The sequence below is a fragment of the Sesamum indicum genome, linkage group LG7, assembly GCF_026168435.1.
Source record: "Sesamum indicum cultivar Baizhima isolate 11 linkage group LG7, ASM2616843v1, whole genome shotgun sequence".
Taxonomy (NCBI): domain Eukaryota; kingdom Viridiplantae; phylum Streptophyta; class Magnoliopsida; order Lamiales; family Pedaliaceae; genus Sesamum; species Sesamum indicum.
The window spans coordinates 14,089,641-14,214,285 of record NC_142663.1 but is presented as its reverse complement, the minus strand read 5'-3'; the positions used below and the strand labels follow the sequence as shown (position 1 = coordinate 14,214,285).

The 124,645-nt window shown below is 35.6% G+C and overlaps 16 protein-coding genes and 1 pseudogene across 28 annotated transcripts; 8 read left to right on the top strand and 9 right to left on the bottom strand.

The window, feature by feature from the left end:
• Positions 1-6,065: 6,065 nt before the first annotated feature.
• Positions 6,066-8,198, bottom strand: LOC105179231 (putative pectinesterase/pectinesterase inhibitor 46). Its single transcript, XM_011102833.3, has 2 exons — positions 7,117-8,198; positions 6,066-6,911 (listed from the first exon to the last, which is right to left on the bottom strand). Exons 1-2 carry the CDS (start codon positions 8,138-8,140, stop codon positions 6,232-6,234), a joined length of 1,704 nt encoding a protein of 567 aa, XP_011101135.1. The 5' UTR covers positions 8,141-8,198; the 3' UTR covers positions 6,066-6,231.
• Positions 8,199-9,198: 1,000 nt separating this feature from the next.
• Positions 9,199-13,199, bottom strand: LOC105179232 (protein YLS7). The gene is made up of 5 exons (XM_011102834.3): positions 12,746-13,199; positions 12,384-12,483; positions 11,576-12,289; positions 10,543-10,817; positions 9,199-10,067 (listed from the first exon to the last, which is right to left on the bottom strand). The coding sequence occupies exons 3-5, from the start codon at positions 12,192-12,194 to the stop codon at positions 9,270-9,272; spliced, it is 1,692 nt and encodes a 563-aa protein (XP_011101136.1). The 5' UTR covers positions 12,195-12,289; positions 12,384-12,483; positions 12,746-13,199; the 3' UTR covers positions 9,199-9,269.
• Positions 13,200-15,222: 2,023 nt separating this feature from the next.
• Positions 15,223-22,339, bottom strand: LOC105179233 (pre-rRNA-processing TSR1-like protein). Its single transcript, XM_011102835.3, has 21 exons — positions 22,184-22,339; positions 21,997-22,073; positions 21,790-21,867; positions 21,585-21,716; positions 21,257-21,307; positions 21,014-21,157; positions 20,791-20,913; positions 20,568-20,645; positions 20,012-20,107; positions 19,824-19,940; positions 19,029-19,112; positions 18,629-18,724; positions 18,311-18,508; positions 17,787-17,862; positions 17,572-17,675; positions 17,231-17,487; positions 17,067-17,153; positions 16,726-16,956; positions 16,331-16,409; positions 16,152-16,215; positions 15,223-15,693 (listed from the first exon to the last, which is right to left on the bottom strand). Exons 1-21 carry the CDS (start codon positions 22,272-22,274, stop codon positions 15,572-15,574), a joined length of 2,385 nt encoding a protein of 794 aa, XP_011101137.1. The 5' UTR covers positions 22,275-22,339; the 3' UTR covers positions 15,223-15,571.
• Positions 22,340-24,941: 2,602 nt separating this feature from the next.
• Positions 24,942-43,998, top strand: CPSF160 (cleavage and polyadenylation specificity factor 160). Of its 3 annotated transcripts, XM_011102836.3 has the most exons (26): positions 24,942-25,386; positions 25,902-26,048; positions 26,535-26,688; positions 28,116-28,251; positions 30,138-30,283; positions 30,653-30,748; positions 30,859-30,911; positions 32,487-32,618; positions 33,786-33,837; positions 33,939-34,058; positions 34,579-34,713; positions 35,381-35,509; positions 35,716-35,793; positions 36,713-36,844; positions 36,990-37,084; positions 37,496-37,692; positions 39,395-40,182; positions 40,331-40,411; positions 40,487-40,549; positions 40,697-40,774; positions 41,067-41,288; positions 41,445-41,576; positions 41,735-41,911; positions 42,173-42,358; positions 42,529-42,908; positions 43,484-43,998. In XM_011102836.3, the coding sequence occupies exons 1-26, from the start codon at positions 25,055-25,057 to the stop codon at positions 43,596-43,598; spliced, it is 4,356 nt and encodes a 1,451-aa protein (XP_011101138.1). In that variant the 5' UTR covers positions 24,942-25,054; the 3' UTR covers positions 43,599-43,998. The 3 variants fall into 3 exon arrangements, with proteins under 3 accessions (XP_011101138.1, XP_011101139.1, XP_088738677.1); XM_011102837.3 differs by lacking the exon at positions 24,942-25,386 and having other exon boundaries at positions 25,908-26,048; positions 28,121-28,251; XM_088882551.1 differs by lacking the exons at positions 24,942-25,386; positions 25,902-26,048; positions 26,535-26,688 and adding an exon at positions 27,520-27,554 and having other exon boundaries at positions 28,121-28,251.
• Positions 43,999-45,248: 1,250 nt separating this feature from the next.
• Positions 45,249-51,268, top strand: LOC105179236 (splicing factor U2af large subunit B). 5 transcript variants are annotated; one of them, XR_016066367.1, is made up of 14 exons: positions 45,249-45,408; positions 45,920-46,033; positions 46,454-46,731; positions 47,010-47,114; positions 48,001-48,068; positions 48,664-48,734; positions 48,818-48,862; positions 48,933-48,992; positions 49,162-49,222; positions 49,311-49,423; positions 49,624-50,070; positions 50,347-50,482; positions 50,598-50,801; positions 50,910-50,990. XR_016066367.1 is itself a non-coding variant. In XM_011102838.3 (14 exons), the coding sequence occupies exons 1-14, from the start codon at positions 45,406-45,408 to the stop codon at positions 51,045-51,047; spliced, it is 1,707 nt and encodes a 568-aa protein (XP_011101140.1). In that variant the 5' UTR covers positions 45,249-45,405; the 3' UTR covers positions 51,048-51,268. The 5 variants fall into 5 exon arrangements, 4 of the variants coding, with proteins under 4 accessions (XP_011101140.1, XP_088738636.1, XP_088738635.1 ...); XM_011102838.3 differs by having other exon boundaries at positions 50,734-50,801; positions 50,910-51,268; XM_088882510.1 differs by having other exon boundaries at positions 45,293-45,509; positions 50,734-50,801; positions 50,910-51,268.
• Positions 51,269-51,859: 591 nt separating this feature from the next.
• PBS2 (cysteine and histidine-rich domain-containing protein RAR1) lies at positions 51,860-55,027 on the bottom strand. 2 transcript variants are annotated; one of them, XM_011102841.3, is made up of 6 exons: positions 54,785-55,027; positions 53,702-53,704; positions 53,514-53,596; positions 52,677-52,831; positions 52,251-52,477; positions 51,860-52,142 (listed from the first exon to the last, which is right to left on the bottom strand). In XM_011102841.3, exons 1-6 carry the CDS (start codon positions 54,872-54,874, stop codon positions 52,047-52,049), a joined length of 654 nt encoding a protein of 217 aa, XP_011101143.1. In that variant the 5' UTR covers positions 54,875-55,027; the 3' UTR covers positions 51,860-52,046. The 2 variants fall into 2 exon arrangements, with proteins under 2 accessions (XP_011101143.1, XP_020546932.2); XM_020691273.2 differs by lacking the exon at positions 54,785-55,027 and having other exon boundaries at positions 52,041-52,180; positions 53,702-54,620.
• Positions 55,028-55,849: 822 nt separating this feature from the next.
• KEA5 (K+ efflux antiporter 5) lies at positions 55,850-64,509 on the bottom strand. Of its 2 annotated transcripts, none has more exons than XM_020691274.2 (20): positions 64,082-64,509; positions 63,918-63,961; positions 63,273-63,340; positions 63,077-63,161; positions 62,912-62,973; positions 62,643-62,718; positions 62,447-62,521; positions 60,583-60,654; positions 60,417-60,500; positions 60,265-60,333; positions 60,015-60,092; positions 59,823-59,911; positions 59,633-59,741; positions 59,019-59,072; positions 57,978-58,073; positions 57,176-57,364; positions 57,016-57,093; positions 56,681-56,725; positions 56,502-56,597; positions 55,850-56,221 (listed from the first exon to the last, which is right to left on the bottom strand). In XM_020691274.2, the coding sequence occupies exons 1-20, from the start codon at positions 64,311-64,313 to the stop codon at positions 56,192-56,194; spliced, it is 1,731 nt and encodes a 576-aa protein (XP_020546933.2). In that variant the 5' UTR covers positions 64,314-64,509; the 3' UTR covers positions 55,850-56,191. The 2 variants fall into 2 exon arrangements, with proteins under 2 accessions (XP_020546933.2, XP_011101192.3); XM_011102890.3 differs by having other exon boundaries at positions 59,645-59,741; positions 64,082-64,507.
• A 2,001-nt stretch (positions 64,510-66,510) lies between these two features.
• LOC105179239 (DEAD-box ATP-dependent RNA helicase 7) lies at positions 66,511-71,466 on the top strand. The gene is made up of 14 exons (XM_011102842.3): positions 66,511-67,171; positions 67,633-67,767; positions 67,911-68,051; positions 68,144-68,255; positions 68,479-68,549; positions 68,664-68,818; positions 68,951-69,062; positions 69,359-69,460; positions 69,535-69,595; positions 69,685-69,853; positions 69,936-70,032; positions 70,118-70,212; positions 70,679-70,812; positions 70,964-71,466. The coding sequence occupies exons 1-14, from the start codon at positions 66,662-66,664 to the stop codon at positions 71,173-71,175; spliced, it is 2,106 nt and encodes a 701-aa protein (XP_011101144.1). The 5' UTR covers positions 66,511-66,661; the 3' UTR covers positions 71,176-71,466.
• Positions 71,467-72,877: 1,411 nt separating this feature from the next.
• Positions 72,878-75,614, top strand: LOC105179240 (mitochondrial metalloendopeptidase OMA1). The gene is made up of 3 exons (XM_011102843.3): positions 72,878-74,080; positions 74,160-74,308; positions 75,094-75,614. The coding sequence occupies exons 1-3, from the start codon at positions 73,148-73,150 to the stop codon at positions 75,341-75,343; spliced, it is 1,332 nt and encodes a 443-aa protein (XP_011101145.1). The 5' UTR covers positions 72,878-73,147; the 3' UTR covers positions 75,344-75,614.
• Positions 75,615-75,912: 298 nt separating this feature from the next.
• On the top strand, positions 75,913-78,640 carry LOC105179241 (pentatricopeptide repeat-containing protein At5g43790). The gene is made up of 2 exons (XM_011102844.3): positions 75,913-77,784; positions 78,505-78,640. Exons 1-2 carry the CDS (start codon positions 76,154-76,156, stop codon positions 78,539-78,541), a joined length of 1,668 nt encoding a protein of 555 aa, XP_011101146.2. The 5' UTR covers positions 75,913-76,153; the 3' UTR covers positions 78,542-78,640.
• Positions 78,641-78,671: 31 nt separating this feature from the next.
• Positions 78,672-81,370, top strand: LOC105179242 (cytochrome P450 704C1). The gene is made up of 6 exons (XM_088882705.1): positions 78,672-79,025; positions 79,124-79,339; positions 79,704-79,982; positions 80,092-80,430; positions 80,564-80,764; positions 80,858-81,370. The coding sequence occupies exons 1-6, from the start codon at positions 78,672-78,674 to the stop codon at positions 81,041-81,043; spliced, it is 1,575 nt and encodes a 524-aa protein (XP_088738831.1). The 3' UTR covers positions 81,044-81,370.
• Positions 81,371-82,588: 1,218 nt separating this feature from the next.
• LOC105179277 (transcription factor bHLH118 pseudogene) lies at positions 82,589-84,293 on the bottom strand (annotated as a pseudogene). The gene is made up of 3 exons (XR_016066317.1): positions 84,081-84,293; positions 83,632-83,967; positions 82,589-82,684 (listed from the first exon to the last, which is right to left on the bottom strand). The product of XR_016066317.1 is annotated as a transcription factor bHLH118 pseudogene (transcript).
• A 2,153-nt stretch (positions 84,294-86,446) lies between these two features.
• On the bottom strand, positions 86,447-88,465 carry GA20OX2 (gibberellin 20 oxidase 2). The gene is made up of 3 exons (XM_011102846.3): positions 87,718-88,465; positions 87,136-87,457; positions 86,447-86,907 (listed from the first exon to the last, which is right to left on the bottom strand). Exons 1-3 carry the CDS (start codon positions 88,269-88,271, stop codon positions 86,641-86,643), a joined length of 1,143 nt encoding a protein of 380 aa, XP_011101148.1. The 5' UTR covers positions 88,272-88,465; the 3' UTR covers positions 86,447-86,640.
• A 3,047-nt stretch (positions 88,466-91,512) lies between these two features.
• PGM (phosphoglucomutase) lies at positions 91,513-100,900 on the bottom strand. 3 transcript variants are annotated; one of them, XM_011102849.3, is made up of 23 exons: positions 100,419-100,900; positions 100,218-100,283; positions 100,064-100,108; positions 99,819-99,911; positions 99,674-99,726; positions 99,261-99,312; positions 99,100-99,168; positions 98,881-98,949; positions 98,096-98,218; positions 97,951-98,003; positions 97,074-97,152; positions 96,928-96,992; positions 96,777-96,844; positions 96,239-96,357; positions 96,097-96,171; positions 95,870-95,985; positions 95,493-95,634; positions 95,317-95,398; positions 95,044-95,090; positions 94,861-94,938; positions 94,676-94,781; positions 94,492-94,593; positions 91,513-91,968 (listed from the first exon to the last, which is right to left on the bottom strand). In XM_011102849.3, exons 1-22 carry the CDS (start codon positions 100,656-100,658, stop codon positions 94,526-94,528), a joined length of 1,908 nt encoding a protein of 635 aa, XP_011101151.1. In that variant the 5' UTR covers positions 100,659-100,900; the 3' UTR covers positions 91,513-91,968; positions 94,492-94,525. The 3 variants fall into 3 exon arrangements, with proteins under 3 accessions (XP_011101151.1, XP_011101152.1, XP_011101150.1); XM_011102850.3 differs by having other exon boundaries at positions 91,513-91,963; XM_011102848.3 differs by lacking the exon at positions 91,513-91,968 and having other exon boundaries at positions 94,327-94,593.
• Positions 100,901-105,127: 4,227 nt separating this feature from the next.
• On the top strand, positions 105,128-108,498 carry LOC105179244 (pfkB-like carbohydrate kinase family protein). Its single transcript, XM_011102847.3, has 7 exons — positions 105,128-105,362; positions 106,320-106,537; positions 106,730-106,942; positions 107,040-107,237; positions 107,322-107,462; positions 107,585-107,701; positions 108,004-108,498. Exons 1-7 carry the CDS (start codon positions 105,341-105,343, stop codon positions 108,136-108,138), a joined length of 1,044 nt encoding a protein of 347 aa, XP_011101149.1. The 5' UTR covers positions 105,128-105,340; the 3' UTR covers positions 108,139-108,498.
• A 480-nt stretch (positions 108,499-108,978) lies between these two features.
• LOC105179247 (junctophilin-like protein) lies at positions 108,979-113,142 on the top strand. The gene is made up of 7 exons (XM_011102851.3): positions 108,979-109,505; positions 109,613-109,644; positions 110,260-110,357; positions 110,444-110,526; positions 111,383-111,460; positions 111,544-111,642; positions 112,574-113,142. The coding sequence occupies exons 1-7, from the start codon at positions 109,398-109,400 to the stop codon at positions 112,862-112,864; spliced, it is 789 nt and encodes a 262-aa protein (XP_011101153.1). The 5' UTR covers positions 108,979-109,397; the 3' UTR covers positions 112,865-113,142.
• Positions 113,143-118,146: 5,004 nt separating this feature from the next.
• Positions 118,147-121,364, bottom strand: LOC105179248 (uncharacterized). Of its 2 annotated transcripts, none has more exons than XM_011102852.3 (4): positions 120,687-121,364; positions 120,476-120,582; positions 119,416-120,375; positions 118,147-119,124 (listed from the first exon to the last, which is right to left on the bottom strand). In XM_011102852.3, the coding sequence occupies exons 1-4, from the start codon at positions 120,916-120,918 to the stop codon at positions 118,393-118,395; spliced, it is 2,031 nt and encodes a 676-aa protein (XP_011101154.2). In that variant the 5' UTR covers positions 120,919-121,364; the 3' UTR covers positions 118,147-118,392. The 2 variants fall into 2 exon arrangements, with proteins under 2 accessions (XP_011101154.2, XP_011101155.2); XM_011102853.3 differs by having other exon boundaries at positions 118,147-119,118.
• Between the last annotated feature and the right edge of the window lie 3,281 nt (positions 121,365-124,645).

Below are 124,645 nucleotides of genomic sequence, written 5' to 3'. Positions count from 1 at the left end.
ACTATTTAGTTATTTTTGAAAAATTTAATTTATAATTTATTTTAAAAAATTTGATATTAACAGTATGATTTGAATAGCAACTACTGTCCAACGTGAGTTCATTACAATAATGCCATTATAATACAAAATAGGCCCATGTAATTTCTCATAATCAAGTTACGCATCTACCTCCATAAACAATTCATAATTTAATTGATTTCATCTCATATTTTTCTCATGAAAAAATACAGTCCTTGACAGTAATTATTTTTTGGGCAAAAGACAATTTTCGTCCCACAGTTATAGGCTATTTTCGTTTTAGTCCCGTAAGTATCTAGGGTTTCAATTTGGTCCCGTAAAACTGAAAAATTCGCAATTTCAGTCCAAATTTCGCCGGAAAATTTTGTGGGTCGCCGGAAAAAGTCACATGCGATGCATGTGACTTTTAAAATTGGGGGCTCGATCCTGATTGGCTGAAAAAACTGACGTGGCGCATATGTGGCGCATAGGTGTAAATTAAAAAAAAAAAAACGACTGACGTGGATTTTTAATCCACGTCAGCTGCTGACTAGGATTTAAATAAAAGAACAACACAAACAGACGGGATTTCTCTCTTACATTGCAGCGTCTTCACCATTTTCACCCATTTCCCCCAAAATCAAGAAGAACCCTAGAACACCCAACAAAATTGAAGAGCAATGTCTACTGTAACAAGCACGACGGAATGCAACTGTGGAGTGGCAGCTGTGATGCGCACGTCATGGACGAACGGCAATCCGGGGAGGAGGTTTCTTTCATGTCGAAATTACAAGGTAAATTTCCTAATTTAATTTAAAGTTTTAGTTTTGAAAATAATATTTTGGTTTTCCATTTTGGCAGAGAGGAGGGTGTAGGTTTTTTTATGGGAGGACCCACCAATGTGTGAAAGAGCTAGGGTGATTATTCCCGGATTGTTAAGAAAAATCAATGCTTTGGAAGGAGATGTTGAAGCCTTGCGCACGAGCAACCGATTTATGAGAAAGTTGATGATGATGGGCTCTCTCTGTTGTTTTTTAATTTTTTTCTTTTTTTTGGTTTAGTTTGGTTGTAAAGTTTGTAATGAAATGTAAGCTTTTTTTTGGAATGAAATGAAAAGGCTGAACATCAGTTTTAATTTCCACAAAGTCTTTCCACAAAGTCTCAGTTTTTCCACAAAGTCTGTTGAAAATGCAATTTCCCCAATTTTAATTTCCTAATTAAAATTGCGATAGCGAAAACATCAAAACATCAAAACATTGCGATAGCAAAATTGTACGAAATGGACATAATGAAAATACTGTCATTGTCATTGTCATTGCGATAACTGGATTGTCAAAAACATCGTCATATACATCGTCATATACACCACTAGACAACAAAATACTGACTTGTCGCAAGCAAAAATCTGAAATTGTATATAACGTTGAACAAAATACAACCATTGTCAAAAACATCGTCATATACACCACTAGACAACAAAAACATCGTCATATACATCACTTGTTTAACTTTAGAAACTTTTGCCCTCCTTCTTTCAATATTGCTTCACTTGCTTCAGTTTGAGGCCTCGTAGAAAATGACGGCAATATTTGTCTTCCTCTAAAAGGTGGAGGTGCACGGATTGTGACTCTTGATTGCAAAGTTGTCCCTGGATTGTTCATGTGTAATTGCTCAAACATCGATGGTCCAGGCATGAACACTGGTAGAGGGGGTACAGGTGCAGGTTGCATCTGATCTTGAGTCAAGCATGCTTCAGGTTGCTCATCTTCATCTTGTACTTGCAACGGTGGGAGAATATTTGTATGCCGAGATCCCTATAATCATCATGTAAAAGTGCACTTAAATGTAAATTCATTCTCTTTAATTGTAACAATATAACTTCATGTAAAAGTGCACTTACACTTGATGTAGCCTGTCCCAGTTGTTCAATTTCAGGTTCAGTTGTAGGTTCAGTTACCTTTCTTTTTCCAGCCTAATACAAAGTCCCAGCAGCATTATTATATGTAATATAAACTTGATGATACAACATTAAATACAAATAATAGAAAGTACCTTTTTCGTCGCTCTTTCGTGTTGTTCAGTTTGAGTTTGTCCAACCTCATGAGAAGCTTGATCCTGTCATGCAACGCTGAAAATTAGAATACATGTGTGTAAAATGAAATAGTTACAAATAAAAAAGCAAATAAAGTACCTGTTGACTCTCAGTTTGCATTCTTTGATGACAGCTGGTACTGTTGTGTCCAGCCCCCCCGCACGTCCTACAATGCACCGTCTTCTGATTCCTTCTTATCCGCTGCACCTGTGTTGTCTTCTTTTTCTTTTTGGCTGGAGGCTCATCGCTCTCTCTTCTTCTAGCCTTTTTCGGTCTCCCTGGACCTCTACCAAAATTTGGGGGTAGAGGTGGTATGATGCTAGTCTCATGCCATAGTGTTTCATGGCTCATTGGTAGTATTGCAGGTGCATAAACTTTCTTGTAAGTTTCAACACTATAGCATTCATCTACATAGTCTACAGGATCAAGCTTCTGAAAGTATATAGCACAACAACCATGTTTGCAAGGAATGCCCGACAATTGCCATCTCCTACAGCTGCAACTTCTAGACCCCAAGTCCACGGCATGTTGACTCCCATCAAAACAAGAAACTTGATAATGTTGATCATCGGCCTTAATTGGTATACAATCAGAAATCTTATTTATTTGTTTTTGTAGGATTTTCTGAATTTTTGGGCATAATCTTTTCTTCCACTTAGCAGCACACTTATCTCTGTTCTCTTGCATCCGCCGCATGAGATATTCTCTTATCCATTCTAACATGGTTAGAATGGGTTTTTCTCTTGCATCAATTATACAACCATTAAACGCCTCACACACATTATTCAAAAGCATGTCACACGTGCTAATTTCACTGAAATGAGATCTAGACCATTGTGTTGGAGGTTTATCATTCAACCAATCATATGCAGCTTCAGACAATTTTTTCAGGTCTTCCATACATTTCTTCCACTCAGTTACGGTACAAGCTCTAGCAGCATTCCATAAAGCATTTTTCAGTCCCTGTCCCCTAAAACCAGCATTCTTAAAATTGTTATGAAGGTGTCGTACACAAAATCTGTGGTCACTCGCAGGAAAGACATCTCCCAAAGCTTGCATAAGTCCCTTCTGTTTATCCGACATGAAAGTGTATTCAAAATCTCTAACTATGTTCAAATCATGCTTTAGAATTATTAAGAACCATTCCCAAGTCTCCCTACACTCTTTATCCACAACTGCATAACAAATAGGGAACAGGTTGTTGTTCGGATCTACTCCAACTGCAGTGAGCAAAATACCCCCATGAGGCCCCTTCAAGTGACACCCATCCACCCCAATTATAGGCCTACAACCAGCTTTCCACCCTCTTTTTAAGGCCGCAAAACCTACATAAATCCTGCTAAACCTTGTTTCCGTCATATTATCTTCTGTCCCCAAAACAACTGTAGAACCAGGATTTGTTCTTCTTATCTCCTCAGCATAATCCCACAATCTACTATATTGCCATTCAGGAGCACCCTCAATTTCTTTCAATGCAGCCTTTTTTGCTCTATAAGCTTGAGATTTTGACACATTAACCCTTAGTTCATTTATCACATCGACTCTCCACCCTTTCACATTTCTTTTTGGATCTGATTTAAATTTCTGCAAATACCTATCCTTCAACCAATTGCTCTTCATATTTTTCACATCAAAGATTTGTGGGCATGAGTGGTGAGATTGTAGTAGATTGATTTGAAAAGTCTCCTCATCTTTTACTTTAATTGCATGCAGCTTCCATTGACAATCAGCATCCCCACATTCAGCATAGATCCTTCTTTTATCATTTTTTGTAAATTTCAATGTTCTTTTTGACTTGATTGCATGTGATTGCAAGGCCTTTTTGCATTCTTTTTTAGTGCTAAACAACATGCCAATTTCAAATGTGGGGTTATATGTTTCATCTACATTGAAAAGTGGATGTGAAGGTCCCTCACCATCAGCATCTGAATCCCTTTTCTCATCTAATTCCCTGTCATTATCCACCACATCAACTTCTTCACTAGACTCCCCATCCTCTTCATCACTATCATTTTCCCCTTCCACCCTCCCACTTTCCCTTTCAACCCCCACATTTTCACCACCAACTTCTAATTCACCCTCAACTCCCTCATAATCGCTATCTACCAAGTCATCTCCCTCAACACCCTCACCCTCACCTTCAGCACCCACACCCTCACCTTCAGCACCCGCACCCTCACCTTCATTCACTTCAGCCCCCAAAAAAGTAAAGGGCTCCTCACCCCCCTTACCCATTTCAGTTTCAGCAACCCCTGTCCCCTCCTCAACAGCCCCTTCACCCACCATAACTTCAACATAAATCATCATCTCTCTATCATTCTTCCTAATTCTCCTCCATGCCCTCATCATATCATTATTATCAATCAACAACTTAAAGCCTTTATTCACAATTATGTAAAATGCCCTATCCTTCCCTAACCCAAGACTATCACAAAACAGGTTTAGAGTTTCAATATTGATCTCTTGGGGTGATACATAATCGTATTTAGACACCCTACCCCCCACATACACAGCTTCAGGTATATGTCTAGCCACACCATTATAATGTAGAGATAGTGTTATGGAATCAGTGTCGGGGTCTGTTTAAAACAAAAAAAAAAAACACAAAGCAACAAAAGCAGGTTCAGTTGTAGGGGACCACACCATTAAAAACATAAAACAAACAAATAAAAGCACCATGCTCGACAGTTGGCCGACAATGACAAAACACAAATAATAAAAAACCCGACAAGGGTCCACAAAATAGATAATAAACAAAAATAACCCGGCAAGGGTCCATATAAACAACAATTAACAAAACCCGGCAAGGGTCAATTTATCTCTATAAAAAAAGAGGAGTGAAAATGGAGAATACTTACGGTATTGAGGAGGAGGCATATTCATATGCCTATCCTGCCGAACGAACACCATTTTCGCTCCAAAGTGGCTTGATCTTGTTCGTCTTCACAAATGGTGGGGAGTAGATAGGTCTTCGCAGCTTGGGTTCGAAGGAGATTAGGGAAATTAGGGCTCGAGTTCGAAAGAATTGGGTGAATTAGGAATCGGGTTTGAAGGAGTTAGGGCGCGGGTTTGAAAGAATTAGGAGAATTAGGGAAAATCTTTGCCAGATGTTGTGTTTAATCCTAGTCAGCAGCTAAATTAGGCTGAAAATCTTTTATTTAAATCCTAGTCAGCAGCTGACGTGGATTAAAAATCCACGTCAGTCGTTTTTTTTTTTTTTAATTTACACCTATGCGCCACATATGCGCCACGTCAGTTTTTTCAGCCAATCAGGATCGAGCCCCCAATTTTAAAAGTCACATGCATCGCATGTGACTTTTTCCGGCGACCCACAAAATTTTCCGGCGAAATTTGGACTGAAATTGCGAATTTTTCAGTTTTACGGGACCAAATTGAAACCCTAGATACTTACGGGACTAAAACGAAAATGGCCTATAACTGTGGGACGAAAATTGTCTTTTGCCCTTATTTTTTTAAAGGGTTAATTATACTTAAATCTCCTTCAAAGTTTTAAATTATATTTTCACCCCACAAAAAATTTACTATTTATATCTAATTCCCTTTTGTTATGATTTGGACGATAAATATTGGCATATATTTTTAATTTTATCCCTCATTTAATATTCATACGTAATAATTTAATACTTAGAAGGAAAAAATTATAGTAATGTTAACCTCTCTTCATATATATATATATCAAATTTATTATTTTGTAAGTACAAAAATATATATGGGAATGCTAAATGAGAGGCAAAATTAAAAGTTCATATAAATTTTTATTGACGTTAGCATTTTTTTCAAACTTTAATGGAAGGGGTAAGGCTGTAAACAGATAATTTTAAGTGTATATAATTATTGAATTTTTTTTTTAAGAACAAAATATGATTTCACGTTTTTAGAAGAATTTAATTACAATTAACCCTTTTTAAATTTAAATTTCAACCTACACATGCAACAAAACTCATATTTTCCTTAGCATACGACGTATTATTGAATGATCTTCCGGATACAAATGAATTGATACCATTACAAATAATGAATGAGTGGAAAAAAAAACAGAAAAAAAAGTTCAAACACAAGAAAATACAGAAGATTAAAAACCAAACAATGGAACCAAAAAATAGAAAATTCAAAAGTCCAAGTTATAGGCCCAATTTGTAATTAACACCCGTTGCAGGGATCCATTTATCCCCTTTAATAAATGGGCCAACTGTGAACTTTTTAGCTTGGGATGACGAAATATTCAGCTTCAGCCCACTCCAATTGACCCGATTTTTTGTCACTGCACCAGGGCCCATGTTCTGATACTCAGCATAGAAGATAGTGCTTGGGGCCGATGTGCCGACCCATGGGAGCCAGCCCTTTGGGTCAATCAGACTGCCCATCACATTTTGGATGTAAACAGTGGTGGAGTAATTCTTCCAGGGCCGGCCCAAGAATGTGCTCACTCCGGTGAGGTTAGTTGAGGCCCAAATGGTGCAGTTTTGAATCGAGATCCCGGTCTTTTGGTTCGGGTCGAACTTGCCCTGGGCCGTGATGGTGTTTTGTTGGCCCAACATGGGCAGCTTGGGTAGGATGTTGGAGTTTTGAATGACAACTGCTGAATTTCCAAAAATGAAGTCCACTGTGCCGTAGATGTCACACTCGCGGTAGAACTGGCGGTTGGAGTGGACATAGAGGGTGTCTTGGAATGCATCCATGGTGCATCGGTAGAAGACTGAGAGATCAGCGGTCGATAGTAGGGCGACTGCCTGGTGCTTGGTTGGACCAGCTGTGTTGCGGAATCCTATATCCCGAGCGATGAATCCTTGGCCAAAGACGGCTACATGATCAAGACAAGTTTGATTATTAGCTTTAAAGCATACACATACATACTCAAAGATGATTTCTTATTTCTTAAAATTTGCATTTTCTCTATTTATTTCATTTCTTAAGAAATAACGAATCACGTAATACACTTTTTAACGTGACATATGAGACATATAATATGATGGCATGAACTCAAAGCATTAATTACCAAAACTTACCAAATGTTGCAGATTGGAAAGTGGGAGTTCCATCAACAACATTAAGGCTTCCTGAAACAATAGTTGCATTCTTGCCATCACCAACCATCATCACATTCCACTTTGACTTCTCAATCCTCACATTCTCAACATAAACCCCTTTCTTCACATAGATAACAAACCTCTTCTTACTCTTATCAGGAACATCCTTAAGAGCAGCCCCTATTGTCTTGTACTTTCCTGATCCATCCTTTGCCACCACTGCATCAGCCTTTATGCTTGAACTTGGAGTCTGCAGCAGTTTTCTCTCCTTATACGGCAGCCATTCCGGCACCCCACCAACGCTCATCAAACGACGTCTCCCAATGGCCCCCAATGCACTAATAGACTCCTCAAATGTGGTAACTATTGCCAGACTGTTGCTAGTGTACTCAGTTGAATTCTTGAAGTTGTCATTCATGAAAGTGCTCAATCCAATTGATGCATATTCAAGTTCATCAATGCAGGTCTGCTGATAAGTCCCTGCAGAACTCAGCCATGTTCTCAGATCATCAAACACTTCCAAGAATTTCAAGTCCTCTACGGAGAGCGAACTGTTGAGATGGTCCAGTGCAAGACTGAGCAGTTCCTGGCAACTTTCTATGGCTGCAAGTGTTCTTTGATCTGTGATGTTAAGCTTTTTGATACCATCGAAATTCTTGGAGGCCTTGGAGAGTTCATTCATTGCTACTTGTACTGATAGCTTGTACAGGTCTTGAGGCTTGACACTGCCTGACTTCACTATAGGAGCTAAGCTGTTGTAGCACGAATTGGGATATAATGTGGAGCTGCAAATAGCTTTGATGTTGGAGGAAGGGGACTCATCATCAGCCCGGGATTTGTTAGCTTTCGTTTGAGATGCTCCAACCACAGCTCCCACTATCATGGCAACAAGAACGATGGACGATATGGCGATGATTGTGATTCTTCTCCGTGTCCTTCTACGTGCAACGAGCCGTTCTTGCTCAGCTTCGTCAAGCTTGCCGTAGGGATTCATGGAGGCCATGGTTGGAGAACTTTTTATTTTTCCTTTTCTCAATATTTTTGGGGGTTTTGCTTGGAAAATGAGGTAGCCTGTTTGAAGATGGTGAAAATGGTCTTGTATATATATATATAGTTAATGGTGAAATGGCCTGGAGTTTACGTGGGAGACATGATCCTTGGAATCAAGACTAGAAGTGCTGCTCATGTTATGGTATATTAAACTTGAGTTTTTTGGTTAACATATGTATCAACTTAAAATTGATATAATTTATTATTGTTTGATGGATTCTATGACTTAGTTTAGTTGATTAATACTTTGGGTATACGCGTATAAGTTAGAAAAATTGAAAGAAAAAATACTTTGATGGATTTCGTGGGAGTATGTATTCATTATGGACCTGGATTAGCTAGTTCTGGAAAGAGGTAGCCAAATCCTAGTACAGGTAGTGTCTGAAAAATTTGACCACACACAGCAGCTGTCAGCCTGTCACTTTGCAGCTTCTGAAACAGCAGGTAGGAATTCCCTTCCATTTCATAGATTTTATGTTTTCAACCACAAAATAAATTAAATAAGTCCATGCTCAACTTGATATTAATCAATAAAAACTCATTTAAATTCAATTGATTGAAATAAACAAGTCAAACTTGTATACAAGTTTTTGTTTGGTAGGTTTCAAAGTTGGGCTCAGTTTGGCTGTTATTTGAGCTCGATTTATGTCCGACTCATTAAACAATGTTCAACCGCTATGATTCTCGATTACAATTTTCAAAGTTCGATAAAAACTCAAATATGCTTGAATAATATTAGGTTCAACTCGACTTGAATTAGAATATAGAAATCAAGGTAGCTGATAAGCATAAAAGGCTCGAAATAAAATAAGTAAACTACAGTTTTTGCTCTTCAGGACAACATATACCTATGGACTACCGTGAATCAGTTGTTACATTTGAAGGGAAGTGTAAGCTTACAATTATAATGGGTGCTGTCGCAGTGATTTCCCTCGGATAAGGAAGTATAAAGTAACCTAGCATGCCCTCATTTTGCCCATTACTTGCAATATATTATCTAATGCCGGCTGATCAAGCAAATAAGAAAGGTATTTTATCAAAAGCCCAACAATTCTGCTAGTTACAACAAATAAGAAGACGAATTACTGTGTATCATCGAATTCTCTGCTTATAATTTCAAATACCAGCTCATTCCATGTGTCGACTGGACCTGGCATGCACCAGTGCAAGCAATCCTGTGGCGGGGGCCTACCGTCTGGGCCTCGTGTAGTTTTCTTATTCGGATCCGGACTTCGATATGGACCTGGATGTCCATCATGGCGATATGAAAAGGCTCGTGTTATATCCATTAATTTAATTTTGGATTTGTTAGTCTTTTTCTTTATTGCACGGTTAAACCCCGTCACCTGCTTCTCATGCATTATATTGGTAAAACCATTTTCAACTAATTCACCTTCCGAGGCAGGCTGAACCTTTCCAGTGCAAGATCCTCCAGTATTCCAGGCTCCACCCTCGTAATGATCAGGTGAAAAGCTACGGACGATGGTAAGACCAGTGTAGTTTGGATGCGTGCCCATGGCAGTAAGAGCTGTCTCAACAGATACTCCAAAAGCTTCGATGCTGTCAATCTTCTTTTTTCTTGAATTGTCTGGCCACCACAGTTGTCCTCCTACAATCTCGTTGTTCAGTATATAAACCGACTGCTTGGCGAACCAGTGGCCGGAGGAGAGGACAATCACATCAAAATCCGTGATATAGTCCATGAAGTGCTCATCAGGTGCATCCAGATGGAGCTTAACCACTCCAGCAGGAGCAAAGTCGAACGGTTCGGGTGTTTGGTGGACAAGCCAAGAGGACCATATACGAACAATCATTGTGGATGTAGATCTGAAATAGTAGCGTTGCATCCTCCGATTACCTCTATTTTTAGGAACCTCAACCTAAACAAGGGCAGAACAAGTGGTTAAACCCCATCGAAATGAAAATGGTGGACACTGAAAATAAAATCATCAGCCGAGAGCATGTTAGATATGCAATGCAGTTTATGCAAATAGAATTAATGAATATACTTTTGTGACTAAACATAGATAGGATTAGTTCATATTGTCACCCATAGCTCAAAACCAAACTTATAAAGTCTCTAACATGCATTAGATAGATGGAGACCAGGAATAGCATATACATCAGCAAGTTCAATTTTTATACAGAGTGGCAGAGATAGGGTCTGAGCGAGGCATCATACATTCAAGTTTAGAGTTAGCTATAAGTCTCGTGTTGCAAAAGGTAAATGGTTCAGGGCATTCTTTTACTACAAAGAAGTGTGCAAATTTTCTTTTGGGAACAGATTTTATTTATGAACAAAAGTAAACAACTCAAAGGCAATTAAATTATAAAAGTAAAAGCCTTTCTGCTAACCTGCCACAAGATACAGAGCATTGACTCCATCTGATTTCTAGCAACTGAATCACCAATAAAAGCTAATGTTTTTCCTCTCATTAACTCCAAAAACTTCTTTGCATCAAACCTAGGGAGGTTACAGTGTGAAGGTTTCCATCTCCAATTCTCATAATCTTTGTCTGGCCTTCCATTCCCCTGGCAATTCTGCGACTGAGTGAGTACAGGACAAGAATTATTTGTGTACAAGGGTCCAGTTGAGTCATAAATCCATTTTCCATCATAAAGATCACAACCTGAAACATAAACAAGATAAGGTTACCGTGTAAGAAATGAAGCAATACATGTGAAGTAAACCAATGGAAGTATATCTTATGTTACTTCAGCTGAGGGTACAGCATTAAAATAGCTTAACCAGATGCGGAAATTGATGGCTGTCAACATCTTGTGCAATTGGACATATATAATCATGACAAGAGATATTATTTCAACCCTTGCATAGTCAAAACTAGGGACAAACAGATTCCTACAGTTGGATAGGGAAAACAATTTGCTAAGTGGAAGTCATATAACGGGACAAGAAGTTGTTAGCACCACGTGAAAGAGATGAAGAAAGAGACACCAATCAATCGTGTGACAAGTAAAAGAGAAAATTTAAAAGACAGTGCAAGCACTAAGATACAAATAAATGAATATGATAAGCCTTCACCTCATTTGTTACACCAAGGAAATGATCTTTTTGAAGGTTATGAGAATATCATATCAACTATAGTCAAATAAAGACATGTAAAGAAAATGCAAAAGGGCATGCCAATTCTCCACAAGTAAATTTCACCGGCAACAGACAAGGAGACACAATGTTAGCCACCTTCAAAATTGAGTTACATCAACTAGCTGAGAAAAAACTGATTCCAGATAGGAGGGCACGATAGAACTACAGAGGAGCACAATTAATTAAGGAAATAGAAACAAAAAGTAAAGCAACAGAAAAATGACATAGCACCGGCTGAAAATGGGATATGACTACACATTTCAGATGACAACAATATAGTACCTGAATCAACATGATTAGATTGACTGGAATTGGTGGCAGAAGAAGTAGACTCCACATTCTTCAATTCTGTTTGCAAATTAGTGGAGGACAAAGGTGCATTTTCCTGAGACGCAGTATGAGAGAAAGATGAACTATTCCCATCATCTTTTTGAGTTACCTTCGCAAGTGGAGGGTTGGGCTTCAGATTCTTGGATTCTGCTGATCCTGAATCTGACAGTTCATCCTCATTCCGTGATATAGGAGGCTCATTGTTTTCTATCACAGGTCCATTGCCATCAGCTCCACCAGATTTCACAGATTCCTTATCACCATGCTGAGTAAAACCTTCAGGTCCACGGTTCTCTGGAACTGTTAGATTTCTTTTCAGTAAACCTTCAAATGGATGGACAGTGTGATTGGACTCAGAAACTGAGCTACCGAGGGAGAACTCTGGATCGATCTTTGCCAAGCTATCAACACCATAGAAAAACCCACGGATTGTAGAGCCAATGGGTTGTGAGACCAATAGGGTTGAAGCAATAATTAAGAACAAGGCAAGTCCTCCCACTGAAGCAACAATAGATAAAAGGGACTTTGGATGGGCAGTTTTCGTTGATTCTTTAGTTGAAACCAAAGTCATGTCTTTCTCTCCAAACTAATGCAGCCTCCACAGTATCCAAAAACAAAACATGGGATTCAAGAAGTACATAAAGATCGATTCCAATACTTTGCACCCTGGAAAAAACAAATATAGAGCGGTCGTAATTCCATCAAACAAGAAGCTACTGATTCATGGAAGCTAGTTAGTTTCCTCCAGTGTGCAACTTACTCTTATAATTGGACTTTGTCAAATAAGACAATATCAATAAGCAAGAACAATAATAATCATCCTCCAAACTCCAGCACAGCAATCCAGACAAGCCAAGAAGCTGCATAACAACAAGATAAACAACAAGCAATGAGTACGAAACAAAATCACACCAAGGATAACTGATGTCAACAAGTAAACCGACAGACAAAGCAGACGAAGATAATCAAGAATTCAAGATCCGAAAAAGACTGTTCGGTTGAAATTCGGAACCACCATTCAAAACCCACGTCAAGATTAAATACCATTCGCCAAAAATCTCCTCCAATTTCCATAAAGAAACGGCAAGTAGATTCCAGCAACACAACACAAAAAATTCTCACCTTAACAACCAAAATGATTGCGTAAAATCAAATGCCAGTCTGGAACTATCAAAATCGCCGCAGAATCAGCAGAAACTGCCGAAACAAAATGTATGAGACTTCGACCGCCGATGAAACTTGGTGGAGAGCATGAATGCAATGTCACGTGCATATAAAATACTTTAGTGTTATAAGGGGCAAAAAAAAAAGAGGTTTAAAGAGAGTTTAGATCGGTAGAGATGATTCGATAATAATTAAAGATAGTGGACAACCAGCTGCCACAATTAGGTTTAGGTCTACAATATAGAATTTGATTTGGGGCAGAATTCCGATCTATGAGAGGTTTTGAGTTTCCAGTGTTCATCAAAGGAAAACTATTTACATCAATCAAATTAGATATTAATTTCGTTAGGGACTAAAAAAGGGAGATCAGTACGATCGATCTAATGGTCGGTACTCAGTACTATACAAAACAGCATACAACAATTTTTAGATACGTATTAATATTTCTCACTCTCTCTCTCTCTCTCTCTCTATATATATATATATATATATGTTAGAACGAAGGTAGATCATAATTAAATTAATTTTGACCGAATACTATTTTTTGATTGATGTGTTCAGAAAATGCACAAGTTCAATGGATATGAACTGTGCTCAAAGCTTGGGCCAAACTGAATGCAAATCCTAAAGAGGGACCTACAAAAAGGCGTTAGAACTCCGATGCTCAAGTTAATCTCAAAATTATGAACAAATAATCATAAAAATAAATCGTAATGAGAAATTGGGATAAAAAAAATTCGTAGGAGAAATTGTGACCAGAGTACAATTCGAATAGTAAAACAAGAATATAGAATGGTTTTTCAAATCTTGAAAGGTCTCTTTGTTGAGGGACTGCACCTATATATATAGAGGGGCATCCCCCGCTGTTGGGATCGCACACTACTTTTACTCTCGAGAAAAGGAGGGAGATACATATGGATAAGGCATAATTTGATCTTATCTCCAACTAACCATCCTGGAGCAATATGTCTTTGCTTGGGGTAAGACTCCATGCATGCGGGACTCCTATTTCGCAGGGAGTTGTTTAGGTTTAAGAGTCCCGAGTCTTGGGGACGCCTTCCTTCTCCTGGGATGTCCTAATTGGGCCTTGAACGTGAACCTGAGGCTTGAAAAGTTACCAAGCTTCCTTCTTAAGCCAGATATGTGGTCCTTCTAGTGGGTTTAACTTGGACTCTATAACCCCTTTTAGGGCAAGTCTCTTTGGGCCGTATATTTCATTGAGTTTTCCCCACTCTAAGCTCGTTTATTGTGCAGACACCAAGCTCGTTTCCACTCCCCCCAAGCCCAATGGTCGAATGACCTACGACTTTTGTAGAACGCATCTCATCAAAATTATCAATATTCTTGATGTTTTATGAAATTATGTAATTCAAACCGAAAACTTGAAATTGTCAACTTGCCCAATTTGCTTTTAATTTTTTTCTTTAAAAAAACTAAAAATAATTTTAAAAAAGAGAGGTGTATGAAAATGTTGAAAAATTGTAAAAAAAAAAAAACATCCAATTTGTTAATAATAAAAAGATATAGATTTTTTTAAAAAAAATTAAATTATAATTCATTACCCATAAGAATATTTTGCTCAATTCACCAAAACAATAAACGAAAATCTAATAAAAACTAATTGATTGAGCTAGTTGTTGAACTACTATTAAAATTAAGAAGATAATAAATAATTTTCAAATAATGATGAGCGTATGTCAGAGGGTGTTTTCAAAAAATTTTAAAACATCCAATTTTAAAAACTAATTGATAGAACTATGCAAAATTTTAAAAGAACTTATTTTAATTTACCCTAAACAATGGTGTCAGAGGGTCCATTGCATCATGCGTGGTGCATATACTCCTATGTCAAAGATGCAGACATGCAGTGGCCGATGCACAATGCGTGGAGTGTTTGGCACTTGGCACTAATGTTGCGGATGGTTGGTTCACTGATGCTGAAAGGTCAATCAGCCGTAATTTTATACAATCACACCGAAATTGGCTGTAGTGAGCTGGACTATGATACGGTACAGCTATAATTAATCTGGATCCGGATCGTTACCAATTCGTTCTGTTTGAAATAACAGTACTACGGTAATCAGAAAAGATAAACTTCATAATAAATTTAAGTATTTACAATAATAAAATATATTCAAATATTGTGAAGTATCAAGGTTTATTAGACGTCCAAAAATATAAAGCGGTGATTGTAATCGACCCTTCATATTATGTGAATCAGCTCATATATTAATAGGAGTCTCGATCATGAAAACACTAATGCAAACACCTGTTGGTTAAACTGGTATCACCTCTTCTCTCTTTTTTATGATATACAAGGGTTAATATCTACTTCCCAGGAATACAAAGGGTAAAATGTAATTCAAAATCCAACCCCAGACCCAAACTGCTATCATCGTGAAGACTATCCGTAAATCCGAATAAGCCAACACAAGTATCAAACTCGTAATTTTCATTGCACGGTACGCTAACCCTCCCTACGTCATATATGAAGAATTAAACAAGCACAACGCAAGATATCCTCAATCATTTTGCATATGTAGAATTTTAAATAATGTCTTTCTAACTTTTGTAAAAAGAGCATATACACTCATACAGGCAAAATTTCCTCTCCCATTGTATAGGTGGAGAGAGCACGAGCCTGTGCTGCTGGCTATGTAAAGCCGGCAGCACCTGCTGATAGTCAATCTGAACCAGAGCTTCATTCCCTTTTGATGGTAAAACACTAGTTTTGCCCCACTTTTGCTCCAAGGAACTGATGTTTTACGTCCACTTACAGATAATTTAAGCACTGCTCTGTAATGGAAACCACCGTTGGGGCCACTTGGGGTATGTCCGTTTGAACAAACTCATGCATACTGTGTCGTGCTGCTGGAGGACACCATTAAATATGCATTTCATTGCCCCTGAAGAAAGACAAATGCAAGGGTATTCAGATGACATAACAGAAAGAACTAAAGTTACTAGTCACTTTTTAACATGTACATGACGGAATTATCAACTAAGAATTAAGATCAAGTTGTTAGGATATCTCAAAATTCAGCGATTACATGAACGTTCTCGACCAACTTGGAATTTTGGAAATTCAAAGTTATAAAGAAAACATGCAGTAAATTCAAGTGTACAGACAAAGATGACGTGCATGTTTGGATTCATAAATTAACCTCGCACTGGAAACAGAGTTTGACGTTATTCCACAACTAGCACTAATAGTTTTACACATGACAAGTTAACCAAGCTATATTTATCAAAAAAGGAGCAAGAGATGAACATATCCAAAACCTAAAACTGTGTTGTTTGTCATCCATTGGGTCAAAGAAAAATTAAAAGATCTAGCTACAATTTTAATTGGGTGAGAACTTACCATGCGTTCCTACAGGTTCCTTAATGCGACCACGGCGACCACATTTGGTCCAAAGTTCAACAGGCTGCAACCAATGTGAAACAGTAAGAAAAGAGAGAAATAAGACCTGCCACTCTGCAGAAACAGTGACAGAAAATAACATGAATTTCAATTAGTTCAGTAAATTCTGATCATATAACCTTGAACCATTTCACATCCTCAGGGTTGTGAAACATGTATCTCACAGTGGATTTTGATTTGGACACACGTTGCGGATAACTGCATGACATATATCCAATTTGTTAGTCGATATATCCAATTTAGCTAGCCTCTGCATTAACTATAAATTTGAAATAATAAACTCTTTAGTTCTTCATGTACAAGTTTTCAACAATACAGCAACTTAGTCTAAATCTACTTCAATTACAATTTAAAGAGAGCATAAACATATATAGCCTAGACATTTGTCATGCAGAGACCCAAAGAATTTAAGCAGAGATTGCAGAAGGTCCGAATGTACAGCACAAACTTCTACCATATTATCATATTAAAGATGAAATACTGATATGCTGAGGCATGTGTGTGCATGTCTCACCCAGTTAAAATAATTTTCTTGAGAACAATCCTATCAGGGTCTACACTTCTCAGTGAACCAACTGCAGCCAAAGCAGGATAGGTCTCTTCTCCTTGGCTCTTCAAGGCAATTAGAGGAAGTGAAGGAAAACAAATCGGAGCATAAATTGAAGCAACTGAAAACCGCCCAGCATGGAGAAACCTCTCCATTTTGTGCTTGTTAGCATTAATACTATCTGAAGAAAAAATTGGCCTGCATTGATAAGCTCAAAAGGTGTAAGTGAAAATTGAACAGTATGAGGTGTTCTTTCCTTACTGAAACCACCCCCACCACCACAGCCCCTCCAAAAAAAAGCAAATTACCTCGACATAAACTGGCGGAAGCCAACATGAAATAGGAATTCTTCTTTTGCTTTAATAGGAGCCTCATATGTATCGTGCTTCCTAACGCTACACACCCATAAAGTTGAAATTGTCAGAATGCAGTAAGTTAACGAAACAAGAGAGATGGCGATAAAAAGAGGTACCTGAAATGGAGGACAGATACTTTAGACTCGTGTTGTAGAAGACCAGAGGCTATTATTGGAATTTTCTTCGCTAAAATGCACAACTTGGATGCAACTCCATCTTCTACATCCTTGATATAAAGCTTTGCATATGAGCCAGGTGGTATACAGTCACTTAGCTCTTGCTCCATATCAAGAGCCTTTGCAACAACATGCTTTTGTGTTCTCGAAAAATTGTCAAATGCAAAAATTCTAGCATATTCAGGAGGCAGAGATTCCTATAAAATCATAAAACTTAGTTAACACTAGGACCCACGGTCAAGTATTCAAGATTTTCCATTCTATCAAAGACAAGAACATACTTTGGTGTCCCATGATGAAGTTCTGAAAGACTTGACACCTCTAAACTTGGCAAATCGTTTTCGAGCTGCAATATCTAATGGTGTATCGACTTCATCGGGAAATTCTGGATGGTACAGGATGCAATTAGAAGATGCCAATTACTTCAACCTTCACAATTGTTCCAGCAGGTAGTTAACTAGAAGCCAACATAAACATTAAATAAGCGGAGAGTTACCCTCATCTTCAGCATGTGCTTCTTTAATTTTTCGAATCTGATCCGCTATCTGCTCTTTGGTTAAGTTTTCACCTTCCTGTGGTACAAAGAACACTCATTCATAAACTCAGGATAATATAAAGGGACTCACTGTACCCTGTATGCAAAAACTGTCCCACAAATGCTTGGTAAGCAACTTACACCCCCCACCCGTTTCACAAAATGTAAATCAGTTTAACTTATTGCTTAGGTTAGTTTTTGTCCTGATAAAAGTGGTTTGACTTTGTCCGAAAGGCACTGGAAAAACAAATTAAGGAAAGGGGAATTGCTAATGGTTAACAGCATTCTGACTAAATCAAAACAGATGCTAGCCAAAAAATTATTGCAAATTACACATGAATATAATACTCAAGAAGATGATTCATGGATCAAATGAGATTTCTCAAGTTCAATCGGTCTAGAATAGCTATGTTTTTGGATATGGAACCAAAAAAAAAACACAAACTCAAATTCTTAGGCTGCAGTTGCTGTCAAGAATGACCTACCATCATTACGGAATCTGTGTCAGTCTCTTCATCAGAATCTCTTAAATTTAGTGAAGCCTGGTCATCATCAAACTCAGAACCATTCGAAAACTTTTGGTCAGGAAAGCCGCTGTCTCCATCATCCAATACCATACCATCATCTCCATCTTCATCACTCTCGGAATAGTCAACATCAGAATCATCCACAATCCATGCAGCCTGCAAAATGTTCCAAACATATTATTAGAGTGATCATTGCATGGCTTGTTTAATTATCTGTCATGACCAATAAAGAGAGGGAAGGGGATGGAGATTCTTAAGCATGGAACAAGATTCCACCTGGTATTCTGATATGCCCCTAGGAAGCCTCTTCTTTTTCATCCTTTTCTCATGATTCCTGTCAGCTTCAGCCATTTCTGCCTCTGTAGGCCATGTCTGAATTTAAAAAAAGGCATGAGCACATTTCACTCAGAGAATTGGAGCATACATAAAGCTGTAAAGCTGATGAAGTTAGAGAAGTGCGCAGAAGCCACATAATGGAACTGGATTAGAAAAGGCACATGACACTAAAAAGGTCACTTCAGACAACTGATAATGACAACTTAGATTATGATGCAATCTGTAAGATATCAGCCAGAAATTTTAAGCAAACAAGTGTTGATTCCATGGTGCAAAGAGGATTAATAGCAAAGGATCCAAACTAATCACAGCCAAAGGACCAAGAGCGCCAAATACTAACCTGTTCTCCTGCCAATAGATCAGGAACATTTTCAACAACTAATGGCTCTTGCTTCTGTGGATCAGGGGTAAGGCACCTAACAACCTGCATGCAAGATGTAAAAAGATGCAAAAAATTGAATAAAAGATATCAATTGCCCATTGCCAGATATGGAATCATCTATGAACTGTATAGGAAGGTGCATGTGAAAAAAACAAAATCTGCTGTTGGAAAGACCCAAATCCGATCGTGGAATTAAGCTACTCTATTAGGTTGCCAGTCTCCTATATTCTCCTTCCGCACACACCATTTGAAAGGGATCTACCGGAACTACGGTCCATAAGTAGGAGTTGCTGATTCATTCATCTTTTTCCCACCCATCCAATATCTCGATCAAATAAAATCATAATGCTGAATCATCTATTAAAACCACAGTTACATCAATAGTAGGTCAATCTTTCACAACTACTTTGACCTTGAAAGAAGGTTTCTGCTAAAAGTATCACCAGAACAAGTTTGTTTATTCACTTTTTTGTGGCTACTTAGGAAAATAAGTAACTCAGGCTTTTAACATGCTGTGCTCGAGAAAGGGGCTTCGTGTACAGACAAAAATGCAACCCTCATGGTCCATAGGCATTTTCATTACTGGTGAGCAAATGTACAGAAAGCATCCTCTGAACATCCAAATGATCAAAGAACAAGACAAGTTGAAGTAAGTACAATCTTAATCAGTTTATGTGATTGGACCTTTTTCCCTGAGAACTAATCCTTAGCAGAAAACAACGGCTACTGTTGTCAAAACAAGACAAGGAATACCTGTATATCATTCTCAGAGTCCATGAGGTCTACTCCTTTCCTTACATTCAGAGTACATGGATCCTTGAGAAGTTCAATTTTTGACAACTGGAAATCCCCAGCTCCAGCAACATGCACCTGATACAAAAAATTCAGACACCGAACAGATTCCATAGTTGCAGATCAACAACAGGGGAAGAAGTTATTACCAGCTGATTTACTGAGAGGCCGTGAGCACGTACATAACCAGTAAGGACAAGCGTGCATTTTCCCGAACTGTAATTTTCATCAGCGACCATATCAACCTGCAGCATGATGATGCTTAATATGTATTGAATTTTTCCCACAGGTAAGATGACAAGTTCATACGCTAGTAGTCAATCTTTCCAAAACTAGAGTTACATATTACCAAAGGCATTCATCTCAACTCCCCAGAGTACCATAACCAAAAGAAATTAGTAACCAAGCAGTGACTTGTGAAGTTCTTCATATTTTTTTCCTTCAGATTATTTGCCAAGGGAACTGCATCAATTGGCACTATATGAATAAAATAAATCCTACTGGATCCAATTTCACAGTCATTAAAGATAGATAATGCAATAAGCCAACACCACAATGAGAATCTCTATTTTGGCAGGTAGTAAATTATTCCAGTTCAAAACAATTAAACTACTCTATGGTATATAACGCGCAGAAGACATAATAAAAGGAAAACCCAGAAAATTGAATGCACAGAAACAAGATAAGTAGTTGCCCAAGTTATACCTTTTGAGCCATGATATAAGCACGTTGGTTTCGCCAATGAGGTACTGTCAGCCTTTGCTCCTTGAAAAGCCACATGAACTATAACCAGAAATAATCAAACAATCTCTTACAAGGATCCAAATCCAACAAGAAAAATATGTGGATTGTCAGAACGCTATATAATGGAATCATGACGACATTTTAAGTCAAAAAAGCTCTCATCAATTATCAGCAAAGAATTTACCTTATGCAATTCATCCCTCTTGTCCGCAGGATAAAACTTACAATCTTCTGGAAATTCAGAAGCAAGCATAGACGTGCACATCTTCTTCAGTTCTTGCTTTCTTTTCATATCATCAGGAAGATCCTGAAAACATAATTAGAGGAATTAATCCAGAATTTCTTAATAGCTTATGGAAGAAAGATAAAACTGACAGAATACAATAGGTGCGTGGAAAGTTGCTTACACGAATTAGCACTACAGTGCTGGGTAGACCAAGTGTTCTGAAAACCGAAAGACATTGTGATCCAAAAGAATCAATAAAATGATTTTCTTCATCTGCTTCATCTAAGGAGTTTGGAGATGCCACAAAGGCAATCAAATCAGCAACCTACAAGGAGTATGAGTATACATTTAATGTGTTAATCAGGATATTGGTCAGTGATTCAATACAGGCAATGCATAAATTAGAAAAGAACCAATAAAGTACCTTTGCCATTTCCATGCACGTCAACAAATCACTATGAGGTGCTTTCAAGACCTATTGCAGACAATTGAAGTAAATATCAATTATTTTTCAGATCGACCAAATAAACCTTCCACGCAATTTACAATGTAGGGATGCCACTAAGCTTGTCTTTTGCCTTACTTAAAATATCAGCCAAAATTTATGAGGAAAAATTTAAGCAAAACAGACATGTTTCAAACTCGATGTAAACTACTTAAGCATCAGAAGATAAAATCATGATAAAGCAACTCGAGTTCCGTAAAAACTACGCTCAGGTTAAGAAGGACAACTGAAAAAATTATGAGTGTACCGTGGCTCTCAGCTTATACTCTGGTGATGCAATAGCTGGAAAAGTAGAATCGTTCCCCTCTCCAGACAATAACGATAGTATATCTTCTTCAAGAGAGTTCAAGTCCACAGACGCAGAAAGCCCAAAAAGCACCTAAAATTGTTCACATAACATGAGAAAAACACTCTCGGGTTTTCTTCCCTTAACAGGCGGGAAAGAAACTCACAATAACACGAGGAGAGCTCGAATGTCCGGACAACGCCCTCTTCTCCTTCAAAAGCGCGGCTCTCTTCTGTTCCCTCATCTACAAAGTCATGTATAGAGTTTTATTGAGTCCACGTAATTCACAACTACTTCCTGATCCAATGTCCCAACACACACAAAGAAAACAATGTGAACATGCAAATACGCTCAGGAATAAAAAGAAAGTCACCATCTTGTTACGCTGAAGCCGAATAGCCTTCGCTCCTTTAGCAACACCACGGTCAGGCTTCGACATCATGATTTTATCTGATCAAACAGAAGTAGAATCACCAAATTGCAATAACTACTGCCAAACTAACTACAAAACATAAACTTCTAACTAAAAAGAGAAAAAAGAAACAGAACGAAAAACCAACCCTTGGACGAAATTTTGTGGACATTGCGGGAAGATTTGGAAGCAAATCGAGTTTTGTGCGCCTTGTTGAACTGCACCTTAGACCCTCCCATGTCTAAAGTCCTCTGGAAAAACTTAAGAGCAGTGGTTCATGAAAACCTAGATGATGGTGGTGGTGGAGTCTTAAAATAGGACATCGTCTGTCTTCGCCGTTCGGGTTTGTTTTTGGGCTGTTCACGTAAGCCTAATATTTGGACTGCATCTACAAAATCATGACAGCCCACAATTGTTGCGGCCCAAACCAATAAAAAAATAAAAGGCTACCACAATATATTTATTAGACGTTCATTAATTATAAATTATATTTATAATTTTTTAATTAATAATAAATTGTTTATAATTATAATAAATTTCAGCGAATTCCAACAATGAAAGAATTATTAGACAAATATTAAGAAGTATTTATTTATAATTTTTGAAATAGAGATAAAATATTCGTACATGTATAAACTTCAAAGGACTCCATAACTTACCCAAAATAAAATTTGGAGAATTTTGGCAGGTAGATATCAATATCAAAATGAACAAATACGGCAATTGCTAATTTTCGTATATACAATGTTTATGATTGGGGAAAAAATGGCATTTTATTATCTCTATATTGCTATTAAGAGTTTCACATGCAGCACGTTCACAGTTTTTGGCTTCAAATTGGCGGTAAAACTGTAAAATATGGCAAAGTGAAAAATAACACAAAGTTGAGAGGGTTAATTTATACAAAAAATACTTTGATGAGTAAATTATAGAAGCATCTATAATTCGGAGAAAAAAAAATACAGTTTACCCTACAGTAATGATATTACCAAAGTCAACCAGCTTATCATACAATTGTACGAACTTTCAAAATGATAACTAATTTTTAAGCCATCGCGATTATTAAAATGGTCAAAACTCCATAAGTTCATGTGGTAGATCATACAATTGTTTTAGCTACTGAGTAAGACCTAAATAACCATACAATATATTATCAGTAAAACCATTTTTATATTTAATCGAGAAAAAAAAAAGTCATTCAAGAACAATCCAAAAACATAGAAAAAACTAATGAAAGAAAAAAAAAATCCTAGTCAAGAAATGGAACAATATCAACCCCATTGACTTCTTTTAGCGTGTGGAAAATAGGCTAAAAATGTAAAATCAAGCAAATGAAGGTAATTTTATTTCTTTTCAGCTTTCAAATAAAGAAGCTTTTTTCTTCAAATGTTTGTTTTTTTCCTTCGTTGAAATACTGTGTGTGGACCCCTCATACGACATAATAATTTTTTTAGTCCATCTTTCTCTCTCACTCCCTTCCTCCCAACAGAGAAACGTGGGAGATGGTAAAGAGAGATGAGAAGAAAAAATATTGGCTGAAAGCATATAAAAGTAAATTACGGTATGTCAATGCATTCAGTGTGTCCCACAATTTATACTTTTTTTACACATGACCGTGTAGCTAGCAAAACTTTTGCTTTTAGAAGCTGATCTGAAATGGGATCTTGCATATATATACAGACATGTGTATTTATTGTCCTTTTTCACCATAATCAAACATCTTTTTTCTGCATTTCCTTCTAATCCAACACTTGGCAGGGTGATAGTCTTGTTTGCTATTGATACTCTAATTCATGTTTGGGTAACTAATCTTTTTATATAAGTTTTTACATGCACCTATTTGATATCTGTTATTTTCGACGGTAAAATTATCAGCATTGTAAAGGGGTAAAATGCATTTAACTCCAAGATAAGTTTACTAAATTACCGACTATATACCGTTAAAGGGGTAAAATGTGTTTAAAGATATATGAATTGATGATAAAAGTGATTTTTGTCTCTCAAATCCCAATATGGAACCTACACCACTTATTTTAAAATAATTTAAATTACCTCAAAATACAAATCCAACATACCATTTATTTTTAACACATACTTATTTATCTTTATTTTTCTCTCTCTATCTCCAAAACACTAAACTCTAAAAACACAAATCTAAATATTATGTAAGTGTTCCACATACAGATAAACAATTAATGCTGTAACAATTATATCTACAATCGCATGTATATTTACAATTAAAATATCTCGACTATATTATTTTTATTATATATATACTAATCATTATAGCATGTATAAACATAATAAAGTAACATCATTCGCTTTAAAATATATTATAAATAATAAAATAATATATAATTCAATGTATTATATTAAAAAAATAAAAAGAAAGAAAAAAACTAATTTATCAACAAATATAAAATTTAAAAAGCTAAATAAGTTAGTTATTTTATCAATTGAAAGGTATTTTTGTTAGCAACGATGGCACGCAGTTTTCGTACACATAATTTTATCGAATATGATGCATGATTATTCATATATTTTTAAATTGATCAAAAAATTTAGTACACATTGAAAACAATATGAAGCAAAATAATTTAAATAAAATAATTAGTTTTATAGAAAAGTCCATTCAATACAAAAGATAGTAAAGTTCTATTAAATTAAAGTGAATTTTTTATAAATCAAATCCTTATTTTCACGAAACAATTCAATTTATAGTTGTACTTATTTTCAATTAAATTCACCTTTCACCTACATAAATAGTAAAAAAAATAAAAATACGATAGACAATAAAATTTATAATTGTAGACTATTTTAAAATATGGAGGTATTTCTAGCCTTTCCAAGAAAAAAAAAAAAAAGGGGTAAAATGCAATTTGACCTTATTTCTAATTTCGTTCCCTTTGGTTTCAAGTTTCAAACCGCTGCTAAAGCCCTAAACCCCAAATCTTCTTCACTCCACTGTCTCAGACTCTCAGACACTCTCGCTGGTCACCATAAACTCAGCTTCTTCAACATGAGTTACGCGGCGTACAAGATGATGCACTGGCCAACAGGCATCGAGCATTGCGCGTCGGGGTTTATCACTCATTCCACGGCGGATTTCACTCCGAGAATCCCTCCAGTCGCCGCTGATGACCTGGACTCGGAGTGGTCCACTTCCACGAAGCCCATTGGCCCTGTTCCTAACCTCATAACGGTCGCCGCCAACGTTCTTGAGGTGTACATTGTCAGAATTCAGGAAGAGTCTTCTTCGCTCACGGACTCCAAAGCTGCTGCGGAGCCCAAGCGCGGAGGTGTATTGGCCGGGGTATCTGGTGCCTCCCTTGAGCTCGTCTGTCATTACAGGTTATCTCTTTCTTGTTTCTAATTGTAAAATACTTTTGAATTCTTAATTGCTCTACAAAGTGAATGATCAAGTCTTATTTGCTCATTTGGCATTCGTCACTTAAGTTTTGTTTAATCAGTATAGTTTTAACCTTTTTTGTGAAACGGATGGCCCGTAGAGATTTGATCATTACACTCCAATACATAGTTTTGGACTTGTTTGAGCTGGATTTGGTTTCAAGCATCTGTAATTTATAAATGTTCTATCTCTTTCCTTTTAATTTGATTGTTTCATGAAGGTTGCGCTTTGGTAATTGTCATCGTACATTTCTGCCCTGCAAACTTTTTTCTTTTGAAAATGGAAAATTCTGGAGTATTGGAATTGGCTCGTGAGTTTTAGAACTGTAGAAAATTTTTCACAGAGAGTACGAAATGGAATGGAAAGTTTGTAATCTATTAATTCTTTTTTGGGGTATAATTATTCCTGAGAAAGTTATATATGTTTAAAATTATGCTGTTTTGGGTACCTTGTGTAGGTTGCATGGCAATGTGGAGTCATTGGGCATATTACCAAGTGGAGGTGTTGATGGTGATAGGAGGAGAGACTCAATTATATTGACTTTTCGAGATGCAAAAATTTCAGTTTTGGAGTTTGATGACTCGATACATGGATTCCGCACCAGGTGAGCTGTAATATTTTCAATGTAAATGGTATGGGAAAAATACAAACTCATTTTTTGTTACTATGGTTCATCCATATGTAGTTTAGCTTGCAATTTGATAAATTGCATCTGAAGTGGAATAAAGGTATTATATTTGTTTTATTTATCTGTAGTTATTTTTCTTTAACATGAACTGCCAGAATTTCTGGTTGTCTTATGTAAAGAAAATGCTGAAATGCAAAGCAAACAGACGCCAGAATAGAGTAAGTACAGATAAGGTTATGACACAGAAGGGACATTATTACTTGCTGGTAATATGAGTTCTACTGCTTTCTTGTTGATGATCAAGAGACACAATTTTTGCTATAATCTCGATTATGACTTCTTGACCTTGGCTCAACTGGAGATGCCAATTGGTTTCTGATCTTCTTCGTTCCACATGTTAGTAGTCTTCAAATGAGACTCCAGTTGTATTTAATGGTAGATACCTGTCATTCTGTCTTCCAGTTCAATGCATTGTTTTGAGGGCCCAGATTGGCTGTACCTGAGAAGAGGCAGAGAGTGTTTTCCAAGAGGCCCACTAGTGAAAGTTGATCCATTGGGGAGGTGTGCTGGGGTTCTTGTTTATGGCTTACAGATGCTACTGCTCAAGGCAGCTGAGGTTTTGTTCTGTTGCATCTTAATTTCCTTGCATTTTTTTCCCAATAGGAAGGCTTATGTTATGTATTGTGAATATGAAAAGTTTATTTGTTCACTTGAAATTGACGTTGTACTACCCCCATTAACATATATAGTATCTTTTCACAGCTTCCTGACTAAAAATAGTCTTACACATTTCCATTGTACTAGATTTCCCTTTTAGGCGTTTGCTGAATACACCCTACAGGGCCTATACTCTTCCAGATCTCTGAACTCTGAAGCCCAACAAATGAGCTCAAGTGCTATTGTGATTCTCTTTTTCATTTGATTCCAGAAAGAGACCCTCTTGGCTTTTAAATTACAATTCAAACCTTATAGAGGTGCTGGCTTTACGTGAACTTCTTTTTAATTGGATTATTCGAATATCATTTCAGAGAACTTCCTTTCAAATACAAAGAGTTAATGGGAACACAATCTTCTTAGTCCAGATTTGTCAGTAAGCTGGTAAATCCTTCATGTATATACTTTTGTCAGCTGAAGACATCCATTATCCAGAGCACTTTTCTGAATAACAGTAAGTCCAGTTGCTGCCTTCAAATATCACCATATCGGTGGCATTATAGAGAACAACAACAAGAATGTAGAACCTTGACATAAGGTGTAAAACAACGTCTCCAATGCTAATCAATATTATGGATCAGCAATACTTGCATTATGCAATTAGTATCCCCTTATATTATAGCATAAAAGTTAGCTAATGTGTCTTTTTGCTGATGCTGAAGAAATTGCTTGATGAAAGCTGTTTGTTTGGTAATTTGTTGTAGGCACGCGCCACGCCCCTTAACAGCTTTCTGTTTGGTGTTCATGGATGTGTGTGAAATTATCCATGTAAATATTTTATGCATACAATTTATTCCTGTTTAAATTATTCTGGGTGCTCAATTTAATGACTTACGCTCATTGGTAATTCTTGTAGACTTCTACTTTCATTTGAGTTCTTTATAGCACATCTTGCGCCGAAATAAAGATTGTTATGCTAGTTATCCATGGCATAATTATGTTGGACCTGGAATTTTCTTGGAGACCAACATATCTCATTCTGGCCAAAACTTTTTCCTTTTGCACAAGAGCATGTATATGCTGCAAGATTGTGGGCTTGGCTGGTTGTGTGGATGGCGGTGATTTGTATGTTTTTTGAACAGTTTTAAGCAGGGAAAACTAAACAATATATGTTTTTATGTAAGCATTCATCACAAACTACAGTATTTACAGCATTTTGCATTGTAAATTAGCATAATAACATTTAACAGTTTAGATGGTCGTGATGATGAGCATTTCTGCTATATGATTTCTGTCGCTGGACTAATGCTTTTTCCTGTTGCCACTTTGAAGGTGTAGTTCTATATATTGGTTATATAATGTATTTAATTGTGAAAATTTTGATGTTAGGCTAGTTCTGGTTTAGTTGGCGAGGAGAACACTTACAATTCAGGATCCACTGGTGCTTCTCGAATTGAATCATCATATAATGTTGCCTTCCGGGATCTTGATATGAAGCATGTTAAAGACTTTATCTTTATACATGGTGAGGATTCTGACTTGGGTTTCCTTATTCTGCTGATAAAGAATGGTTCAAAAAGTCTAATGGTGGCTGCATTAATGTTCCTATTGATATATTGAAGTATATGAAGTACTTTGTTATAAGTTCCTTATTTCGGAGTCCGGTTGTCCATATTGTATTGAAGTATTAAATGATTCATTGAGAAAATCCTTTGGCAGGGCATGCACCAAACCAAGAATCAGCACTATTCTAGGGGCTGCAGCGCACATGTTTCTTTCTAGTAATTAGTTGATGTGTAGTTGCTGAACATCCTAAATGGATATGTTTTGGAGTTTTATGGCATTTTTTTTCTCTCTGACACGTATAATTTGGTATTTATGAATGGCTGGACAGCATTTACAAGTCACTCGAGCCTCCAAAACACCATCATTATGTTTGGTTTTGTTTTTAACTTGTTTTTGGGTATTTTGTGGAGATAGAGAGAGAAAAACAAAGATAAATAAAAATAAGTGAGAGATAGTGTGTATGTTTGGATTTGTTTTTTGAGATAATATAAAATAAGTATGTTATGTTTGATGTTGGGTAGTGGGGAGACAAAAAATACTGTTCATTGTCAAATCATAATCATGTCTCTTTTATATATATTTTTATACATAATTTATTTAGTTGTGAGTGGATTAAAATAAATATTATTTCCTAATTATATATGTATGGAAATGAAAAAAAATAATTTATGTAAATACACTTTTAAAAATAATTAAATGCACTCTAATAATGGATTAACAATATTTTTTGTTAGTTGTTCTATTCGAGGTGATAAATTTAAATACATTATTCAAATAATGTAATATATGAATTAACCGCGTAGAATAATTATATTATTTTATATTTTTTAAAATTTTTAATTATTCCAATGATGTAGAAAATATTACGTATAAAATATTAAGTGGTTAAAATAAAATATATTTATATTTAAAAATCAAATACTTAGAAACAAGACAAAAACATGACAAAACAAGCAATGGCAAACATTGCTTCTGTTTTGGGCCATCTCTGAGATGGCCCAAAACCGAAAACAAACATAAGGCATCTCTCCTGGAAGACAAAATACTAACTTATTTATTATTTGATTTATTTTGATGCCTTCCTATAATTCTTATTGTCATATATGGCCAAATTTCCAAATTTTTTGTCAAGTGCTTTCTTGGTAAGGTATGAGGGTTTTTTTTTAGGTGACTATGTATGGTGAGTTAGCTTGCAGTGGCAGGGTGGAGTTTCTCATTTCTGTCTTCCTTATTCATCTCCATTTGAAATTTTTATGTGTTTAGAAGATTTAAGTATTGAGAAGGGCTATGACATATATACTTCTGTTGTTCTCTTGAAAGAGTGGAATAATTGGCACTTTCCTGCAGCCTGGAAAATTCCATGGAGAGCAGTAACTCATGCAGAACTAATGTAGGCTTAAATTCTATACAATATTGATCTATGACCTTTCTTTCCATTAAAGCAATAGTACTGTAGGTTAGTGTAGAACCTAAGTGAAAGTGCATGCAGCTCTTCGAATTGTATGACAGACTCATGACTGGTCCAAAGTAAGTGATGGTATGCATAAGCTTGTAAATACGTTTCCAGCCAGACCTTGTACGATGACTCATCCTATAGATGCAAAAGCTGCCAAAAGTGCATACTTGCTTTCTGATTTGCTTTGAAGGCCTTATTTTGCTTGTTGCCCGTCCTTGTTCTCATTCAATTTCGTTCCCTCCTGCTTTTAGTTTCCCATTTGTTGACATAATATTGCTTGACGACTGCAATTGGGGTAGTTGTTTTCTGTTTTTTTACCAGTTTCATCTCATTATGGCTTAGTTTCTATCATCTTGATTTCTGATGATGAAAGTTAAAGCATTTTACAGGTTACATTGAGCCTGTTGTAGTAATCCTGCATGAACAGGAGCTTACATGGGCCGGTCGTGTCTCATGGAAGCATCACACTTGTATGATTTCAGCACTCAGTATCAGTACAACTCTAAAGCAGCATCCGCTCATATGGTCGGCCACAGTAAGTTACATTTCTATTATCTTTCCTCTGATTGTTAACTTGTTGGATTTTATTTTATCTTGCAATGACAATGAGACCTTATTAAGATATAATCAGGATTCTGAGATTGTTTTTTTTGCCCTTGTACACTATATATGAGCAATATTATCTCATGGTGGGAAGAAATATATTTCCTGTTCTACACCTCATATGGTGATTAAGGATTCATTATGTTGCTAGGCTTATCTTCTGCTTGTACCTTGGACACAAATATTGCTTCTTAATCCCCAAAAAGATCAAACACAAAATGTTTTATGCTCGTACACTAGCTGGATACAAACTAACCTTTTACAGAAATCTATTCATATTTGATTCTTTTTTTTTTCTCAGAATCTCCCTCATGATGCATACAAGCTACTTGCAGTTCCATCTCCCATTGGTGGAGTTCTTGTAATTGGTGCAAATACGATTCATTATCATAGTCAGGTTGGCCCCTTTTTGACATTATAATTTTTACTTTCACCTGAAATTGTATTTTCCTCGACTTTACACTTTTTCTTTTCCTGCTCTTTGTCCCTCGCTGTTTAACTGGACAGTCAACATCATGCCTCTTAGCGTTGAACAATTTTGCTGTTCCGGTTGATGGCAGGTTAGATTCAATGTGTCAACTCTTTTCTGCTTCCTTTCTGGTCCCTACATACTCGTGAACTTTGCAGTTGACTCTTTCTTTATAGTCTAATGACTAATAATCTTGTTCGGCTTCCTTTACTTCCATAACTGGTGCTACTTTGCTATAACTACTGCTTAGGCTTTTTCATGTGTCTTATTTGTATAAGTTCAATGAATCCAGACTGCATATGTGCAAAGGTTAACATTTTTGTTTTTGTGTCTTTTTGGGATGGGAATGTCTTTTTTTAACCAGTGAGGTACTTTAGGATGCTTTTGGGATATTTGTTGTCTTTTGCCTGTCTCAGTGGTATTATGTGTTTGGTAATTATGAGAATGGGATATCGATGCCGGAGCGTCCTGCTGTTCCAACTATTCATATTGGACATTTCCACTTTCTGTATGATGCTCCAATTTCCTGCATGGGCATCACAAACAAATAGTGACTTTGAGTCAGTTTCACCTGAATGATAAGCTTCTTCATGAGAAGGTGCCCGATAAGCTTGACTTAGGGGTTAAGTTCCAACTTTATACACAAGTGTGTGTTTTGAGAGCCTAAACTGTAGGCTTTTTAAGGGGCCTTTCGTCCTGACTGGAGCTCTAATTTTGTTGAATTACAATCATTATGAGCAAAATAGTTTCAAATGGTCAAATATTTAATCTTACTACGATGACATATGACTGGGCACTGAAAATACTATAGATTACAATCCCTGTTTTGTTACATTTCTTGAGTGATTAGCGTGCAAGTATTTTTCTATAACATTTAAACTGGATATGCTGATATTTACTCAAGAAAATTTTCTTGATATTCTAGTCATAATTGTCTTTTCTTTAACATTTTTAGGTAAGAGAGATTACTTGGGTTGTGGAGTTTTGCACGAAGAAATGGAAAAACTTGGTACTTAATTAGATTTGCTCAAGGGAAATTTTGGAATTTGTCATGTGACTCGTTTTAAAATGCCTGATTGCGTGAAAGTTTATACCGTCATTGAAGTGGGTCTGAAGGTTTCTTGTTGCAAGTGATAGTCTGCTAAGGTTTCTACTTTCTTTTCTACGAGAGAGGCCACATAAGCATTTGTCGGGTGGATGGTTAGAACATGTCACATTATTGGTGGTGATGTAAGTGAAGATTGTACGGGAAATAGATAAGAAAAGTTGTTCTCTTTTTTCTGTCACCAGAGTGTGAATCAGTTGTGAACCTTCATGAATGAAATCACTAGCTACTGCATCTTTCTCGAGTCTGCCTCACTTTTGAGAGTGTTTGATGTGGATTAGGACTAAGGATATTAATGACCTTTCAGAAGACCGATTGGCTTACTTTATCACAGTGGTTCTTTTCTCTTATTAGCTTGTTGGTCTATTTGCATTCTTACACGGTTTTCTTGATTCTAAGAGGTGATTGTAAATAACATTGTAGTTGCTGTCACTTAAAAAAGGTAAAATGAAAACAAGACTTGTCATTGAAGAACTTGGATTCTTATGAATGGCATCTCCATCCTGCCTTTATTACTTTAGTGTTTTAGTTTTTTCTAATGTATATGCATGTCTCTTTCAGTCAGGAGATGCCTAGATCTGGTTTCGCTACAGAGCTTGATGCTGCCAATGCAACATGGTTAACAAACGACGTTGCTGTGTTTTCAGCAAAATCCGGGGAACTGCTTCTGTTGACTCTTGTTTATGATGGCAGGTTGATACCTATTTGTTTTTTATATTTCCTTTTTTATTCAATTTGAAGACAAATGATGGGGCTTCTACTAATTGTTCATGCTTTCTATTGACTAAGTCCTTCCTTGTATCTGATTTTATGGAGCTTCTATTTGTTTATTTTGTATTTTTTACCATTGAGGATAATTTTATCATATCTGATTTTCAAGGTGTTGCCTTGCTTCTATTCTGACTTGTAAAAGAAACCCAAAAGTCAGATGCATTTTGTTTTAAAGAGGATTATAGCACCAAGAAAACCGTTTGTTTGCACCTTTTGCTGCTGAATAATCTGTTTTTACCAGTTTACTTATTCAGCTTAACTGCAGAACTTTCTCACCTATGTCTTTAAACATAGTCCTTGGTGCTTGCTTTGTTACTTCTGGAAGATTTTTTTATGTGCTGAATTTATCTTAAATTCGTTCCACAATTTCCTGCAATTGGACTGTCAAGTTATCAATTGTCAGGCTGGGACCGGGAAATCTTAATTGCTCTGCCTCTGACCAAATGAATTTTACAAAAAGCGCCCTTCTCTTTCGAAATATTTTTAATCTGACATCTGTTTTGTTGATGGATATTATGGAAATGTAATATAACTTGTGTATAGGATATAATTTTCCCAAAATTTGTGTCCTGTTAATTGTCCAATTTCTTTATAACGCAAGGCAGGTATTTAGAATCTGAATTTTTCACTGATAAATTACTGGGAGGATAGGTGAGGTTCTTGCTGTCAATAGAGGTCAGTTTTTCTCAACATCATCTAAAATATTGGATAGAGTTTTCATGAATGATTTCATCGGGCAAAAAACTGAGGTTTGCAAGTTATTATGCTATCGTTCCCTCATCTCAGAATTGCCTTTTAACTCTGGACTGTGTTGCACCCCTCATCAGTATGGTTGACGTTCACTTAACGTCCTTTGAAGATTAAAAGTATAGTCCAGAATGCTAGTCACAGTATTTTTTGACTTCCTGTGGTCATAATGAAGTTCATTCTTGAGGACATGATGGAAGTTAGAGATCTATTAACTGTTTGATCACTACTCAAGCAACTAATATTGTCTGACTGCATATTTACTAACTCCCCATGCTATTCAGGCTCTGACATTGCAATTACTTGATTTTGATGTATCTAATTATATGTTTATTATTGCAGAATTGTGCAGAGACTTGAACTTTCCAAGTCAAGAGCTTCAGTACTTACTTCGGTCTGCCGCATTTAAGTTTTTTCATGCAGTTGTACATTACTCAATGAAATCTATCTTATTTTTATTAGTTCGGTTAGTTGTTTCATGTTCATGTTTTATAGGATATTACAACTGTTGGAAACTCGTTATTGTTCTTGGGAAGTCGTTTGGGTGATAGTCTGCTTGTGCAATACAATTCTGGAGCAGGAGCTCCAACACTTGGTCCTGGCGTGAAGGAAGAGGTTTGTCATCTATAGTGTTTATAATTGAAGATTGATGAATTGATGTCTTTAATCTGGCAAAACTATCTTTTAGTTGGTTGTTCCTTTTAGTTAGTTGTTCCTGTGTTTCTTCAGTTGCCACTTTTCTGTCCATTCCCTCTCCAACAGCTATGCATCATCTCCTCTCTCACGCATCTTTATTTTCTCTGTCTACTACTCTTTTCGGTAATATATACCTTGTGTACTGAAATATTTTCTTCGTCATTCATAAAAAATTGATATATTATACACATAAATGAGTTTTTGTAAAAAAGAATCATTTTCATTTTTATTATTATTGCTGAGCTTAAAATGAATAGAGTTCATACTTTTATTAGATTCCTATTGGCTTTCCTAAAAGAGACTTGGTCTCAAACTATGAACTCTGTTAGGTGCACTACTATCTTAGCCATTACAATTTGTCAAATCTCTGTTTTACATTTAAATCTACTACATGCAAAATTACTTAACAGTGATATTTGTCATTTACTATTTTCTGTAGGTTGGAGATATAGAAAGTGACGCCCCTTTAGCAAAGAGGTTGAGGATGTCTTCCTCTGATGCATTGCAGGATTTAGTTACTGGGGAGGAGCTTTCTTTCTATGGCACAGGTCCAAATAATCCTCAGTCGGCTCAGGTTAAAATAATCACCTATAGTATGCTGAGCTTCATTGCATTAGATTTATGATGATAATATCTAAGGAGAAGGGTGCTTAATCAAAGTTGGTCCTTGCTCTGTCTTTTCAGTTCTATAGCATTCGGCAGCAGCCAAAAGCTGTTTACATCACGTGTTGTTTAGGTTGTCAAGAATGCCAATTATGCTAAAGAGGAGAAATGAGTGGAGTCTCTAATACTGTACTGAAGATCATGCCAGATGTTTTTCTCAATTTGTATATGATGTTTATTTGGGTGGTCTTACAAAGTAAATGGAACTCTCTGGTGTCAAAAGTTCCCTCTTTTTAGGGCTTTTGAAGAGATTAGAGTTGTTTTATTGGGAAATGACTTGTGAGGACATTACTCGGGTAATTATGCTTTTAATAGCTCCTTGGAACAAATAAATTTAACTGAGGCTGAGCGTGCGTTTGGATAGATGGATTTAAATATGAGGGAAGGATTTGGACAAAGCTCAAACAAATTCAAAGGATTTGTTATTAAGGATTTGAAATCCGTAATTTCAAATCTTTCAATCCAAGTGCAACTTGAAGGATTCAATCTTGAATTTTAGTGGTTACAAATGGATTCTTCACATAGAGGCATAATTTTTCCATTTTTAATTAATCCCTGTGATATTTTGATTCATGCAGAAAACTTTCACATTTGCAGTCCGAGATTCGTTGCTCAATGTTGGTCCACTGAAGGATTTCTCTTATGGTTTGAGAATTAATGCAGACCCTAATGCAACTGGAGTCGCAAAGCAAAGTAATTACGAATTGGTTAGTTATAATTTCAGTTTCTTCATGCTGTATATTACTTGATAATCATGTCTTTGCTTGTGGACATTAGTTCAATAATTGCCAAAAGTGATGCCCAATTATTCTAATGTGTCATTTATTATCTGTTCGAGACTTTTTCCACCATACTTTCTTGTTTACATATTATAAACAAACACATAAAAATCTTTTGTTTGAATCTTATTCAGGTGTGCTGTTCTGGTCACGGAAAGAATGGTGCTCTTACTGTGCTTCAACAATCAATCCGCCCAGAAACAATAACTCAAGTGCGTGTTGACTGTAATATTTTCTAAAAATCAACTATTCATGGTGCCCGCTCGGACATGGATCCTGCATGTGGTGCTTGTCAATTGTTATGCAGTTCTGGAAGTTATGATGCTTGAAAAAGTGCTTTTATTATCTTTTTATCTGACTCGTGAGTAAGCTGATGCTTTGTGTTTTCAGTTGGTAAAACTAAAAATGTGACGCTTGTGGCTGAGGGTGGTAGGGAAGAATAATTACAAGGGACTTGAGTTTTTAGTTTAGAAAAGCATTAAAAGGAAACAAAAGAAAAGCTTTGGTATAGGAAAGTTCATATTGCATCTAGAAGAGTTTGTTTTTCTTCTGGTAGAAGAAAAACTTGCTTCTAGGGAAGTGACTGTTAAATTGGAGTTTCAGGCTTACCTCTTCTTTAAGGAGCTGCTTATATCATTATTCTCTTTTTAAGTTCTATTGTAGGCCTTTAGGAGCTTTAGAGAGCCTTTAAAGAGTCATAAGATGCGCTTAACTTATTAGTTTTAGGACTATGAGAGCATCTGGACCATGATCTGGAACTGACATAAGCTCCCATTGCCAGATAAAGACATTTATTTGGGAAGGTGAAAAAAATTAAGCACATGTATTTTGAAATCCATGGCACTGTTTCTGCTTTTCCAGAGAAAAATGTTATTGTTACTGATACTGTTACCTAAAACACTGTTACTTCCCCCAAATATATACGCATTTTGCCGTCCTTGGTCCATAGAGCACATAGCTATGTTTCTTCAATTTTGTTAGCTTTTGAATCTGTTATTTATTCTTCATTTTGTTGCTTATTTTGTATTTGAAGGTATCTGTACTTTCATCTAATTCATGCCAGGTGAGTTTTAAGCGGTTGATTTTATATCATAACTGGAATTAATGACCTCATTACCTGTATTTGTGTAGGAATCATTACCCGGTTGCAAAGGGATTTGGACTGTCTATCACAAGAACTCACGTAGTGATTCCTCAAAAGGAGCTGCTGATGAAGATGAATATCACGCATACTTGATTATTAGTTTGGAAAATCGTACGATGGTATGTCCTTGATAACCTTTTCTGTTGAAAAAGATCACAACAGTTGAAAAATTCCTACTATTGGTTGTGAATAGAACTCTAAGCCTGGACCTGTGAATTTTGTTTTGCTTGCAGCATTATTTTACTGATCCATTCTTGTGTGCAGGTACTACAAACAGCTAATAATCTTGAGGAGGTAACGGAAAATGTTGACTACTACGTCCAAGGAAGTACAATTGCTGCAGGAAATCTGTTTGGAAGGTGACTCTTTATGTCTTTCCTTAGCCAACATATAAACATGTATCTGGTATTCGGAACTGTTTTTTCCCCTTCTTCTTTTTTCTGAAAACTCATACTAACTTAAAGGCACTTGTATTTCAAATCTGTATTCTTTTATGAGGAGCGACTGTTTTTTTCCCTTGTGATGCATATGTTGTTCATTATATTGCAATTAAAGCATTCACAACTTTGTATTTGGTTTTGATCACAGATGAATATTGTTCTGTCTTGTTTAGTGTATGGTTGCACCACGACATTAAATATCTTTGTTCAACTTTGTAAATGCACCGAAGCTTTAATGATCTTTTATTTATGGCCATTATTAATTTTATCAGTAGCTGATTATATTGGCTCAGTACTAATAGGTGAAGTATTTCATAACTGTTTAAGCAGACGCCGAGTTATCCAAATCTATGCTCGTGGTGCTCGGATCCTCGATGGTGCTTTTATGACTCAAGAATTGGCCTTTAAATCTTCCAATTCAGAGGCAGGTGCAGGTTCTGATGGGACAATCGTGTCTTCAGTTTCTATTGCTGATCCTTATGTGTTACTGAGAATGGTCGATGGAAGTATTCAGCTGCTAGTTGGAGGTATATCTGAAGGGAGAGTTTTTAAAGTCCCCTGTTTCTATGAACAATTAAACATCTAGTTTGTCTAATTTTTGTTGTTTGATAAATATCTTTTCAGGAAAATGGATTGTTGTTAATGATATTGCTTTACTTATCTTGCTATCTTATTTCCTGTTGAAGGGAAAAAACATCCATTTTCTTAGCCCCTAACACATTGTCTATGATTTATTCAATACAAGGGACCTATTTAGTCCTAATTATCAGGCAAATTCAATAGGTTACTTCCTATACAAAGGAAACAACTTGCATATGAACAGATGAAAGAATTTTTCTATTGGTTTGGAGAAACCACAAAATGAAAATTAGTCCATTTACTATGATAGCCTTACATCTTGTAGAAAATGGCGACAAACAGGTGACTCAAAAAACAAGTGACTCTAAAAAGGGATTAGAAACGGTAATTCAGATATCAGGTTGACCAATGATATTAAGGTGGAATATTTCATTGTTCGTACTTTTTATCTGCTTTGATTCTGTTGGACTTCACTGGTTTGTGGATTTGGGTGGTGGATGTGCACCCAGGTTAAAGTTTGAAAATTTGTCGTCTCAAGTGTTCATTCTTTCACATTTAAGTATTTCAAGTATATAAAAGACTACATCATCATATCCCAAAACTGGCACTATACTGAGTTGCAATCCATTTAGATTGAGAAAATAAGACATGCTGAGCTTGAATCCACATGAAGATACTGTATGCTAAATTCTGCATGCACCTGATGTACCCCTACTCTTATTTTCTAGCTTCATGGTCACTTTATGAGAAAAGCTTTAATTTTCAAGTCTTGTGTTATTCATCCAAGGTGGTTGAGTTGTAAAAAGATAGTATCATACTCGGAAGATATACTAATGCAACATGTTATACTGATGGTATAGCATTGAATTCTATGTTTCCTATTTGCCCTTTTTGAATTTTTAAATTTTAAGAATATGATAGGACAACAATTGCTTTTGTTTAAAATTTGGATGATGTGCTTGTATGATGAGAAAGTGGGATTAGAGTAAGAATATTCATGATGAAGCAAACTTTTGTTACTCTGGCTAAAGCAACTCTAACAATATGAGTTGGAGGGGTTAGCTTCCATCTCAAGTTGAATTATTTATTCCAGAATCATATAAAAAGAGATACATTTATCCTAAAATCTATGATTTAATGTTCTCCTTGAACAGTCCTGCTGCTGTTTCTGTAGCTTTCCAGCATACATTTGAACCTAATGAAATAAGCTTCTAATGTGACACCAAGCCTTTTTAATACAATTTGATCTCTTTTGACAAGGAAAGGAAGTTCTATTTTTAACTTTTCCTATTTTATTTGGGGGGTGGGTGGGGTCAGCGGAGTGTCGCAGACTGCTAGAACTAATTTAATCAGTAGTTATTAGGAAATTCATATTTAGACATTCCTTGCATGTCCATGTAGATGTAGATAAGATCAAAGTAGCTTTTTAACATTGACTTCTAGTGGTGACTGTCTCTGATACATATTTATTGTCAGAAACTTTATGTTAGATTATACTTGTATTTAGGCCTGCATATATATGTTACGATACCAGCAGCTGAATGTAGGATCAGCAGCGGACTCTTTAATTTGGCCATTGATTTTCAAGAATTCTGTCTAATAATTGTACCTTTATTTAACCTTGACGTGCTTACTGTTTTCTTCTCTTAGATTCATCAACATGCTCAGTTTCTGTGACCATCCCACCAGCATTTGAAAGCTCAAACAAGCTGGTGTCGGCTTGTACTCTCTATCATGATAAAGGGCCTGAACCATGGCTCCGGAAAACAAGCACTGATGCCTGGCTTTCTACGGGCACTGGGGAGGCTATTGATGGGGCTGACGGTATGATACATGATCAGGGAGATGTATACTGTGTTCTGTGCTATGAAAATGGGAATCTTGAGATGTTTGATGTTCCTAATTTTAGCAGTGTTTTCTCAGTGGATAAATTTGTATCTGGAAAGAGCCACATTTTAGATGCATTTTTCCACGGCCCAGCCAATGATCCTGTACAACTCATGAAAAGATACTCTGATGATGCTGTTGGACATGGCAGGAAAGAGACCACCCATGGTATTAAAGTTGTTGAGTTGTCCATGCAAAGGTGGGCACAGGAACATAGCCGCCCCTTCCTATTCGGGTTACTGTCTGATGGGAGCATTCTTTGTTATCATGCCTATGTTTACGAAGTTCCAGAAAATGCTTCCAAAGCTGAGGGTGTTGTTTCTTCTCAGAGCTCCCTTAATCTTAGCAGTATAAGTGCATCTAGACTTAAAAATTTACGGTTTGTCCGGGTCCTGTTGGACCCATATGCAAGAGAGGAGGCACCATCAGGAACCTCATCACAACGTATCACTGTTTTCAAGAATGTCAGTGGTTTACAAGGTTTATTCCTCTCTGGGTCAAGGCCAGCTTGGTTCATGATGTTCAGGGAGCGGCTTCGGATACATCCACAGGTTAGTTTCGTTCAGTTAATGTTGAATAATTCTCAACATTACGTCTTGCACATAGTTTTTAAGCTATATATTCTTGTCTATTCAGTTCAATAAGAGTAGCCAATCTATTAGAACCCATTTAAGCACTCCTTTGTCCTTCTCCTTTCAGGTTTGTGATGGACCCATAGTTGCCTTCACCGTCCTTCACAATGTGAACTGCAATCATGGGTTTATATATATAACTTCTGAGGTTAGCTAATTGTATTTAAATCTTTTCCCCTTCTTCATATCAACGGGAAACGGAGACTTATTTTATTCTCTTTAGGGAGCTCTTAAAATATGTCAACTTCCAGCTTTGTCCTATGACAACTATTGGCCAGTACAGAAGGTAAGCAATCATTTAGTTCTACTTTTTCTGTCCTGTTCGAGAATCAGTTTATGACACTGTAAATTTGATCCTAATGAGCTCATCTGGATTGTGTCTTCTCATTGGTGCCTTTGATCTTGGTTTTTCCTTTTTTTTGGGAGCTGCCAGATAGCACTGAAGGGGACTCCACATCAAGTGACCTATTTTGCTGAGAAGAACTTGTACCCTCTCATAGTATCTGTTCCAGTGAGTGCATCCTTTATCTTCTATTTTTTCCCATAGTTCTAGCTGCAGCCACTACTTTCAAGTTGCTTAATTTCAGCACAATAAAACACTTCTTATTCGGCAACATATTCACTGATATCTGTTGGCTCGAAAGAATGTTTAGTTGAACTAATCACTTCTTTTTTAATGGTCTTAACAATCACGGGATGCAAGTATGATTCCTTATCTTGCATTCTTGCTGCCAGCAGAACAGGGTAAGATAACAAAATGGAAGGAGACTAATCAAATCATTTTTTCTTTGTAATTCATGTAGGTGCTCAAGCCACTTAATCAAGTCCTCTCATCTCTGGTTGATCAAGAAGCTGGAAATCAATTTGAGCATGATAATTTGAGTTCAGAAGGGACATATCCTGTTGAAGAATTTGAGGTTCGGATTATGGAACCAGAAAAATCGAGTGGGCCCTGGCAAACCAGGGCTACAATTCCCATGCAAAGTTCTGAAAATGCTCTAACTGTGCGAGTGGTTACGTTATTTGTAAGTTCCAACTTTGCACATTTAGCTGCTTCAGTTGACCTTAATGCTTTTGTTGCCATGCAATCCCAGCTCTTTCAGTTGTCTTGTTATACATTTTCAAAAGTAATTTGTTGAATTATTAGTATCGTCCCCTGTTGGGGCCATATATACTTGCAGAACACCACAACACAAGGAAATGAGACACTTTTGGCAATTGGAACTGCTTATGTTCAAGGAGAGGATGTTGCAGCAAGAGGACGTGTACTCTTGTATTCTGTTGAAAGGACCTCTGACAATGTTCAAGCCAAGGTAGCTTGCTGTTTCATATCATGGTCTTTGAACCTACAGCAATTTTGCCGGACTTCTTCACAGCTGGACCGATCACTTTGCCTCACATTGTGTTTCATCTTTCTCTTTAAATCATTTTATTTTTAAATGCATGCTTACTTTTATCCTAATATTTTCAGGTGTCAGAAGTCTACTCCAAGGAATTGAAGGGTGCTATATCGGCTCTGGCATCACTGCAAGGTCATTTGTTAATAGCTTCAGGTCCTAAGATTATTCTGCACAAGTGGACGGGCTCCGAGTTGAATGGTGTTGCCTTCTATGATGTCCCACCTCTCTATGTTGTGAGCTTAAACATTGTACGCACCCAGTATTTGCATGCTCAACACTTTATTTACCAGCAGGAATTAATATCTATGTGCCACTAGTTAATAAAGCTTAGCACTAAGAAAGATTCATTAATGATTTGTTTATTTAGCATATACAATCTCAAACATCCTGGTCTGTTTGGTTTACTCAAACTGTTCTTTCTAATTCTTCTAAGAGATACAACAGATTGATTGCATATGAACTTGCGAGCTTCTTTGCTGGACTTTCTGTTGATGATGATAATCCTGCAGGTTAAAAACTTCATTCTTCTTGGCGACATTCACAAAAGCATTTACTTTCTTAGTTGGAAGGAACAGGTCTCTCAGCTTAATTTATTGGCAAAGGATTTTGGCTCACTTGATTGCTTAGCAACTGAATTTTTGATCGATGGAAGCACACTCAGCCTCATTGTTTCAGATGATCAAAAGAATGTCCAGGTTTTAATGGATTACTGTCTTCTGTCTTTTGGTCTTTCACTTCAATTCTGGCTTTCAGTGGCATGCTTTTCTTTACATGTTAGCTCCGATATGTGCGGTTATTTACACTGTATAAGATGTTTTGCTATGATCATCCTAGAGTAACTTGATATGTTGTGTGCAACATATAGATATTCTACTATGCTCCAAAGGTGTCGGAAAGCTGGAAAGGACAGAAACTTCTATCAAGGGCTGAGTTTCATGTTGGTGCCCATATCACCAAGTTCTTGCGATTGCAGTTGCTTCCTACATCTGCTGACCGGACCACTCCAGGCTCCGATAAGACAAACCGCTTTGGTTTACTTTTTGGCACCCTTGATGGCAGCATTGGCTGTATTGCACCTCTTGATGAACTTAACTTTCGCCGACTTCAGTCGCTGCAGAGAAAGCTTGTGGATGCTGTCCCTCATGTTGCTGGACTGAATCCAAGATCCTTTCGGCACTTCCATTCAAATGGAAAGGCTCATCGGCCTGGTCCTGACAGCATTGTTGACTGTGAGCTGCTTTCCCAGTACGTATTTTCTCACTCATATCTCCGACAATGGAAAGCTTCTTGTGCTTTTGTGCTTTCTACTGTGAACCTCTGTGTTATTTTAATCTTCATATTCCTAGTGCCGGTAATATTGAGTTGTAGTCGAGTACTCCTACTGCTTAATTGGCCAATATCTTAAAAGAAGTATTTACATGATGAAAACTGAAAAGATAGTGCCGCAAGAAGATACTGCCAGTTAGATAGGGTGTTCTTAAATGTCTCATTGACAAGTAGGATAAGTTTCTAAACTTGAAAATGAAATCCAAAGTCCGTGATGCAAAAGAGACCTATGACTCTGCTAGATGATACTTGGTTTCAAGAATGAGATCTCATTCACATTTATGGACTTTGACCCTCGCTCTCATAAATTTGCACAACCACTTATCAGTCTTGTAAAGATAATAGGGGGTTCAAAAATTCTTGTAGAGACAGGACAGTTAGTATTGTGATTGTACCAGCGTGCTAGCAGTGAAATCCTTTTCTAGTAACTTATGATGTGATTTATACGCCAACCTTTGTGCTGCATAACATATCTGGTGCCCAAAATGTTGCAGTTACGAGATGCTCCCACTAGAACAGCAGCTTGATATTGCCAACCAAATTGGAACAACACGAACGCAAATCATCTCCAACTTGAATGACCTCACTCTTGGTACTAGCTTCTTATGAGCATTGCCCATTCAAATGCGAAGTGGTAGACTAGCACCGTTTGTCTCCACTGCTCTCTCAAATTGCAGAAAGCATGAACTCGTTACCAACAGTTTCTTCCCCATTACGATCCAGCAGTTAGTGAGACCCAGGTTCTCATTCAGTATTTGGAAATGGATGAGGTTGGTATTTGAGATCAGAGATCTCCTGGCTAAAGCGGAGCTGCTCGTGCTGTCTGTATAAATTCAGATTCTTTGCTTTTCAGTTGCCATTGATGTAATCATGTGATTATCAGTGTAATGCAAACTCGAAATTGTTGTAGTATTTGAATTTGAAAGGTAGAAATTGCATGGAGTCATTCGACTATTTGGGGAATACATGAAAATTTAAATGATCATTAAGGTGGAGGATTCACAGTCAACAGGTTGAGAGTTCGAGTAGTTAGTTTACCTTTGATAATAGTATGTTGTTTATTTTGAATTTGTTGGCTGATTTAAAAATGTTTATGTACTGCGTATTGCATGTTTTAACAATATTATTTTAATTAATTTAGAACTATGAATGTATTTTCAACAAAAAAAGAAAATGAAAAATTGTATGAACTTGGTGATGTGGGTGGGTTCTCATGCAGTTAATGCGGATGAAATGTTAATTAATTGGCAACGTCTCTGCTGATTGAAATTGAGAGTCAGTATACAGAATTTTTACTTCCAATTTTATTTAAAATTTTGTAGCGTGGCAAAATGTCGATACTTGAATTAGGAAAATTTGGAAATTAATTAAGAGTTGCAACAAAGAATTAATGAGATTAGTTTCCAGTCGAAACAATCTTTTCTATCAATTTTTCATCTAAAACCCAAACTTTTTAATTTGATAAAATTATCTTTGAAATATTTCACTTATATTCATTTTTGGAAAACTATTCTTCTTTTGCCTGTATCTAAGTCTATAAAAAATCCAAATGTTAATAGTTAAAATAATTTTATCAATTCTTAATTTAATAATCAAATTATTTATATGCCTCTTGCCCTTTTTTCTTTTTTGTTTATCCTAAATACCGGTGGTGGTCTCTGTGTGCATATAATTAAAATTTTAATTATGTGTGTAATGATGATCATATTAATGGATTGATAACATATGCAAAATATAAAAGAAAATCTTTCAGATATACTTAAAAAATCTTTAATCATATAGTAATAAAACAGGAGTATAATCATAACTGAAATTTCATTATCTGTAAGTTAATAAGATTTCTTCATCAATATCGTACTTCTCTTGTACTCTTCACTATGAAATCTTTTTTATTTTACTTCATTTTATTTTTCCTGAATCTAATCAATTGACTTTTCAGATAATTTGTAGCATATAATATTAATTGATAATCTTAATATCAACAATATTTTAAGCTATTTATGATGGATATGTGCCTCAACTATTTTCGCCGTAATAAGGATAGTTTAGTTAAAAAAAAATATTTGATTACAATAAATCAGTTTTAAATCGATTAAGGATAAATATAAATTTTCATTCAATATTTTTATTAATATTAATAAATTTAGTAAATTTTAATTAATACGAGACTTATTTATTAAATGGAAGCAATATAAAAAATATTAAATGTAATTTTTTAAATTGTAAGAAATTGGAAGCGTAATTATCCCATTTTGGTTTTTGGTCTATATCCGCACACAAACAACACTATAAAAACAATTCGCATAAACCCTCGGCAAGCCAAACATAGAAAAAGAAGAATCGACCTGAAAGAACGCATTTAGGGTTTCGAAAGTCGTCCAATTCTATACAATCAGCACCGTGTTCTTCCTCTGAAATGGTGCTGTCTTTCTGTCTTTCTCGTTTTTATTTCTCAAACGATTTTTCGATCTGTGTGTTTAAGGGCTAATTGATGAATGGTGCAATTTCTCTGTTGTATAGGTACCGTGGTATATTAATTTAGTTTCGCTTTGAAATTCAAGCAAACATAGAGTGATCAGATCTTCGCAGTTGATTGTGTTCTGGACCTGATATTCTTTTTTTTTTTTTTCAATAATACAAAACCCAAATTTTGAGAAAGTAAAACATTTATTGACAAAATAGGTTGGGTGGTCTAGGAACTTATCGACAGGGCTGTGTTGATTTTGATTATTCTGTGAAAGTTTTCTCATTTGGTTTGTTAAGGAAAGATCCGTATTTGTTGATTTTACACAGAACTAGTCTTCTTATTTACGCACAGCTCTAGTTTAGGATCAAGGGGTTGGAGCTTTGAGTTGGAGTTAGGGTCATCTCCTAAAAAAATTTGGGTGTTTTTTCAAGCACATCGTGAATATACTTTTTGCATGTTACAGACGTCGGGTCACGAAATAAACGGGAACTCCTATTCTCCGTCTGATTTGGACTCACCTGGAGGATCAGGCATGCAGCAACAAGTTCAGAAAGGGTTATCAAGTTCGGGCTCCAAGGTTTGCTGCTTTAGTAATATGATTGAACTTGGTTTAGACGGTGATAATTTTCTTTGTCCATCTAAAAGTCCAACACGAAAGAAAATAAAGGCTATTAAATGTTTTTAGTTTAACTTTGGTACAAAATTTATGCACTAAAAACGAGAATTCTGGAAAAAGGAATTTTCCATTTGATGCAGCATGATTACACATGCACCAAAAATGCACTTAGTCGGGATTGTTGCTACTTATATCAATCTTAGCCACATACAGCTTGAATATGTTTCTCAAGCACTAGTAGTTTTTATTTGCTTATCAAATATTGGTGGAATTAAATGTCAAATAGTTTGGCTTTTTTCAATTTTATTTTCCAGAATTTATGTTTATGCGACCTTTTGAGATTGTTTGTTTAATATATTTATTGCTACTATGCTTTTGCAGCATGGATCTCGTGACCATGAGAAAGACAGGGAGAGAGAGTCCTTCAGAAGCAGGGATAAGGAAAGGGAACGAGGTCGGGATAAAGAGCGGGACAGGGACAGAGATAAGGACAGGGAACGAGACAGGGATAGGGATAAAGAAAGGGAAAGGGATCGAGACAATGAGCGTGATCGCCATCACCGAGAACGTCATAGGGAGCGGAGTGAGAGAAGAGAGAGGGAGAGGACCAGAGATCGGGAAGATGATGATGACTATTACAGAAGTCGAGACCATGACAGGTGAAGAAACTGCAACTTCATTGATTTTCCTGTCATTCATCTTTATTTGTAACTCATCCTACATTCTATTAAGCTTCGGTTTCTGCCCCAAAAATTAAAATGAGAAGCTCATGAACATGGATTTATAAAAATTAGGTTTGTTTTTTCTAGCTGGCAATAATTCGTCTTCTGTCAACATCTTGGGTTTCTATTCTTCATTCTCCCTGATATACTTGCTATCTGTGAATTTCTGATCAAGGTGGCACATTTCTGATTCATTAAATGTTGTGGGTTTTCAGGCGGAGAGATCATGACAGAGATCGGGAGGATAGACATAGGCATAGGTCTAGATCTCGTTCGCCTAGGTCTGAGCACAGATCAAGGTCGCGTTCGCGCTCCAAAAGGTAGATTGAGGCTGTAAGCTTCTTTTTATTATTTGTAATTGTGATTTAGTTGGGGGTATGTAATATGTTTCAATTAAACTAATCTGTCTTGGCTTAGAATTTTGTATCTCACCTCAGAAGAGAGAGTTAACAGTTACTTCTCATTTTTAGATGACCTGATTCTTTTTCATATTTGCTGATTGCTGAATATGAAAAATCTACTCTTATTTCTTCAATGCTGTCCAGATGATAGGTTGATTTGGACTAACATCTCCCAGTTGGCTTGTGTATCTGTAATCTAGGAAGATCATCTGATAAAATCTCCCTTTTCAGTGGATATAGACAGGGTTATAGTTTTAGTAGTATTTGTAAATATGTTTATATAAACTATTTCAATCTGAGGGAATTGGAGATGGGATTAGCTGTTATATTTAGCTGTTGAAGTTGGAGGTGTAAGGCGATAGACCCATTCAGCCTTTATAGTCAAGTATAATGTGTTTGTGCTTTTTTGAATGATTTGAATACTTAACTCAAACTTGTCAATATTTGTCAATGATGTAATGTTGAAAGCAAGTTGATCTCTCTTTCTCTCTCTCCTTCTCCCCCGCCCCCCCAAAAAAAAAAAAGAACTAGCTGAATTATTGATTATTATTCAAGTTTGTGGACATAATGCTTGCTCTGACTCTGAGATGCATTTATTTGGCTTCATAAGTTGGCTGCAGTTCGGATGAAAATAACGAATTGGGATACATTAGTCATTGTCTCTAGTAGTCTTCATTTGATTTGGGTTGCACCTGCTAAATATAGTTTCCTTCAGTTTTGTTACTATATATACTTGTTTTAGTTGAACATGAATAATTATCACCTGTTTCATTTGTTCATGTCATGAATGATGCGAACTTTACAGCAAAAGGATGAGTGGTTTTGACATGGCACCTCCTGCTGCACTACTTCCTAATGCTGCTGCGGTTGCAGGTACAACCAAACAATTATTTCACATTTAAGTTACTATGATAACTTTAACTTTTTTCTTTGATATAGTGTGGAAAGTTCGTACCATAAACATGGTTACGTTTTGGTAAGCAAACTTGGTTCTTTAATTTGCATAATATGGAACTTTGGCCCTAGATTGGCTTTCAGTTTTTTCGTTTTATTATTTGCTTAGCGATGGAAACTGAGAGGGTTTTGGTTTCTTTTTGTGTTTGGTGTTTGTTTGTTGTTTTGTATGTCCTATGTTATGTTCTAAGAAGGCAATGTTGGGCTACTAGCCCCACTGTGCTGACAATGGGCGTGAGCCGACTTCTGTAGCTTTTATGTACAAGGAAGAATCGATACAGGTCTTGTTCATCTTCAACCAGGATTTGCATGTTTGGTAGTATTTATGGATATTTTTTAATAGAATATGCTGTTGGTTCCATAAGAGTTCAATTTAATTCATAGATGATAATCTGAACATGAATATTATTCAACAATTACCCGCTAAAGTTGATAATTCTCGCTTGTATAATTTAAGAATAAGAAGACTATATCCATCTTTAATTTCTAACTATAACTTGATTTGCATTCACAGGTCAGGTTACTGGGACGACGACTGCCATTCCTGGAATGTTTCCCAATATGTTACCTTTGGCATCTGGACAGGTTTCCTTACTCCCCCCCCCCCCCCCCAACCATTTAGTCAAGCTCTTGATTCAGCTTCTAAAGATAATCTTACTTGATGGCAGTTTGGAGCACTCCCTGTAATGCCTGTTCAGGCAATGACTCAGCAGGTTGATTTGTCATTCATGTGCTTGTTTCATTTTACTTTTGATTATAAATCTGAAAGTGTTGTGTAATCAGGCTACAAGACATGCTCGGCGAGTCTATGTTGGTGGTCTTCCACCCATTGCTAATGAACAGGTGATTTGTTCCATCTGAATAAATTTGTAAAATAGCTCCTGTTTTAGTTATATATATAATTGTGTATTTATTAGTACTTGGTTTTCTTTTGCCTGTCAGTGACCTTATTCTCTCTGTTCTTCTCTTGCTTATTTCTGCTCACTTTGTTGCTTTTTGGCTTCTGCGGCAGTCCGTTGCAACCTTCTTTAGTCATGTTATGTCAGCAATTGGAGGAAACACTGCTGGTCCAGGTTTGTCAACATCAGTTGCATTCCCTTCTGTTTATTCATGCTGATATGATTTGTGATTAAGGATTTTGAACTTTCTTTTTGATTTCAGGAGATGCGGTTGTTAATGTTTATATTAACCACGAGAAGAAGTTTGCTTTTGTGGAGATGAGATCTGTTGAAGAGGCTAGTAATGCAATGGCTTTAGATGGAATTATTTTTGAGGTATTGAAGATCTTGTAAACCTTTTAAGCTGTTAACGCTCAGAAGATTGCTGAAACTTTATATCATTCACATTTAATTGCATCAGGAAATTAGAGAGCCGTACTTTCCAGTTCCTTTCACATGGGGTTGCATGCTATTATGTATATCAATCTGCATAATTCACCTAAAGTGGTTGATGTTTCATTTGATTTGATGTTCAGGGTGCACCAGTTAAAGTGAGAAGACCCAGTGATTATAACCCTTCACTGGCTGCAACTCTAGGCCCTAGTGAACCTAATCCCAATCTAAATCTTGCAGCTGTTGGATTGACGCCAGGATCAGCAGGTGGTCTTGAGGGTCCTGATCGTATATTTGTTGGTGGTTTGCCATATTACTTCACAGAAGCACAGATCAGGGAGCTGCTGGAGTCATTTGGACCACTTCGGGGCTTTGATCTTGTTAAAGATAGAGAAACAGGGAACTCCAAAGGCTATGCATTTTGTGTTTACCAAGATCTATCAGTTACAGATATTGCTTGTGCAGCTCTAAATGGGATAAAAATGGGTGATAAAACACTTACTGTTAGGCGTGCTAACCAGGGTGCATCACAGCCTAAACCTGAACAGGAGAGTGTGTTGTTGCATGCCCAACAACAAATAGCATTACAGGTGATGAAATTCACTATGTTAGGATTGTCAGCAATGAATTTCATTTTGTTCATTGTTAAGTTTTGCTAATAAATACAGTCATCCTCAAGTTTAGTTGATTTTATATTATTTGAAGCCCCTTTGATAGCAGATTGAGCTTTACTAAGTTGAAGATTAGCTGTACAACCATGTGGCTTTTATTGTTGCGGTTCTGATGTTGGTCATTTGACAGTCAAAAATTGTGGTTTAACTTAAATAATCCAACTGTTAACGTTGTTTTGCTCATTTCTTTTGCAGAGACTGATGCTACAACCCAGTGTAGTAGCTACAAAGGTCGTGTGCCTAACACAAGTGGTTACTGCAGATGAGCTCAAGGACGATGACGACTATGAAGATATAGTAGAAGACATGAGGACCGAATGTGGAAAGTTTGGTAATTACTTTGAACAACTTTTCACCTCTAAGTTGTGAATTTAATTTCTGTGTTCCATTTGTTCACCCCACTGAAGTTATCTTTTTCGTTTTGTGTTCTATTCTCTGTTTTACAGCCTTCTCGAGTCACTTATTGTGCGCCCCTCATACATACAGAAAACCTCGGGAACCTTATATCTAATAACATCTGATTCATACTCTCCTTTTATTGTTATAAGTGTGGGTCTCAGCATTTGGCATTAATTTGTGCAGGTACTTTGGTGAACATCGTGATTCCCCGCCCTCTTCCAAGTGGTGAGATGGGACCAGGTGTAGGAAAGGTCGGTTGCCAGTTGCTGTTCTTTCAATGAAAGATCATGTCCATTGCAAATTTTGTATTCTCATATTCTAATTGTTATTCTGGATGCAAATAATATTCCCGTGTGTAGGTTTTTTTGGAATATGCAGACATTGAAAGTGCTACAAAGGCTCGACAAGGACTGAACGGCAGGAAGTTCGGGGGAAATCAAGTTGTGGCTGTTTTCTATCCAGAAAATAAGTTCTCTCAGGGGGAGTACAATGGCTAGATTTTGGTTAGTTTAGTAGGTTGTTTCCTTTTTATGCAGCTTGTAGTTTATCCAGTGTGCGCTAGATTTTGTTGAATACCGTATGTTGTGTGTGCTCAGGGGACACAATTGGGGAATCGAATGTCCTGGGCTGTCAAGTTGTAGGCGTTGATCGTGATTGTAGAATGAATTTTTGAGTCGAGGACTTATTGTGTGAAATACAAATTAGTAAAAATTACAAATGTCTAGTGTCATCAACGCGCAATTTTTTCGGGAGGTGATTGCCCTTTATAAGGAATGCGATGGGCGCCAGACTTTAAGCAGACGGCTGCACTTAAAATAGGACTTTGATATGATGAAGGATTTAAAGAAAATTTTTCAACTACTCTAAGAACTTGAATCCACTAAAATTCGCATTATAGTTCATTAAATCAAAACTCTACCCCTTCATCAATTTGAATACATATAAAAATTTATAAAACTATACGCATTGAATCTTAGTTTAACAATAAAGTGTTTAAACATTAAAAATTTATCAGCGTCAGCGGAAGTGATATGATTAACATCGGAAACACTTGTTAAGATTAAAAACAAATTAAAATTCCTTATTTTTACGAAAGGTACTTGTGAATTCAAACCAAAATTTAAGATATTATGGTTTCAGTTTTTCAAAAAAATTATCGGACACTACAGTGTGTAAGTCTTATCTGTGGATAATGCAAGTATAGGACCTCAATACTAGGCACAGTGCTTTAAACTAAACTACGATGATGATTGTTCATCCTATACAGAAATGAACACACACACACGACTTAGTGTGAGATTCATTATGCTGAACATGTAAATAAAGCATGGTTGAACACTGTAGAAAGTGATTGAGGTCAATGGGTGTACAACAAGAGCCTTGAGTTCTACATTCTCAACCCTTGCCAAAGATGATGATCGAACTCAGCAGTAAAATGTTCCATGTTTTTAGTTATATTAGAGGAAGAAAAGAAACCTTTGGAGGTCATGCTCTCATTATGGCAGAGGATCAGCATTGTGCCATCCCTTTGCGCACGGGGGTATACTCATGAATTCATCAAATTCTTTAACATGAATGTCGCAACATTTCCACTGCACACCATCAATGAGCAAGAAGACATTACCCTATGCTGTCAAAAAAGAAATAGATTGAGGGGTGAGGGAGGTGGCAAGGAAACAGGGAACTGTGTATATTTTTACCCCTCTCATTCTGTCATGGAAAACGGCTGGGCCAGGATGGTAACTGCAAGCTGTATCATGATTGTCCCTCTCTTTAAAAGTTCTACCGCATCCCTTATTTTTACAAATTTGAGGGTGGTTTATGTCAATTATCTTCTTTGCTGGAGGTGGCTGGGCAGCTTGCAAACCACCAAGTGCATCTCCTGAAGCGTTGGAGGTTTTTGGATTCAATTCCCTGGCTTGTGAGCCTGGAGAGGTTTATACGTGAGGAAAAGTTATTTAAAGGTTAGGTTAGAAAACACAAAACAACACTTAATGATGGGGCTTCAAAGATTGGCAGTTTAAAACTATATATGCATTTTAAGAATAATATGAGCCAAATAATTCTTCAGCATATAGTTAGACCCTCGCAAAAAGAAATCAAGAGGATAGACAAGAAAAATATACCATGGTCAGAGCAGAAAAACCCTTGGCGACACCGTGAACAAGTATCTTTTGACGACAAATTGGTGGTGGTAGTTGGAGCCGAAACTGGTAGCTTTGGAGCTGCAGCTGCCTTTGCAAGCACTGGCTTCTCAGTTGTGTGTTTTCCTGTCTTGCACCTAAAGGAATAAATGTGATTAGCTTATATTTACAAATCATAGAAAATTCACAAATCAAAACCAGTTACAGATTCTGTTCAGGTGAAGAATGGAACTCCATGATCAAACTACATATAAATAGTGGAAATACTCATTGCACCAAAAAATTATAAGCTTTTACTGGCTGACAATAGATATTTTTCACACAAAAGGAATTAACACTTCACACCAAAAAAATATGTAAATCAATAGTCAAACTACACAGACACTTGAACAATACATTCAATAGTTTAACACCTTCAAGGCATAAATGGTTACAAACCATAATGAGATCTTGACAAGTTCAAATGCAGGGAAACCCCACTAGAAATGAATCCAGATGGTTTGCAGACATGAACATATGATTTATCAGATAGTATCAATCTCTGCCATATTTATGGTGGTAAGCTCAACAATACTTTTACAGTTAGAGTCATTTCAAACTAAAACTGCAGAAATATCCAGAGCTAAGTGCCCAAATAACAACTTACCACCAATATTGATACATCAATATGAGCAGCCAGAAAACAATGTTACCTGAATTGTCACAGTTTGAGGTCCGGAAAACATGGGCATAGTCTTCATCTAGATGGATAAATGTTATGCCCCATGATCTAGGAACAGGAAAGAATGGAATACAAAGGTGGGAGAAATGGCTACTTACCCAGGAATTTCCAAAAACAAACTGAAATCATGACTCCTTTTCTTGCAACAGCTCCATTCTTTCATCCCATCGTGAAATATTGGCTGGGAAAAGGAATAGTTATGCTATTAGTTTTGGACATGGGTAGATTAGCCTGATGGATACATCATCAAATGAGACCAAAAAACGAAAAGGGGCATCAAACTTACACCCTGACGAAGGGATGCAGAAGCAGGTGATGAACGCCATGCATCAGAAGAAAAGATTAATGAGTGGATATAAACTATAAAGAAGATGAAACATGGTAAAAAATGGAATGAAAAAGCAGGTCATAATCAGAAGATATGATGTTCAGGTTATCGGTCTTGAAAAAGCATGGAAACTGCTATGCTTCAACAGTTATCTTATTCAGTTATTCTCTTGTTCTAGTCAAACTTAAGAGAGAAACCAGCATCTGAGAAGTCGATCAAAATTGAATCATGTGGAAAAATGAATCAGCAAGCTTTCTCCTCATACAAATATCAAATAAAGTAACTATGATATTTTCCTTAGAACTGTCCTAGCCACCACACAAGCAACATTTTCTACCTGGCATTCTCTAATCTCTTTGTCTATCCTCATCAAAGCCTTCTACCAGGCATGGTGATCGAAAAGACATTCAGGAAGCACAAAAATCATCCATAGCCTACTTTACAGATCTAGCTCCATCTCCAATGCCCATTCTCGTCCCCGATTCGATATCTCCTTGAAATCCTCATCCTATTCTTGCATTTATTATTGGAAACAGCCTGCTGCTGCTCCACGGACATCATTTAACAACTCCAATTCTACTACTCCTAATGCACTCAAAGAGGTAAATAAGACCAAAATGTAAACTATACCCAAAAAACGAATGGTTCTAATCTCCCATGGCCAACACTCCTCCAAAAACACACACACGCAAACACCAAAAGAAGAAGAAAAAAGAACAGCATTCTACTCGGTAGTGAGAAATGAATCCAAGGAAGACACGCCTCCAAATTTGTTAACGCAAAGAAAAGAAAAAACAAAACAAGAGTAGCAAAGATTTAAAAAAAAAAAAAACACGACCAACCGTAACAATGTTTGAGCAGTATTCCACCATTCAATCCAACTAGCTTAAAGTAACTGCGCGGAACTCAGATACTATCAACTGAGCTCTCTTCGTAGAATTGATCTTCCAATAATAACCCATACTTCGTCGATAGCGAAACAAAACTGGATACACAGTAGCATAAATTGCAATTCAATAGAGAGAGAGAGAGAGCACATACAGCATCGTGATAAGTACAGGAACCGTCTGGATTGTCGTCTTCGGAGAACATTGCGTCGCATCCGATCCTCTGGCATCTCACCTTCGCCATTCTCAGGTATCTCCAACAAGTCTTCTGGTGCGTGTGTGCGTGTTTGCGAGAGAGAGAGAGAGAGAGATTCTGTAGGTATTTACGATTTATTTATGCAAAATTGAAGACTTCATTGTTGAGCGTCGGTCAATGTACGCGGCCCGCTGTAAACCTTCGAATCTAGGCCCGAATTCACTAGTTTCATGCAATAATTCGGAGCCGGGTTTGAGGTCGGACTCGACACGCCCCCTTTTTATCTTTCTTTCTTTTTTCTTTTATTTCAAATTAAAATCCATTTATCTCAATTTTTAAATTTTACATGAATTTGTAGTTGAAATAATATTTCTTTGAATTGTCCACAGAGAAATCAACTTAGTATTTGAATTTATGTTTTGAGTGTTTTATTTTAATATTTTGGAGATAGAGAGAAAAAAATAAGGGGCAAATATTGTGTATTGGAGATAGATTATATATTTAGATTTGTGTAGTGAGGTAATTAAAATATTTTAAAATAAATGGTATAGGCTTTCATATTGGAATTTGAAAGACAAAAATCATTATTTATTGTCCAATCATATCTTTTTATATTATATATGTAATAATATATATATTATATATAAAAAAATTAAAAAATAAAAAAAAATACACCAGATAAGATGTAAAAAATATAAAAATAAATATTGAGTATATTTGAACTTTTCTAAAAAATGCCTAAACATGAAATCAAACATAGTGTCACAACTTATAAACGAAGATTAATTCATTAATCGCACTTTTATGCTATCAAAAATTAGTTATACTAAAATACAAATTACAAGTATACTAAAATTTGTCCTTTTCAAAAATTGGGCCACAATCCATAAGTACAAACCTTTTCTTGATCAAACCAAATAATATTACCCGAAAGTGGAGTTTGAGATTTAAAAACTTCCAATACATCAAGCTAAGCTAATATGAGTAGAGAAGATCATTTGAAAGTGTCATTGAGCTCTTACAGAAAGAAGTAATATCGAAACCTTATAATTAAAAGGATGTGCATTTAGAAGTGAATCGAATTCCACTTAGTCAACAGCAAAAGAATATCGAAAACTGTATCGATGTGTACTTGCACAGCTCTTTAAGCATGTAAAGTATTTACACGTCCTGTAATATTAAGGCTATAGATATGTACACAATAATAATCTATGTTAGTCTCTCCATGCCTGAAGCATATCCATCTGGCTGCTACTTTTGCTTCTGCGACAAAAATGTTAACTCCACTTTGATACCTCTGTGTTACTATAGTACATTTGTGCTCCTGTATCCATCTCTTTAGACAAGAATGACCAAGAAAGTCTGTTATCCATTTCTAACAATAGAGATTTTTTCCTGCAGACATTTTTGAAGGAATATATCATAAACTGAAACCTCATATCTTGTTTCATCAGTGTGCATATGCTCGGTCAAATTAAGACTGCAAACAAGGTTAAAGAGAAGAGACGAAATGTATACATTTTTCTCGAGTTCAAATTCAATCCATGAAAAACATACTGAACAATACTGAGGGATCAACTAGTTCAAAACAAGTCCATGATAGTAGAAATGTTATCAATGAGCAGACTGGAGTGAGACTAGATGTGTTTGTGTGATGTAAAAGATGGAATACCACCTCATTGTTAGTTCCATTCTCTGAAGAAAACCAGCGCATAAAAATTCCCAGGTGCATTAAAGCAGGTATCAATTTGAATAAGACGGGAGTTGTGACCTGTAGTATTATTTAGATCAAGTATTAAGAAAGCAAACCATGGGAATTCGTTTAGGCAGATGGAAAACATAAGAGATACTCACGAGGCTGAGAGCTGTTGTTCCAAGAAGAAGAAGATACATCTTTCCCTACAAATTTTTGACAGAATGTTCTGTGAGATGATTTAGAAAAGACATTAATCAAAAAAATTATGAGTTAGGAAATCCCAGATGCGCAACCCGGTAGAATAAGTTCATTGAGCATGACAAAATTTAAAGAATTTCAAGCATTAGTTCAACCCAAAATGTAGCAGAAGCAATTTTCACCATCAATTTAAGAATATAAATATTAAATAGAGGCATAACTGGGAGAATGCTGACAAGAAAGTGTATCTATCAATAGTGCAATAAATATATCTGACCGAAATAAAGAAAATCACCTCAATAAGATGTATATTTGAAGCACGGCCTAAGAGAACAAATGCAAATTCCCCAATTTGTGCAAGCAACACACCCACCTGTGAAGTACATCAATCCTCATGAATAGTAGATTCACACACTTTTATCAATAAAGAAAATCTAACCAAGGGTTAAACTTACAATGAGCGATGTCCTGAGACTATAGCTAAAGGCTTTTGTGATCACAGCAGCAACTGTTGTCTTGACAACCACCACCAAAATAACAGAGGCAAGCAATATATCCACATGTGTCCACAGGAAATGCACATGTATGAGCATTCCAATACTAGAGAGGAAAAGAGCAGCAAAGAAGTTACGAATTGGTTCGACCTGCAAAGAAGATGTACTTAGAAATAAGCTAATACATATTCAAAGCCCCAGAATAATTATGGCCACCGAACAAGCTAAAAACATTGGCAAGTACATTTTTCACAGTGAGCTCAAACTATCAAGTTGAACTATCATTACACACTCTTGTAAACGTTGCATATCTTCTAAAACAGAAAAGGAAACGCCAGGAAACTAGAACTGTGAGAAAAGCATGTGCGACAATGTGAGCTTGGCAGAGTTTCAGAACATACTCCATCAGAATGCAGGTAAAGCTACAACTAAGCAGCTATCATAAGAACCTTTTATCATCAGTACCATCTAAAATTCAGTAATGCACCTGTCCGGCACTAGGGAAATAAAAAACCATTACTTTAACCAGCAGTGAATCGTGAGCAAAGCAAGCCTTTTATTTATATGTGCAAACTGGTAACTTTAGTTTACAATAAAAGGAGGCTATTAGGATGGCTGAAAGGAATTTCTCAGTGGTAAGGAAAGACAACTTCTGAAGTTTCTGATGACAGAAATAGGACAGAAAAGTCTCTTCTGAGGGCTGTAATTAAGTCAAAGGTGGAAGCAAGAGATCATACAAAATTATATAGTTTTCGGATAATACCTGATCTAAGGTATGCTGAGCAAATTCAGTGGTTGATATCATGACCCCAGCCACAAATGATCCCAACTCAAGACTAAGACCCAGTTTATCACTGCACTGGAAAATGATAAAACATAGCATTAATAAGAAACATTTCATGCACAAAATTAATGCCCCAACATCTAGAAGAGCTCTGGTTCTAGACTGAAAGCATGAAAGAATGCACCCCATATATCATCTATTTTTATATGTTTTACAATATTTGCTTAGGACATGCAAGGTTTTATGAGAATACTGCCAAATACATGCAAGCGAGTATCTCTGTATAACCCAGAAGACATCCAAAATTTGCTTTTCATACAAGAAACTAGAAAAATCGTAAGAGGCCAGACATGCTGTCAGCTAAGCATTCAAGCTATGTGGCAGATCAGACTGTTTCCTTTGTCAAGGGTGACGTCGTCACCATTAGAAACAGTAGCACACAATAAGCTTCACCCTTGCAGGTCTGCTGCAGTATCTTGTCGAAAGGAAAAAGAAAATAACTCCACACCCCAAATTGGCTCTTGATGCTTGCCTCAACAAACCCTCAAGCCACTTTTAAACATAAAGCAACGCATCCCTCTCCATGCCCATGAACATATCTTCACAACTGTCTAATAGTCTCCTCCATCAACATGTTCCGCTTCCAAACAGACTGCAAGTCTGAATTTTAGATTTGTAGAAGCAGCACTTTCATGTCATCTACTAATATGCATTTCTCTAATGTAATTCCAGTTCTGCATCACAAGGTATGCCAGAAGCACACCGAAAAGGAAATCATCCACCACATGATGTATTAATACTGCAGATTGACGATACAATTATCATCTTATTCAGCCTCGCTTCTTTATATTTATTCTGTTATCATCAACAATTTTTTGACATACATGTTGATGTTACAATCATAAATAGCCCTACAGATAAGATGCATATGTATGAGGTTGACCATGTTAAAGACATCAAATGGAAAAGATTAGAAACAACGCCATAATGTATAAGCACTATGTTGTTCATAGTCCTTACCCATGCAGACATCAAGCAGAAGGCCACAGCAGCCAGCTGGTAGAGTTCATTTGTCTAAAAATCACATAAACAAATTCCATAAGACACAGAATGTTTTAAAAGTCAAATTCACAATCTACAAGTTAAAACTACATAATGGAAGAAAAACACATGTTCCACGGCAAAGTTTGTAGGCTATTCTCTTTTCTTGCAACCATCATCCACAAAACCCCAGAACTTTAACTAGCTGACCCGCAATCAACAATTGGAACAGTTAATAGCTTCCCCAAATTCACATGATAAACCTTCTCTTATGTACTACCACACACTAGTTGATGATCAGTGATAACCAATGTGCCAAAAAAAAAAAAATATTGTTGATAGAGGGTTTCATAAATCAAAGACTCCAAAGTTGTAGACCAACTTTAGGTCCCAACTGCATGCAGACATCAAGTTAGGAGCAGTAGCTACCACTTCTGATCTTTCTGCAGTAGTATCTCGGGCGTACTCCTATATATGCTGTCTGGAATAATGACTAGAAAAGGCTTCGAAAGATGTTTGTGTGGTATTTTTATGCAAATAGGACTTAATTATGTTTCCTCCAAAATAAGCACAAATATACAAATAACTTATACAATTCTACTAACTTGGCTTGATAGTTGCATCATCAACTTCAAAAGCCGAGGGACAAACAACCAAGTCAATATAGAAGCCACACTGAGATATATGGACAGAGTGAGTAGCCTGAAATCAACAGAGAAACCAGGTTCAACGGGACGGAATTAATACAAAAGACTAATAACAACTGCATTGAGCCGGACATACAATTTTCCCATGGAGAGCATTCCTCGCAGGATACCACTGTTACCTCCCAGAACAGGGAGTAAAGCAAATAACAAGCCCACTGCACAGTCCTGTAAGATTACTCCAACAGAGAAGAATGACAACCACCTTATGTAAGTAAAGAGAAAATAAGCTGAACTGTTTCGGCACTGATTAACCAAAAGTTGAACACACCTGGAAAATAAGTGTCCCAATTGTCACTTGACCATGAAGGGCATTATTACTATTCCGCTCAACCAGAAACTTAACTACCTGAAGAGAGTTAGACCAAAATTTAATACCAAGATGAGGACAATTCCTGACAACTCCTCTCATGTCTGAAGGCAGTCAAGGAAAGCAGGTTAGGTTAAAATGAGTACATAATTTGTTTCACCATATGCTGATTCATTAAAATATGTTTGAGAGGAGATAATAAAATAATTACCACTGCAGTTGACGACATTGACATAAAACAACCAACAAATACACCCTCTGACAACTTTGCTCCACATAACTGCCACAATCGGATCATGAATTAGCATAAAATGCCTCCGACAATTGTCCACAAGAAAGACAAGCAACAGATTAGAACTATACCACTGCAGTTATGCCAGACAAGAAAATAAGGATGACTATCTGAAGCAGACCGCCAAGAACAGCAACAGGACCCACAACTTTAAGCTGCAGCAGTTATACATTTTAGAACATCCAGACGAAGAAGGTACAAAGGGACAGCTGTCAAAAATGGGGCAAACAATGGCACCTTTGACAAAGAGAACTCCAGACCCAAGGCAAATAGAAGAAAGACAACACCAAATTGAGCGACAGTCTCTACCTGAAAAGTGTATGGACCATCCCATATGAACAAAACATTATTATCTTTTGAAGCAGGAGTGCCGAAATAAGTAAGCAATGTCATAATATTCAATCAGTATGACAATCAAAGATCTTCCTTACATGAGATCAAGCAAGATATATTGTAAATGACATGAAGGTGCTGGGGACCAGATCACATAATCCTCCATCTAGGAATAGCATTTCGTGCTCTGCCCTCACTCTAGTGACTAGGAGTGAGATTTGCTTTATGGTGCCATAAAATTCGTATATCTCACTCTAATAATTGATAAACCGAGCTTCAAGAAATGAAAAGGTTTCAAATGTTGCTTTTATGAACATAATATATTAAGCCAAATTCTATTATTGCTGATGCTGGAGCAAAACAAATGCCTAAATAGTGATGAAGGTTTTACTTAGAGAAGAAATTAGTTGGTGAGTGACTCAAACTTCTGAAGTTTGGCAAAAGAGAAGAAAGGAAAAAGATGCAGAATTGGAACCAAAAGTTGTAACATATACCATGAGTTTGATCATTAAGAATTTTCTTAATAGTCTTAATCTTATCCATTCATGAAACTAAAAAAATAAGAATTAAGGCTCACTACAAAAGAATCATTTTATTGAACCATTTTCCAAGCCAATGTGAAAAATGTTTTTTGATAATTTTTAACTTGCATTAGTTAGGCTTACAGTAAATGTTTTAATTTTTATTTATTTTTAATGCTGGTTAATATGTTGAAATTTGGATGGTTCACTCACCCGCCCTTTCTTCCACACCCACCCTCTCTCCAGCTCTATGCGGAATAAGGTTGAGGATTGAGAACAAGTTGTCTTCTAACAAAAAAAGTACCAAATAAATGAATTTTTCCAGGTATTAAGCACATCTGACAAATATGGACATTGGCACAGCCTTATGCCTTAACAGCCAAGTAGGTGGCATAAAGCTGCCCGATGCCACACAAAGAACCAAATGCTGATCTCCTTGGTAACTTTTTGCATCCATGAGTATCTCCACACAATCACATATCCTCTACTTCCAGAATCCCAAGCTTAATAAGAACAAGTCATGGAAAGGCGCTGTCACGACAACTAATTCCCTCGAAATTTTAAATGCATTGATCACAGTTCTCTGTTGACCTTCTTGCCAACTGAAGTAAAAGCACATAGCGCGAAACTTAAATTTATGCGCTAAAATTTCACTTCAAAGTGTGCAAAACAGATGCAATTTCGTCTTATCCAGTTCCTAAATGTCACTTGGATATAATATTGTAAGATTTGGCAGAAAATTCAGCATCGCAGTTTTCATCAGTTTCTGAGGTAATCAAGGGCATATTTAACAAGTTTGACAACAAAGAATGGTATAGTTGGAGCCAGCTAAAGAGTTGATGCAATTAGTAAAAATGAAACTGAAAACTAAAAAAGAATAAGATTGGCAGAAAAAATCCTAAGATTTTCTGGAATGAATTTAATTAAAAAGGCACCCCTACTTGTGAGAAAATTTTCTAGCAGGACGTTCCCTAAGTATAATATAGTGCATTGTTTTTGCCATGAACTCTTAGATTTGTTTAAGACACTCCACATTTTACATTTACTGAAAACGTCCAAGGTGCATGGTGAAGCTGTTGCTCTCTTGATAATGACAAAAGCTGTGAAAGATCAAGTTCTCATTTCTTCTCTGAGTTCAAAGTCTCTAGTGTGTAAACATTGAAAACATAGAGCACTACTGACTTTGCAAAATTAAATAATATGCTGCATTAGAGCATAAACACCCCGATATTTGGAGGTCGACATACCTGTACCATCTCACTAATAAATTTTAAACCACCAGGTCCAATGATCGATCCTGCCAGAAGATAGCCAACAATAACCTATAATAATGGAAAATAGATGAGTGAATTTCAATTCTTCGAGATGCAGCTTAATGAATATGAAAGCAGCCAAAATGTCAAAGAATGATAAGAGCAAGTAACGACCAGCAAAAGCACAGACCGGTTGTCCCAAACAGGAAAAGATAATTCCACCAATGGCAGCAGAGACTATCACAACCACCAAGTCTGAAATCAGCCTACAGTAGTTCAGCATTTTAGAGTGACATGTCATCAAAACCACTTCAAAGTTAAACAGAAGCAAAATATTAAAAAGCTCACCTTCACGTGTATTTTATAAGAAAGGTATACAGGATGCTAAAAACTGATAATCTCTCTACATATATAGGCATGCATGTGGCCATTCAAAAGACATTGAGGAAGAATATTTACCTAAAATCTACTTGAAGTACTGGATATTTTGATTTCTTATTCGACATCACAAACACGTTATCCTGCAGTTATGCACAATGGGTCAGGAAAGTTTCATTTGAGAGAAGAATCGACACTAAAATCTGTGACATCATGTACTTTTCAAAACAAAAAGAACAGGTTCACCTTTTTATCTATGAGAGTTGTCATGTCATCAGAATCTTCTTTCTCCAGGGAGAAAACATCTTGAAATTGGAATGGTTTGGTACCACTGGCAAATGAATGCACAGAGTTAAAGTTGAAATGATACAGCCACATTCTGAGTTAACTAGAAGAAGATATATTATTTACTGGAGATGGAAACTCATTTTCAGTTTCTTACTTGGCCTCTTTAGTGTCATTCATCTTTGTCTTTTCATGGGTGATTTTAGCAACAGTCTCCAACTCTGCCTGTCGAATACAAAAGAATCTTATTTTAGAAAAAGCCAAAATAATATAGACCAGAAAACCCAACATTGTAATTATGGGCCATACCAAAAGCTGAACAAATCCAACTTCAATCAGTTACAAAAAAAAAAATAGCTAATCATCCAATGAAGCACACGATTTTCTAAAAAAATCACCGTGGTTTTATTGTTAGGAGTGTAAAAGAGATCAATACCATGAAACCAAATGACGAAATAACCAAGCCCTCAGGAATTTGACAAGAAGTTAATAACCTTTAAAACACTGTTGTAGTACTCCCAACCACAAGAATAAGAAGTAGTACTACAACTTTCCAGAAGCCAGACATGGAAATACAACAAACAATATACATAAATAGAACTTCTACATCAGATAAGCTTTGCAGATTGCCTGACAGATTAACATACATTGGAACAACTTGTATTACTTCAAAATTTTAATAATTAACGTTACAAGAAAATTAGCTTTGTGTAATTAGGATTCCATGTAGCTAGATGTTTTAACTAAATCAGTAAAAAGTATATCCACCTTGAGCGCATCTCAAAAGAAAACATAAATCTACCTGTTTATCAGCCACAGTACTGTTGAAGCTGCTCTCACCAGCACCTTTGGGACAATGAAAATCAAAACAAGGCAACATTACAACAGTTCTTTTTCCCACCTAAATAAAATCAAAATGTTTAACAAAAATGCGAAACATTATTGGGGAAAAAGAAAAAGAAAAACCTTCAGGCGCATCATTCTCGGAAAACTCCTTCTCCAGCACGCGATCAAACATCTTCGCTATACTCCCGTCACCATCTCCCGCCGCAGAAGAATTAATCAAATTCCCGTAAAATCTTTCCCTAATATCCTGCTTGGATCTTGCCGAATGAGTAACATCGATGCACAAACTAATAATTAAACAGATAAAAATCAAGACTCGGCAATCCTTCCTTGTAACCGGAATCCACCCCATTGTCCAGGCTCCAGAATTTAGATTCTTTAAGAAATTGAAGAGAAAATAGGAGCTTGGGGTAGGGTATCTATCGTAATTTCTGGTTGCGCGGGATGATCAAGAGTAATAAATGAAGTGCGTGAGAGGAAATTGAGATTTGAGAGTTTTTTTTATTTATTTTTTATTGCCTCAATTGAGATTTGAGAGTTGGATCCCGTGGGTTCAAATCTTCTGCAAACAAACGTGGCATGTCCACATTGGGTCCTATTATCTTGCTCTTTTTAGATGAGCGTTACGCTATGCAGATTACTTTTTTTAATTTTTTATTTTTATTATATCTTTTAGGTCCCCTTTACATTTGAATATTAGGCATCATATCCCAATTTATTATGTTTAATTCTTTATTTACTTGCAAAATGCTCAGCCCATTATTTAAAGTCACGGTCAGTAATTGTTGGTGATTGTGTTGTGATTCAAAATTCGCCCAACTTCTCTTAGTAAAATTAACATGGGTGCACCATTTGGTGAAAAAACATTTCTTGTCCCAATTTTGGTGAAGCAACTTGTGCTTCGCGAGTGTCATAACAACCGTGATAAGCTATTCCAAAACTATTAGATCACAAACTCGAAATAATTATCAGCAATTTTTTTAACTATAAGAAGAAAGGTGCTTCACACGACATTGATTGTCACAACGCTCTTGCCTTTAGACCCCCCACTGCCAACCTCATAACATCGTGATATTTTGAATTTTTACAATAATGTTTTAATATAATGGTTTAAATTGAAGTGTTGATAATAATTTTGATATCATGCATTTGAGTCTTATCAAACCGGATTATTGAACTTTGTTTTAATTTTGTTGCATTGATTTATTGCTTAATTTTTTGGGACATTGATTTAATTGAGTAATTAGCACTTTTATTAAAAGTAATATAACTACTAGTGCAAATTTCCTTGCTTCCTCTCCTTTATACACAAGATAATTATCTGGGCATGATGTGTGATGGGGATTTTACGTAATCATGGAGGTCGCAGAGGTGATCGTGAATCGGTGTTGGTTGAAGACATTACAGATATCGCAAAGTTGGTCGTTGTTTGTTATGAGTCATGGACATCTTTCGGGTCAGAATAACCCGGATTCGACCCACATAAGGACCTGGACAGATGGCCTGCTAAGGGAATGCTTAGTCATTGCATGAACACATTTGAGGCGACACGCGTTAGAAGATGGGACCCACAAAAGAACCCTATAAATAGCCCACACAACGATAATGAAATGTATTTTTGGAGACACTACTTTTTACTCGCATATTTAGATCGTTGACCTCAACTTACTTAAGCATCAGAGTGTCATTGTCGGAACGAACCCGACTAGCTTACTCTTCCTGTTTTATCTTCAGATATCAGATTCGGGGTGGTGATGTTGAGAGGTCGTGATTTTTAATCGAAATCAAACGTGATCAACTCGGATCAATTTGAGATTTGGAGTAATCTTATTTTCATCAAATTCTGATCAATATTAATGCATGATTCAACATTTACGATAATTTTTCCCATTAAAAAACAATACAACACACATCTTTTATTTATTTACAATAATTTTCAATTATATCGAAACATTATATCAAACTCATGCATCTTCAATACGTTATCAAAACTTATAAAAATTGAAATTGATTTATTTTTAAATAAGCAAAATTTTCTCAAAAAACAAAATATTCCACATATTTAGATTAAAATTGCAAAAAAGAGTTGGGTTTTCATTTGAAATAGTAATTAAAATAAAAATATATTTGATATACGTACTTTATAAAAATATATTAATTTGATATCATAATTCAATATAAACAACAATCTGATTAACTATTTTACACAAAAACCTAAATAAAATTAAAAATTGAAAATTGAATATGAAATATTTAATTTTTCACAAATAGGGTGCCCTTAATTTTTATTTCTTTCATGTAAATGGGCCAATATTCTCTTCAACACAAACTTCAGGTCCAGTTTGTTAGATCCAACCCAATCTCTCCGGCCCAATTGCATTACTGCCCGTTAACATAGGGAAAACTCCCGCACCACAGAATTAGACTAGACTCCGCCACCATTATAAGAATCCGACGGTCACCAGTTGGAGATCGGGCACGGTTTTCATCCAACGGCTCCAGATCCCTCCGCCACCATTGCCTATAAAATTGGAAACCCTAAACCCTTTCTCCTCCTCTTTCTTTTCTGCTGTTCCCTGTGTATAGCTGCCATAACTTTCTTAGGAGCGGCAGAGGATACCCAACCCCTCTTCCCGAGTATATACATACGCGCGATCTATCGACACGGAAGTGGGTTTTATTATATATCCGTAGATTGACATGCCGTCGGTTGTTGTAGCTGAATCTCAATCCTCTGAGAAGAAGAAGAGTATGAAGAAAGCTGAATCTGCGGAAATGGCGGTGGACGCTAACCCCGCTGAGAAAAAGATCAAGAAAGAGAAGAAGTCCAGCAAAAAGACTAAACTTACCTCGGAGCCTGACCCCGACGATTCTAATTCCAATACCCTGCTCAAAAAGAGGAAAGAGAAGAAGCGAAAGGCGTTGGAAATTGACGGCGAGGATAACGAGGATGAGAGGAGCGAGACCAGCTCCGAGTTGGGGGAGCCCATGAACAGTATGGGTAAGAAGAAAAAGAAGATGAAGTTTGAGGAGGAAGATGAGGAAGAGAAAGAAGAGAATCCAAATGCTCTGTCGAATTTCCGTATTTCGGTGCCGTTGAGGGAGGCTTTAAAGTCCAAGGGGATTGAATCCTTGTTCCCGATTCAGGCAATGACTTTTGGTATGATTCTTGATGGTTCGGATTTGGTTGGGAGGGCGCGCACTGGTCAGGTTAGGATTTTTCTGTTAATTGGGATTTTGTTACCTGTTTTATACTTTTCGTAAATTTGTTGGTTGCGTGAAAAATTCCAATTAGGGTTTTCTTGTGTTGTTGGAGTTGAGAGGTTATATTTCAGTTGCTTATGCTTGTTTGTGTGATTGTACTCTGTGGATCGGCAGTTGAGAGTTTATTTGTATTGCAGAAATATAGTTCATTAGGAATTGGGTAAACTATGATCTAGGTCGTTAGTGGAGAAATTTATCATGGTGAAAACTGGCCGAATGGTGTGGAAGTTACACACAGATGCCAAGTTCTGTCAGCCGTTTTAACTCCATAAGATTTTTAGTACAAAACATGTTGGGTATCATTGGTCATCTAGAAGTTCCTCTGATAATGGGGCATCCTTTTTTCTCTTTCAGTGTTTAGCTATGTTGAGTGACTTCTCTATTTCTGTCTTTTGGATTTCTAACAGGGTAAAACATTGGCTTTTGTGTTACCTATATTGGAATCATTGACAAATGGGCCCGCGAAAGCATCACGTAAGACTGGATATGGAAGGGCACCTAGTGTTCTCGTGCTTTTACCCACTAGGGAATTGGCCACGCAGGTATATAGTTTTGTTCGAAGTATTATTGCATGTGAATTCCCACTTTTGGGTTTTTGAAAACCATTCAAGTATTTGTTTCCTCCCACTTTTCTTTTTGTCTTATTTCTGTTCTTTCCCATGTTTCGTTGTTCATATTGTCATAGGTGTTTGCTGACTTTGAAGTCTATGGTGGAGCGTTAGGGTTAAATTCTTGTTGCCTGTATGGAGGTTCTCCTTATCAGCCACAACAGATTCAATTGAAAAGAGGCGTTGATATTGTAGTTGGCACTCCTGGTCGCATTAAGGTCTGGTTTCTCTTTTTGAACTTTGACCTTCTCCTTTTGATGTTTAAGTGCACAATATATTCTTACTTTGGAGTTTGGAATTAATTGTGCAGGATCACATAGAGAGGGGTAACCTTGACTTCAGATCACTAAAGTTCCGAGTACTTGATGAAGCCGATGAAATGTTGAGGATGGGTTTTGTTGAAGATGTTGAACTTATTCTGGGTATGTATATCAATGGAGGCTTTCATGAGCTTGCTGTTGCTCCAATTTTGTCATGTTTCTGTTCTGTTTCTGCTTAATGATACCGTTTGCATTCATCTATCTTTGATAGCCGAATGATATCCTGGGGTGTGACCTCATGGTTCCTTGTTTGTCTTTGATGAACCTTAGTGTCAAATGCTTATTAACTGGTTTTTTTATGAATTTTCCATTATTGATTCTGAAGGCAAGGTAGAGGATGCTAGCAAAGTTCAGACTCTTCTTTTCAGTGCCACTTTGCCGGATTGGGTTAAGCATGTATGTTTTTGCTTTACCAGAAGTATCTTGTACTGTTCTAATCCTGAATGTAGATCATCCCTTTGTATAATTTTCCTTTCTTCATCTGAATAAAACTTTGTTTTATAATGCCAGATATCTGCTAAGTTCTTAAAACCAGATAAAAAAACAGCTGACCTTGTTGGTAATGAGAAAATGAAAGCCAGCACCAACGTCAGGCATATTGTTCTTCCCTGTTCTGTTTCTGCAAGAACCCAGCTTATTCCTGATATCATTCGCTGCTATAGTAGGTTCGTTTGCCTCTGACGCTGCAATTAAATGAATAATTTTCAAATTTTTTACTTTGTCATTTGGAAATCTCTTGTGTGTTTTGCCTTGTTGTGTTGTTGTTCACTTGCTCGTTTCCATGGATATCAATCCAGTGGAGGCCGCACTATTATTTTCACGGAGACAAAGGATTCTGCTTCTACACTTGCTGGAGTACTTCCTGGAGCACGTGCTTTGCATGGGGACATACAACAGGCTACACGTGAGGTAAGATTCTTTTAAGTTCACTCACATGTTCATTACTTTTCTTTGTGGAAGAGTAATACTGCCCCCCCCCCCCCCAAAAAAAAAAAAAAACCTGTCTGCTGTTGTGAGTCAATGCTGTCATGCGCATAAGTCATTATCTTATTCTGTTGGATGGATGCGCCTCATTTCTATAATCTGTTGATTGCATGTGGAATTCTGATTCAATGGCATTCTTAAATCCATTGCTGCATTATGTGTAAGTTGACCTTACCTAAAGTTGAGCAAATATCTTCAAATCCTACACCTGATGCTTTCAGGTCACACTCTCTGGATTCAGATCTGGCAAATTTTCAACACTTGTTGCTACAAATGTAGCAGCCCGAGGATTGGATATTGATGATGTCCAGTTAATAATTCAGGTATGTTATATCAATGACTATCCTTCTTCTTTTTCTGTATGTTTTGCTTACCATGACATGTTTGTTTTCCTTAGTGTGAGCCACCTCGTGATGTAGAGGCATACATCCATCGGTCTGGAAGAACAGGAAGAGCTGGTAAGTTGTTGGTGTTAAAGATTCTTTGGATTGGAAGTAAAATATTGCTCAAGTTCATTGATGAATGAACTGTTTGCTGCTTCTGTCAGGGAAAACTGGTGTTGCTGTCATGCTTTATGATCCAAGGAAGTCAAATTTCTCTAAGATAGAAAGAGAATCTGGCGTGAAGTTTGAACATATATCTGCTCCACAGCCAGCTGATATAGCTAAAGCTGCTGGTGCTGAAGCTGCAGAAAAAATTAATGAGATCTCTGATAGGTATAAATTATATGCTAATTTATGCTTAAATGCTGTTGCTTGTGGAACACAATATATTCATAGTCAGCTCTGAAACTTGCAGTGTCATTCCGGTATTCAAGGCTGCTGCACAAGAGCTATTGGACTCGTCTGAGTTGTCCCCAGCAGACCTGCTTGCAAAGGCACTGGCAAAGGCTGCTGTAAGTTTTTGTCTTATATTGGTTTTGGTTGGAAGCACTGTTTGACATAGGAGTTGAACCATGGTTTTGTCTCTATGCTTTGCAGGGCTACACCGAGATCAAGAGTCGCTCACTTCTGACTTCAATGGAGAATTATGTTACTGTACTCCTGGAGTGCGGAAGGCCCGTTTACACGCCATCGTGAGTTCTTTAAACACTGGTTATTTTACATATATCCGTATACTGAATTTGCTGGGACATGAGGTGAAATGTTTTTGCTCATGAAATATGAAAGATGTCTATGAAAAAAGTACAATATTACCCACTGTCATCCTCAACATGCACTGTTGGACAGGACAAAAACCTATTAGTAATGGGGTTGGTCTATAAATTTTTCTGGAATTAGTTGCATTATGAAGTAGTTTTGTATTCTAAGTTGTACAAGTTGCATTATGAAGTAGTTCAGTGCTTCAAGTTGTACATTTCAATTTAAGAAGGCTGTACATTCATACATTGTATGCTTGCTTTTGATGAACAATAATGCAGACTATTATTCACTATGAGAGGTATATGGTGATATTCTTGAGATGTTTCTCTGTTTATGTCTATTGCATTGTTCTATGCCTTTTCTTTTTTTATTTTATCTCTTAATATGGTTACTTGCCAGCTTTGCTTATGGAGTTCTGCGGAGGTTTTTACCTGAAGATAAAGTTGAGTCAATTAAGGGTCTTGCTTTAACAGCTGATGGGAAGGGCGCTGTTTTTGATGTGGCTGCACAAGATCTGGACACTTTCCTTGCAGGTGAGTTCATGTCAATATGTGTTTTGCGTTTTCTTCCTGCATAGTATTGGCATGGTACTTAGCTTTGTGATTGCTGCACATCTTCATAAATAATCTTGAAAAAACAAAGTCTGAGATGAGTATGAATCTTTACTGTATTTTTGAGCTGCAGGCCAGGAAAATGCAGCTGGGGTAAGCTTAGAAGTTGTAAAATCATTGCCACGACTGCAAGAAAGAGAGCAGTCACGAGGGAGATTTGGAGGAGGTGGTGGTGGTGGGCGTGGTGACCGGAGGTTTTCTGGAGGAAGAGGAGGAGGGAGAGGTGGATTCTTTAAAGGTCCTGGTGGAGGAAGAGGTCGCGGCAGTAACAACCGCAGATGGTGAAGCTAACTTTTGAAAAACCCCAACCATTTGACAGATACGGCATAGCAGCCAATGCCCAAGGGGCATATAAATTTTGGTGTTGATGGAAGTGTTTAATTTTGTTTTGATTTTGTATTCCCCTTAGGAGGAATTTAGGTTTCCCATTATTTTTCTTTTTTCCATTTGCATTGCCATGTTTTGTTTTATGACTCTACGATTAGTATATCATTAATTATTGGAGAGGTTCAAATACTCTCCTCGTGTTGTTCTTATTCATTGGAAAATGAAAATGTAGAGAGATTAACTCTTCAATTATATCGTTGCAGTCTAGTTGAAGGCAAAGTTCTTTACAGGAATTTGTGGCTTGTTGGTGATGCTTGTTCATAGTTTGTGTTGCGTGGAAATTTTCGTTTTCTCCTGAAAATTTGTACTAATAGCAAAACTAACATATTGAACTGATGGCGAAACCGGTGGAATTTTGACATCTTGGGGGTGGATTTAAAAGTGTCAAAAGCTATCTGGCCTTTTTTATTTCGAGTTCTACTCCAACAAATGATTCAAGTCAAATGCAATTATTATGTGCGGTGTAGGCAGCGCAGCACATTCTAAATGAAATGATTAAATTAATTCCCATCTGAAAGAACAAGATCAAGTGTTTTTTCCTTTTCTCGGGGTTTACTCTCACCTCTCCCTAATTTAATGTTTTTATATTTTTCTTATAGGGATGAATATATTTACACCCTTCGTACTTGTATATTTTTCCTAAAAACGTTAATATTATTTATATAAATAATGAGTAATTACCAAAAAAAAGAAGTAATTTGTATAAATACCTATAACTAAATATGTAAATAGTAATAATCTCTCTTTTTTTTCTTTATATATATATATATATTTTTTATCTCATTTTATAATTTATTTAGAATAAATTACAACGAGCTTTCATAAAATTACATATATGTCCCATTATTTAAAAAATTATTGATACCCGTAATTTTGATCGCAATATAACAATTAGTCCAATCTACTAGTCTCTTTTACGTTTTCGTCTATTTTTTTATGGTAAATTAACCAAAATGTCATTGTGGATTTAAAATTATAATTTCATTTATTTTTTTAAAGTTTTATAATTTTATTTGTAATTTTTCAAAAAAAATTACAGAATTTCATCAAATATAAGAGGATATTTATATAATTTTTTAAATAATGAGAGGTTTTTGTAATTATATTAAATTTCATGGATGCTCGTTGTTATTTATCTCTAAATTTATTAAGTACATTAAAATAATGAGGTGGAAAAAAAGTCCTAATATCGCTTAATAAATTTTTATATACATTTATAAAACTGAAAAATTGTATTTTTAGTCCAATATGATAGGGTGTTTTACAATTGTGGTCTCAACATTTATGGACTTTAGTACATTTAGTCCCACAAAATAAATATTGTAACAATATTTGTCATATAAAATAAAATTATAGCATATTTCATCCATAGTATATAAAATTGTGGCAGATTTGGTTTTATAGGATAATAAAGTTGTTTACATTTTGTGGAATTAAATGTGCTATAATTTTGTCCTCTAAAACTAAATATACTAAATTTTTATTTTAAAAGACAAAAAATACTACAATATTTATTTGATAAGACTAAATATATTAAGTTCGTAATTACAATATAAAAAATACAAACACAACCCATCATATAAAACTAAAAATGCAATTTCCCCAAACATTCAGACTGCTTCCGGAGACGTCTCCGACTCTCCAGAGATCCCAATGCCCAATCCTGCTGGAACTTGGCTGTAGCCCCCACATCCCATTCCCTTTCTTATTCTTTCTTTCCTTTTTTGGTATTTCATCTTTGTTTCTTTTCAGGGTTTTTTCATCTATTTTTGCGCTGTTTCTTTGATCTTCCCATCTTAGAAAAATGTTTTCTTGATCATGTTTAGCTGTAGTTCATCCATAAAGATATATTCTTTGATTGGTTAACATCATGGGATGGTACAGAAGATCATCAACATTCATTTCTGATGCTTTCCGTTGCTACTGTTCAAAGATTGCTGCGCTCAGAAACCCCATTCAAGAATCGATTTCAGGAAACAGTCTATACACTTCTTTCAGGCCCAAGTCAAGAATTTCTGAGTTCTCTCAACCAATTTTCAGGAACTCAGCTCTCCAGAATGTTTGGAGGAGCCCTTTTCTTGATGGGGCAAAGAGGTTTTACTATGTGGATAGGAACCAGGTTTACCACTTTAGGCCCAGAGGGTACAAACGGTGGATTCAGAATCCAAAAAATGTGTTAGCAATAGTTTTGGTTGGTTCTGGAGTTGTGATTACTGTGTATTTTGGGAATTTGGAGACTGTCCCTTACACAAAAAGAACCCATTTTGTTCTTTTGTCAAGAAATCTTGAAAAAGAGCTGGGAGAGACCCAATTTAATCAGCTCAAGAAACAGTTTAAAGGGAAAATTCTGCCACCTCTTCACCCTGAAAGTATTAGGGTTCAAAGGATATCACAGGATATAATTGAGGCTTTGCATAAAGGATTGAGAAAAGAGCAGGTTTGGAGTGATATTAGGTACTCACCAGAAAGCGTTGGATTGCCTATTGAGGCTCATGAACATGAGACAATTAAGGCATTGAGTGATAGGAGTCTTGAGGAGGAGCAATGGCATGGTGAAGATAAGTGGCGCAAGGAGGATGAAATCCTAGATGATCAGTGGGTTCAAAAGAGTAGGAAAAAAGGTCAAGAAAAGGGGATGGTATCTCAGACGGGGCATTTAGAGGGATTGAAGTGGGAGGTTATTGTGGTTAATGAGCCTGTGATCAATGCCTTCTGTTTGCCTGGTGGGAAGATTGTTGTTTTCACCGGATTGCTTAATCATTTTAGAGCGGATGCTGAGATTGCAACTGTTATTGGCCATGAGGTGTGCATTGGATTTTCTATTAGATTTTCAGCTTTGGTGGAAATATCTCTGAGTTAAATTTTGATTTTTTGTTTGATAGGTTGGTCATGTTGTCGCAAGGCACTCTGCAGAACAAATCTCTAAAAACCTTTGGCTGACCATATTACAGTTGATACTATACCAATTTTTCATGCCTGATATTGTCAATACCATGTCGAATCTCTTCCTGAGGCTCCCTTTTTCTCGGAGGTAAAAATAATGTTATTCAGTTTTTGTTATGCGCGAATTTTCTATGGTGGGCTGTGGTTGAATGCATAAAGCCATTGCTTTGTTAGAACGAATAATGGCTTCATCTGTCTGACAAAGTTTATTTGCATATGGTTCGTCTCCTTGATGTAGTGCTGCTGATCTTCTTTCTTTTCTCTTTTTTGGATTTCATTGTGAGACACAGACACTTCTTCCTTTCTTTCCTACTCTCTACCTTTTGAGATCAAGTAATTGGCAATTACGAATTAAGTAAAAGTTTCCCACTGGCAGATATGAAGCAAGTAAATTTCTTGATTCTGGCAAATTCTTCTGGCAGGGATATCATCCTATATTGTTCTGATCTTATTAGTTCACCTCTGAGGCTCTGTTAGATTGCCTGCTTTACGTCAATGATTGTTATTGTTATTATTATTGTTGTTGTTGTGGTGGTGGTGGTGATAGTGGTGCTGTTGTTGTGGTGGTGGCGGTGGTGGTGGTGATTATATTTTTTAAATTTGAATATTAAAATCCCATCAAATTCCTAGAAACTACTCCCGTTCAATGGAATGGGTTGCTTGATAAACATTACAAGCTTGGGAGAGGAAGTATGGTAATCCTAACTCCTAAGGGGAGGGGACTAATAACTAATTATAATAACTCCCTGGAAGGCCATTTGTAGTCAATCCTTTTGTTTTTCCCATTATGATGTTCCGCTACGTTGATGCTGTGTTTTATTTATCATTTAGTGATCATCCGGCTTCAATTGATTGTTTTCTTCTACTTCCCAGGATGGAGATGGAAGCAGATTACATTGGCCTACTGTTGGTTGCTTCTGCAGGCTACGATCCCCGAGTGGCTCCCCAAGTCTATGAGAAGTTGGGAAGAATCACAGGTAATTCAGCACTGCAAGATTATCTTGCCACTCATCCTTCTGGGAAGAAGAGAGCTCAAGTTCTTGCTCAAGCTAAAGTCATGGAAGAGGCCCTCACCATATACAGGGAGGTACAAGCGGGGCGTGGAGTCGAGGGCTTCCTTTAACTTTCTCTCTATACTCAAAGCAACTGCACTTCTTCCATTCAGACAAGTTTGGTTATCAACTAACAGATGATAAGGACTCTGTTTTCCAATGATTCCTTGACTTTTATCAATGTTTCTCTGGCTCCTCTCTCACTGACAGCCTTAAAAATCTGAAATACGGGGGAGCATCCTATGAATTGTATTTGCTTTGTTGCTGCTACCTACTAGTGTATTCAAGTCTGTAACGAATGAAACGAAACTACTTTTTTGGTAAGCATTCCAGTTTTTGGCATCATGGCCTGCCTGGTGTACTATGGAAGCTGGCCTGAATGTTGTCTATAGCTTGTGTTCTCACCACAAATTAAGACTTCTCTGTTAACACAGTTGAGCATCGATAAGTTTGCAATGATTTTCATGAAAATGTCGAAGAATGCATGTAACTACAGCTCGAAAAATTTATGTTAGAATTAGATCCTGTCACATTGAATCAGTTATTATTGATAACTCTGTCAGATAGAGTCACATGGTTGGTTTTGGTTAGAACTATCTAAATAAATTAGCCAAGAAACGCACTAACTCCATTGTTTCATGATTTCTATATGGGTTCTAAATTGTCTGGTCCAGAAATTTTAAATCTTAACATCATAATTAAAGAAAAAGTTTTTAAACGGTTGAATTGGTTGAAATGAGAGCTTGGTGAAATATAATTATTGTCGAAGTGGGATAGAATCTTTCACCAATCTTCGTGAATGTGCTATGATCATAGTGCCGAACATTGATTCCTAAGTGCACTCAGAATTTGATGATTGGAAACAAAAGATTTGCCTTCAAATGATTGAATCTCAAAGGCTGCATCTCAAGAATACTATTGCAAGCTTGATACACAACTGCAAGAACATCAGGGAGCTCAATCAAATCCATTCCCACGTCGTAGTATCACCATATTTATCCCCAAATGATCGATCTTTTCTCATCTCTCGCCTCTTTTTCTACCTCTGCACCGTCTCCGAGTCACCAGTCTCTCTCCACCACGCCAAGAAAATCTTCAATCTAATTCCAAACCCGAGTCTTTTTGTATATAACGCCATGATCAGAGCAAATGCGACGAAAATAAAGGACCCTAGATCGTGTCAGTCCTTATTTTTGTACAAAGAGATGCTGGGTAGTGGTCTGGTACCTGATTGTATAACTTTCCCCTTTATGCTGAAGGAATGCTCGAAAAGAGTTGATTGGTTCACTGGTCGGAGCATCCATGTCCATGCATTGAAGTTTGGATATGAAGACGATGTTTACGTGCAGAATGCTTTGATAAGTTTGTATTCGGAGTGTGGGATTTTAGAGGATGCAAGGAGGGTGTTCGATGGAATGTCCAACAGGGATGTGGTTTCTTGGAATACGATGATTGTAGGGTGTTTGAGAGGTGGCGAGCTTGATGAGGCATTGGCTTTATTTAGGGAAATGAAGGAGAGGAGAAATATTATTACTTGGAACTCGGTGATCACGGGTTTAGTTCAAGGGGGAAGAGCGAAGGAGGCTTTAGATATTTTTCATGAAATGCAAATTGCAGCTGATACAGAGGATACAGTCTGCCCAGACAAAATAACGGTGGCAAGTGCACTTTCGGCTTGTGCTGCTCTTGGTGCCATTGATCAAGGAAAGTGGGTGCATAGTTACTTGGAAAGAAGTGGGATGGAATGTGATATGGTGATAAGGACAGCTTTGGTGGACATGTATGGGAAATGTGGTTGTGTTGATAGAGCGTATGAGGTTTTCAAGGGGATGCCCAATAAGGATGTTTTGGCATGGACGGCCATGATTTCAGTGTTAGCACTTCATGGGTATGGGAATGAGGCCTTTGAGCTTTTCAAAGAGATGGAAGCAGTGGGAGTGAGGCCTAATGCTGTGACGTTTGTAGGACTGTTGTCTGCCTGTGCTCACTCAGGTCTTGTGGAGAAAGGTCGTCGGTGCTTTGATATGATGAGACATGTTCACTGTATTGAGCCCCAGGTCCAACATTATGCTTGCATGATTGATATACTTGGTCGAGCTGGGCTTTTCATTGAGGCCGAAGAGCTTATTAGAACTATGCCAATGAAGCCAGATGTTTTTGTTTGGGGTGCACTACTTGGAGCCTGTCAATTGCATGGAAATATTAAATTAGGAGAAAACATAGCTCGGTACTTGATTGATCTAGAACCTGACAACCATGCTTTCTACATTATATTGTGTGATTTATACGCCAAATCTGGTAGATTTGATGATCAGAAGAGAGTTAGATCTTTGATGAAAGACCAAGATATAAGGAAGTCAGTTCCGGGTTCCAGCATGATTGAAGTTGATGGCATTGTCTACGAATTTTCAGTGAAAGGATCACCTGAGATGCTGATGGAAGCCTTACAGAGTGTATTGATGTTATTAAGTAATGAGATGAAAATAGAAAGGAATATAGGCAGTATCATCAGGTAATCATTTAAGAATGAAAATTATGGGCGCATGAAGGTCTGTGTCTTGCTCTTAAGCAACATTTATCTTGTGTTAGCCACATTCATTTGAGATATTGGAACAATAATGCCAATGCGGCCAACCATGCACCAGAATTCAAGAATATGGAACTTAAGCCTGGTACCTTTGTCTCTCATATTGTGTTTTGTTTTCTTTAGAAGAGTTCATGTGAGAGTACAAGAGATATTTGCATTTTGTTGTGCACATCAGTTAGTCCAGATATAGCACTTACAGTTACAGCATGCAACGACAAATTAGGGCAAGCCTATAAAATTGTGTCTAGATCAATACAATGTTATAATAAACAAGTGTCGTTACTGTACAAACTACTTATACAAAGTAGAAAAAGCTTTTTTCTCCACATCAATTGGCGACGAGATTGGTATACCATATATAAACTACAATAAATTCCTGTTTGCTTTTATGAAAGAAATCTTCTCAACTTCTCTGGGATAGTCAGCATTGGATAAAAAAGGAGCTAAGCCGTATGGTTCTGCTCTTCCTTTGTAAGAGTGCTACAGAAAAGTTAGCTATCCCTTCTTTAAACGCTCAAAGATAAGACAAATAAATTGAATAGCTGAGATTTTGGCATGAAATGATTTTGTCTTGTCTTTTGTCATACCTAATTTATTTTATGAAAGGGTCTGCATCCGTATTTATTTAAGCTTTTCATCGTCTAGGCATTTGGACGTATCTTCCCAAGATATACTGGCCTAAGCACTTTGATTTCCCAATGTAAAGCAAATGGATCAAGGTTTTGGGGAAAGCAACGTATTATATATTGAGAGATTATTTTGGTAACTAAAACCTCCAGTCAACTTCTCAAGTTTCAGGCAACTGCGTTAAGATGGCGAATATTGTTTTTGTTTTAGCAGTTGTCTTCCTTCTCATGATTTCTCTTGCTACAAGATCTTACCTACTGACTCTTCTTGGGTTGCCACTTTACCTTGTGGTGGGATTTGTGGTATCATCACTTGTCACTTATGTCAGAGAACTGATATCAGATGCCAATCGACCACCTGTGGCCGGACCTATGTTGAATCAACTCATACACTTCAACAGACTTTTTGATTACCAAGTTACACTTGCCCGGAGGTACCATACTTACCGTTTGATCACGGAGTCACACAGCGAAGTGTACACTACGGATCCATTAAATGTCGAATACATCCTGAAGGCCAATTTTCCCAATTATGGCAAGGTAAAATAGTGTGTTGGATAATAATTAAACAGAGTATTGGACAATAATTGAATAGAGCACTGTGATTGTCCGAATTTCATATTTCGTTTTTCATTTAGGGAGAGAAAAACTGTGATTTAATGAAAGATCTCTTCGGTGATGGGATTTTTGCTGTGGATGGAACGAAATGGCGCCACCAACGAAAGCTGGCCAGTTATGAGTTCTCGGCCAAAGTCTTGAGAGACTTTAGCAGCAGCGTGTTTCGATCTAATGCTGCTAAGTTAGCTTTAAAGGTTAATTCAGAAGCATTGGCTGGTCGAGAGGTGGATTTACAGGTCTCTCAATCAGGCTGGACTCCAGTTTTGTCTTCTTTTTTCTCTATTACAGGTTTCTCTGGTTTGCTGGCTGCTTCGACGTTAGGATAAGTTTTCTATTTTTCTTCTCTGAAATTAGACAGTCAACAGAGACAACAGAATTCTTAAATAAAAAGTTACATAACATTATGCTCAACTTGGAAGTATGCTGCGTACTGCGGTAGTAATAACAGATGGTCCTCCAAGGAGAAATCATGAATATTTTAAGAAGCTGTTATTGACATGATTAGCTGAACATTTTATGAGAATTGTAGTTTTAAAAAAGATTACGATTAAGATCTTATGTTACAGAATATGTAAAGGAACTTTAACTTCTTATTTACAGGATATGCTAATGAAGTCTGCAATGGATACAATGTTTAAGGTGGGGTTTGGGGTTGACCTTGATACTCTGTCTGGTTCTGATGAAACTAGTAATCAGTTTATCAAAGCCTTCGATGATTCCAATGTCATTGTATATTGGAGATATGTTGATGTGTTCTGGAAAGTTAAAAGGTTTTTCAACATTGGCCTGGAACGAAATCTGAAGGACAACATCAAAGTTATTGATAATTTTGTTTATATGTTGATCCACCACAAAAGGGAGCAGATGAGAAATGAACAGGTTAGCATGTGTAAGAATAACCTTAACTCTTTGTTTTTCAGTCCCCTCTTTAGTCTCATTTTGAACGAATTTCCATTGTTTATGTTCTGTAATAATTTATTCACTTTAGGGTACAACAAAAGAAGACATACTGTCCAGGTTTCTGATCGAAAGTGAGAAGGATAAAGAGAACATGACTGATAAGTATTTGAGGGACATAATTCTCAATTTTCTCATTGCTGGCAAGGACACATCTGCCAACACTCTTGCTTGGTTCTTTTATATGCTATGCAGACATCCTCTTATTCAAGAAAAGGTGGTGAGGGAAGTGAAATTAGCTACTGAAGTGAAAGATCAAATATCTGTTGATGAATTTGTTGTCAAGTTGACTGAGGCTGCTTTGGACAGGATGCAGTATCTGCATGCAACTCTGACGGAGACTCTCAGACTATATCCTCCTGTTCCTCTGGTAATATCGAAATTCTTTTTCCTTCCATAACCTTCTAATTAATCAACCAAAAGGTCTGTTTGGAATATATAACAGTCTTTCTCGTAGAATGTACAGATAGGTTTTGCTTACGGTTTCTATGCCTTAACTGCAGGATGGCAAGTGTTCAAACGCAGACGACATTCTTCCAGACGGCCACAAAATAAAAAAAGGTGACGGCATAACCTACATGCCCTATGCAATGGGAAGGATGACATATATTTGGGGAGATGATGCTGAGGTTTTTTGCCCTGAAAGATGGCTCGGAAATGGTGCTTTCCAAGCTGAAAGCCCTTTTAAATTTACTGCCTTTCAGGTCAGCCTCGTTTTCATTTTCAGACCATTGCAGAAGCATCTGAAAACTACACATTTTTATCTAATACAGTTGTACTGCAATTTACTCCCTCAGGCTGGGCCTCGAATCTGCTTAGGGAAGGAGTTTGCATATACACAAATGAAGATCATGGCAGCCACTCTTCTCTTCTTTTTCAGATTCAAACTTGTCGATGAGGCTAAGGAAGCGACTTATCGAACCATGTTCACTCTTCACATGGACAATGGACTGCATCTGTACGCGTATCCTCGCCATAACTAAAACTCTATAGCTTTTGGTACTATATATATATATATATATATATATATATATATTATGAGGTGGGGATGATCAGTTTCACTTCGCTCGGTCATGGATTAATGGCTGACAGTTCAGGTTGGTGGGCCATGTCGGATATTCCAAGACTCGAATATCAGATGTGTCGACCAAGAAAAAGATGTAGATTTTTGTTTTTGTTTGGACATGTTTCTTCTCCTCGGGCATTTTCATGTATCCTGGTAATAAGTTATATTCTTTCCTTAGTGACCTGATACTAATATAAAGTGTATCAATTGCGCCATTCTTGGATCTGCCCAATTAACAGGTTCATACATGTACGGATTTCATGTCTTAAGTTTGGTAACTAAAGATTAAGAAGTAGCAAGGTACAACACAACAGTTTGAGTTTCGACATCTCTTACTAGAGTTTTAAGGATTCAAATTTTGGGGGTGTATTGTGTGCGTGTATTTAAAAAAAAAAGAATGAAAGATTAAGAAGTAATGAACCAAAAGGTTGCCACTGTTACATGGACTTATATAACAGTACAAATTTGTCGTTGATTACTGCAAAAAATAACATTAGTAATAATTTTAAAATAATCATTCAAAATATATATTAAATCAAATAACAACAATTGTGACCATGTCATAATTTTTGAATGCTTATTAGTGGAAAAAATCTTGTATAAATTGTGACCATTGGTAATTTGTGACGCAACTCTAGTGATAAATTAAGGACAACGAATATTTATATAGTTTGTCAACGTATATGACATATAACACACTAATTAAAATTGGGCAAGTGATAATTTATGCACAATTTCTTGACATTGATTATGGCTAGTGATAGCTCTCACGCAATAATTGTTGGTATTAAGACTATGAAAATCATTATGGTGATAAAATTAACTTTTTTGTCATTTAATACATATAATTAAGTACAATTTTAGTATCATTGCTCCAATTTTTGTCTATGCCCAATGGAGACAATTTTAGAGCATCATACATATGTAACTATTGGTTATTTCCCCCCTTTTTCGGTTCTATTGCAATAACTGTAATGCACTGACCAAATTGATCATGATGTATGAAGGATTGATATGTACGAGGTATGTATATGACATAAATAAAAGGTTAAATTTATGGACAATGTTAAAATTAAACCGAAACAAATTTCAATATGCAAACATTAAAGAGGAATATTAGCCTCGTTTTGACAAAATCGTTAACATTTGCAGAAAATATGAAAAGAAAGTAGATGCAAGAGACAAAACTTTGAGTAGTATGGTCGATTCTCCAACACCCATATTCTTCTTTTTTCCGTTTACGAGATATGTTGATTTTTGAAATGAAATATTATGAACCAATTGTTCATTATTGTTGTTACATATTCCACGAGATCATCTTTGCAACACATTTTCCCCAAAAACATTTGCTGAAAAGGAATCCAGACAGAGTTAAACCTAGTAGTACGATGAGCAATTAATCATGAGAAAAAGTCTTAACAGCAATTTCTATTAAGCCTGGAGAAAATATATTACAATGCATGGTCTACGTACGTACAAGTAGTAGTCAGAGAATTGGCAATTGGCTCAATCTTTCTCGCAGCGCTGCAAGATCCTCGGAACTGTAAGTACGTCTGGCCTGCAGGACAATCCATGCATTGCAGACAATATATTCAGTACACGTCTAAAAAAACAGGCAGAATATCAACACCAAAAAAGTCCCCTTTGATGTGATATTATAATAAAATATTATCTATGTTTATATACATTAATTTATTTTGTCAAAATAATTATTTTCGTAATCTTAATAACGACAATTATTGTATCAAACTCATCGCTAGCAATGAAAAGTTGTGTATAAAGTTTGATCACTATAAACATTTCGATGAATAACAAATTAATACGCTTGTCAATTAAGCATGTTGCATGACTGTTCAAATCAGAGGTATTGATAATTTTTTCAAATAACTAGGGTTATTCGTAATTATGTTAAACTCCAGAAGAGTTTGTTGTAATTTATCCTTTCCTCTCTTTTGTTTTTTTTCTCTTTTTTGATATTTTACTCACTAAAATAAAATAAAATATTAGTGATAGAATATCATGTGATAATATTAAAGTTATGATCACTAAAAGTGTATATTATTAAGTGACAATAGTTTTTTGATTTTGTCAAATATAGTTATCAGTTACAAAAATTATGAATAAAGTTGTCACTATAAATAATTAGTGACATATTTATAATATATAAGTGATAATACAAATATAATTAATGACAACAAATAGTTATTGTTACTAGGTTGTTATTATACATGTATTATTGATTATTTTCAATGACAACTTTATGCATAATTTTTGTCAATGATAATTTTCTTAAAAATAATTATGACTATATCATAACTATAAATTTATTATTAATTAATGTGATAAAATTAAAATTTGTGTCACTAAATATATATAATTAAAAATAATATTATTAAAATTATCCCCTGATATATTTTTTTTAAATTAATCTTCTCTCTCTCTCTCTCTAAATAAAACTTGAGGATACCATAGAACCCTAGCTATAATTCCACATCAACTATATACCTCGGACTGGATTCTATGAAGTGTCTTCTGATTTGCTCTTGTGGAAACACAGCTGACAACATCCAACCCTGTTTGACGCAATTCTTTGAGTACTCTTGAAAGAGGAAACCCTTGTCCGTCTTCAAAGCTAGTGTCGATCAGAATCTCCACTCCACCAGGACAAGGATTTACTCTGACACAATTATTAGGCAGGTTTTCTCGACTAATGTTGTCCGAATTCACTCCTTTCCTCATGATCAGCTCATCTTTCCGGGTTTTCAATTGTTGTATGTTTTTCCGCATGTATTTTATGTAGTTGGCAGCCTGCTGCATCAGATCCGGCATCGATCGCTTGCCCTAAATGACCAAGAATGCATATTATAACCCATAATTAATTTAGGGTAATTGCTAACCTAGGAGATAGCAAAACTCATCAAGATCCAAGCATGAAATGAGGATTAATTACTCACCTTCGTGATGTATTCAGGAGGAAGAAGGGTTCGAAGAGAGCCGCAAAGATTAGCCATTTCTTGCCTCCTTTGCCTCTCATTTTCCCTATGCACATATTTTCTTACATTAATAACTCCAATATTCGTCTCTTCTTCATGAACCCTAGATGGGGCCGGCCTCAGCCTCGGCCTTCCGTTGCTTGTCGATGTGGTGGGATTTACGCCAGCTCCCATGAGACCGTCATCATGACACTGAACTATCAAATCATGTCCGGTCGAGTTACTGTGATTTGGTTCTTGAGAAGGAAACATATAGTCTTGAAAGGATCTTGGAAAGTTGTTTTTTCTTGAGATTTCGATATTAGGGTTTGTAATGGGAAGAGATATGGTAGGTTAGGGTTGAGATCTGCAATGTATCTTGTAAAACAAGGATATAGAACTAGCTTGTCCCCACCATGCATGTTTTGTCTTTTTTTTTTTTTTTTTTTTTCTCTCCACTGTGTTTCTGTACAACTGCAGCGGCTAGAGCTAGACAAGGTTGTTTTCCCACTTACTCATAAGAGAATTACAATAATTAATTAATGTTTCAAATATTACTGCACTTCAAATATGATAAAAGTATTAATTAATAATAATTTGAACTTACAAATGTGAATGTATTTAAATTTAAATATATTTATGTGTATTGTCGACATCTAATTTTTCCGTAATTAATTAGAAAAGAATAGCTAGGTGGGGACAAAAATCTTCCATTATCTTTGTTTATGAAGATATTGCAATGGAATCATATTACAAAAGGGCCATATTGCAGATCTGAATCTTCTTAATGATGTGACGATCACTCCAGTACTCATGAAATCCTATATATATATATATATATATAGGTTTAATTAAAATTAGGATCAGGCAGATAATATATATAATAATTAATTAAGATGTTGTGATCTTAGTATATCCTTAAAGAGATGATTTGATCATGCGCCTCAGCTCTTCTGCAAAGTGATAACAAGCAAGTACAAGATTTTACCCATAATGTACGTGCTAGTTTAGTGGTTAAAAATGAAGTCATATGAACATGTTCGAGGTTATAGGTTCAATTGTTATTGACGTTTAGATGTTTGTTTCACTTTATATAAGTTTATTATAATTTGTTTCGTTATTGTTCTTAGTTATATGATGGAGCAGAAGCACTTGAAAGTAAATTAAGAATAACCAGAACACGTCTCCAGCTACTTGAAACTTGAGAAGGAATCCAAAAATAATTTAGGCAAGATTACATTTTTTGTCTTCTAATTTTAGGTCGTTAGCACTTTTGGTCATTTAACTTACTCGATTTGCATATATGTAAGTTTTTTTTTGTAAATTTTAATCTTGAACATATCACATTATCATTTTCTGGCAAATTTAGTTATATGTTGGTAATTTTGATCCCTTCACACTGGAGTATATCTCATTTTTGATCCTATAATTACAGATCGTTCGGACCAAATTTGTCAATAAAAGATTGAATTTGTCAAAAAAGGACTAAATGTGAAATGTTCAATACTAAATTTTTTTTAAAAAAAAAAAACTAAATGTGTAGATAGAGTAACTTTAGGACCAAGTTATGGTTTCGAGTACCATTAGATATGTGAGTATTTGTCTCACTTTATGTGATCAGCTATTGAATTATTATAATGTTACTATCTTAGTCATATTAATATATTGATGAAATCAATATAATTTATTACTATTCTTAATTATATTAATATATTGGTTGGAAAAAAAAAATGCATTAACCCAATCATAATTCATAGAACACATGACAAGACCTGCAGATCGAACTTAAGACAACTCTGTTTGGGTTATAACATAACTATATATTAATCTTCAAATTAAAGACGTTGGATTTCAAGTCCTCATGACTAGCAACGATTACATTAGAGAGAGAGAGATATTGGGCCATCGCAATCTGCAAACAACAAAGGAGGTCGGCCACGTCCACGTGAAGCCGACGGGCCTGTCTGAATCCAGTAGAGGAAATTAAATTTGCTTTTAATTACTTATATTTTCTTTCCCAATTAATTCAAAATCATCTCACTCAAATTCTTCATAAAAAATGAATTTGCCCTTCAAAAATTTAGATTAATACGACCATATATATAAGACCGAGTCTGCACATTTTTATTCATATCAGATCAATTTAATTCGATTAATTTTTTTTCTAGTATGTTTGTCAAGAAAATTTATATTTTTGCTATTTCCAATTTTAAATTTGAAAGGGAGATAGAAATGCAATTGGCCGCACTTGCAGCACAAAGGAATGCATGTGGGCTTTTAATACATTTTTCCCTTACATATTATATTACATATATGCGCTCGTGCAGCGATGTAATGAAATTACAAAATTGCCCCCAGAAAGCATAAATTTATTGTACCTTTATTCACATTCTTTTACATTGCAATAGGTTAATTAAACACTGCCTATTTCTCCATACTCTGACATCGATCCATTCTCCCCTTCATCCCAATTGTTTCCTTAAACTGTCTATGGCAACAGAACAAACAAGCTGGGTTGATAATTAATTATGCATGCGATTAATCAAGAATTCTGGTGTTGTTGGATCCAGGTTGAGAAAGTATGTAGAGTATTCATGTCAGCCCTGTAATGTTTCTGTGTAAACTCAAGGAGGGTTGGCCACCTGAAGTCGGGATATTTTCTAGGATTATTGCTGTCCACCAGTTCATGTGGTGGCCTCACCACCTTATCCTTCTTTGGACACAGAAAGAAAGCAAGAGATTTCCTAGGACTCTCATGGTTCACCACTGCCCTGTGCAAACAGCTCTTGTATCTCCCATTTGAAAGTGCCTGTCCAAAAACCAAGTACATCAACTGTCAATCTAGTCAAAATTTGGGCATATCTAATAGGAATAAGATATGTTGTCACGTATTGACAATTAGTCACATACTACGGTCCACAGTAATTATTATATATAGAAACTTAAGAAAAATTGTGTGTACTGACAACTCTACTGCAATTCTTGTCATTATTAAATTTATTAACAAAATTAATTACGTGTTGTGTAATGATCTTACCATGAATGTGTCGCCTATGTTGACTACAAAAGCATCCAAGTTGGGACTAATGGACTGCCATTCGTCGTCCACAAACACTTGCAGTCCACCAACCGTGTCTTGGTGAAGGATAGTAAGTGATGTCGGATCACAGTGTGGTCCGGTGCCTAACGTCTGGTCTGGTTTTTGGCACGGTGGATAGTAGTTCAGTCTCATTATCGACTCATTTTCTTCAAAAAATTGTTTGAAATGATCCGGCCTGACGCCCAAGCTCATCCCCAATAGTTCCATGATCCCTAGAGAGAGTTTGCTCATGGCACTACAATAGTCTTGGTAGACTTTCCTGCAATTTTATGAGACTCCAATGATTGAGAATCTCGAAAGAAATGTATATTAGATACGTATACTTTATATGTCACTTGTGCAAGAAAAAAATCGATCAAATATAAAACAATGATGTGACATATATTATATATAGCAGTTTAATGCAGGTCTCACTGTTATGCTGCATGTACTATTTCGTGTTGTGATACTAATGCAATCTTGTAAACGGCTCGTACGAGTGAACATTAATTTGATAAGATTTTAACTTTTCGTTCGTACCCCGAGTGGGCAAAATCTTCACCCAAGCTCCTCTTGAAGTACTCTTCCACAATGTGAGATGAGTCTTGTTGTGCCGAGTATTGAAAAGAAAGAGTTTCCTTCCATGGAAGTTTGGAAGAGAACCTTCCGGTGAAGCTACTAGCATACCCACAAAGCTCTCCTACCTTCCTTAGAGCCCTTTGCTTCTCATGAAGGGTTTGCTCGAAGAAACGGTCCATATGATGATGAGCGTGAGATATGAGATCGGTACTAACACCATGATTCCCTACTAGAAAGAAACCGTGCTTTCGACATGCCTCCCCCACAAGCTGGGACGCTCGTTTGGCGGCAGTAAGGTTTCCAGACAGGAATTCGCCTAGGTCTATGAGTGGCACATGAAGCTCTGGTGGGTCGGCACGAGGCCTCTCGTGGACGGGCCATATGAATTGGGGCGGTATGTCAAATTGGTGTTGCAAGATTGTTGCATCGAAAACTAATGTCTTATGCTGGTCGTCTTTGTGTGTGGGGGGCTGAGACACAGATAGCCCGTTTGTGACCGTATAGTTGATAGTCATTGCATGAAGTGATTTGAGTTGTAGGGGGTTGGGAAAGTGAGTTTTGTGGAATGTTTACAAGGAAATATATGGGGAGAGAAAAGAAGGGGGGTGAGAGGAAAGTTGAGAGTTGTGATAAAGGAAAAGCCAAGACCGTTTATTGGGGAAATAGGTGAACAAAACTTGGAATCTTTATAGTCTCCCTCCCAATGTGTTTCCAACACAAACAACCAAAGGGGGGTGTCTGTAAGGAAGGGATGAATAGGAACTATAATTGCAAAAGAGGACTCCAATTTAAATGAATTTAGACAATGGTCCACCATCGTTTGTCACTTTCAATGTCGATGGAAAAGTCTTTCCCAATGGCTTTGACGTTTCCTTTGGGAGTGATGTCAAATAAATTAGAAAAGACAATCTTTAAAATGAAATTATATCAAATTAAATAAATTATTATCAGGGTTTTTTAAAAAAAAGAGATATTTATAGCACTATATATATGTTTGGAGAATCAATCATTTCTATTCTAGTAAAATTTTAGTCATATAATGTCAATTTTTTTCAAGATTAAGAACTTTCGTGTAATAAAAGATATTATATTCGAGTTCCACTTATATATATACATAGGTGTTTGTCAAATTTCATAGTAATTTTCAATTTGTGAATTTTCAATGTGTTTTGATATAAAATTATTGATGTAGTCAACAAAGAATTTTAGGCTTTCCCCCATTTTGTTTCCAAGATGGCAATAGTTGTGCAAGATTAATATGGTGCATCTCGAATAACTTTCAGAGTCGGAGTCCTCCATCAGTGGGGACACATCAGATCATTTTGCGTCTGTATGTAGAAACGAGGTCACATGCCTGTTCCAAACCCCTTATTTGGGAGGCTGATGATGTAGGCCCACACGAGTAGCTTATAAGTTCCAAATTCTTCTCTCCTTAACAAAGCCCCTCTTAGACAGTGAGGCATCAGTCGAAGTACAACTCCATCAAAAATAAAACATCAAATTAGAATAGAAGGTTCAAGCATGTTTTTTTGTCATGAAAAATGAAAAATTCCCACCTCCAAAAATGTCTAAATTCGAATCACCCACATAGATTAAATTGCTATCATAAGAAATTATTAAAAAAATTCTAGACCTACTAATTATCTGGTCATTACATTACAAGAATAACTTATTTATATATATAGTATGTATCTTCTGATGTCGTTGTATCATTAACATTTCAATTAATAAACACAAGATAAATTTTTTGAAAAGGTTAGAGATGACATTTCCTAGTGAAGAAGGAGACAAGACAAGCTGGGGTCATAATATTTGATGTTCCACAATCACATGATAGTCTTTTCAGGTGGCCATCTCTGTTCCCAAAACCCTCTTCTTGCCTTAAACTTTCGTGCCAATTTTATAGTATCAAAAAACGTAGTTGACACGAGACGTTCCTACAAGCTATCTATATATGAACAACGTTATCAATCTTGTCCTCACAAAAATACACCATCATAAATTCTAGCTTACCTCGTTCCATCAATTTCCAAGGATTTTGTTTCTATTCGACTAACTTTTATTAATTGTAAAGGTGCTGAACAAACCACATCGACTTATATATGGATCGAATTTAAATTTTTGAGAGTCTATACTACGTTCAGAATCTTGTGCAACATTCGCTCAATTTCGAATAATAAAGAGGATGTGTATTCGAATCCCACATATGTGAGTGAATAGTTTACTTTTCATAATAGTGTCTTATTTATTTATTTATTTTGAATATATTTATTAATTTAAAAATATCAAAATATTGAATTAGTCTTTTAAATTTGAATGCAATGGATGATATTGTAATTAACCAAATCTTATTTTAAAAAAAAAAAAAGAAAAAGTTGGATCATGTTAAGTCTTACTCTCACCAATTTATATTTAAATCACGGGTTCTGGTCCTAATATGGATATATGTATTTATCTAATTTATTTGAGTTTGTTCTTCATTGTTGTCTGTAGTGAGTAATTATTGATAGATAATAATATGTAATTATCGCTTAATTTTTGGGGGGAAAAATACATAGTGACTTAAACTCACCAATTTTTATTTATTTTTTTATAGTATGCGATTCATTACATTATTCAATATTTAAATTTAAAAACTAATTCAATACCCGATAATTCAAACCAACATATATATTCAAATGAGACAAAGAAATAAAAACTACTATAACAATAAACATACGCTCATATTCGTTGGATTCGAAACCACAACCTTTGGTCGTAAGGTCTGGACGGTATCAATTTTTATTTGTGAGAGGTTGTTACAACTTATCCAAAAATGCTTCTTGTTGTCTAATTCTTTGACCTTTATATATGGATGTGGTTCCAATTGTTGTTTGTCATTAGTCTTAGGAATGTGCACAAATGCACTTCACCATTTGTTTACTTAAGCAACTTATCCTGAACAAGACTTACCAAAACAACTTGCTCTGTTTTTGCGTAACTTTTACATTCTTAAAATTAACAAGAATAATACAAATAGTTTATTATAAATAATGTTTTATTGATTCTTTTTATTTTTTTTTCTAAATTTCTTGAAAATAAAGTGCCACAATAACTTGAGGATATCAAGAAATTTTATTCATAATTTTCTCATTGATATTTTACTTTATAAAATTAGTTGAAATAAGCTGCCATAGCTTACACATTTATATCCGTTGAGGTAACGATGCAACGACAACATTTTTAAAAATACGTAGAAATAAAGTAACGCAATTAGGAGCATCAAAGGGTTCTAATTATCGTCAAACAGACAGATTCTTTAATTAGTACCAAAATGTAGCTAATGTGGAGACAATCTTTCACTCTATGCCATTTGCATTGGTTGAAGAATGCAAAAAACGACTCCACTTTAAAGATAAGTAATATCAAATCAAAAACTTTCTCGAAAATCTGTACTATAATTCACTAATTTAATCACAAACAGTTGTGCATTAAGAGAGATGATCCGACGCCACCAACGACAAGACCATCTCTTCTAATCTTTTTCGGCACAAATGCACTGTTGGTTGGTAGGTTTAAACAGTTGAATCCCTATTTCTTCTTCTCTTGGGACAGGATCATTGTACCAAACAACTATGTAATGAGAATTAGTGCAGATGTAAAAGGAGTTACACCTGAAGCATTTCACCTTAATCACTTCAACCTTTTAGCTATGTCCCACCTTTTTTCCTGTAGCTAAAACTTGATTACCTGTTTTTGTCTGAACAAGAACACAAGTTCCAAATATTTTATCTCCTTCACAAAACATCGGAGTGATGGGGGTATAATCCGCCTTAAGAAAGAAGGACAAAAATGCCCTTCTTTTAGGGTAAAAAGCATAAAAAATGTCACAAGATCCGCATAGATAAAGTCGGGTTGGGTTGGGCACAACTGATGTGTATGTCGCTTCGCCACACGATCTTTGACAGTAGAAGCTCCAAGATGAAACCACGTGGCCCATTTGGTGAAGTACATTTGGGCATATAAATACCTTAATTTCTAGAGCATTTATGGTATGACACGTTTATTGTTTCTACCTCATTTATTATTTGAGATTGTCTATTTTTCATCTCCAACTAACTTGATCATCGAAGGGTTTTAGCCCGGGATGATCTCGGCTAGCCTAATGTGCTTGATTCTTCTCAAGGACCACCTCGACATCTGAGACCTATATAGCCAGCTCGAGCACCTGCACTGAAGAGATTGCATATTCAAGCCGTATCATGAGACGTTCTAAAGTTTACAAGTTGATGATATTCTAAAAAGACAAAAGAGAATATTAGAACATAACCGTAGCAATCAGTTTTCAATCGAGCATCCAATAACTTACTCGTTCTAGTTTCAGGTTACTCAAAGTCATAATCCCATTCAAATTGATAAACGGTCACTACAAGTCGTAAAACTAGGATCCTAAATAGGTAAAATTGCAAAATTAGTCCTGTATGTTTGGGGGTTGGCAAAATTGATCCCGTAACTATGAGACTGGCAATTTTAGTCCTTTATGTTCAAAATTTGTAGCAATTTTGGTCCTTTCGGCCAAAAGTGATCGGAAATTAACAAATCAAATTGGGGATTAGGGTTTCGGCGACAAATGAACATTACTACACAAGTAGCATCCTACGTGGATGCTGACGTGACAAAAAAAGGTTAACATCCACCAAGCCGGTCGTTGGAATTTTTTTTCCGGCGCATCCCCGGCCACGCGTACCACCACTAAACTCGCCATCCTACGCTGATTCCAACCCTATAGCATGTGTTTCAATCAGAGTTCAAACATGCCCCCAATTGTTGATTATAGTCTTATCCTAAAACCTAGATTTATTTTCTTTCTCTTCTCGATTCACCACCGTCCGACCTACCCACTGTTCGAGACCACCACCAATCAACTCCCCATCCTCCGGCGAGTTAATTGCATCCAAGTCCATCTATTTTAATCAACTATTCGGTCGGTTCTCTTTGTTTTCATTTTCGCCACTTTTTCTCCGCGTCCATCATTGATTTTTCCGTCATATCTCCGTCACCAACGATCATCTCACTGGCGGACCAACACCCTTGTGTTCGCTCCCCATGGCACACACATCCCTCCGATCAGTTTCCGTCAACGGTACATCCACGTCATGGCCTCATCATTGGTTGAATTCTCCTTTATGTTTTTATTTAGTGGCAATTTTAGTCCTATATGTTTTAGTGTAGTAGCAATTTTGGTCCTTCCGACCAGAATTACCAGTCAGCAGCCACGTAAGATGTCACGTGTTTAAGTTGAGACCAGTTGGCAACCGAAACCCTAAGCCCCAATTTATCTGGCTAATTTTTGGGTAACTTTGACCGAAAGGACCAAAATTGCCACTAAATGAAAACATATAGGACTAAAATTGTCAGTTCAGTAGTTGTAGGACTAATTTTACCACCCCTAGATCACATCCGTCACATACTCCATCAGTTCCCATCGGCAGTACTTCTTGCTATATATATACACAATATATAAAAATAGCACAGAAGAGACAAGATTTGGGTGGGGGATGAAGGGAGGTCCACCGGTGGAGGCAACTAACATGGTGGTGGAGTGGCTGAGGCTGTGGCTCCAATTTCATGCCGACATATAGTGGGGCAAATGAGCTTTGCTCAAGAACAAATCGCATGAAACGGACAGACAGACAGACCAAGCAAAGACTTGGATCTTAACACTAACACTGTACTTTAACAGAAAAAGCATGTCATCGGGCGCTACTGCTCCCACAGACAAATAAAGTGTTATTATCTCTTTATTGACTCAAAGTCTAGAAGGATAATCACTACTAAAAAGAAAAACTAGAAGGATTGTCACTATTTTGATGCAGGAAGATAGATACGATACGGTACAATTATGACCATACAATAAACTAAAAAAGAAATTATAGTATAAGACACAATTTCAAGCTAAAAATAAATAATTGTGAGAACTGATATAACTTCCTTACAAATATTCTTTTTTATGCTTAAAAAGTTCATTAAAATTGTTTGTTAGTGTAATTTCTTAAAGTCAAGGGGTGCCTGTGTAATTATGCCTTATTTGTTTGGTGGGTCTGGTGAGTTAACTTTGGTCTCATTACAAATGGGGAGCAAAGACAATCTCCTAGTAGATTACAGATCTTGGGCTGGATATCTGGGGCTATGTGGATGGGAAATGGTTTCCAAAGTGTTGTCTTGTTTAGGTGAAGTGTGTTTGGACAAAATATAGAAAGATTTCACGAGGGGGACACGTGAAGTTGTTGGTTACTTTCAGACTAAACACTGTTGGGTTCTAAAACTGACATGGCCCCTACACTGGGAAAAGGTATCAAACCTTTTGTCATAAACAAGACCACTATAATTTTACCCAAAACACTATCTTGATAAAGTTAAAAGAAAATAATATCTTAAGCAACGACGCAGCAGTATAGACCAACAGTCTGCGTCATATTAGTACTATGCTAACTGATCAAAACTAATCAAAGGCTCTGCATCCGTTTAAGTAGGTTGAAGCTCAACGGGCATGCAACTTCAAGACAGAAAATCGTAAAAACTGCATAAAGGTTCAACAAAAGGGTTTCTATAGTCATAATTCGAATAAGTTACGTATATTACATGGAGATATACAATTAGTCATCATCTCGTATACATGTTTGTCTATTAAAGATAAACACTAAACTAACAAATTTAATCATTGAATATTTCTAGTAATAGGTGTAAAATTCCGACCTATTGCTGCAGTTTGGAAAATGAAAATGTTGCTCTATGTGATGACTGTTGGTTGTTCCCTTCCGGTGAATTCTTTCAACTTCGATGTAGATAACGCCAGATCTAACAAAATTGACAAACGTATATTAAGAAACGTAAAGAAACAATAACAGGAAACACGAAAACAGAAGAATAAAGACCTAACCTATTAAAGGCTTCAGCGCTGTTTGTGCATCCACATTGTGTTTAGATGCATCCGGCTCGAACTGTTCAATATATACTCGAACGGTTGCACCAGCGGACCCAGTACCCTGTAATATACTTAATCATTTCATTCACCAAGAGAAAGGAAAAAAAGACACTAAGCAAAAGATCAAAGGCAATACGGACCGATAACCGGAATATGATCCTTGATCCATCAGTGAATACGAAACGAACTCCTTGCTTGGAAACGACACTTCCATCCACCTGAGGGAAAATGAAACACTCATGTTACCAGCGCGAATCATAGTGGCCAAGTGATTTTTCCTATATGTGAGAGAAACTTAAGTTCTCTAAGAAGCTTCAACTTACGGGATCTGTGTAGGTGAAGTCGTCCGCAAAGTGAAGGGTGTAGCTTCCTGCAATAAAATAACACATTCAACATTAGGTAGAGAGGAAATCTAGCTCAGGCCAGACTTGGCCAAACCCAAGTACTTATATGATGAGTGCATTACACATACTATATGATCAATATATAGTTCAAGGAGTACTGTTTATAGGATAAGTATAATAAAATATCATATGTAATTGATTATGTGTAAAGAGTTCCTCAGCCAACTTGGCAAAACAATGATTAACGCTTACCATACTTATCGCCTGCTTTGCTTTTAGAAACTAAATCTCGTAGATACTCTATCATCTTATTAGCCCCTTCTGATTCACATTCCTGCACATAGCACATACAAAAATTGGTATTACCTTGGCGGCACAAAGCGTACACGAGATGGACTCACAAAGAATTGAAAATTGGCAAAACTAGCCTCGTAATCATATCTGGAAAAGAAGTTTCTCCCGTAAGTGGCCCAATGCTCGTTCACAACATCAGATACAGAAATCAACTTTTCTCCAGGTTTCTTGTCCTTGTTTCTATAAGCAATTATTGACAACCATGCTAACACAGCCCTGTGATTCAGTAATATTTGAGTCATCGATGAGGCTTCGAAGAGAATGGCTCACAAAACGCGCAATACTGTTAGACGCTTATTAAGACAGTGAATTATTTAAATTGCTGAGTGTGTTTTATTTTATGGGATCAACTTTTTCAGAGTAAGGCTGGTGTTAAAAGTATCCAAGCACTAAGTAGATTAATATCAACCATTGGATTTCTGTATATAGAAATGGATGAGAATGTACAAACCATATCCCATCTTTCTCACGGATGTGGTCAGAGCCCGTTCCAAAACTTTCTTCCCCACAAATTGACAATTTTCCTTCATCCATTAGATTCCCGAAAAATTTCCATCCAGTGGGCACCTAAAGCAAATAAATCATTCAGAAGGATAGGTTATTTAAAACAAAAGAATTTTGCACACATACCAAGTATAACAAAAACGAGCTGTAATACAACTATTATGGAGTTGAAACCTCATAAAAAGGAAGATTTAACTTCTCAGCCACACGATCCAAAGCACCACTTGTAGGCATGGATCGAGCCAAACCCTGTGAAATTACATAAACCTGTGAATTTATGAGCGCTATGGAGAGAAAAAATTAAGAGTTTTCAAACCTTCGGGCCAGTCTTAAAATATGGGATGGTTTCTTGTGCGTTGGCAGCAATGATTGCAACAGAATCTGAAGGAGTAACAAAAAATGCTCTCCCAAGAATCATGTTTCTGTCACCATCTCCTAAAGAAGGATGAAATTGATAACTTTATATGTTTTTTTCTGCATATTCTGCGGTTTCAGGAAATATTTAAGGAAAAGACTGGATAGCAGACAAATACAAGATGGATAAAGGAAGAACTTAACACCAGTCAAAAACTCTTGAAAGATTTCATTTAAAACTGGAAGACATTATTTATAGAATATTCACTTAATGCTTGCGAATCTACGATATAAAAAAAGGTAAGCAGGAAAAGACTTTGATCTTTCGGCCTTACACTTGTATATCAGGTTTGGGCCCAGACGGAACTTTTGTTGATCTTTTTCCTATTCGATTTGCTCAAGCTTACAAATCAATTTTATCACACAGAATGCCCTCACTGATTGTAATTTGCACTAAATGAAAGCAGATAAAAATGCTGAAAATAACCACCTAAACGTACCATCACTTGCAGCTCCAAAATCAGGTCCATTCTCTCCATACAGTACATCAACCAAATCCTTGGCATATCTGTTCTCCAGAGCAACAAATGAATAATTAGTGATGCTTTGTTTGGGAATCAAATGTAACTCATCATAAGCATCAGTACTAACGTGAGATTAGGATCTGGATGACCATGTCCAAAATCTTCTAATGGCACTCCGTTTGAAATGGAATCCTGCAAGTTGAGGAGAAAGTTTATATGGAAGAATCATGCACTGCTTACTAGTGTCAATAATTAGAAGGGTAACAAGCATACTGGGCTAGCTCCTAGCTTGTCCACAAAGATTGGTTTAGCGTAAGCACCGGTAACAGCATGCATGGCATCAAATATGAACCTGAGAAACGTGTATACGCCATGATGAGTGTGCTTCTTCCACCATATATTGAACTTATCAAATGCAATTGATAGTCAAGACAGACAAAACAAGCAGATCTTGTAAGAGAAAAAATTCAATGACCAGAAGATCTTAAAATGTTATAGCAGACTCAAGTGTTAGACGACGTGTATCAGACTGTAGTTTATAAAAATTGAACTAATATACAAGTGACAATACATGTTTCCTTCAAAAGCCACAAATGAAAACTTGTACTTTGGAGACTCTGAAGCCTGCCACTGTTTTGTTATTTAAACTCATGACCTTTTCTATGCTCACATCAGTTTATTTAGATAGAAAAGTTTCCTCTCTTTCAAAAAAGAAAGTATTTGAATAACACATGACCCGTTTATTGAGCATTAGTTTAGGAAAACCTGTTCTAGGTTATCTATCTGCTCTTCTTTTACTTTCAATGTTTCAAACTTTCATAAGAGAAACCATCTCCTCAAAAATCAAAGAAAACAGACACTATTATACTGCACTGCAAGATTTACAAGGAATGAGAAAAGAAAAAAGTGAGAGTGCTTCAGAATTCAGATCCCATCCTTCCCAGATGAAATAAATCAAACACGAGAAGTTTGCAGTACAAAAGGTTAGATCAATCATTCCTTCTGTTTTGCGTTCTAAGATTTGGAATACGCTAATTACAAATCCATACCAGAGATTAGCAAAACATAAAAGATTCACCAAAGCACATGATAAAATAGGAATGGAACAAACAAATATGAGTGTCAACTATGAAGCAGAATACGTGTATACCTGAAATCCGACCGTGAAAGCAGGCTCCTGATAAGCGAAAAATCAAATACATTCTGCAGAAGATCTTGCAAAATTGTCAATGTGAAAAAAAAAAAGTTACAGTTTTCCATTAACGGCCTTGAAAAGTTTATGTCGAGCTGCTCACCTCCATAAGCTCCAAATAATCAGCTACCGGATCGACTACTTCTACACTAAAAGCCCCATAGTCTACTCGACCAAGACGGGAGAGATCAACATCAGGAATGTCTCCCATTTTTATTTCAGAGATCTGCACAGCGCTAAGGCAAGTCAAATGGAGATGCCAAAGTAATTAATTGTTCGACTGGATTCAGATTTTTCTGGTAAAGATTATAAAAAAAAAACCAACACCTCAGCAAATACTTAATCAATGTAATTTGATAAAGGCTCTATCTACAGATTGTCTTTTCACCAGTAGACCAGAAAGTCATCTCTTAAGGATTGAACTGGGCTGAGCACCAACAGAGTGTAAGCAAAAACTTATTGTTGATTAATGCCCAAGATTTTAAACAAGAGACTAGCCAGTTTTAATAAGTATCAGAACTATACGTCTCTTTCTTCCTCAAAGTATTAATATCCTTTCTTTAATAATGTTTGTTGTCAGCAAACTCAATAGAATATGATCAATCCTTTTTCTTATTGTTAGTGTTAAGTATTGGACCTACAATTTTCTCTGTTTAACATGAACTGAAAAATCTTTGCTTCTATGAATTCTACTGCAATCATTTCTTTTGTCCTAATCGAAGGAAGTCTCATATTTCTTCATATGAATGGATGGATGTATCGCTTCATATGTTATGTACAAAATTGATATTTCGACACAACGTTGTTTAAAAGCAAGGAACATCCTACTAAAATCAACTCAGAATGAAACAGCTCTATGCAAGAACAAACACAGGATCAGTTACATACAGAAAGCGTGTTGCCATAAATCTTGTCAGTTATAGACTCTGGTGCAGGTTGGCCACTGCTGTAATTGAACTGCAAACCAGAAATTCAAAAGACCAATTCAACATTCGTAGAATAATATGTTCTAGAGACTAAAAGAGATCAATGACTAGCACGCTCAAAAATCATCTTTGCAAGAAGAAAATATATGCAATGTCTGAAAAAAGTTCATGCGTAATACACCTTGATACCCCAATCATAATCGGGACCACCAGGATTATGACTTGCACTCATTATAAAACCACCATTAGCCTGCAGTGACAAGTAGAAGCAACAAATCACAAATTAGAGCACTTACAGGAAAAGTATAAACAAAATAAAGAAGGGAGAGGAGTGATCATTGCCTTTCTCTTCCTTATCATAGCAGAAACGGCTGGTGTAGACATTATACCATCCCTGTAGTCACAAAATTTAGCTTCCTACTTTTATCACCCACAATATGAAGACTATAGAGAAACAATGAGTGTCTGAGTGCAACATGTGTTCATTGGGTAAATAGCAATTGCCGCGGCCTAAGCCCGCTCATAGAGGTGAATTGTAAATTGGGAACCAGCATTACAGTACCAATTTTGACATGCAATGGGGTAGCTTCTAAAAGACTAGACGATATCACAATTATTAATAAGGAGAAGTTTATATATGCTCTCTTTTAAAACAGAAATATTGAAGAATTCAGAAAAACAGAAAGAGGACAAACCAAGTGCATAAACACAATTCAGTTACATAGAATTTAAGTTCTTGAATGAGAGAAACTCACATGCCAACCAAGACTTGTCCAACTCCATTACCAGCCGCAATTTTAATAATTATCTGCATTTCAAAATTTAGCCACATCAGCATTGAGAGCAACGCCATATTGAACTACTGAAAAATATCAAAAAATCTAATCTTGAAACTTGAACCTGTGCAGCCTCTCTGTTGAAATATCTACCATCACCCCCTAAAATCAAAACTCCGTTCTTGTAATCTTCCGGAGGCAATGAATCAAATAATGCCTTCAATTCACAGCCAAAACCATCATCAGTCACAACCACAAATCATAAGGATAATATGTGCCCATACTCTTTATCATCATCATAAACCACTATCTTGCAAATAATTTTTGTCAAGAAATCATTTAACTGCTTGAGAATTTAAACTGTCAAACCTGAATCCAATTGGCGAGATAATTTTCTTGCATGAACACTTTCACCTAACAGGCAAAATAATCAACCAATCAAATAGCAATTCGAGTATCACTGATTCTCCAAACATGATGAACCAATATGGCAATCATAAACATAAAGAGAAAAAGATTTTACCTTCTTCCGAAGGCCGCTTGTACCAGTCTTCTGACCCTCAAATGGCTGTGTGGGTACAGTCTTAATCTAAAAAAAGAAAGAGAGGACGAGAGATAATGCAACAATCAATCACCGCCACGCATCAATTTAGCCATAAATTGGACAACCCACTTCAACATAAGAACACAAACACATAAATATACGTTGCTAAGCAAGATTTACCCTGAGTTCCTGATCAATTGTCGTGGGAGGAGAACTGGACGCTGAGGAGGCCTTAACGGTGACAGAAGAGGAAACTTGTGAAGCATTCTTGAAAGAAAGGTTGGAGAAAAGAGGAATGGGGTTGAGAAAAGAGATTGATTTAATGGGGTGTGAAAAAGTTGAATCATTGTTGGCATTAGAATTCTTGAATTTTCTTGATAACAAAGAGGAGGGTCTTGAAGCTAGGGAGTTCAAAGCCATGTCTAATATGCACCCGCGGTTGTAAAAGAATCAAGAATGCATTGTATAATCGAGGGTTCTTGAAATCTTTTTGTGTTCTTCTTTCTTTTTTTTTCTTTTTATTTTTTGGTTTCTTATTCTTGTTTAGGAGCGGAATTTATGAATGGTGGTGGAGTAAATGTGATTAAGAATTTGAGTTTTTTAAGGAAGGGAAAGATGAGAGAGAATTCACGTGCTTGATTCTGGGAAGTCGAGAGATTAATTGGCTGCCACATTTGGCACCCACAAGAGATTGCTTTATCTATGAGTTTTTGGGCTCTATGGTTTTCATTCACCTGCCCCACGTGAAACTGTTGCTTTCTTCATTTCCTTCCACCTGTTCAAACGCTCTATTATATTATTGAATCACTTATTTGTAATATATTAATTTTTTATTTAAGTAATATATTATTTTAATTAATATATTAATATAATTAAAAATATTAACAAATTACATCATTTCTATCAATAAACGAGATAAACACTCATATAAAGTTAGACAAATACACATATATATTGTGATACTCAAACACGCAATTTCAACTTTATTTATGAGATCTTAACCTCAACTTTAAATAAACATCATTGGTAGTATGTTAATATTTTTAAATATATTTTTTTAATTGATTTTGCTTAAATATTAAAATATTTTTTCAACTATATTTCTCATTTTAAAAGCATTCAATATATATAAATGGCTCGTATATATATTTTGAAAATTTTATAGATAAATAAGTTACGATAGTCATTTTTTATATATCTTTTATATAATAATTTACCTTAATTGATGGAAATTTTACGGAAATCTAATGGATGAAGGAAAATTTTCAATTTGTGGGGAAGAAAGCTTAGGAACGGATTCTGACCACATCCATGAGAAAATATGGGATATGGTTTGTACATTCTCATCCATTTATATATATAAAAATCCCACCGTTAATATTCAGAACTTTTAATTATAGATGCTCAATTTAATCATGCAATAATTTTTAGTTTTTTTTGTCTATTTACTATTTTCGATACTTTTATCACCAGTCTTACTATTTTTTGGAAATATTCATTAGTGACTCAAATATTACTCAAATAAAACTTGTTCGAGCTTTATTGAGCTTAAAAACTTTGTTTTGATTTCAATAATTCAATCGAATTTTAGATGAGTGTCAATCTACTCTAACATAAGTTGAGCTTTGAGTACCTTGAATTTTTCTTTTACATATTTTGTTATACTAGTAAAATACACACGCAACAATTTTAATTTTTTTATATCAATTTATTTTTTCTTTCACCACCTTAGGTAATGTAAAAATACGTAACATTTTCTAACGATAAAACTATTGATACTAAAACTTGATTATAAAATGAATGCTAACTCAATATTTATACATTTATCTTTTCAAAAGAACGGTCGAGATTAATCTTCATGTTGCGATTCAAATACTCTTTTAAAAATATTTAAAATACTATAAAAGTTTCTATACTTACATAGAACTTTTTTATTTGTCTAAAGACTTGTATTCATAAACTTTTGTATTTATATAAAATATTCCAATTTTTTAAATATTTTTAATTTCGTATTGCATCGGTGCTTTTAATATTAACCTTTATATATTCACTAACGTTTTGAAAACACGTCATTTTGGAGACTTGTTTATATATATATATATATATATATATTTCTCTTAATTTTTTCTAAAAAAATAAAAAAGAGATTATACGTTATAATTTCAAGAAATAAAAAATTCAAAATCGAGCAATGTACGTAATGTAATATTAATTCTTATCAAAATTTGTGTACCTATATTCTACCTTTTATTAAACTCGCTTTATTTAAAAAAAATTATATTGATATCTAATATATTTTTCATAAAAAAATATTATTAAGAATTATAATACTTAAAAGAAGTTTTCTAATTTTGTTTTGCCCCACAAATCAATATAATAATAATGTTGCAATAAGTATTACAATAATTAAATTTAAGCTATTTTAAAATTTAAATTGTAATATTAATTTTAAAAATATCCTCCATGTCTCTAGCATATCCAAATAAATCTCATCTAGAAAATATTAATACTTTTCTATAGAATTTTATTTAAAAATATATTTTATTTATTTTAATTTTAGTTTAATAATCCATTGCTCAACCAAACCTTGTTTTGAAATGATTTTGGGCATGAAAATGACTCTTTTTTGAATTATACAATGTTAATTTACGTACATTACACCCTAATAAAAATGTTTGTAAAATATACAAACGTATTTTTTGTCGAATTAATTATTTAGAAGTTTTAAAATATTACAAAAAAGGATATACCATTAAATAGAGTTTGAATATTTTAATACTTTCATTGTTTTTTTTTTTTATCTCATTTTTATTTTCAATAATAAATATAACATAAATAAACTTGTATACTCATACAATAGTGTATACAAATATATATATATATATTTTAAAATATAGACAATATAAATAAAAATATTTAGATTTAGATTAGATGAATTTAGTAGTTTCAGATTGAATTTAGTGAATTTAATTAACTTTTTCAAAATATTTGTTACAAGACTCTCTAAGTTTAATGTTTTCAATTAATATATTTATTAACTCCATATATTATCAAAATTAAGCTAGATAATAACAATATTAATTGACATAAATATTAATAAAATCAACATACTTAGAAGGATATTTATCAAGACTTTAATTATTTTTATTAATAATAAAAATTTAATATCGAATCAGCTCCAAAATATCTTATAAATATATAATTTTATAATTTTTTTTTTCAAATAAATTTAGCCAAACATCCTCTTCAACTAATAGTCACACTTACTATGCTTTCCACAACCCTCTCGTACTTTCAAAACTTAAATCAAGACACAATCTTTAAGCTTCGTTTGTCTTTTTATTATTATTATTATTCGAGAAATAGTTAAAAGAAATTTACAAATATCCGTTCTATCTCCCCTCTTTTTAATAAAATACATTATCGAACATAATACGTTATTTTTATTCATTATATACCGATACAAAATACAAAACTAAATATACCTAAAATTCCCATAAACGCACATTAATCTGTATATTTTTCTTCGTCTTCCAAAAATTTAAAAAAAATACATAAAAATATTAAACCAAATAAAGTCTTAGATTCTTGAGACAAGAAAAAACATGATCCCACATTCCCACCTACCCAACTACAGACAAAGAGAAAACAAGTATTAAGAATCTAAGAAACCTTCACACTTTTTAGGTGCATAAATTAAATTAGACACCTGTTCTTTTTACTTTTTTCAGTTTGACCCCTTTTAGGACCAAAATGCAATTTCTTTATTCTGTTTTACCATAAGAAGGAAAACCAGTTGGACCCACTTTGGCCCCAAAAGTTACTGAATATTACCTATTTAGTAAATGAAAAAGGTCATTGAATCTAATAATTAACTATTACCCTATCAATACTATTCTTATTATTATTCTTCTTCTTTTACATACTAAGCTATCCTCACAAATATAATCAGATAGATACGATACATCTATATTACTAAAAAAAATATTATTTTTTCATATTTAATTTAATTATTTAACTAATTTATTTATTAAAAAATTTTGGTCATCATATTAATTTTAATATTTTTAATGAACTCACAATTATAATTTTTTTCTTTCATATTACTCCATCTTTTTTTTTAATCTTTTTAAGGATTTCTTTCTTTCTCTTTTCCTTACACCATGTTTCTTTTCATAAATTTTATTTTTCTCTTCATTTTATAATACGATCATTTTTTATACACTGACTAAAGACCGCGTGCGAGCGACCATTAGTGTTTTAAAAATCGAAATCAATAGATATATATCAAGTAATTAATAAGAACGAAAAGTGATGGATATATATATATAATAGCATATTGGCTGTTAAAATATGATGTAAATTATTTAAAATAAATAAGTAATTGTATTTATACAAATATTAAGGGTACAATGGGTATTTTTTTTTTAATTTGATTTTGAATAATCGTGGTTTACAAGTGAACAGTGACTATATTTTTATATTAATATACGTATAATGTTAATTTTATTTTTAATATATAATATTACTTCATCATTCACTGTATCTAAATATTAATAATAACTGGTAAATATTCCGATTTCAAACCTGGTTATTCCGTTTAAATTTCAAATAAAAGAATATAGGAATAAATCAAAACTAATATTAAAGCAAATATTCACTTATTTATAAACCGGTCCATAGTAAATAAGAGGTTCGCCACTAATTTTAAAATTTTAATTAATTATTTAAAAATAAAATTGTTATTAGTAATATTTTATGAATTTTGAAATCTTATTTATCAATCGAAAAATTTAATAAAATATTTAAATTTATTATTTTATATATGTGAAATAAATATAGGCAAATAAGTCCGGTTGCCGACTACTATATTATTTATTGGTTCCACTCGTCAACTTCAAGAATTCATCTCTTCCAACTTCTCAATTTCATCCCCACAACTGAAAAGTATTTCGCTCTTTTCCATATAATAATAACAGCACCGAGCGCGCTCTCTCTCTCTCTCTCACCCTTTGGTGTGTGTTTGTGTGTGAATCTTGCTGATAAACTCAAAGTTGAGCTTTTTTTTCCCTGTGTCCATTAATTTTGATCACTTCTTTAACATGGCTGAAAATCCCATTTCAGGTTCGTGTTCCCATTGTTTTATGTGCACGAAGATTTGCAGAGTAATAGTTTCATGTAGTTCTGTTGGGGGATGAATGATGACACGGGATTTGATAAAAGATCGGATTTGGTTATTGTAATGACTGTTTATGGTTTATGATTTCTTGAATTGGGGTTTCTTTGATTTGCTTATTGAATGAGCATCACATGTTGAATTGAGTTTCTTTTCTTGTATGTAAATCTGTTGGGATTTCTGAACTGTTCAATCTTGAACCGAGCTAACAGCTTTCTTGGATGATCTTTCTGGTACAACTTCACATGTGCCATTTTGTTTCTTAATTTTTAATCAGGTTGATTGTAATTGCTAAATGTGTCGTAAATGTGAAGTCTTTTCTTGGTGTTTGATTATTTCTTTTATTTAAGCTGATTGAAAGATGCATTCCACTCTGATATTCAGAACAGGAATCAGTTGTAGTGGAGTAAGCATTTGAACCTGGTCTTGATGTTTGTTGTATTGCAATCAAGATTACAACTGAGATGTTTGATCTTAACCTATGCATATTTAGCTGTTAGAACTTAGAAGCTGTTAATGGGCTTCTAAATCAAGTCAAACGAACTTATATTCATGAGTAAATTATTGAATAAGCTCATGAAGCCCTGTTGGTTCAAAAGATCTTTGGAAAAAAGTTATCAGATGAAGAAATAGTATGATAAGGTATAATGAGTTTTTTACTTCAATATCTTCACCAGTTCTTTTCTACATCACTTTTTGCTTGGAACTCCGGAAACTTCAGCCATTGTAATGTGGATCAGAGAAAAATTATAATCTTCTGCGCGCATTACTATCTTACTATCTTGGTCTATGTTTGCTTTTAATTCTGTGCTGTAGCTATGCGATGCTTTTAATTCTGTGATGTAGCTATACGATTCGTCATTTACTCCAAGTCATGCTAATGGATTAATTTGACATTTTTGTAGGCGAACTTAGTAGTCTTTCCCTGAATAAAAATGGAGGATCAGCTGAGAAGAACCCTCTTGTTGTTTGCTTTGGAGAAATGTTGATAGATTTTGTACCTACAGTTTCTGGGGTTTCACTTGCTGAAGCTCCTTCCTTCAAGAAAGCTGCAGGTGGTGCTCCTGCTAATGTCTCTGTTTGTATAGCAAAGTTGGGAGGTTCGGCGGCTTTTATCGGGAAGGTGCATTTCCTTTATTCCCCTTTGTTTCTTTAAGTTTGCCCCAAACCAGTTTGTTTTAGCAATGTTGTCTTCTTTCGATGTGGTATGTGCGGTTTGAGCTGTAGGTCATTACCTTTTTCTAATCTTTCGAGGCTCTTATCTGAACTTAACTAAAACGAAGTATCTGAAAATCGATAGCATGTTGTTCCTTAGGTAGGCGAGGATGAGTTTGGGCATATGCTTGCTGACATGCTAAAAGAGAACAAAGTCAATAATTCTGGTGTGCGATTTGACCCCATTGCAAGGACTGCACTGGCATTTGTCACACTCAGAGCAGATGGTGAGCGTGAATTCATGTTTTTCCGTAATCCGAGTGCTGACATGCTTTTGCGGGAGTCAGAACTTGATGTAAATCTTGTTAAGAAGGTCTGATTTTCTACTCTTACTTATATTATTAAGAATGATTGCGCTGAAGCGTTTCTGCTTGGTTATTTGTGTGTTCAATAAGTTATATCAAATACAGGCAACTATTTTTCACTATGGTTCAATCAGTTTGATTGAAGAACCATGTCGATCAACACAACTTGTTGCCATGAGCATTGCAAAGAAATCCGGTAGCTTACTCTCTTATGACCCAAATCTGAGACTGGCATTATGGCCTTCGGGTGATGCCGCTCGAAAGGGAATAATGTCGATATGGGATCAAGCTGATATTGTCAAGGTATAGCCGATGAAAAGACTTGAAGAAATTTCTGCATTTATTGCCACTGTTGTTATATTTACATGCTTATAATAACTGTTACAGATAAGTGAGGAGGAGATTTCGTTCCTGACTGAAGGTGCTGATCCGCAAGATGACAATGTGGTGTTAAAAAAGCTTTTTCATCCTAACCTACGACTTTTGCTTGTAAGTGAAGGAAAGGCTGGCTGCAGATATTACACAAAGGTAGGTTTGTCAAAAATGGACCGGCATGTGAGAAGTTGCTCATGGCTGTATAGGCTGATCCATACGCATTCATTTCCCCTATTCATTTATGAACCCATTGGTGTTGCAAAATTTTTGTACAGCAATTCAAAGGAAGAGTTTCTGCTGTTAAAGTCGAACCTATAGACACAAATGGAGCTGGCGATGCATTCATGGGTGCAGTACTTTATTGTTTGGCCTCAGATGTGAATCTTATTCAGGTAGCATCTCCAACATGCCTATGTTTCAATATAACTATCCTATTCCGGCACAGTCGCGCTCATGTTGCAAGTACCGTGTTTTATTAATCTTTCATATCGCATAACACGCATACGTCTTATTGTTTTGTGCTTCTGATTCTTCTGAATCAAGAAAATTCTGAACTATGGATTATAGTACTGCATCTGCTCTTTTCATCCAACTATTCCTTGTCCCTTGTCCGATAACACGATGGAAAGTCATCCAAATTCATTTCTAAATTATGCTACAAGTCCCGTTATTCTGATGCAAAAACTAATGGCAGGACGAGAAGCGTTTGAGGGAGGCTCTCTTCTTTGCAAATGCTTGTGGTGCCCTCACAGTGACAAAGAACGGTGCTATTCCCGCGTTACCTACAAAAGACGCCATCCTAAAGATTATGGCGGATGCCACTGCGTGAGAAGGAAAAGCAAAATATATAGTTTTCGTCTTTGTTGTGTCTCTGTGAAAACGGAAGTAGGACCTGAGTCAGGGGCTGCGGCGATGAGTAGCTTTTTCTTGCTAGCAACTGAATTTGAGTTTCTTGTAGGTGTGAATAAAGATCAACTAGGTGATGTTACAGTAGACAACATTTTCCAGGTAGTGAAACTTTGTTGCCTGAATGGTTGTAAGGCTAGCATTTTGTTCAGAGGAGGTAAAATAGCTCTGTTGCCATATCTGTTGTAATACAGAACATATGCACTTTTAAATCATTTTTTGGATCTGTTGTAATCAGTTTGATATTTGGATTAAATCATTTAATAAATCATTTTTTTTTTCATTTTTGTATCTTAAATTTCACACTAATACATGTGAGGAGATAGATTTTACTTTATTAAGTTAGTAATGAATCTGTTGGATAAATATAAATTTTTATTTATTTATTTTTTGTTAATATAAATAAATTTTATGAATTTTGACTAATGTATGAATTTATTTTTTTGGATCGAAACAAAGTCTATTAAATGGCATTTTTCAAATCGCTGGTGATTTGTGTAATTATACCAAACTAAAAAAAAACGTATTGTCTAGACGACGACCTTGACAATTTTGCCAACATCCGGACTTTTGTAGCTATAAATAAATAGTCAGTAATATGTTTGGATAATTTTAAATTAAAATGAGTTATTAAACTTTAATTTAAAATTATAATTATTAATATCAATGAATTTAATTTTTTTTAATAATTGAGTCATTTAAAATTATTATTCCAAATATCCGATTTAAATCTAAATCTGTTTATCCAAACGAAGCCTCAAAGTCTGTAGACTATGAGAATGTTGGGTTATCTCATAGCTTCTGAAAACATGTTATAATCGTGTGTTAGTTTTGCATAAAATCGTGTTAACATCATTTGAAATACAGAAGATTGTCACTACAGAAATCGTGGTTGAACATCTTCTTGAGAATTGAGCCGCGCCACGATCTGCCACGATATTTTCCCGTGGGTTCGCCGGAAATTACTCCGACTTGATAAGGCACAATTTCACGGCGGAAAGAGAGTTCCACCAACTTACGCGAGCCAATGCCACCTAAATCTACGTGCGCCCCGCATTATTACAGAAGGATTTTTTTACTGAAAATCTAATCGTTGATTTGCTTCTCTTTCGCTCTGTAAAATTTCGACTCGATTCTCTGAGAAGAAAAGTTGAGTGCTAGATTGCTGAGGTTTGGGATCATATGGCGACAAACCCGAATCCGAGTAGCAATGCTGGTCCATTCTTACTTCCGGAGATCGGGCCGGATGGCCTGGCCCGAGAATCTCCTGTCATCGCTTACACTGAGAAGGTCAGGTTTTTGGGCTTTTAGTTCTCATGCTGATAGGCGCCTCAAATCATGAACTACTGATTTCTGGTTATTTTGTTTTTGTGTTTCTGGTTGAATTTGGGTTTCAGATAATTGAGGAAGAGCAGCTTCAATTAAGGAAGTACGTTCGCTTCCTCTCCTCCTCTCATACTATTTCTGTTTATTTTTGGTTTTCATATGGTAGTTATCTTTAGTTGGGATTTCGTATAATTGCTTGGAATTGGATTTATTAGTTCTAACTTAATTGAACATCCAGTGGCCTCTTCGTTTGAGCTATACCCTGCTTATTAAAGTTTGTTGAGATGATTTTCAATCCTAAAGTTGGTGTCTATTGATTTGATCATTCCCATGAGAGCACCATTTTCTAATTCATGATAACAAGATCTTGAGGTCCAAACAAAGTTTAACTGGGGCAAATACTAAAGTTCAATGGGATCATAAAAGCACTAGAACAAAATCAGTGTACCTGTTTTCAATAGTATAATGTTATGGAAATGAGCCACTGAAAGAGGAATTAAGTAAGCTTTTGGTTCTTGGTTGAAACTGGGGTGTCCTTGTAAATAGCTTCTCCTTTCTTCTCCAGGGGATTGTTGAGACTTCACTTGGGTTTAACATCCCTTGATCACATGGATCAAATTTATGCGTAGAAATCGTGTGCTTCCTGGATTGGTCAATTAAGATTCAGTTATTGACATCTTATCTGGTGATCAAAGTATTGTCTCATATGTTCACTCAGGTACATTGATGAAAATTATTCCAAGATTCGTGATGTTGAACGGGAATTAGCAAATCTCGCAATGGAAATGAAGCTTACTTCCGGTCCAAAGAAAGCTGGTATTTGTTGTTGTTCTGCATTCAATATGAGTATCTTTGAACAAGTCGACCTTAGTATTCTATCCTTTTGTTCTTACCTCTATCAGCACTTGAACACATGCGTAAAAGAATAGAAATGTCAACAGAGAGAATACATGCTGCTAAGCTGAAAGAAGAACAAGCTAAAAAGGTATGCCACTTTTTTGTAAAAGAGACTTGCTTGCTTTTGTGTCCAACTTATCAATACATTTTTTTTAACTATGAGGCCCACGGCACAAAGTAACTTATGATGCCTTCCTTTATTTGCTTTTTGATCACTGTACTAGACATATGGCTCATTCTCATGACTATTCCCAGCTCTTTGTTTTTCCCATGGTTCATTTTCGTGATTTTCTGTTGGAGATTTCAATAGATCTTTTCTGACTTATGCTATCTGAAATATTAGCAAACTATTACTCTGAAATCCCTCTTTCACACCTTCCTCTGTCAGTAAACCAGATGAGGAGCAAGAAATAGTGAAGAAATCATGTACTTATGCTATTTGTATATGTATATGTTTATATTTTATTTATATCTTTTATATTTTCCTGACTTGGACTTTCTTCATAGTCGAATATCACCTGAATCTTCAAATACTCGTAGTCGTTTCCTGTCTAGTCTGAGTTTTTTGAGATATTGACATGTAAAACCTCTTAAATTGTACTATGCTTATCTTTGAGTCGCATAATGAGTTATTTGGCCTTCTTGGAAAATGTGTGGTGAGACTTCTTGAAGTGGATGAAAAACTTTGAACACACATTTCATTCGTGATATTTTGCAAAATGTGAGTCCTCATGGTTACAGGTTATAATTTCCATGTAGGACTAGGAATTTTCACTGGATAAATTAGGGAAATGTTTTCATTTTATGCTACTTAAATTTACATGATGGGCATTAAGCTTCTTGTTTAATACATTTAAGTGGTTTTCTCTTTTTTTTTTCTAGTGGCCTTCAATAAATCATTCCAATATCCTTTAGTATCTGATAAATCTTCTGCTAAATACTAGGCCTGGGAAGCTGCAGCAAAAGCAGTGCAGGATGAGGAAGCGATTAAACAGAAGCTTTGTGAGGATCTGAATAAGCTGGTGATATAAATTTTTCCAAAGTCATCCTGTTGCGCACTCCCCCAAACCCACAGACACACACATTAAACCATATTCTTTTGCAGGTCCAGGAAAGTAGCAATTTCCAGATGGCTAGACTGGAGGAATTGAAACGTCGGCTCGAGGCTCTGAACCCGAGCAGAGCATCTACCTCTGTTCCCTCTGTAAGAGAATACTCCCAAGAATTGTCGTTGTGTTTGCCTAAACTTTTTGTTCTCTCTCTTATCGTCAGTCAGATGCCTGCCAGTGAATGAACACGAATATAGCTCCCCGGCAGCATGATATCCTGTTGGGCATCACTATTTCTGCATGAGAATTTGCTAATGAAACTTCTACTGCAGCATCTTTTCCTGAAGATTTTTTCCCCCTGTAAAAGATGGATAAGAATTTCACTACCGCATTCTTTTAGATGATAAGGCGTCCATATCCTCCTTCAAAATCATGATAACTGATTAGAGGATCTCTCTTTCTATTGTTTGGTGAGGTTGACTAAATTGTGAAGTTGTTGATATACTTTTATAGAAAAGCATAAGATGAGGAAAAATGCATCACATGTAATGAAGTTCTGTTTCTTCACAGAAAGCTAGATATGAATATGTCCTGAAATGCGCTAATGGGGAAATAATTGAAAGCACGAGCGGGATGCAATATCCTATAGAAACTATGATTTTTTGTATCATTACCAAATAATAATGCGCAGAGCATGCTTTTTTTCTTTTTTTTTTGGTAAGTTCATGACGAACTTGCTTATTATGCTAACATTGTGATAAAAGAATACATTATGTATTATAATTTCTGTTGTTCTTTGGTATTGCCATCAGCCATGGGAATTTTTTTGTTTCATATTGTCCTTCCAACTAATAACCCCTTTATCGTTTTCATAGCTAGTAGATGAAATCCTATAGGAATAGCTAAAGATAGTCTCATCAATTCTGATTTTTTTTTTAAATAAGACTTTGTAAGTAAAAGCTTGAATTGATCTTTTATGATGAGTTTTGTGGAAAATAATTCCTGGACATTAAATTGTCGAACATTCTTGTGAACCACTGCTTGCCTTGAGAAATTTCATGACTTTTGCCCAATTACCATGTATAGGATGGGAATCAAAGACTGGCGCCAGTGAGTATAACTCAAGATTCTTCTGCAGTTCCAACTGCAATGGCACCAGCAAGTGGAGCAGTGGGAACAATATCAACTGAAAGTAATGCAGGGAACTCACCAGTAAATGCCCAGCACCAACAACCTTCTATCGTTGGAGAGGGAAGAGGGAAAAGGAAAAGTTCAATTCAAGGAAGATTAAAGGGAGTAGGAGCAGTACCTAAGGGTAGAGGTCCTGCAGAACCTGGTTGGACTGGGGCTGGTTTTGATGTGGACGGCAGAGGTTGAGAGCAGCATCTTATGAAATTGTGGCTCGAGAAATTTGCTGCTATTCAACCAGGTGGCTTGCTTATCCATTTTTTTCATGATGATATTGGAAGGATTTCCATCACTTGTCATCATAACTTAACATGTTTCCAAAGTTCGTTGTATCTCAGCATTGAAATTTCTCTAAATTCTATATATGAGGATCGACTTTATCAAACATCATAAATTTGTCTTTATCTTGACAAACTTAACATATATGAACTCGATTTCTAAGGTTGAGTATTAACTTTCAATTTTAACCTTGTCCTTTGCTTTGGGCATTTTCAATTTATCCAATATTAGCATGTTCGAAGATTCATGGCATCATCTATCACCCCCTTATAGAATCTGTGCGCTCGAAAAGAGACCTCATTGCTGTGAATTTTAAGTTCTCTTCTGGAAATTGCAACAGTGACACATTCAGATATCGTATATTTGCTGCAAAAGATCCAAAAACAGGTAAGTGCCGCCATGTATTTTGAAATGTATCTCATATTTAAATTGTTATCAGCAATAATAGCCATCAGAATGAGCTGGAGATGTATAAATTTTCTGGGCGATAATACAGGGCTGATTTGGTACCATAAGATGGAGTTTTATTATGAGTGACGCAGTCCTGCAGGGGTTAGATGGATGTTTAAAAGTATCATCTACTTGCCTGTTTACAAATTGAATAACTTGTGTCAGTCACATGGTTTTTATTGTACCTGAGAGTTCTACGTATTGATTATGAATAGGTAGATTTGCAGTACTTTCACATAAATGGTGATTTCGCGATGGCGATTTTACATTCTTGCTTGGTTTCTCATATTTCTGAAGCTTTCCTCATTCAATTCCTACCTGCCAAACCTTTTCGAGTTTGGTTGGTTGGGATGTATACGGAAAATGAAGTATTAGAGAATGTATAAGAAAAGAGTTTTGTTTGGTTGAAAATTAAATGAGAGGGGTACAACATGATTAGATGTGGCAAAATTTTAAATAAAATATATTTACGCTTGATGGATCTAATATAGATTTATTGTAGGCCGTACAACGATATTTTAATTAGAAAAGATCTATTTAATTTGCAATAAATCAACGATTAATCAATTTGGGGTGAGTATGAAACTTTTTTACTGATGTTAGTAAATTTCGTGAGTTTTGCTAATAAATAGATCTATTTGTTGGATTGAAACAAATGTTAGGAATACTAGATGCAATTTTTCTAAACTACATAAGGTTTACTTGTAATTACATCAAATCTATATATGAGATCCCTTTTTATTTATTAATCACAATATTATATATGCCTAAACATAATAAAAAGAAAAGGAGTATTTGGTAAAGTCAAAATAATTAATTTTTCTTGTACTAAAAAAAGGACAAATATTTAAATTTTTTTGGATCATTCTAAATATTTTGAAGGCAAAACATTCCCATCTTTGAACACAACACAACCTTGAACTCATCACATTGATGTACTCAAATGGGGTTTCTGAAACATAGAATAATGTCTACATTTGATGATAAATTTATTTTATTTATATATACGTTAGGCCTTGTTTGGATCAGGATTCTTGAATATCTTTGTCAAGGCATGGGGTCATGCATGTACTGTACATCGACCATCGGAATTAAGCTTCCATTGATGCCATGTGAAATGGTCCGCATTGAATCAACCAAACAAGAAAAGATAAACACATAAATTCAGAAAAAACCGAAAAAAAAAAAGAAGAAAGAAAGTGTATATTGAGATGAATGATGATTATGAACAGGGAATATAACATTCGTCGGTCACTCATATGACATTGTGGCCGTCAATCAGACACTGACAATCCACACTTGTTTGCAAACCTTTAATAATAGTCATTCTTTTGGACTGTTCTCTCTCTCTCTCTCTGTTTCTCTCTCACTTCATTCAAAAAACATCATCAATCATCAAAATTATTACCTGATCGATCGAACTTAATGTGACATGATCCTTCAGTTATGAATTTAATTTGATTCCACCAAAATTTTAGATGAGAAATTAAATAAAATACTCACTATGTTCTTATAACAAATACTGATCAAACTTTTATTTATTTCAAAACGTTCATGGGTCAATTATTGTTGATGTCTCAATTAATAAAATGGTTAATAACATTTTACTATTCAAATTATAACTGTTTTTATATTTTGATACCTAAACTTTATCTTGTGTTCATTTTATCATATCAACTTATAAAACTTTGCGCCTTGTCATTTAATCAAGTTTTTTGTAGGGAAAAAACATCACATGCAATGCACAATGTATTATTTAAAGAAAGGTGGTGTAATGTGATATTTTTAACATATGCACAACATGTGGTGTTTTTTCAGCAAAAAAATCAAGAGTACACGGTAAAGTGCAAATTTCACAAAGTTGAGATGGTAAATTGACACAAAAAAACATTAAGATGCAAAGTGTAAATGAGTATAATTCAGATGACAAAACGTAATTTACCCTTAATAAAAACTACATCAACACCACATCAGACATAGTCTAATGAAATTATTGGCGCTATTAAGTAAAATGGACCTTTTGTAGTACGTTTTAAATTTTAAGAGCAATATTTGTAATACATAATATATTTGGAGAGTGATTAATGTATTTAACTCTTTAAAATATTAAATATTGATATACTGTAAATTAATTTAGAGTCGAAGGAGTACGTATACTAAAAGACATGAGAACCCATTACCTTCTTGATGATTTTTTGTGATATGTTTATTAAATGTATATGTTATAATTTGTCATCATGTCATGATCCCTTGTTCTTCTCTTCTGCACTGACAACTATACATGCTCAACACTGTGTGCGTGTGTGCATATATATATATATATATATATATATATATATAATATTATATAGTTTTGGGCAGTTGCAGGTTAACGTTTGAAAACCAACATATATATAATAATGGTGGAATCACTGCATCTGTGCTGGGCTTACCTGCATGTTTTTCAAATATGGGATGTGCATGGTTTCCCTCCTTTATAAACTCTAATGCAAATTCAAATCACAATTGTCCAGTGACTTGATGAGATTATCTTGGTGCTTGATTATGGTAAAATTATGTAAGATTTTCATAATAACTTAATCCGATATATACATACATTAATTTATCTTTGTATAAGTTGAATAGTTCCCTGTTCCCTAATAGGAGCCTTATTTTTACTCAAAACTAGAGTTTTCGTCCAAAGTAAATAATTTACACTTGGTATCATTTTACATTGGATGGAGATGAGGGGTTCGAACGACTTATTTATAAGTTTTGAAAATTCTAATTCGGGATTGAATTTGATTAAACCTATACTATCACATTGTAAGTTTGATTTAGTTGGTAGGATTACGCATGTCATGTGAGTGATTCAGTTTAGACACCTCAATTGGAATTAAAAAAAAAAAGAAAAGAAAATCTTAGCTCTAAGGACCTCATGATCTCTCTAGCAAAAGCACTTTTAAGACAATTTTTGCAGTTTGGTTAGAATAAACAACTACATACACTATCATTATACACTGAATAAAGACGATAGATTTAAGTGATATATAAATTTAGGATTCCCTTCTTCCAAGAAAAAAATTATGAACTTTTAACCAAAATGGGATAATACTCATAGTAAGATTTGTTGGAAAATAAAAGACTGTGCCGTGGAAAACTATTGCCTTGAAAGCGAAATTTCAGTACTACCGTGGTTCAGATAATATAAACCGATCGCTTCCCAAGGTTAACACAGCTATAACTCTCTTACACGTGCACTCGTGGAAGAAAGCTTAGAACAAAACAAAACTGAGAAGAGAAGGAGAGAAAACATAAAAGGTGCTCTCGAATTTTGGTATGTCGGCTTGAGCTTATTTATAGATGCATAGGTTGGTGGCTGAAAAAACAAAAACTCTATACCAGCCACACCTTTATCAATGAATATATCAAAATTAGGAGCAAAAATCGACTATTTAGGAGGGTGACTTAGGAATCCAAAATGATAGAAATTAGTCATTTCCAACAAGAATAAAATCATTATTAGCTTTCAATGAGCCCAAAATTAAGCATGCTTAGGGGCTTTAGGAGGTTTCAACTAAAACTTTTAACTTAAAAGCATTAATTCACCTATAGAAAGTAATACTCTTGATTTATTTTTAAAATTTTGCATGTTTTTTCCCCCACTTTCAATTGTAAGTTAAAGGGCCTCTTCACATGAAAGTAATTACATTATTGGGAAAAAAAAAAAAAAAAGACAAAAAGTGAAAAAGGTACAATTTTATAAAGTAGAGCTTATTGGAATAATGAAATTAGGTTTTGTATCCTTTGTAGCTACTAGAGAGGGTTTATGTTTGTTGAGATTGGACTATCACCTTTTATTGGTTGATAGCTCATCTTTCCATAATTTAGGAATCATATCCTCATGATTCTCCTTTTTGTGCCCTCTTTTATGAAAAGTGGATTGCTTACAATCCTCTTTTTGTTTAAGTCACATGAATAATTTGGCATTATATGAAATATTACATGAATCTAATTTTGGTATTTATTCCCTTATATTATTGTTGCTTCTTATGTATACAAGATGATATCTATTCTTTAGTTTTAGGAATAATTACATTTATATTTTTTGATTTATGGTCTATTTACACGTGTTTTGTGTAACTACAAAAATTCATTGACAGCCAAAAAACAAGAATAGTTCGTGCAATGATATTGATTTTTTGGGGGTGTATGTGTAATTTTTTAAAAGATAGGGGTTGATTTGTATAAATAAATTATAATTTAAGGAGTGTAAATATTATTATTCCTTAACTTTAATAAATGTTGGTTATTGGTAATAGGTCGTATTGAATATCAGATAAAATTTTCTCAACGAATTTAGCTCATCTTAATTTCAGAATATTGTTATTTAAAATATCCTTGTAAAACTAATTATGGATACTATTTTATAAGGTTTTTTTAGAATTGTTTAAGATGGTTTTAAAATTTATGAGATATTTGATTTATTTCATAAGAATTATTGAAGCATATAAATGTTGGTGCTGATGTTTTAAGAATAAATTTAGTTTTTCATTACTTTCTAAAAATGTTTATAAAAATTATTTAATTTTTGAAACTTAGCAACTTATTTTTTAAGAAAATTTGCTCAAGATTCTTGAAAATATAAGAAATTCTAATAGATTTTATCAAATATTTTTGTAACTTATAAACTCAAAATGCCTCTTTATAATGAGTTTATTATATATAAAAAGAAGAATATTTAAAAAAAAAAGATTAGTTAATTGGTCAAGGGAAAAAAATCTAAAAATCAATTATACCAAAAAGGAAAAGGAGCCCCTACAAACACACAAATTAAAGTTAAAAAAAGGGGGGAATGGAGGGAAAAGGATAAAAATTGCCAGTGTGCCCCCTCCAAATCTAAGAATTTTCAATTTCACCCCTCTTCTTCACTTTAGACAAAGCCTAGTAGACTAGTAAAGACCACCTCTTCTCCACGTGGATGATTCCCACAACCAATGGGCATCTCATCACGTGAAAGCCCTCCACGTGAAATCTGTCGGCTTCCTTCTCTGTTCCTCCGCTGTACGGACACCGACCATCGCCACCGTTTCACGCACTAAAGACTCCATGATTTCACCTTCAATCTCACACACTAAGCTCTCTCCTTCCTCCTCAAGAAACCAATTTAATCCCGACTTGCCCAGATCTTTTTCTATCAAAGAATCAATGTCTTCCAGAACCTGACAGTTCGCCGCCGGAAAACTCTCGATTTTCTTGCACAATTCATCAGCCAAGGATAAATGATCTGTAATGGGAGAAACCCACGGCTTGAAATCCAGGTGGGGTCGTAAAATTTCGGCCAAGAGTTCATCAACAAGCTGGAAAATTAGCTTCCTGTTGCACCGGCGGCTTAAGACAGCCAAAGTGGCGGCGGAGGGGTGGAAGAGCTCAAGGTAGTAGAAGATTGAAGGGTCGAGGGGGTGTGAAGGGGTATGCCATTTCCCTAAGGTTAAAGGGGTGACTTTGTCGATGATGCCTGTGCGTTTCAAGATTCTCTGGATGTAAGGTTTGTACTCTGCCGCCACCGCCCAAGCGGCGGCGGAAGAAGTGGTGGCGCAACCGTTAGTTTTGTCTGGTAGGACGTTTTCTGGGACGGTGGATATTTTATGAGGTTGCAGGTGCAGCTGCTTGTACGAATGGCTCGGATTACTAGATAACTGTGTGCTCCTTTTCGATGAAAGAGCATCTGATACCTGTGACTTCATTTTCCACCCACGCCAAAAAAACACAAAAATAAAAATAAAAATAAAGTATATAAACTGAAAATAAAAATTAATGCCATTAGCCTCAGGGACATGATAGCGAGATATATTTTTGGATCATCTATATTTATTCATATTTACTATCTACTCATCTATTCTATCAAATGATTTCTGATGCTAAATAAATATATCTAAAATCTGAACAGTTATGAAGAATTTATATTTTTCTTTGATTTTGAGCCAAAAGAAATAAGCAAAAAATCCAGCGAAGAAGGGTGCAGGTAATACCTGTTTTTGAGGTAATTTTGTAGCAGGGGGAGAAGGGTCTTTCTTGACAGGCAGAAGGGCGGGGCTGCTTATACTGAGAAGTTCACTTGACAATGGAGCTTTCTTGGATTTCTTGTCTGTCAGGTTTGCTTTATTTGCTGCTGATGAACGGACAAACGGCTCCTCTTTCTTCTTCCTGATCATAGGATTATTACAAGCTTGATGCTGAGGAAACTTCTTTATAAAGGAAGAATTACTGTTCCCACTCCCAACTCTCTTGCAGCTCTCCTTCTGATGCTGGTTCTCTTGCACGATTTCTTGATTCTTTGGGTTCAGTGGGCTCAAAATCCCTTGAGAAATTCTTGGACTTTTGTTGCCTGAATTTGTGAGTGGTGGCAAATTCTGGGAGTTTGTGTTGGTGGGCTTGAAGAGAAGAAGATTTTCATCTCGCCTGATTTCCTGTTTATATCTGTTTATGTTGGTTATGTCAAGACCAACAACTCTTCTGCTCACACTTTCTTTAACCTGCTTCACAATCTGCTTAGCATAGTGCCCTGGACTCCTGTTCTCGTCCTGCCTGAATCTCAACCCCTGTCTGCCCACCATTTTCGCTGACAGGGAAAACTCTTCGTTCGTGTTCTGATCTTTGTTTATCTGGAGTGACAGCCTGTGAAACTCAACATCTGACCTTCTGGCTGATGATATTCTTGGAGTTTCAGGCAACGACCGGGCTCCCACGCTGATATCGTCGTCGAAGAATCTGGTATGAAGAATATTTCTTTGGTTGAACTGGGATTTCTTTCGGGGCCTGGAATCTGAGGACGAAAATGAAGGAGAGGTACATTCCGGGAGTAAATCCAGGCCCATGAGCCTGGCGACCAGATTCGGGGTCTTGATCCCTGGAGAACTTTCAGACGGGAAATCCTCTGTTCTTGATCCTGAATCAGATGTCGAGACTCTTGTTTTGATTTGAATGCCCACCTGGAATTATGATTTATGCATTGGAAGAAAAGAAATAACTCCTATTATAATAATTGATACGCTTTTACCAAGAAACTGAAAATAAAGAAAAATAACATACTGGGAAATTTAAATTTTCTTCTTCTTTCGGGGCTGATGATGGCACTGAAGCAGCTTTCATGGCGGCCGGCCCTTCTGTCTCCAAGCTGTTTCTTGGTGCCTCTACTCCTGCGTAATAGAAAAATTAAAAATATGTATTCAGGATTACATTCCGACAGCTGAAAATATTCATCTGATCAGTTAGTGTGTGTTGTGCGTGAAAATGGAGACACCTTTAGTTACAGTGGCTTCTTCTTGAAGGAAGGGGTCGTGATTGTTCAGAGGAATCTGAAACTGGTGCAGATCAAAGAGCTGAAGAACAGCACACATGCAGCCGGCGGCTGAAGTGCCTTCAGCCTCCTCCATATCCGCAGACATTCTCCTCCTCCTCCTCCTCCTCCTGGCGGCGGCGGGTCTTCCACTTCCGCCGCCACCCCCCCAATACTGCAGCCAGTCTCTACCCATATCAACTTTCCTTCTAATCCCACACGCAAATAACGTTGGAAAAGAGCAGGTTGAAAATGACACAAATGTGGCTGAAACAAAAACTAGAAAGAGAAAGCAACTGGTAATGCCTAGGGAGCGAAAACTGCGGATCCGGGGTTCATTTTCAGAAAAACATTCAAGCTTCTTCTCACACACAAGCACACTCACTCTGTGTATTCACTATATATCTAAACCCCCTTTATATTATATTGATCATATCAAATGAGGAAAAGATCGACGGATTTCAAGCTCTTCTTTTCACACACGAACACACTCAGTGCGTGTTCTTGCTAATCTAACAGTTCATTAGTGCGTACACTCACTCCCGAGACCAGCCAAGTGGTTCCCTCTTTGTTTCTTGGTGTTGGGAATAGAAAGGATGACGAAATGACCACGCTCGCTCTCTCTCTCTCTCTCTCTCTCTGGCTCTTGTTTATATAGTCAATCAAAAATTTTAAAATTGGAGGGTGGTTTGCTGGGGATCTGCAATATTATTGCAATATTGGCTCCTCATCTTAATTACTGTTTTTGTTTTTTGTTTTTTAAATCATGATGGTGTTTGAAAGTACTTAATTATTCTCTGTTCACCTCCTTTTTATTTACTCCACCATATATTGAGAGATTCCCCAATTTGAATCTTTTTACATTGGGGTTTGGAAACATTGATATAATGCCGTTATGGATTAAAATAACAATTTCATCATTTTAAATAATTTATTATTTTAGCACATCATCAGCATACAAAAGTGATAAACATGTTTAAAATTTTTAATTTTGCAAAAACATTTAGAGGTAAGAATGGGATGACTAGATTAACATATAATTCTATTGGGACGTGATAAAAAGATTTTTTTTTTATTCTAAAATATTCAGTTTGAGCCATTGTTAAGCAACATGTCATTACAACCCCATCGAGATACAAAACGGACCAAAATTCCTGATTATACGAGTCATGAATTTTTCACTATAAGTGAATTCATGTTTATTGTTTAAATATGCACTTTTTTATCGTAAAATATCATATTTAGGCCAGACTTACTACTCAAATAGTGAACTTGTCGGCCCCATTGAGAATATAAAGTGGACCAAGATCACTCTTCGTAATCAGATTATGAGTTTACAACCACAAATGAGTTCATTTATACACATTTTTAATACATGACTTTACTCACGAAAAGATAAAGGAATATCTACATTTATACCTCATAATCTATGGTATATTTACACAAATCACCTATGTTCTGTGGATAATTACTTAAATCACTCATACTTTTTAAAAACTTCTACATACATCCCAAAAATTTACCATCATTACACAGACAACCCTATTGCTTTTTTACTTAAGGGTGATTTTTATAATTATAAAAAAGATAAAAAATAATTTATAATAAACAGACCTTAGATCAAGATGTGTAAATATAATTACCCCAAAGATAAATCTTGTTCTACTAGTAATCCTCAGTGGTAACTTTCCGAGACTTTGAACGTGCATCATAAATATATAAGTAGTTAGGTTATTAATTGTTAATAACACTATTTTCGTTTTATGTTAAAAGACTTATGATATTATTTTGATAAGAAATACATTTGATAAAATTTTAAAATTATAAAAGCGAAACAACGTATTAATTCCTCACTGGCTTCCACTTCATAATTTATTTTAAATGGAATTTATTTGAGTTACAAAAGCATTGATATCTCAAACACAAAATATAAGATAAAAGATTCCACAAATTTATATATATATATATATATGAAAAAACTCTAGAATATACTAGAAGAAATATGCAAAACATGTATATAGTGATGAGACAGGCATGTATATTGAAAGGCAATAAGATTTTCTATTACGATTTCTACTGCATCTTTTATTCAATGTAATATGTATATACCATGTTTATAAAAATTACGTCATCAATTTTATTTGGTGTAAGATTTTATACACATAATATGTATATATATGTAAAATAAAATAAAAAATATAATAAAAAATGCAATATAACATCCAATCAGCATGCAGTATGAAGCGTACTACAAATCAGCGTCCGAACATTAACTGAAGTTCACTATCTATGTTGTCGACTAAACCTGCTGTCCATGTAATGAAAAATTTAATATAAATTAATAAGTATGAAAAATATTAAATAGTAATTATCAGTATAACGTGTGATTATTACAATTTGGTAACTTTATCATGTACTAATAAAGACAATTAACTCGACATTTATAATTAATATTATGTAACCAGTAAATTATTGAAAGCAGCATTGCTATCAAATCAAGCAATTAAAATGACCATTTTTGCCTCAAATTAAGTCAGATCTAATTAATAATCCCATCCCCATGTACTCTAGAATAAGGGTTATGTTATTTGGGTCTTGTCGTTCACGACAGCACGAAATAAGCTCTTACAGACACGGTCAACAGTATCTAATACAAGAATTTATAATTAACTTTAATATAATTGAAACAGCTCAAGTAAAGTCACTATCATGGTATTTTTCTTTTTTTTTTCTTTTAATATTATTACAGCATCTCGTTGTTATAAAATATTGAGATTATTACAATGAACTCCCCTGTTACTATTGGAGTATACGCCCCCCTCCCCCTACTATAAAAATTACATAAACTTACCTTGATGGTTTATTATGGTTATAAATTGGCCCTTCCTTAGTCAAATTAACAGTCAATATTGATGCCAGCCCAAATATTTATGTAACCTCCCTATTTTTGCTATTGGGTAGAATTTTAATGTAAATAGTTCGAAAAACTAAAAAACATACAGCCAAACAATGCCCAAAACGAACAAAAACATTAAACATAAACAAAGCTTAATAGAGTTTGAATAATCCAAAGACCGAGACCTTCTAATCTTTAGATTTACTTTCCATCGGTACAAATCTGTTTGTAAGCCTCCAAAATCTGAAAACCAGTCACGATCAGCAGTGGAATTCTCACAGTGGTTGTTGCACAAGGAGGAATGATTTTTGTGGTATGGAAGAAAGGTTTGAAGGAGCAAGCAAGAGAAGGAAGATAGAGAGTCTATAAGAAAAAATTAAGGGTATTTTTGTCTTTTTATTTTTTTTTTTATTTTGCCTGATAATTTGTCTGTAATTTTAATTTTTTAAGTGAGGGCAAAAGTGTAAATTTCTTAAATTCTGTCAGTCAATCTTGACGGTTGTTAGTCAGAGGGGTGTGTTTGTAATTTTTAATAATAAGAGCGGAAAATTTGTCTATTCCCATAGTAACAGGAGAGATGAATGTAATTATCACTAAAATAGTTGACGTGTGCCATGAACACTTCTCATGTGGTAAGCCCGTCAATGCTGCAAAATGGATCAAAACTACTTCTTGTAATTAAATTGTATTGTAAATAAATTCGTATTTTAATATTATACAATTCAACTTAAATCTCTCCAGAAAAACTCTAATTCCAAACTACTATCTGACTAATTCACTTCTTTCTTTTTCCAACTCAACTCTCTATTATTTTTCCTCCCTTTAATACTTGATGACTTGATCGTCAAACTGACTTTCACTAAAACCATTTCCAGCAACGTGCATTTAGATCGGTGAATTTGAAATTACGAATTTTAAATTTCTAATAGTAAATTCTTTAAATTTATTTAAATAATTATAAATTCAAAACATTTCAAATCCTTCGACTTTAACACTAAACTATATATATTTTATTGAACATCAATGA

Bases quoted from the DNA above. Each gene is read 5' to 3' on its own strand.
- LOC105179247 (XM_011102851.3), top strand. From the start codon at position 109,398: ATGGCGACAAACCCGAATCCGAGTAGCAATGCTGGTCCATTCTTACTT. The intron at 110,527-111,382 runs GTATGCCACTTT...GCTAAATACTAG, and splicing joins AAGAAGAACAAGCTAAAAAG to GCCTGGGAAGCTGCAGCAAA. The intron at 111,643-112,573 runs GTAAGAGAATAC...TACCATGTATAG, and splicing joins CATCTACCTCTGTTCCCTCT to GATGGGAATCAAAGACTGGC.
- KEA5 (XM_020691274.2), bottom strand. From the start codon at position 64,313: ATGGGGTGGATTCCGGTTACAAGGAAGGATTGCCGAGTCTTGATTTTT. The intron at 63,341-63,917 runs GTAGATTTATGT...TGTATTCGACAG, and splicing joins GTACTGTGGCTGATAAACAG to GCAGAGTTGGAGACTGTTGC. The intron at 57,094-57,175 runs GTAAGTTTAACC...TGTACTTCACAG, and splicing joins GTCTCAGGACATCGCTCATT to GTGGGTGTGTTGCTTGCACA.
- PBS2 (XM_011102841.3), bottom strand. From the start codon at position 54,874: ATGGCGAAGGTGAGATGCCAGAGGATCGGATGCGACGCAATGTTCTCC. The intron at 52,478-52,676 runs GTATATTTTTCT...AAACCTCTCCAG, and splicing joins GTTTTTCTGCTCTGACCATG to GCTCACAAGCCAGGGAATTG. The intron at 52,143-52,250 runs GTAAAAATATAC...GATGGTGTGCAG, and splicing joins TCCATGACAGAATGAGAGGG to TGGAAATGTTGCGACATTCA.
- LOC105179241 (XM_011102844.3), top strand. From the start codon at position 76,154: ATGATTGAATCTCAAAGGCTGCATCTCAAGAATACTATTGCAAGCTTG. The intron at 77,785-78,504 runs GTAATCATTTAA...TTCATCGTCTAG, and splicing joins AATATAGGCAGTATCATCAG to GCATTTGGACGTATCTTCCC.
- LOC105179248 (XM_011102852.3), bottom strand. From the start codon at position 120,918: ATGGGTAGAGACTGGCTGCAGTATTGGGGGGGTGGCGGCGGAAGTGGA. The intron at 120,376-120,475 runs GTATGTTATTTT...TCATAATTCCAG, and splicing joins AAGAAAATTTAAATTTCCCA to GTGGGCATTCAAATCAAAAC. The intron at 119,125-119,415 runs GTATTACCTGCA...TGGAAAATGAAG, and splicing joins CAAAATTACCTCAAAAACAG to TCACAGGTATCAGATGCTCT.
- GA20OX2 (XM_011102846.3), bottom strand. From the start codon at position 88,271: ATGACTATCAACTATACGGTCACAAACGGGCTATCTGTGTCTCAGCCC. The intron at 87,458-87,717 runs GTACGAACGAAA...ATAAAATTGCAG, and splicing joins GAAGATTTTGCCCACTCGGG to GAAAGTCTACCAAGACTATT. The intron at 86,908-87,135 runs GTAAGATCATTA...GTTTTTGGACAG, and splicing joins ACATAGGCGACACATTCATG to GCACTTTCAAATGGGAGATA.
- LOC105179233 (XM_011102835.3), bottom strand. From the start codon at position 22,274: ATGGGAGGGTCTAAGGTGCAGTTCAACAAGGCGCACAAAACTCGATTT. The intron at 20,646-20,790 runs GTAAATTCTTTG...TTCTGGTTATAG, and splicing joins AGAGGGATGAATTGCATAAG to TTCATGTGGCTTTTCAAGGA. The intron at 16,957-17,066 runs GTAATTTGCTTT...TTATCAATGCAG, and splicing joins TTCCGCCAGTTTATGTCGAG to GCCAATTTTTTCTTCAGATA.
- LOC105179240 (XM_011102843.3), top strand. From the start codon at position 73,148: ATGGGATGGTACAGAAGATCATCAACATTCATTTCTGATGCTTTCCGT. The intron at 74,081-74,159 runs GTGTGCATTGGA...TTTGTTTGATAG, and splicing joins CAACTGTTATTGGCCATGAG to GTTGGTCATGTTGTCGCAAG. The intron at 74,309-75,093 runs GTAAAAATAATG...TCTACTTCCCAG, and splicing joins AGGCTCCCTTTTTCTCGGAG to GATGGAGATGGAAGCAGATT.
- PGM (XM_011102849.3), bottom strand. From the start codon at position 100,658: ATGGCTTTGAACTCCCTAGCTTCAAGACCCTCCTCTTTGTTATCAAGA. The intron at 98,950-99,099 runs GTGTATTACGCA...TCTGGTTTGCAG, and splicing joins ATTATGATTGGGGTATCAAG to TTCAATTACAGCAGTGGCCA. The intron at 96,358-96,776 runs GTACGTTTAGGT...ATCCTTCTTTAG, and splicing joins TTTTGGAGCTGCAAGTGATG to GAGATGGTGACAGAAACATG.
- LOC105179242 (XM_088882705.1), top strand. From the start codon at position 78,672: ATGGCGAATATTGTTTTTGTTTTAGCAGTTGTCTTCCTTCTCATGATT. The intron at 79,983-80,091 runs GTTAGCATGTGT...TATTCACTTTAG, and splicing joins AGCAGATGAGAAATGAACAG to GGTACAACAAAAGAAGACAT. The intron at 80,765-80,857 runs GTCAGCCTCGTT...TTACTCCCTCAG, and splicing joins TTAAATTTACTGCCTTTCAG to GCTGGGCCTCGAATCTGCTT.
- LOC105179239 (XM_011102842.3), top strand. From the start codon at position 66,662: ATGCCGTCGGTTGTTGTAGCTGAATCTCAATCCTCTGAGAAGAAGAAG. The intron at 69,596-69,684 runs GTAAGTTGTTGG...TGCTTCTGTCAG, and splicing joins TGGAAGAACAGGAAGAGCTG to GGAAAACTGGTGTTGCTGTC. The intron at 70,033-70,117 runs GTAAGTTTTTGT...TATGCTTTGCAG, and splicing joins AGGCACTGGCAAAGGCTGCT to GGCTACACCGAGATCAAGAG.
- LOC105179232 (XM_011102834.3), bottom strand. From the start codon at position 12,194: ATGACTTTGGTTTCAACTAAAGAATCAACGAAAACTGCCCATCCAAAG. The intron at 10,818-11,575 runs GTACTATATTGT...TTTATGTTTCAG, and splicing joins ATCTAATCATGTTGATTCAG to GTTGTGATCTTTATGATGGA. The intron at 10,068-10,542 runs GTTAGCAGAAAG...GCCCTTGTTTAG, and splicing joins TGCTCTGTATCTTGTGGCAG to GTTGAGGTTCCTAAAAATAG.
- LOC105179244 (XM_011102847.3), top strand. From the start codon at position 105,341: ATGGCTGAAAATCCCATTTCAG. The intron at 105,363-106,319 runs GTTCGTGTTCCC...ACATTTTTGTAG, and splicing joins GGCTGAAAATCCCATTTCAG to GCGAACTTAGTAGTCTTTCC. The intron at 107,463-107,584 runs GTAGGTTTGTCA...ATTTTTGTACAG, and splicing joins GCTGCAGATATTACACAAAG to CAATTCAAAGGAAGAGTTTC.
- LOC105179236 (XM_088882509.1), top strand. From the start codon at position 45,911: ATGTTACAGACGTCGGGTCACGAAATAAACGGGAACTCCTATTCTCCG. The intron at 47,115-48,000 runs GTAGATTGAGGC...CGAACTTTACAG, and splicing joins TCGCGTTCGCGCTCCAAAAG to CAAAAGGATGAGTGGTTTTG. The intron at 50,483-50,733 runs GTAATTACTTTG...TAATTTGTGCAG, and splicing joins GACCGAATGTGGAAAGTTTG to GTACTTTGGTGAACATCGTG.
- LOC105179231 (XM_011102833.3), bottom strand. From the start codon at position 8,140: ATGGCCTCCATGAATCCCTACGGCAAGCTTGACGAAGCTGAGCAAGAA. The intron at 6,912-7,116 runs GTAAGTTTTGGT...TTGATCATGTAG, and splicing joins TTTCCAATCTGCAACATTTG to CCGTCTTTGGCCAAGGATTC.
- CPSF160 (XM_011102836.3), top strand. From the start codon at position 25,055: ATGAGTTACGCGGCGTACAAGATGATGCACTGGCCAACAGGCATCGAG. The intron at 25,387-25,901 runs GTTATCTCTTTC...TACCTTGTGTAG, and splicing joins GAGCTCGTCTGTCATTACAG to GTTGCATGGCAATGTGGAGT. The intron at 33,838-33,938 runs GTCTGCCGCATT...CATGTTTTATAG, and splicing joins GAGCTTCAGTACTTACTTCG to GATATTACAACTGTTGGAAA.